Raw genomic sequence first — 144,179 nt, 5'->3', positions numbered from 1 at the left:
CATTGGCTCCTAATCCAATCTCCATGGGAAGTTCAATTTCCTCATCATTAATTATTTAGCTGTATTTAACTGCTGTAAATTCTCAGATTAATTTTTTTAACTGTTGAGTTTGATGACCTCTAAAGACATTGGTATTAACCAATGCAATATGAAATACAGTTGGTTAATGCACATAGAAACTAACTCTTCCATGAGGATTTGTGTGAAGGCGTAATAATGCCAAATTTAATTTTTCCACTATAACAGCAAAGGCTTATTGTATTACCACCTTTAGTGCAATTCAGTATTGCGAAATGAAGGATGAAGGTGATTGTGACTGGGGCATTCTCAGACCATCCCGGGGGGTGACAACGGGGATGTCCCCAGGACGTGCTGGTCGGGCGTTGCCTTCAATGAACTTCACGGTGTGTTTGGCTGTTGATCGACTGCACCAGGGGAAAGTTAACGTAACCCACATCTCGGTTTGGGCTCCTAAAATTTTATTTCTCAAGTACTGTAGTGCAGTGAAGTCCTAACATGTGAAGCAATAGGTAGAAATGTTATTGGTCACCTAACAGCCAAATGTGAAGTCAATAACCTTGGGGCAGCTTTTGTCTATTACTTAAGTACGATGAAGCTTTAATCTTGAAGAAAGTAAGTTAGAAACAATAAAGACTTTAATAGAAAAGAAAGGTCATCACTTGCAAAGACAAATGATTTTTGGAGTTAACAAAGCACTATATTAGAATGACTTCAGTCGAAAGGATGACTTCGTTGTTAAGCAGCAACAATCAGGTGCTTTATGCTTTAACGGCTTTGTGGCCCTTTAACTTGCCCTTAAAATTACACAGAACAGCAATTTATCAAATGTTTGCCAATGACAATATTGAATTATAATATAATAGAAACCAACTGTTGTTTTTTAACGTGATTGTGCCGACTAGTACGTTTTAATGTTTGATTTTGTGCTTTTTCCCTGCCACAATAAGAAGCCGCTTTGAGTTCATCGGCTTCAGCAGCGCGATGGCTGCGGCGTAGGTGACGTAGCACCTCCGATCCCGGGAACACGCTTCCAAAATGAAGTTATAATCGGCTTGTTTGGTGGTAAGGGCTTGCAGGAAAGTTAGTCTGGAGGTTCACGCAGCCTGGGGAAAATCGCAGCGTGTTTCTGCGCAGCACTTCAGCAAGCAGCAAACAAAATGGATTATGTCGTTCAACAGAAATCAGTGCCGAGGGATACGGGCTGAATTTATAGCAAGAGCCACTGTGCGGTGGCAACAGGCCTGCCTGAAGTATTCAAACACGTCTGATTATTTAGCTTCAAAGAAATAAAAACTGTGTCAAACTTCCAAAGCGGCTGAAAGTTTTCTCTGAGCGATGAGTGAATTATAAAGCTCAAAAACCCCAACCACAACAACATTAGAGGACCCGACTCGGAGTTTGCGTGTGCAGTCCCCATGCCTGCACCAAAAAGATTTAAAATTGTTTGGGGTTTTTTTGTTTGTTTGCCTGTGGCTGGGAATGGAGTAACAGCATCGCGTGGACGGAGCGAGTCCTGCCTGCTGCCGTGCAGTGCTGCTCGCAGTGCTGTAGATGGCAATGCTCCACCGGCGCTGCGCCGTGCCGCCGAGCACCACCGGTGTACCCCAGCACCGCCCGTGTGCCCCTGCACTGGTGCACCCCAACACCGTGAGACCCCGCACCACTGGTGCACCCCTACGCCATGCACCCCAGCATGACCGGTGCACCCCTACACCCCCACATCACTGGTGCACCCCTACACCGTGCACCCCAGCACTGCCGGTGTGCCCCAGCCCTCTCCGGCCCCTCGCTCGCAGCGGACACCGCTCCAAATTGCTTATATAGAGAGATGAAGGTGGCTACTGACCCCCACGCTGCGGTGCGGCCGCTGCTGCTGGTGGGGAGCACCGGGGGCACGTAGGGGTTCGGGCACTCACCCCAGTCTGGGCACAGCGGTGACCGCCAGCTCCAGGGAGAAGGGGCATTGCTTTTGCTGGTGGTACAGTGCGACAGAGGAGAAGTACTGGGGTAACTCCATGCCCACACATTTTTCCCGACAGTGTAACTACTCCTTACCTTTCAGTCTGTGTCCTCTCTTGTCCAGTGCAGGCCAGGACCCAAAAGGCAGGAGATGCCCCAGAGCCACGCCGTCCATCCTTCATGTTCATGCAGGATATGTCCATGGCACCGTCTGGCCTTAAATATGGGGCTGTAAAACTGGGTGAAAACCTAGGACAAAACAGGGAAAGCCACACTGAGCCCCAGTAGGAATTTTATTGACAATAACAAAGTATTTTGGTGTCTCTTACAGGAGGGAGGAACACGTCAAGCGCGGTACTGGTTAACGTTGCCTGAGACAACGGTTTGAGAGTACTGAAGGTAAGACCCTGTGGACTAAGCTGTATTTCATCACAAATGGAGCCCTTTAACCAGCAAACTTGTTCTGGGAAAGTTTCCAATTCAGACAATCTCTTGTGTTGTGGGGTGGTGGGATCTCTCATGCTAGGAGCATCAAAGGAGTCTCTGGAGACGTTTTGAAAGAGGACAGGAGCCTGGGAGGGAGACTTCAAAATCCTGGCGAGTGTACAAATAAAATACACTTTGGTCTTAAATTAATGTAAAATATTATGAAACTGTTTCTTGGAGATTATTCCCAATGTGGAGTTAAAAAACAAACAAGCAAACAAAACAAACAAAAAAAACCCTGGTCGATGTCCACAAAGAACAAGTGCTGTCGTTCCTAACCTCTGAACGACACCATCCTCCAGAAATCACCTCTTCGGGAAGGTTCCACATTACCAGGCTTTATCTGCATCCTCTGCTTAAAAAAACAAACAAACAAACAAGAGACATCCCAGGTCTCAAAAAAAAAGAAGAGAACTTGTCCCTTGACCTAAAATGCCAATTCATGTGAAGGCTTTCCCCAGCAAAGCCTGCATGTGCCCTGCCGGGGCCATGTCCGCTCTCCGGACGAGCGCTGCTCTTTTGGCTGCCGTGGGGCTCCGTCAGAGCGTGCTTTGCTGCTCTGGGCTCATCCTGAATGGCCAAGCTGAGCCGGGAATCCGGCTCTCCCCCTCCAGGGCCTCCGTACGGCTGCAGAGCAAAGTTGGGCTGTGTCTGTCTTGGGAAGCAAACAAGAAAAGCAAAGCAAGAGGGAAGAAAAAAGAAAGAAAAAAAAAAAAAGACCAGCAAATAGAGCTTGAGTAGAGAAGGAATTAGAAGAAAAGATAATAATATTATTAATAACAAAAATTAATTAATAGGCTGCTAATGAATTTTATAAGCACCATAAAAATTGCCATAACAGCCTAATTGCTTTGCTTGTCTTGCCAACAGCCAGTGAGAAGATGAAGTGTTATAATCCCCCGGATTTCGATGTGGGAGGCAGCGATTAAGGGGATGTGCTGGGGTGCTGGGGTCTGCACGGACGGTGTCACCGTGCTGGGAACTGGCCCGTTCCCCAACGAGGTGACCTGCCGTCATTTGAACGGCTGCCACCACGGAGGAGCGTGGCTGGGGGCGGCTTCACGGCGTTTGCAAGGGGAAACCAGTGGTGCAGAGGCCTTGCCCAAAGTGTGGATACAGTGACAACAAATGGTTTGCAAATTAATTTCCGCTTTGCCGTAATTCTGGAAGGAGTGTGGAGAAGTCACGGTTTTATTGCAGCTGTTTTCATGCTCTCCTTCAAACCCTCTCACCCCCTTACTGCCCTTTTGAAAGTAGTTTTTGACTTAATGCCAGCACAGATTTATATTTTTTTTTTAATGCTTGCTTATGCTTTGTAATAACCACATACTTATAGGAAATTACTTATAGTAACTCGTGCTGTAGAGATACCAGGTCCCAAAGCCAGAGGAGGTCCCGTTCCTCTCTACTGCTTGATGCTCTTTGGAAAAGCCCCCAAACACAGAGATACCCGATAACTCCTGGGGTTTGTTTAGCTGGGGCTGCCTGGTGCGGGTGTGCCTGGCCCAGCCGCCTCTCCTGTCCTGGGACGCTGTTCAGGTGGCATCATCATCATCATCGCACTTGAAATAGTTGTTCAACGAGATGGGTGTTTTTCTTGTGCTATTTTTGGCAGCGTTACACGCTTGCTGGCGGTTCTGTGACGAGCAATTTGGATTCATCTGCATCAACCCCTCTCATTTAGGGATGGGGAGAGGCTGCTCTTATGTGCTGGGTCTGTCTTCAGGAATTAGTCCTTTCTTTTCTAAAGGTGGTAATCAAGTGAGATCACATCGTCATTTGCCATAACCTTAGTGCTGTAATTTCTGAAGAGAAAAACAAATAGCTGTTTGGGGCGATACGAGTTCTCTATGGAACTGCAAAAATTCTTTGGCTTTTATTTCACATAATTTGTGCTGCTGATTTTTCTCTCTTTACATATTTATATTCCCTTCTTAACAATGATTTTTTTCAATGCTACTTTGTCATAAGGATGATGAGGATTAACTAAGTGCATCTAAACATAACCATAAAAAAGGGGAAAATACATTGCATGAGCAAACGTGATACTCTTCCCAGTTCATTAGAATTTAATGAAGAAATACTCAGTGCCCAACAGGGGAATCCTAATTCATTATGTCTTTTGAATTCTCATTAAGCATATGTACAGTGACTACTAGAAAACTGTACCCTTTAAGCTCTGTTGTCCATTACACTGACTAATAAATATCCATTATACTTAAATACTGACGATAAGAGAAACTCGTGGAAGTTTTACTCCTGTAATTAATTTTCACTGTTTAACTCTTGATGACTTTCTAGCATTGTACTGGTGGTGGCTGGATCAAAGTCACGGCACCAATGAGGTTAGAGAAGCTGCTCTTAAAAAGTTTTGAAGATGATGAAGAGGATGGACCTCAAAGAAACCTCCCTGCACCCATGCAGCAACTGCCTTCCCCCTACCTTGTGGATGTTGCTTTAGACTCGAGGGGCTCTGCTGCTTTGTTGTAAGGGGAAAAACTTATTATCCATTGAAATGGTGTCAACTGGTTTTGGCCCAGTATCTGAGTGATGGTGGAAGTTGTCTACTGTTATCCAAGAGGTAATACTTACACTTTGCTCTGCTTTCTAGCACTCTCGAGTGAAGGCTTTTGAAGGAAGCCTCTGTCAGAAAACATGATATTACAAAATGCTTCCAGCATTATCTGCCTTAAGGCAACATTTAAAAGATGCTTAATCACTCAGAGCTATATTTTAGTTGCATTATTGTAAGAAGCAAAGGGTTTACTCATTCCTATGTCTCTTCATTCAAGTATGAATAATCGTACTTTCATTTTTTTACCTTTATTACTAAAAATGGCTGATAGCTCTGAAATGAGGAATATCTTGGGATGTTAGAGTCAAGAAACGGCTGGTTCCATTACAGCTATGTCCCAGGGGACACTTTTCCTCTGTTCCTCACAGTTCAGCTTTGGTCGTGCATGAGGAAGATATAGGAGGCTTTTGTCAGTCAGCTGCTCTGCGGGGGATGCCAGCCCCAGCGAAATCCCCAGCTTGTGTCGTTTTGATGATGAAACTGCCAGAAATGGTTCGCTGGTGTAGGAGAGGACCTGGGCTCAGGGATGGGGCAGAGGTCCCTCTGTGCAGGAATTGGGATCCATGCCGGTTGAGGTAAATTGCTGGTGGTTCAGGGACTTGAAAAGCAGCTGGTAAACTCAAAGGCGGAGTTGGGGTGGTGATAAAGGCACCGTACAGGAGATACAACTTCTCTGAAACGTGGGATGAACCATCCCTCACAATCCTGGCCCCAAAAGGAGCGAGGGGTGAGACGAGGAGCATTTGTGTTGTTATTTACGACCGCAGCGCGGAGCTTCGGCCTCTTGTTTGCGATGACTTGCCACTTTGGCATTAGATCAAAAGAGGATTATTAAAGGAGCACAGCAGGAAAGATAAAAACAGCTGTTGCAGAGGAGCGTTTCAAGCACGCAGGCATCGAGCGCTGAGTTCCTGCTTCCACACCGGTGCTGGAGGTTGGGACCTTCGCGAGGTACAGGTGTCCAGGTGGGAGGGGAGAGGAGGACCCTACCATAACAACATCTAACGGTCTTCCACCCGTCACTGGCTTTCCACATGTCATATATGGATATATACACATACGCACAGTAGCGTTAGTAGTCAAATACTGGAAAATGATAGCATCTCATGGAAATTATCCTAACTGGGGGCTCACAGAAACTTATAGAATATTCACTAAAATGCAATTCACACTCAGAATTATTTTTTTATGAAAGAGACTTTTCTATTTCTCAAGAGATGTCACAGCAGGTTTCTTAAAAATTTTCTCAACAAATTTCCTCCTGATAATCTCATGTTTCCTAATTCCCTCAGGAAGATGATGTCAGTCTTCAGAAATCTTGTTCACGTCCTTTACAGGATAACTTTAAGTCACTTAATGTTTTCACAGTGGTGTTAACTCTGTCAAAACAAAGTGTTCTTTTGTGCATATAAAAAATAATCCATGTATCCGATGTGAAATCAAAGGGAGTAATTAGAAAGTTGAGCCAAAGCAGACCAAAGTTAATGGGTGTCTTTCGATCAACCTCGGTGGCTTTCCCAAAGCTTCCCACCACGCTCACCGTGATACACGTGAGCTCTCTGGAGGTGATGGAGCTGGGCGTCCATACATTGCCTTGTACTGTCCATATATTGTCCTAGCCTGAATTTGCTTTACCGCTCCAAATGATATCTGCTTTCCCAAGACATACGGATTCTTCTCAGGTTTTTATTGCTTTTTATTAGATTTTATTTTCCTTATAAAGGTGAAAGTGAATGCAGTAAATCTGTATGTAAAAACAGACTATATTTGTTGGTGTCTTCTACGCTATTGACTGCTCTTGGCATGCTGAAACTACACACACATAAGCTTTTACTCTCCCAAGCTTTAGAAATTAGTCATTATTTGTGTCATTCCAATGACAAATCTCCACTATAATGAGGTTTTATCCTTTTAAAACAAAATAACTTTTATTAATTCCTTGAATTAATAATTGAAGGTTTGACTTGCGGGGGGGGGGGGGGGGGGGGGGGGGTTTGTTGTGATTAATAGCACGCATTCCCTGCGTATCACACAACTTTACTAAATCTTAGTAATGGTGTGGGGGTCAGTGTCACTGTTATTAATAGTAATGATAATTATATCTTTGGGAAGCTGTCAGAAAAGTGTCTTTTGTACAAGTCAGAGCAGTGTAAACAGACCGTACAGGCAGGCACTACCCTTTCCATCAATAGGTAAACAAGCTTTGTTAAGCTCATCTTGATAGTCTTATTTTGTTGCCACATTTTAATTACTCATCCTGTCTGTTTATATTCGGTTGCGTTTTGCTGAAGATACAAGCTTTAAAAATCATTGGTATTTAGGAAAATCCAAAGCTGGGGTGATGCATGCTCAGGTGCTAATTTATTTACATCAATTAATTTCAGGCCCCTGATGTAAACCAATTAGTATTCAACACTTAATGGAGTCATTATCTGTCAGATTAGCTTTTAGAAATGCTTGTCACTGCTACAGGACCAGGCAGCAGAACTTTGCTAATAAAACTAGCAGAATTAATGGAGTGAACAGCATAGATAATGACTTAATGTGGAACATACAGTATAGAAAAGAGACTGAACAACTGTCTTCAAGAAATGAAGATATCACTGAGCTAGCTACTTTATTCCAAAAATGAGCTCAGATGGTGCTCTTCAGAAACATCAAAGGTGTCTAGCTGAGCCTTTGCAAAGTTATGTTTCATAATAAATAATTTTCAACCTTAGTGCCCTCACATACACACAATCTACCTCTCTAGCTCGATGCGGCATGCAAATAAATGCTTTGCGTTGTACCACCCTGCTGTGGCCTGAAGCTGTTATTTCCAAAGGATTGAGAGTTTGTGGGAGTGACGATACCCAGGTTACCGAGCTGCTTTGGTGGGTGTCGTCTCCAAACAGTGTGGAGTACAACTTCTCTAGGTGAGACCTACTTTGTGAAATGCAGCTTCAGGGCTGTGAGACACTGCAAAATAAATTATATTTGAGAAAGGTAGGAGATGAAAAGTCTCTAGGCGAGCAAGACTAGTGAGATCTACAAACAGCAATAAACGCACCCAAAAACCATCGCTATGGTCATGCATGTTTTCAGCAGGTATGCGATGCCGACATTTGCACATTGTTAAGTTCTCCTAGGTTAAGTTACCTTTTTTGTGTTTCACCAAGGCAGTCTCTGTGAATTTTCTCTGTGGTTTTTATTTAATCTGGTTATTCTCGTACCTCCGTGAGAGATTACACCCCGCTCTGTGCTAAAGTCCTCCTTGCATGGAGGGCAATCACAAAACTTAATTCCAATTTAAGCTTTTAAAGAACACCACAAATGCAGCTTAAAATCATACATCTTATATTTGCACAGTAATTCCTGTGATTTATTCTTTACCAAGAACCATGGGGTGTACCCATATATGAGTCTGCGATAACGCTGACCTCGCTTGCTGCAGGGACGGTCCTGCACCTTCACTCTTTCATGTGTCCCGCTTTTGGGGATTGCAAGCTGGTTTGGGGAGCCTGGAGTCAGGAATATGTACTTAATCACATGAGGAATTCCTCTACAGTAAGTATATATGGCTGTATTTGAAGAAAAGCCACTACAACTGGTAATCTAAGCCACGGTGACAATGTCCATATTCCCAGGTGCCCTTCGCTTCCAGATGTTTGTCACAGTACCAAAACTTGAACGCTACCGTAAGATAAGATGGAATAGAGATATTACCGTGTTATTTGCTATTCTTACTTAGTATAGCTTGTAATATCTTGCCAGATTTTTCCCTGTGCTGCTCACTTGATCCTTAATGATTTCTTGTTCTTGCCAGGTAACCACGTTAGTTCTTACAGGTTTAGGATATGCATCTTTTAGGTAACACTATGGGATAGTTGTCTTCAACCTTGGAGATGATTCCATGTCATACACGTTCTTTAAGTCTGCCTCCTTTAGGGAGCTGCATTAGCACCTTATACATCTCACCTGTCCTTGGTATAGATGATGTATGTAAGCACTAGTGGCCGTTTATATACAGTTAACAGTTATATTTTTTTTCCCTGTATCAGCTCTGGTTGTTCGCAATGATAGTCTGCCACCATGCCAGAGACACTCAGTTTCTGGCTGTAAAATCAACTTTTCCATTTGATTTTCAGCATGGCATGTTATGTAGTGAGAAATAGGTGACTTTGCACCACCTCTCCAGAAAAATTGCCTTGTTTTGGCTCCGCTGCTCAAGAAACTTGCTCACCTTCCACCCCTAAGGCTTCCTTCCCGGAGTGTCCTACAGTGAAGGTCAGACCAACTGGCTTTTTCTTTGACTTTTAGGGAGTACAGGAGGTGATGTAGCACTTTCCTAATTTCCAATATTTGAAAAAAGCACTTGATGATAGATAAACATAGGCTATTCTTTCCCCATCATATCCATCCCCCGTGAAACCGTGACCAACCGCTATCCTAACATCCCTGTGACAGAGGTTTTGGAAATATCAGTGACAGAGAATATTTGCGGATTTGTTCTTTCAGCAATCGCAGCAGAAAATCCTCACGTGTGTGACTTTCTCCTCCAGCTGTTTGTCTACATGATCCCTGGAGTGGCAGAACTTGGAGCACGAGGAAGGAGATGTTTGGCCAGCCAGCCTGGGGAAGGTACCGCTGGTGACAGAGGGACATGCTACGTGTTTGGGTAAATAGAGCATCGGTTTTGGGGGGTTGAGGGACCCCAATAGGGCAGCTGTATCGCTTTTGTGAACAGGACACAGACATGAGAAACAAGCTGATTTTATGAACTTCTCGCTGAGCTGAACTTCATTTTAATATCTGTAGAGAAACTTAAACCCAGATTAACCTCTACTAGACTCAGATTTCGTTGTGAACATTTTTTACAGCTGCTCAGAGTTTTCTGCTGTTCCAAAGAACAATTAATTTTGGTATCAATAATTTGCTTCTTCAAAGAGTATATCCATATGGCTATCAAGACAGTTTGTATTTCCATAATTGAAATCATATATGACTGCTGCAGGATCCTCAAGGGGCTGGGGGTTTTTGGTGGGGTTTTTTTGAATTATATTTTTTTTGTTTTCCTACTACTTTACTTAGCCTTTCTTGTTGGTCTTACCTCTGGTGATACGACCCTGCTGCTGTGTTTTGCAAATGCACAATATGAAGTGTCGTGATTCAGATGCTGCTTTATGGTCCTACCTACTGGAGATGCCCCTTTGAAAGGAGAGGAAATTGCTTTTGGATAACATCACTCTCCCATCACAGCTGGTATTGGCTGGTGCAGATACGTGTTTACATTTTGCTCCGACAATGTAAACACTAATTAAGCATTAATGTTAATAGGTCCTGGGACTGGCAGGCTGGAGACACAGCTCTGCCGCTGGCTCTGCCCTGGCTGCAGTCCATTTCACCCCACTCGCTATCTGTGTTTCCTGGCAGAAAATAAGGATAATTATTTATTCCTTTCCAAAGAGGGAGGGAAGGGACACCGGGGAGGGTCACGTAAGGACAAAATATTGTGTTACTGTGAATAAAACTGAATCTTTCAGCCCAACGCACAAGACGGGAGTGGTTTGTTAACCCCAGGTCCAGCTGAGCAGAGAGGGGTTGTGATGATCCCTGAGCCCCTGGAGTGAGACAGCCTGCAGAGAAAAAAAAAATCCTTTATATTCCTTACTCTTGGTTCCCACCCCCAAACTCAGCTTTCCTCGGCTATCTGCTGGGAAAAACTCCGCAACGCGCCATAACACGGGCATGAGAGGCATCTAGCAGTTGGTGTAGTGGATGTAAAGCAGCATCTAGCCTTGCTGCGACGTAGGCAGTCCAGATTTCAGTTTTAATCCGCTGTATAAAAGACTTTGTTATTCTTGTTCCTAATGCATTCCCTTTTTATGTACCACCGTGGGATGAAATGGTCAGCGCAGTGCCTCCGCTGTTGTCTGGTCCTGGCATGGTTTTCGCCGTGGCCATTTCAGGTCTTTGATGGCAGATTTGACATTTTTTTTTTTTCCCCTTTGGTCAGCTTCGGCGTGCCTGAGAGAGCAAACAGCGGCTCTTCTAATTAGGCAAGGGTAATTTCTCACAAACCAGTCCTCTCCCTTTGTGAGCCCGTAGATTTGCAAAAAGAATGAAAGCGCCCTGATTGTCCCTTCCTTTCAGCCCTTCCCCTGATGAGGAGTGTTGCTACACCTAATAAATTAAAGGACACAAAGTTAATGAATTTTTCATTTGAACTCACAGCTAGGTGTGGATTAGCGAGGCTGACGTACTGAAGAGCTCAGAATTAGGAAGGGTCCTACAGGGACATTTTCCTCTTTACTCAAATCTTTTCATTCACCTTTTTCAAGCATTATCTTGCTGGGTAGAAAGAGTTCTTTTCACAACATATAGCCTGTGGGGTCTGCTTTCTGTCCGCGGCATAAATGTGATCGTTCATTTTGTTTGTCTAATGGATAAAAATAAAGGGCGATGTGAGTGACGTTCAGACAGCCTTTCTCCTGAAGGAGAAGGGATTCGTACGATCCTGAGCCGTACTCCGGAGCAGACCTTTCCTGAGCATAAATGGTCCCAATTCCGTTCAATTCCAGCTCTGACAGTTTACACCAGCTGAAGGTCGTCTTTCTGCTGTGACCTGCAGAAGGCTTGGGCTTATAAATAAAACTACAATCAATCTATTTAAAAAAATAATTTAAAGTTAACGTCAAAGGACCTGTATTATTCAGAATAATTTTCGCTCGGCCTCCCGTAAATTTTAAAGGATTTCAACTGCTTTTAATGCGCAGACCGATTTCTGGTTCCTGCAGCAGATTCGGTGCGAACCGGCGCCTACGTCTTTCGGAGGGAAGCTGTATCCCAAATAGTTTTTAAAGCTTTTCCGATGAACACCAGTTTTAATATTCACTTGCCTTTTGATGGTCTGAGTCTCATTAAAAGAACGCACCAGATTTTTGTTAAAAATATGAGCTGTTTGAATGCAAAAGAGGCTGGGAAGGGTGGTGGGGCCGCGGGCTGGCTGACCAAAGCCCCGTGTCCAGCGAGTCATGGCCTTTCCCACAGCCCGCACCCACGTGGGCATGTTTTGACAAGCTTCACCTAGAAATTTTTTTCGAATTAGAAGAGAACCAAGTGGGATCTCTTGTGATGCTGCAAGACAGGATGGGGAGGAGGGACAGAAATTACTGCAAAAATTAAAAAAAAAAAAAAATTTAAAAAAAAAAAGGGGGAAAAACACCACAATAACTCCCCCAGGCTCTTGTAAAACCCTTGGTGTTTGCAACACGTAGAGGGGTGTCAGCCTGGGGAGCCCCACCATCCGCTGGAAAGGGACAAGTCGGAGCAGGGAGAGGGCTGGCAGGACGGAGATGATGGGGATGGCTGCCTGCAGCAATTTGTTGGTGGGAACTTTTCCCAGGGATCTGTTTCTGGCTCTGGGAGAGGTTCAGGGCTCTCATTACTGCTCATAACGAAAGGTGTTAGTGGGTGTTTCCCCATCGGAAGCGCTGGTTGCCAAGTCCTCCTCTTGAAATCTCAATGTGACATTATCACTGTCCCAGTTTCTCTCAGCGTTCAAACTGGAAACAACATTTTTATTCAGTTTCTGCTGTAAAATTTTAAGTCATTTTGCTGAGTGCTTTTGAAAGAATTGTATGTTGCACCTATAAATGCACTTCAGTAACGGATTATTTTATGCAAAAGAAATGCAAGGCCTTTGGGAAGAATCTGGGTAATTAATTTGCATTTATTTCTTTACTGTATGTATCGTATGAGTTTGGCAGAATTCAGTTTGTGTTGCCGCTTTCCTTAAGCAACAGCAGAAGAGCGGTTTGCAGGAACGAACCCCTCATCTTGGTTATACTATTTTCTTTTCTTTTTTTCTTTTTTCTTTTTTCTTTTTTTTTTTTTTTTTTTGCTAAATAAGTAATGCTGAATATCTTTTGTGACAGACTGGAAGAAGGGCAGAAATGCCTCAGTTTGGCTACTTAGATTACTATAACAGCATTATAAAGCTAAAGACTCGATTTCTCTCCTTACATCCTTTTCATTTTTTTGAGTTAGAAGAATTTTTTTGCCCTTGTCAACAACTGCTTTGTTTTGGGTATAGGAGCTTCCTCCAGAGTGTACCAACTATAAAGTGTAACTTTGTGGCTCAACTAAGTCCGTGATGTGCCTTGAGGATGCTGAAACACTTAACCCCCAGAGACCTTACTCTTTTTGCTGCTTATTGCACGTTTCAAGCAGAAACGCCCTGTGTGGGAGAGAGTTTTCCACTTCCTAAATAATTTGGGATCAAAGATCCGGAGTCTGGGTTAGGCAAGGGTGAGCATAAATCACGCAACGGCTTTTTCTCACCTCATCCAGCTGTTCCTGAGCTCCGCACCAGCCGTGGTACCAAAACATCTCCTGTGGTACCGGCCTGAGGTGATGGTGTTCTTGGGCACGCTGCACAGCCCAGCCCCGTGTCCACAGGAGCCCTGCGGGGAAAGAAAACATAGATGTTTGGTAGGACATTACCTAAATGAACATTTGTAGCTTAATTTTTCCTCACTCTAAGTGTAGATTCTGGAATTGGGGACTGAGCGTTAACTGTCTGATGTTTTGGTTTAGAGTCATGAGCTGGTTTATTCCCTGACTTCCAATGGCTGCCCATGCCCGGGGACTTGCCGTGCCGACAGAGCATGCTCTTACTCCAGTAGAAATCATAGAAAGGTTTGGGTTGGAAGGGACTTCAAAGATCATCTAGTTCCAATGCCCCTGCTGTGGGCAGGGACACCCTCTACCAGACCGGGTTGCCCAAAGCCTCATCAAACCTTTCAGCATCTCCCAGCTGGTAGCAAACACCGTGGGACAGCTGGTGCTTTCACCAATTTTTGTTGTTCTTCACTTATTGCACGTACGTTTGAAAACCTGGCCAACTGGGAAGACCAACTGCTTGCATCCCTCTCTCCCATACTGTCCCACCGCTGTACCCTCCTACCCCCTTGTGCTGGATCCGGTTCTTCTGGAGCCCAGCCTTGGGAAACCCAGACAAGTTAGCTAGAATTCCCATGCCAAACATTTTCCTAACCTATAATTCTCAACTCAGAGAAGCAAGCAGTGGAAAATGATCCCAAGTAGGGAAAATTTAGTTTCTGGTCTTACAAACAGGTTTTTAAAAAACCCAACATGATTGGTGATGAACAATTATTGTGCCTTTGGACTTGACTGTGTGTGCACCATATGTCAGGTGGGAGTGTTTTGAAAACTTTTGGGGGTGGAGGAAGGTAGTTCTAGAGGGAAATATTTCTCTAAAGATTTATTTTGATCAAATCTCACTGTGATACACTAAATAATCTGATGTCCTTGTTAGCGGTGTTATAATCAATGCCTCTCCTGCATCTCTGAGAGCACATCTAGCCTTAATGGCAAAGGAGAAAATTCCCTCAGGAGATGCCATGCCAGGGGGAAAGGGTTTCCCCCAGAACGATAGACGCACACAAAAATTGCCATCTATAAACAGCAGAAAACATTCTTCCTGTATTTCAAGGTTTCCATCCTTTTAAATGTGAAGTTAGAGAGCAAACCAGCGTTAATTACTAGCATGGAAGAAGAGGCAGCGGGCAGGAGAGGGCAGGCAGAGGAGTTCCAGGGTTTGCCACCAGCTTGTCCTCCCTTGGGTTCGAGGAGCTCAGTGGCCTCTCACACCCCGGGCCGTGCCTTTCTTTTTCCCCACAGCTTTTTCCCCTGGCATATCTTCCTTCAGGTGCAGAGCAAGGTGCGCTTTTAATCCAGAAATGGATTAAAATTATTAGTTAAAACTAATTATAAATTACACATCAGAGATGAAGAATTCTTTGCTTATAGAATAGGTTTACCATTTCCTTTTGGCTTCCCCTCCCCGCCCCCCCCAACATGAGAAGAAAGTTATTGTAATCTGCTGATAGGCATCAGCACATCAGCTTGGGCTGGGAGTGATATTCCAGTGTGTGCTTCTTGTTAAAACATTTCCAAATGTTGCTAGTTTCCTCTTTTTCAAAGATGACTGCTCTTGCTGAGCATCTCTGTGGGTTTTTTCCTAATGTTGTGTTTTTGGTTTTTTTAAATTAATATAACTTCTCGGATCAGACAGAATTTCAGCGTAGACATTTGCTTCGTGGCACTTTCTAATCTGTCTAGGCTGATTTGCAACTCAAATGCTAAGAAAATATATTTATGAATGTACTTCTTAATGGAACCAAAACAGATTTCAGAGGAAATATTCAGAGACAGCCAACATTTTTGCATCGTAAATGTGCTGTGTTTCTTCTTATTTTCTCTATTCATTGTTACACTTGCAAACAATTCATTGTTGATAATTAATATTAATTTCATACACTTAATTGACAGTATTACCAGGGGGTGACTGGATCGGCTTCCCAGTATTAAATAATTTTTACCAATTTGTACTGCTCAGCTTGCTGCTTTGCTGATTTCCCAGTTGCTTCATCTCCTCTGCATCTACAGCCAGACACTGGGGGAATCAGAGCCGTTCAAAATCAATAGATCAGCAGCCAGAGCAAGTAGAACGATGCGCCTTCGCTGCGTGACCATGCGTCTCCGACGGAAGAGCAATGAGCCTCGCTGTATTTGATCATCCGTCCACATGACCCGTCTCACCACTGGAACACCAGATGTTTGCACAATATATTGCTCGGGTCCATCGCGTAGACGTGAAGCGCTGTTAAGAAAGTACAATTTTTGTCTAATCGTAAGCTTGCCTGCTCAACTCAACAACGCCGTGTCTTCAGAACCCCGCTGCATTCTCTTCATCGCCTTAATTCACACCAGCGTGTTTGCTGTGGGAACACCTTACACGAATACTTCCACGTTCAAGCAGGATGGCAAAAATTAATGGTCAGGCTGCACTTCTCCACGCCTCCGTGGAAAAGCTCAGAGAGAGACACCCCCAGAAAAAGTTACGGGAAAAAATATTTATGGTCTAGAACTGAGACCAAATATTCTGCTTTGGGTATAGGAAGGAGTGGTAGTTTTTTGGGGAAAAAAACCCTCCTACTTTGGGATTTTATTGTATTTTTTTAAATGAATTTGTAAAGGCTGTTTTTCTGTAATACAAGTATAATTACTCCTTAAAGTACATTCAACGATGATGGTTTTACTGCACGGGTGGTTCTGGGGCACAAAGACCCCAACTGAAGGTTTTCTGTTTTCTTGTTTTGTTTTTTTTTTTTTTTTTATTTTCCTCCCACAGAATGAGCTGCGCAGAAACACGCCCAGCTGGGCACGGGGGAGGACGAACCCTTCCCCTCTCCCCGTAGACGACTTTTAGGGCTCTCCCGTTTCCATCCCTCCCGGTCCCCCTCTTCCTCCTGCCTTGGTTTTGCAGAGCAGGAGGAACGTTCCCTGCCCGGGAGGGCACTCGGGGCTCGTCATCGCGGGGCTGGGACGCCGCACACGGAGCTGCCTCGCGTGGGGCAGCCGCCCTGGGGAAACCTGGGCTAATTGGGAATTTCACGATATTTCAACACGAGAGGTAAATGACGGCCACAGTCCAAGAAAGAACGTTGAATTCCTGTGACTGTGTTTAAATGGCTGTGAAATCTTGTGGGACTTTTTTTTATTATTATTTTTTTAAAAACATCTGTTTTTCATAAAGCATTCAGGGTGTAAGGTTTGTGATGGCTGATTTATCCACGTGCCTTTCCTCATCTAACAGCCCAATTCCTCCTGTCCTCTCCCCATGTGTCGAGGTATTCCAGTCCCTCCTGGGTACCACAAATTAGTTAACTTTAAATCCTGTATTTCTATTTAAGTAATACTAGTCCTGGTTTGGTGCCTACACCAAGTTTTTAATCCTTTGCAGTGTATAATATTTTATGTATATAGTTTTTTAATACTCTATTACAAAACAAATAAAAAAGCATGTTAGTGATAGAGCAGAAAGTAAAATAAATATCAATGACATCATTATATTTGATGTCTTGGTTTTACTTTTCATCTACTTGTAATAACTGCCACTTTAATGACCTATTATTTTCATTACCAACTATCAGATCAGAAGTGATTTTAAAATGAAAAAATAGCGTAATTTTCTCAAGTAATTTGTTTGAGGAAAAAATACATTTACTGATTTTGCATATTTTATTTTCACAGCTCTCTTTAAACAGAAGTTACTGTAAGCTCAGTCTTTGAGGGATGAAAATGATGCATCCTCAGAGAAGTTATTCCACTACGACTTTAATTTTCTTGCATCTGTCAAAAAAAGGTGGCACTGGCAACTCCTGGAGATGAGGCTGAGTGGTGCGCTGGTCTGAGCTGGTGGGATCTGGGTCATACTGATGCTTTCCTTAATTAAAAATACTGGAGTTTTGCAAGACACGTGAGTTGGTGAACAAATCCTTTCCTCTCCATCCCATATGTTGGCTCGGGGTGCCACTGGGGTTGTTACTGTCTGTTCTGTAACATGTTCAACGTCTGTGAGTTTATCTGGATGCAGCGTGACGGCAGGGGTTTTAATCTTTTTCTCAGTCACCAGGCATACCCTGCTGCTTATGAAGGGATACGTTAGCAGAATACTGCTAATATTCCTTTTTGGGCCCATCCTAAAGATATTTTCTTGTAACTTATTGGCAAATTCTTTTTTCATTTTGCAATACCCCCCCTTGTTCCCTTTTTGCCCAGTTTCCATTACCTTTCCTGGTCCCAGAAATCATCAGGAGGTCTGCAGTCACCCAGCGCACTTATTTCTTGGTGTAACATCAAATGTGCAAATACCAGGGTCTTCCAGGTAAAGCTAGTGTGTGTTGGCTTCTCCTGTCTGTGTTTTAACCCTGCTCTTGCTTTTGTTTTACAATGCAAGTTGGCAGTAGCAGGGAACCCCGAGTCATCAGAACAGATTCATTTTGTAGATGGCTTTGTATGCAAAATCAGAATAGTTCCCCAAATGAGTGGTGGAGGTGGTGAAAGACATTGGAGGTGTTATAATCATAGGATCATAGACTGGTTTGGGTTGGAAGGGACCTTAAAGCCCATCTAGTTCCACCCCCCTGCCATGGCAGGGACACCCTCCACCAGACCAGGTTGCCCAAAGCCCCATCCAACCTGGCCTTGAACACTGCCAGGGATCCAGGGGCAGCCACAAATTACAAAGGCATTGAGAACTTGCTCTTTGTGTGCATAGCTGGTCATACCACAACACAGACCTTTTTGGGAAGAACGAGCTGTCCACTGCAGCCCCAGGAGCCACAAAGTTTGTGGCTCTCACTGATTTGGGGGACTCCACAACAATACGCGCTGCTATTTCTCAGTAGCCCTTCTCGCCTTTCTTCTACTGAGAGAAACATTGAAGCACAGACCCTGCTCACAGGGTGGAAAGATTTTATTTTTTTTTTCCTTCATTAAGATTTCTGGCTACTCCCTGGCCAAAACCTGGTAATTTGTGGGTGCGTTAAACTGAAGCCTGCTGGTATCCCACTTTTAGCGGGACCTTTCAAACCACCGTTGAGTGCCGGCTGGATGGCCTCCAAGCCTTTCCCAGCTGCGAGCTCACTGCCTGCACTTAGCCTGGCTCCTTCGATCCTCTGTGTGTTTACGTGTGCTTCTCTGCCTATTTACGATTTGGTATCACCATCCATCGTAGCTTAAAGAAACTTGGTTCTCCATTACTTTCTCCTGCGTTGCACCTCATACTGGGGAGAAACTCCTCATCGCTAGCAGCAGCGGTTTTCCAATTTCTCTTTAAATTTCTCCCTTGTTATGCCCGAGGAACATCGCTGGGGACTGAGCTGCTGGGTTGGGACGGCTGGTGCCTATCGTATCGCCCTGGCCGAGACAGTAGGATGTGGGACGGGAGACCTCATAAATAAGTCATGCTTCGTCACCTCTCATGTAGAATTGCTCAGGAATAATGAAGTCCTGGTGCACCCTCTCCTTTCTGGGTTACCAAAACTCTGTTCGTGGTAGGGTCTTCCTGCGTACTCATAGGACTGGATCTACCTACAGGATTAATAATGCAGCCAGAGACGGGAGATGCGCGGTGTGTTTGGAGTCTGGCTGAAGAAGGTCTGAATTGTCCACATTCATGGGTGCTTGTTAACGTACTGTAGCTGGCTTATGACACGCAGTGAAATTAAGAGGCGATATATTTAGAATAGATAAAAAGAAAAAACATGCACAGTGTTTAATTAGCCTGTAAACCCAATTGTTATGTGTAAAACAAAGCTGACAGTGGCCTGAGCAGGCTTTGAGGAGCTTGTGGGAACGGGAGTGGTGGCCCCAGCATCATGGCTCTGTGCCAGTCATCTCCAAGAAGTTGTACTTTTTGCACTTTAACTTAAAAAGTCTGAGGACTGAAGGAAACATCTAGTCTCTGTTTAGGTTTCCTAATTTCCACTGCAGTATCCACTGCTGGTCAGCGTTGGAGATGGGAAGCTGGGTGAGATGAGTGGCTGGTACCTTCTGGTTGGGTTATCTGTTGCTAAGTCATGCTACGTGCGGTTTTAATTTGTGGCGTCATCTCTTCCTTTTGACTATTTCCAATGAGCAAATGAATGTTGTGCTGGGTTCGTACTCTCATTACAAACGTTGTCTTCAGAAAGGATTCACGCTTTGTCGTTTTCTGTTCTCGTTACAGTGTTTGTTATGAGAATGAGATATCATAATTTTAATGCCTAGTATAGCCTGTGAAAGACTATAAACATTTAATAGACTCATAAACATAGACTTTAACCTTTTCAATATTCTGTAGCTGGATTGGCCCCCTCTGCACTGCATCCCCACAGGTTACTGCTGCGAACACGAGGGATGGCCGCGGCGAGTGAATCAAACGGCGGAGATCCCGAAAAGGTCAGAGCAGCGCAGTTTACTATTATCTTCCTTAGAATATATGAGGCGTTACAATTCCAATACCGCGTTTTTGTGGCTTAGGTTGGGGCAAGAGGAAGAAATGACGCGGCATAAATCTCTTGTGAGGACAGTCGTCGTAATGGGGGTGGAAACAAGCCCGCACTGAACTCATCCCTTTTAACTCCCCTACTGCCGTGCTGGGTGCCTGCCCTCCTCTCGCCCTGTCTCCTGGCTTGTCCTACCCTCGATGTACACAAGAGGTAGCAGCAACTCAGAACAAATTGTGCATGTGTTTTCTTTAGGAGATTAGGAAACTCCCCCTCGACTTTTCTGCTAAAATAGTTGTTCGGTAATCTTTCATTTGATGCGCTCCATTTTGAATGAAACGGCAAGAAGTATTTTATAGTCAAGGATGAAGAATGTTGTAGAGCAGGAACTGTACGCCGTGAGTTTGAAGCTTCAGATGTGGTGGGGTTGGAGATGATCTGAAATTGGTGTGCAGCACAGTAAAACATATCAGACAACGCAGACTTTATTTTCTTTAATCTGAATTTATGATGAAGGTACTGTAACAGGTGTTCTCTTGTAATGAATTGGGTTTAAATTGCTCCACACGCTATTTTTGTCCAAGGAATGGCGTTTGGAGCGATTCAATAGTGCTTGTTCCTAGGAAGGCAAAAGCCCCTACACAGAGGAGGGGAGGGTTGAGGACCAACACCGAGTACTGGATGTGCAGATTGCTGTGCCTCGAAGGCCCAGCTCCGCGGTGCCAGCCGCGGGAGGGTGCAGATCGCAGGGAGGGGAACCCAGGACCTTGCCCAACTTGGGTGTCGTACTCCTCTGAATCCCATCTCGGGCCGGCGGCAGCAGAACAGGTTCAGCTGAGCAGGCCCAAGTGATGTTTAGTCACGAAGATTCTCCACCGTGGGGAACTGACAGCTCAAAAATCCCAGTTTGTCATTTTCTTGTATAACGGCCTGAAAAATCTTTGAACTTCAGCTTTGTAACTGAAATCTAATCCTGCATATTTTTCTGAGAAAACCATTGCCAGTCACATTACCATGTATTCATTTCCGTATAGATCTTGTTACAAAAGCAGATTTTCTTAGGCTGTACTACAGCTTTGCTATATATGAAGAATACACGATAGTAAAACCTACACTATTACTTTTTCCATTAAAAAGTTATCAGGGCTGTATAATTTCGGGTGTGTTGCATTCTCTCTGTGCTGCGGTTATGAGAAGTTTTGCCTGAGCAAGGCAGGATTTCGTGTTCCTAAGGTGCTGCGTCATTCCTGCACTTTCTGTACCTTCACCTACAGGGAGATTTGTCTGCTCTGTTGAAAAGCAGGGTTGTACAGAAGGATTCGACCCTGCGAAAGCTTGTCGTGGGCAGAATTCCCACTGCTGAATTGTTTCCTTCGTGAAGAAGCTGTATCAAAGGTAATAAAGTTTTACATCAATAGTCTAAACGTATGCAGAGCTGTAATCTTCCTGTAGATCTAGTAATCCCCTGTGACATTTACAGGACAGTTTCTGCAAACTCAAAATTCCAGCACTACATCAGCTTTTCTTAGGTCTAAGAGATCCACTACGCCCCTACAGCGTGTACGGAGCGAGGAGCAGCGTAGTATCGCGCGCTCGTGTTTGACAGCGTTTGTATTTATGCATTAGCAACTCCATTTTCAGGATCTGGGGGGGAAAAAAAACCCAAACCAGTCTGTGGCTAATTTTCCTTGCCCGCAAGTGTTTTCTGGGAGGACTTTGATATTTTTTTTTTTTTTTCCTTTTCCCCCCTCCAGTACGGAGCCTTGGAAAGCCCCCCGCAACGCCAGCCCCTGCTTTTCCCCAGAAACTGCCCAGAATTTATGCTGCGGTGTCGGACCCCCAGCACCTGCTGGGTGCCTTTCAAACTGCTTTAACTGGATCACGAGTTCCTAGCTGTCGATAGATGTAACAGAGCCTAATCCCGTAATCTAGACAGAAGGACGAGCCCTGAACGGGGAGCAGCTCGTGTTACCTCCGTTTGAACTCCAGCCGACATGGCAGGAGGGGTTCAGACGTAGTCGTTCACCCCGAGCCACTTTCTGGTGAGAAAGATCTGTGAGGTTTTTGTTTTGTGTTTTGTTTTTATTTTATTTTTTAAATTTGTTTCTTTTTTAATTTTTATTTTTAATTTTTTATTTTAATTTATATTCTGTTTTATATTTTCCTTCCCAAAATCTGAAGAAAAATATGCGAAACAAAACTTCATGCTTTGGCCAAAAAGGAAAACAACTTCAGTTCAGAAATGGCATTTCTACACTGGGTAAATATTATTTGTACTTGAGGTGCAGAAGTCGAGGACTGGCACCCTTTAAAAAATAAGAGAAAATCCAGCGGCAGAATAACGAAGCAGCATTTTCGGTTTCTTAATAGAACCAGGGGTGAAAAGGGCTGCTGCCCGGCTTCTCACAGTCACCGCCTGAAACATCTGCGTGGTAAAAAAATACTTTTGCAGCAGCAAACTCCTTGGTGTCGTCTGAGCGCTGCTCTGTGCCGGCAGAACGTTGCTGGGGAGCTGCGGGGAGCCGCAGAGCCGGGACCCAGCGCTCGCCAGCCCCGCACCACCAGAGCCGGCAGAAATGACATTTACCGCTAGCTTTTTAACTTCTTGTTGACAGGCTCTCACCGACGACAGCTCTTCCTTGCTCTCCTCTTTCTAGCCCCTTCCGAGATTTAATACCGTTTTACCGTTTTAATTAAGGACGTGATTCTACAAATATTTACAAGCCGGCGTAGCACGGAGCGCTCGCTGTGAATCAGCGAGCCACGGATCCGCGTGCAAATCCCTTCACAAGAGTGTGTAAACTATGGCACCGTTCACGTCACCACCGTGTAAAATGGTAGTTTTAAGTCCTCTTGCTTACCCTGCTTTCCTGAACCTTAAAAACTCAACCAAAAATCCATTCGGGGCGAGATTTCACGTACCGGTCCTCAGCATAGAAGTCTGGCTTTCTTTGCATTACGTTAACCCAAAAGTTATTTACTTTGGCCCTTTCCATATCTCACAGTGTTAACAAAAATAGATGCTTATTGCTTTAATAAAGGTTTTGATTTGGAAATTATTTACCATTTAGACTTCATACGCTCTAATTGCTTTTGATTCTTCAGAATATAGATAATGGAAAGCAGCTGAAAGACTGGGGTTTAAAAATGGGCTCTTGCACATTTGAAGTAAATTTTATCCTGTAATCAGTCGTAAAGATCTTAAGTGCAGCTATCACATATCCTAAATATGTAATTGCTGTGGAGCCTTTCCAGTCTATTGGTTGCAGGACGCTAGAAAAAGGGGAAAGCGAGTACAAACGCAGGCCCTGATCTCTGTGAGTATTTTTGGGGATGCTCAGAGGGACTGGTCACCTGCCTAAAATCTTACATACACATTTCTTCTAGGATGGAGCCTCAAGTGAGATTGTGCAGGGACATAAATGAAAAATGTCGTGTGCGGGGAGGAGCTCGCTGAATTAAATAGAAGCTGCCTTGGTGAGTAAAATGTTGAATTGTGTCCGGGGTTTGGGATCGGACCCTTGGCTGAAGGACAGCCCCCCAGCCCTGCGTGCTCCCCGGCTTCTGGGGGGAAAGATTTATGTTTTAAATGTGTCTCCATCTACACGTGGATCTGCCCTAAACATCAGGGGCAATTTTGGTACATTGATGCAGGCCGAATAGGACCAGGTCCTCCAGTCTGCTCTGCCTGAACATATGGAATTTCTGCTTAAAAACAAAGAAAAACAAAACAAAACAAACCCTCAAAATTAAGTATTTTGAGGGATTTTAAAAGCATCTTGGTCAAATGTAGTCTAGGTATGGATTGACTGGTCCATATTCTGAATGATCCATAAAGACCACTATGAAGTGAGATAGCATCTCTGCTTACTTGTAATAATTTTTGCTTTCAAGTGAAGCCCCTGCTATGGTCCCGGCTCTCTCTAGAGGGGAGGAGAGCACAGCTCGAGAATATTTGAAATTTAAATCCGAAGGAAGCCTCAGGTTTCATATAACATAAAAAGCAAAGGAGATTCAGCCTCTGAAATTGTTAAAGATGTTTAACACTCTCCATTAAAATCACAAAAGTGGAGTAATTCATTGTTATCAGAGAAACGCTTTCTTTCAACCCTTTCTTCTTTACAGGACTGCGCGAGATATTTCAGTACTAAATTAGTATCTTACGTTAGTGTGAACGGCCGCTAAGTACACACCATAAATTCTTCGGACTGGGAGACACGCGTGTGCAAAGGCAAGGCCGCTTTGGTCCTCGAGGGAGAGCTGAGGGAGAAGGTGCTGCGAGCCCAGAGGTTTGCAGAGGCTGCTGAGAGAGATGCTGGATGGTGGGCAGCTTATATAACGCCTGGATACGCTCGTTCTGGATTTACTTTGTTATAACAAAGACCAAATTTGGAGTCTCTTGTTCTTATGACTATCCCCCGTGCTTCTTTCCACCCCCTCTTGAGTTCTTTTTTTAATAATTTCCTAAATTCAGAAGATAACCTGATCCACGACTGTAAAGCTGAACTTTGTTTTCCTGCCCTTGGTTCGGTGGGACTTTTGGATGCCGAGCATCCCCAGCCGCCCCGCTCCGCCCGGACGCGCCCAGCACCCCGAGGCCTCCCCATGCACACGATGTACGATGGGCGGCAAAGACAACAGTGATCTGTACTTAACATTAGGTGGCACAAAAGAGTTTCCTTTTGCTCACAGGAATACTGAGATATATGGGCAACAGCGAGCAGAGATTTTCTTTTCTCTAAATGAAATTCTCCTTCCCTGTTTTTCCCAGCTTTCAAGTAGTCTTTGAAGTACTTCTGTTTATAAACTTATTTGATTTTGTCTGTCATTGCATCTCTTTTGTCTCTTAACATAATTTGTTTTTAAAATAACACATTACCCAGTCCTCGCTGTAGCTGCATTTACAGAAGAGCCAAAGGGCTCTAAACCAGGCGGAGTTCAGTGAAACGCCTTCTTGTCTTTCCTCCAAACTAAGGCTGCCTTTAAGAGCGTTACCTCTCAGGACACTGGACGTTAAGAGCCAGCATGACCACACAGGGCCTATTTTAACACAAAGCTTTTCCTCCGTGTCCTTAGTTGGGGAGGTTTACAAACCGTGGCCGTTTACTCCTGGTTTGGTACGCGTGCTACTTTGTGCACGTTCATTTTGTTTATGGAGTAGACTGAGAAATGTGATTTTGGGAGGTGTATTTCCTTCTTCTTCTGCTGTAATCCCTTCTGAACCAGTTGCAGGTTGTCGTCCCGCTGCGGAGGCAGCAGCCTTTGCTGCCCCAGCGCAGGGGCAGGCGCAGGCCCCTCGCCCCAAGACTGTGGCGCTGCAGCTTGCAAAGATTTACAGAAAATAAATCAGTTTTATGGTTAAGAAACAAAGCATCACCCACTGCTTACGTCCCAAATCTCTCTTGCTAACAGGTAGAGGACTGTACGTTCGTTGTGACCGGCGTGGGAAGGTGCCTGTCCACTCCGGCTCCTGCTGGGTTATTAAAGACCAGAGAGCTCGCTCCTCGCTCCGGTCACTTCTCAGAACTCCTAAAGGTAATTTTCCCCTCCCCTGAACTGTTCGCAGAAGGGTTGGTTATTGTTTCCTCCAACGTTCGGCTTCAGAAGAGGGGAAAGAAAAAAAAAAAAAAATCACAGGCCCTTTGGCTGGTGCTGCCGTGAAGTTTGCTGCTTTCCTGCCTCCCCCCCCCCAGCACCCACCCTCCTCCCTTCGCCCGGCCGCCGAGGATGGAGCTTCCCCGTTTCACCCCATTAGATGTGATTAACTGTTATTGTTCCTCCCGAACACGCCACTTCCCGCCCAGGGGGAGCGGGGGGCTGCCTGGGGCGTAGGATTTGGGGGGGGGGGGGGTCGGGGCGCAGGAGCCCCCCGGCCCGGCCCCCGCGGCCCCTCCGCTCCCGGTGGCGGCGGCCCGGGGGAGGGTGGGGCGGAGGGAAGGACGGAACAAAAGAAACTTCCTTCGTGCCCGATTCCTGCTGCTCGGAGAGAGGGGGGAAAACCCCGGCCGGGTCCCCATCGGCTGCGGGGAATGCGGGAGGCAGCAGCGGGGAGGGAGGCGGCCGCAGCGCGGGGGCGCAGAGCCGCGGGGCGCTGGAGGCGAAGCGAGGAGGCAGCGCTGCTGCTGCGGGCCCCCTGCACTGACATACAGTCTAGAATGTATACACATATATACACACACAAATATTTAGATATACGCCCAGCGCTGTGCCCGCTCCCACGGCCCCGCCACCCCCGAAAAAGCCGCGGAGCCCCTTCCCCCCCTCCCCCAAACCTGCATTTTCCGCGGCGCCGCGGCAGGTGTAACCCGCTCCGCTCGGCGCTGCCGGGCTCGGCGTGTGTGTCCCCCCCTCCTCCCCGAGCCCCCTTCCCAGGGAGGGTCCCGGCCCTTCCCGGGGAGGGGGGGGGGGTGCGAGGCCAGGGGGGTCCCCGCCGCCCCCTCGCCGAGGAGCCCCCGCTGCCCGCACCCCCCGGCTCGGCCAGCGCACAAACAACGCAACGTAATTTTAAATATTTTTTTTCTTTCTGTTGTTGGGTTTGGGTTTTTTTGTAAAAATGTTTATTTAAACCTTTTTTTTTTTTAAAATTTTTTTCCTTTTACAACAATAAAATATTGCGTCAATATAAACCCCTTGACTAAAACTGGTCGACAACCAAACGTTACAGCGACTCGTGTGTTTCGTTATTATTTTTTTTTCCGACACCCATTTAGGCTTCTTTTTTTTCTTTCTGAAACGTTTTTTTCTTTCTTTATTTTTTTTTTTTAAACATAATGCGGAATTTATTGAAAATAAATAATTGTTGGCAACTGCGATAGGCAATTTTGGATAAAATAGTTGAAAAAAGCAACCTTTAATGAAAATAGCGTTTATTATACATCAGTTACTAAATGAATAAACTAAATGATCTTTCTTTAAATTAATAACTTCCAAAAAACGTTTAATATACAAAACTGTACAGTTATAAAGTTGGCAGAAATAGGCAGGTCCTCAGTGTCGAGTTTATTTTTTTTTTGTCTTTTTTTTTTTTTTTTTAGCGCTTACTGAAAAATACTTGAAAAATATAAATGTCGAAAGGAAAAAATCTGAACGCCGGGGAGGGAGAGAGAGGGGCTGTTCGGGGAAGCCGCGGAGCGGGGTGCAGCCGCGGAGCGGGACCGTACCGGGCCCGGCCCGGGGGTGGGGGGGAGCCCCTGGGTGCGGGGGGAGCCCCTGGGTGCGGGGGGAGCCCGGTCCGGCCCGGCCCGGTCCCGCCCGGCGGCCCCGAGCCAGCCCGGCCGCGGGTGCAGCGAGTGAACTTGGCCGTGCACACTCACACACACACACACGCAGCAATTCCCCTCCGTGAGCTGCTGCGTGGGTGCGTGGGCGTTGCACACACACACCCCCCCCCCCCGTCCTTGTGTACAACACATCCACGGACGGGCGGAGGAGAGGGGGCGGTTACAGCTCAGCACTTCCCTGTGCCGAAAAAATGGTTATGGTTTTAGCGTTTTAGTGACTTTTTCTTTGTTTGTTTTGTTTTTCTCCCTGTTCGTTTTGTTGTGTGTTTTGTTTTGTTTTTTTTGTTTTGTTTTGTTTTTTTTTTATATAAAAGCTTTTCAACAAATTCAGCATCTCCCTGTGACGCGGAAATAAGCTCAGCGTGAACCAAATGCGGGCGTTATCTGTCCCCCTCCCTCCCCCCCCCCTTTAATTCATGAGACACCTCATTCCTCTTCACTATCGAAACAAAATACAGAGAAACTGATTTCCGAAGCCAAAGCGCAGAAGTATAAAGGTGTTTTACTACAGACCTCTCAGTCTGGCGCTGATCAAAAAGCCCAACTCATCTTCGGAAAGTAAAAGGACTGGCCAACGGTTTGTTGTGCCACGGTTTTGTTTGTGATGCTTAATTTCGGATAAATCTCTTTAGAAATAATTATTTTGATTTTTTTTTTTCCTTGGGAGAAGAGGGCGGGGGGGGGGGGGGGAAGGTCGGGACGGTAACCCGACCGTTTTACCGTGTTGGGAAGTTCTTGAAAAGGCAGAGAAAAACTGCAACAAATAAGCCTGTTCTTCACAACCGTGCGTGCGGCAATCGGGGGCGCGGGGCTCCGCGGGCGCGGAGGGGAACCCCGTCTCCCCGGGGGAGGGAGGCGGATTTAGGGAGGGAGGGGGGGAAGGAAGGGCCGCGGCCACCCTGCCCCGTCCCCGCTGGGTGACATTGCCGGTGCGTGGGGAAGGGAGAAAGGTTTTGACTGATCAATTCGATACAAATTAGGTCACAAATATTGTGTACAGTTTGTAGTAAAACACCTCAGACATTTAAAAACGCTATATAAGTCTTTAAAAATGCAAAACTAGTCTATTGTAAAACAGATTCACCTGAAATACAGCTGATATAACCAAGGCGCTGGAAGGTTATTCATAGGCACACATCTGTCTTTCCTTTTCTGTCGTTTTTTCTTTTTTTTTTTTTTTCCTTTTTCCCGTGGGTTTTCTTTTTTTTTTTTTTTTCCTTTTTTTTTCCTTTTTTTTTTTTTTCCCCTTCGTCCTAGTGGAGACCGAAAACAAACCTTGTCTGCGAGTAAACACCGTGTACTGATCAGCGGAAAGGTCGGAGAGAGAAAAAAAAAAAAAAAATATATATATATATTGCCCAGGCGGCGAGCGGGGAGCCCCCGCTCCACGTCTCCCGCCTCTCGGAAACCATAAGTTAAAGCCCCGGCGGAAAAATCCGCGCAGCCCGCAGTCCTGCCTGCCCGAGCAGCCCCCGGTCAGAGGTCGTGGCAGGCCGTGTCCGTTTTCACGCCGTGGGAGTACACCTCGTGCTGCGGCTGCTCCCCCGGCGGGGTCATTCGCTTCTCCTTCTGCCGCCGGTTGCAGAACCAGACCCGCACCACCTCCTTCTCCAGCTGCAGGCTGTCTGCCAGCGAGGAGATCTCCTGGGCGGCCGGCTTGGGACACTTGAGAAAGTGCGTTTCCAGCACGCCCTTGACACTCACCTCGATGGAGGTCCGCTTCTTCCTCTTCCTCCCCTGCGCCGCGATCTTGTCGATGCTGGTGGGGCTGCCGGTGGAGGAGTCGGCCTCCTCCAGCCACTTGTTCAGCAGCGGCTTCAGCTTGCACATGTTCTTGAAGCTGAGCTGCAGGGCCTCGAAGCGGCAGATGGTGGTCTGCGAGAAGACGTTGCCGTAGAGGGTCCCCAGGGCCAAGCCCACGTCGGCCTGGGTGAAGCCCAGCTTGATGCGCCGCTGCTTGAACTGCTTGGCGAACTGCTCCAGCTCATCCGAGGTCGGCGTCTCCTCGTCCGAGTGGTCCTGGCAGTGATGCCCGCCCAGCTCGCCGTGCTCCCCGCCGCCCTCGCCCCGCAGCCCCGGGTGCAAGCCCTGCGCGGCGGCGGCGGCGGGCGGCGGGGTCAGCCCGCCGTGCTCCAGCATGCCGCCCACCGCGAAACCGGCCTGCGAGTAGACGTTGAGGGGCTGCCCGGCGGCGGCGGCGGCGGGGGGGGCCAGCGAGGCGCTGTGGGCCGGGCTGGCCCCCCAGGCGCTGGGGTGGTTGGCGTGGGGCGAGTGGTGGGAGACGTGGGGCGAGCGGTGGTGGATGATGGCGCCCAGCTGCAGGTCCTCGCGGCCCGGCTTGACGTCGGGCTGCTCCAGCGGGCCACCGGCCAGCGCCGAGGGCCAGGGCCCGCCGTCGCTCAGGCTGGTCACCCAGTGGTGTCCCAGCGGGTGCCCATTGCCGGGGACGCCCTGCAGGTACTCGCTCTGCAGCAGCTTCTGCGGGTTGCGGAAGGGGCTCCCCTGCTGCATGCCCGCGCCGTCCGCATGGGCGAGCGAGCCGGAGCCGAGGAGGCTGTAGGGGTTGGAGGCGGCTGTGGCCATGGCCGCCGCGCAGCCCCCACGAGTTATACTGTGGCGGCGCCGCCGCTTCAGCCTTTGACATCCACCGGCACGGCGGCCAGGGCAGCGGCCGACCGCCGACTGGCAGCCGCGCCGCCCAATGGGGGCGCGTCGCCGGCGGGGCCGCGCCGCGCGGGCCAATAGGAGGGACGGGGAGGTCGGCCGCGGCGACGGGGGCGGGGCCAGGGTGCCGGGCTCCGCGCGGGCCCGAGGCAGGAAGTGAATCACTCCGCCGGCACCGGGGGCCGGGCGCGAGGCGGCCCCGCCGCTTAACTCCTTCCGCGCCGCGCTCCGCACCGGGCGGGGAGGGACGGGACGGGACGGGGGGGGTGTGTGTGGGGGGGCGCGGGGCACGGCTTAAATGGGGAGCGATTAGCGCCGGGGGAGCGCGCGGCAGAGGTTAAACGGCGGCGCCCCGGCGGCAGCCCTGCGGGACCACCCCGGCGCAGGGCCGGCCCCCGACGCGCCCCCCCCCCCCCCCCCCCGGGGGTCCTCGCCGCCCTCAGCCCTCCGGTCCGGGCGGGCTCCGCCGCTCGGTGCGCGGTACCCGCTCCGCTCCCCTGCGCCGGTGGCTGCCGCTGTTCTTGCTGCCCCGACCCGCGCGTCTCCCTGCCGCCCGCCCCGGGCCGTGCGCCCCCGCGGTGCGCTCCGAGCAGCCAAAGGAAAAACCAACCAACCAACCAGATCCCCCCCCCCAAATAATAATAGTAATTAAAAAAAAAAAAAAAAAAAGCCCCAAAAGGCTCTTTCCGGCCTCCCCGTCAATAAATCCGGTGGTGCCTCCTCAAAAGTTTGCGACACGGAATGCACGGCCGCGCCGCGCCGCCGGTGCGCGCCCGGTGTGCGGTCTGCAGGACAAAAATCCGGGGGAAAAGGGAAAAATCGAGGGGGGAAAGGCGCGTGCGGCCCCCAGACCCCACCGGGGGGGTGGTGGTGGTGGTGGGGTGTTGTTGTTATTCTGGGGGGGGGGGGGTGAGAGCTGTACCCCCCGGCTCGCTCGGGCCCGGCGGGCAGAGCCCCTCCGCCGGCCCGCACCCGCGCTGCCCCGGCGGGGCTGGAGCGGGGCCCCTGGGCGGCGGTGGCGGGGCTCCGGCGGGGAGAGCCACAGCCCTCGTACCTCCGAACCGCTCCCGAGTTAAAAAATGACCTTTCCCTGCATAATTTTGGAGGTAACCTAGCTGCGTAATTATATTTGCACTTACAGAAGACTGCATCAGAGTTCCCTTATTGGTTTGAAATTCCATTAAATATATTGCAAGAGCTCCTAGGTTAAGCTTGATTTAAATTTGCATACATTTTCATATATTTAGCAGAAATAAAAGAAGGCTTGCAGCTACCAGAAAGTCATTAAGGCATTAGTTTCTCTGAGAAGACAGATCTGAAGAAAATTCAAGAAAATGAGAAAATAGATATAAATAAGGTGAGAGCGCTCCTCTGATTCCTTTATAGCCGGGTAGCATCGCTTTCCTCATTATAATCATAATAATCACAATAATTTCTCGCCGGGGCTCGGGCAGGGCGCAGCGTGGGAGAGGGGGCAAAGGCAGGGCTGCCCGTCAGGGAGCAGAGCGGGGTGCGTGGCTGGAGGCAGATCGCGATATATCGGGGAGGCTGCGGGTCCTCGGGGCTCGTTCCCGGCGGGCGGCCGCTGCGCTGCGCACCCGCGCCCGTTCCGCGCCTGCCGCAGCCCCCGGGGGCAACTTGGAAAATTAAAAAAAAAATAAAATAAAATGAAAATAAATAAAGTTTGCAGGTAGTGGGGGGGGGGGGTGTGGGGGGGGGGCAGTGTGTGTGCGAGCGGCGGTGGGGAGCGGGGGGGGGGGGGTCAGCGGGGAGGTCAGGAGATGAAAAATGTCTCTGCGAGAGCTCCGTTTCTGCCGGCGAGCTCTGCGAGCGGAGCAGCGGCGTTCAGCCCCGCGGCCGAGCCCGCCGGAGGCGCGGGGGAAGGCGGGGAGGGCAGAGGAAGAGTTATATTAGCAGCTCTCTCTCTTTTTTTTTTTTTTTTTCCCCCCCTTTCTTTCCTTTTTTTTTTTTTCCCCCCCCTCTCTCCGCCTTCACAAGCTTCTCGAAATAAATATCACCGGAGCCCGCGGAATAAAAATAATAATAAAACAAAAAAAAATTAAAAAAATCCGCGCTGTATAAAAACGTAACTAAATTATTTAAAATTAATTTGCACTTTAACTTCCGAAACTATTTTTCAAATCCCATTGCCCGTGAAAATAGATGTTCAGATCCGCCGTTTAATTAAGGCAGAGTCTCTAGCAGGGAAATAAACCCCCGAACGTCCTATTTTACTATTTGTTGCAAATGTATCTAAGGCAGAGCCCGGCTCCGCGGCACTCCGCTCCTGACGGAGGAGACTCTCATCTCGCCTATAGGAGAGTATGGTGTATTTTAAAGTGTTTTTATCTGCATATAGTTAAATCTTCTTGCTGTTCTAACTAATCTGCTGGAGAGGGTTTCTTTAGCTCTTTCCTGTCAGTCTAACTTCCCAAGTGTAACAGATGCCGCTCTCAAGCGGTCCTTTCTGCTGCTTTTCTTTATTCAGCCTCGCATATTTCTCCCCATGATCTGGGTTTCCATAGAGAGAGGAATAAAAGGGGGACCATGGCCACAAATCCCCTGCCCCATGCAGAATAAAAGAGCCTTATTCAATAGACGACCCCGTCTGGACATGGGAGAAAAATAAGTACATGCAAAGCTACTGTTGCAAGAATTTGTAACTTATTTTTCATAGACTGAAACCCATTAAAGTTTAAAAAAAAAAAGTTTCTGGGTTTGGACCGTGCGCTCCAGCCCTCTGGCTCTGGGTGCCTCCGCACTCGAGGGACCCGCGTTTCCCCAACAAATAACTCGCTTTAATATCTTTCTTTTTTTTTTTTTTTCTTTTTTTTCCCCCCCTTTCCTGCTAAATCTTTGGCACGAAAAAGATCGCACAATAGCTGAAGGCAGCCTACCGTCTTGGGGCAGCTAGAAGTCGCTATAGAGAAAACCCCCGCTTTGAAGTGAAGGAGCTGTAATTGTGTCGAGTCCCCCCTCGCCCGGCGGAGGCACAGGCGGGACCGAGAGTTTCTGGGGGGGAGGTGGGGGGTGTGTGGGGGTCACCCGGGTGCGTGGCTCAGACGTCCCATCCCCTTCGTGGGCAGCGGGCAGGCGGCGGCGGCGGCGGCGGTACCCACGAGTGGAGCCCGCGGGGCGGTGGCAGCGCTGCTCCCCGGCGGCGGGCGCATCTGCGGCGGGGCAGGGACGGCTCTCCCCGGCACCAAACCCACAGAGTCCCCTTTAAGAGCTATAACTAAAACGCGGGGTGCGTCTGTGCGTGCGTGTTTGTGTTTCTAAGCGGTTCTATAGGCGCCTCTCTCCGGGTAGGGACTTCGGAGAGAGCGAGCCCAGAAGCGGGAGGAATGGGTTTATCATCGTGGCAGAGCTGATTTTATTATATTTTAGAGATTTTTTTTTTTTTCTTCCTTTCATTGTTCATCTGCGGGAGGGGGAAGGAAAAAAAAAAAAAAAAGGTCTAAAAGGGGTTCGTTTTGATTGTGTTTAATACAGCATGAAGCTCGGAGCGGTAAGCTGTGGCTCGGTGTCATGACCTCTATATTGAAAACTTCACCTTCAACACAAGTTCACTTTAGAGACAGGACGAGTTAGATTGCGCTTGGTGGGAACAAGTGCAAATTTAAAAACAGAGTCAATCATAACGGGGGTGGGGGTTGGGAAAGGGCAATTTAACCGTTTCTGAAGCCAGGAGTTAAGGTTTTCATTGTGTACATCGAGGCTCTCTGGTGCTAACGCTGAAGCCCAGCCACCCATCAGCTCAGCGAGCAGGGCTGAGAAACTGGCTCCTGGAGCTCCGGAGATGCTTTGTGAAAGCCTAACCTGCATGGGGGAAGGTTAGGAGGAAAAGAGGAATTTACAGAGTATTAGCAGAAATTAGCCAATACCGACACAAGCTCAATTAGTTCTTTTTTTTTTTTTTTTTTTTGGTCTCTGTTGGCTGCTCTTGAACGTGAGTAAACGCTGTGCAGGGAGAGAGAGAGAGGAGGGAGAGCCACAGCCACACTGCCATCTCAGAGCCACAGCCAGGAGATGGACTGACAGATTGCAAATTAAAATAGTCCTAATGTAAGAATGAATGCAGCCCCCCCCCCTCCCCAAATCTCTCCCAGCACCAGCCCGTTAGTGATAAGCCCGGCACGGAGGGAGCGTTGCTGCGGCTGGGCTGGTCCTGCGCCCGGAGAAAGGCTAGGGAGGGACAATAAAGCCAGTCCCGGGCAGAGAAAATCACAAGGTAAATAGCATTTGTATTCTAACTGCTGCGGTTTCCAAAGCGTTTTGGGCGACTCCTCGCTCCTCTGCTCGAATCGCCTATTATTGTGATGATGATGATTTTTTTTTTTTTTTTCCACTTTGTTAATATTTGAAAAATGTACTTGCTGGGGGAAAAAAAAAAAAAAATGTCGTTCATTTGTGGACTACCACGTCATGTTCAGGTCACTGTTATTTTGTTAGCTGGGTTGGTTTGTAGCAGGTATTGTCTCGAACATTTGGTTGATTTGCAGTCGAGAGCAGGGGAAAAAAAAAAAAAAAAAAAGAAAAATATTCCGGGAAGTCTTTCCAAAGTGCACATTTTTACCGTGGGACTGGTCTTGCCGTTTATTAAATCCACGTATTGAAACGTTGGGGCTTGTTGTGCTTAATGGAGAACTATGGATGGCGAGAGGGAGCCGGGGCCAGGGGGCTCCGGCACAGGGTGCTCGGAGGCGGCCGGTCCCTTTCTCGGGCGGTGACTGCAGTGCACGCCAGTTTTTAAGGTCACGTTAGGAGTTAATAGATCTGCACAACAACGCGGATCACTTCCCTTTTACGTAGGCACTTTCCTCACCGTGCCATTCAAACAGGCGGTGATGACAACAAGGCGCTTGTTTCATCCCGCACCGAAATCCCGTGTTGGTTTGGTTTTTCTTGGGGGGGTGTTTCTGGTTTGGGTTTTTTCGGTTGTGTTTTTGGTGGGGGTTTTTCGGCCGAGTGTGTTCACGCCCAGCAAACAGGGGCGATGCGGTTAGCGATGGACAAGGGCATCGGCCATCCTGCGTGCGGGGCGGACGGGCTCCAGCTCCCATTCCAGAGCAGAGGCCATCCTGCCTGTGTTTTAGAAATAATTCAAATACAGTTCCCGAACGGACAGATTTCTGCTCAGGCGTATTTAAAGGAAAGTGGGTTGGATTTGAAAACGCACTAAATGGCACGCTATTTAACCTCTGTTGACTAACGAGACGTTGAAGACAAACAGCTCCGTTCCTTGGATGACAAATACCAACATTGTTGTTTGTTAGCTTACTGAACAATTTCAATGCGATTTTTTGGTTATTTTTTTTTTTATTTAAAGTATACCTTTTCCCCAGCTTTGTCACTCAGCGTGCAAAGCATCCAGTGATGCTCCTGATTCCGCAGAGGGATCGAAACCTCTCTTGCACTTTGAAGCGCCTCGTCATTCCTAGATTTCCATTTGGAAATACGTAGATGGTGCTGCTAATCCTTTGTTTTCTCGCAGGGGAAATGTTTACGGCTTGGTGGGAAGTTTACTCCTCGTTTCATTCCGGTCGCGCCAATCGAAGCTGTTACAAAAGCTGAACTTTTAGGCCAGGCTGTGTTACTAAAAGATGTTTCCTTCGTGAATCGCGCGTGGGCGATGCAAGAAAGCGCGAAGGGACACGACGAGGCAGTTGAGGTTTCGCTTAGTCACACGGGACCGTGCCTGTGCAGGTGGATGCTTTGCGACAGCCCCGTTTCCTCGCCGCTGGGCTCTCGCGTGGGTCCGCGAGTGTCAGAACTTGCGCCCGGCTGCGCGCAGGGCGTCTCGGCGGGGCCCACGCGTGAGCTCGGCCCCCAGCCCCCCCCCCGGGAAGCCCGAGCCCCCTGCCCCGCAGGCTGGGGATGCCTCCCGCCGCCACCCCCCCCTCCATCCACCGAGCCGGGACGGGCCTCCAGGTGATGCCGGAGCGGGGGACACCCCCCACGCCCCCCCGGTACTCCCCTCCCTGCACTTGGACCTGCCTCGGCTTCGCCGTCCCCCCACTCCCCGCAGCAGTAACCCCAGCCCCCGCAGGAAGATGCTGCTGAGGCCGAACCGTCTCCAGCCGCTTCTCCCTCAGCGTGCGAAGGCCCCTGGCATCTCCTGGCACCTCTTCTCCCCTCCCTCCCCCGCGTCCCACCGGTTAAAGCCGCTGGAGGCTGCACCACCCCTTCCCCGGACCTTCCACCCTTTGCTTTCCCCGGGGCGGAGGAGCCGCGGGGAGTCCCGCGTACCGCGGGGGCTGCGTGGGGAGCGGGGGAGAAGAAGTTCATGGAAAGGCGGGCGGGCAATAAATCAGCGCGGTCCCCAGGCCAAATGGAAGCGCACACGGGAGAGCCGCCGCTAAAGGGGGAGAGGCAGCCCCTCGGCTGCGCCGCCTGCAAGAAATAAATAGGAATAAATCAAAGTCGGGGATGCTCGGGGGGGGGGGGGAGGGAGGCGGCTGCGGCCGGGCCTTGCCGGGGCAGCGGGGCAGGGGCTGCCCGGTGCCGGCCGCCGTCCCCGCTCCGCCCGGGAAATCCACTCTGCAAACTTTTAATGAAATCACCGGCGGTATCGAATTTTTATTTTATTTTTTTTTTTTTAAATCATGCTTCAGACATTGGAAAGCATCCCTCTTGGGGATGGCAGAGGAGGGCAAGAGGGAACGGCGCGACGCGGACTCTATCGGACCTGGAGTTATTTCATATTTCAGAAAATAAACGGCGTCCATGAGGCTCCTCCGGAGAGCGAGGGGACTCCGGGAGCTTTGAGCCAACCCGGTAAAGCTGGGGGTTTAGGCGATGCAGCAGTTGCGGGTACCGGCTTGTAGGCCCTTCGTGGACCGCCGGGACCGCTCCCTCGCCGGGGCAGCCGGGGGGCCCGGGCCCGGGCCCGGGCTGGAGACCCGCTCTCGCTAATGAAGAGCCCCCGGGAGAGCCGGCTCTCCCCTCGGACAACGCATTTTTCTAAGTGCCACGTTCAAGTATTTGCTATTTGCTTCTTCTCCAAACTGCTTAGAAATTACTAGTAGCGGATAAGTAAATTGCAAGTAAACCTAGTGAATTAGGATGATTCTCTATCAGTTTAATTTATGTTTTATAGTTAGTTTAGCCTTCTGATTTGATTGCCTTAGTAATGTGAATTGCCTACAGCTGCTGATGATACAGCTTTAATTCTGTTTTAAAGGTCATGTAAACATGTGCCTGTAGCATAAGGAATGCAAATTCAATTCCCTTTTAATGCTTCCTCACATTCACTTCACAGCCTTCACCTAGAAAATTAGCAGGATTTAATAGAAAACTGTTTGAATGTTATGATTTCATTAAAAGCCACTCTCCCTCCCAGGCGTGGCTCTCCCTGGGGCACCCCACGCCCGTGACGCGAACACCGATGCTCTTCCCACGCCCGTTTTGGGGAAGATCAAGGCGGTCCCCGCCCCGGGACGGAGTCCTCATCTTCACCTGGCAGCTTTGTTTAGCTGTGGGTAAACAACACACGACTGGATAACCGGGCGACATTGCGAATTACCCCCACAAAGGAGCGAGAACATCCTGCAGGTGTATAGCTATGCGTTAGGCTGTCATACAGCTGCGTGTCTCCCTGACGTCACGGTGAAAGATGGTGCTTGGAAAGAGAAATTGGGGAAGGAAAAAAAAAAAAAAAATATATATATATATATATATATTTGGTTTCGGACGAGGAGGGATGCAGAGGTTCTCCGCATCAGCAGGAAGAGAAGCTGTGCCGAGATGCCAAGGTGATAGGCTTAAATGCGAGACGCCTGCGCCTTGAAGACAGGCATTTCAAATTAATTTTTAAACACAGCCAGCCCTGAGTTCACGAGAGATCGCTTCACCCTACCGTACTCCAGAGGGGAAAAAAAAAAAAAAAAAAGGAAGAGCCAAAAAAAAAAAAAAAAAAATCCCCCCCCTTCCCCATGTTTCAAAGGGTTTTAGTGAAGTTGCTGGAAGTTTAGCCGGGGAAGCCTTTGAACGGACAGGCTCTAACGAGTGGGGAAGAGCGTCAAAAAAAGAGACTCTGGAGACGCTTTGAAAAGGGAACGATCTGTCACTGCAAAGCGAAAACGGGTGAGGCGATTTCGGAGCCCCCCTCCTGCCGCAGGGACCCGGCCGGCTCCGGTTGAGCGGGGCCGGCTGCCGCCCGCCATCCCCGGGGAGCCCGCACCGTCCCCGGGGCGCTCCGGGGGGGGACCGGCCCGGCCGGCCCCGCTCACCCTGGGGCTGCCTTTCGCTCTGATGGCGGTATTGCAAGAGGTACTCCCCCCCTCCCCCCGGCTTTTTTGGAAATGGGGTGTTTCCCTGCGCTGGGAGGGTGTTTGTGCGGTCCCCAAACGCCTCCCGTCCCCGGGGGTGCGGGCAGCATCCCCCCCCCCCCCCCCGCCTTCATCCCCATCAGCCCTGCCACCCCACCCCTGCCCGCACCGGGGCCCGGCGCGTCACCTCGCTCCCCACTTGCTGTGAAAATGGTTCGTTGGCCCTCGGGTCCCCCCACGGAGGCTGAGAGGCACCTGTCCCCCCCCCCCCCCCCCCTTTCGGTGGCGGTGGGGAACCCAAGCTGTGCCTGTTTCTCCCCTTCGCGAAAATGAGTGGTTTTTGCAAAAATCTTAATACTTGTAGTAACAGCTCGTTGGTGATTCTGTTAATGTTGCGCACCTCATTAAATAGCCCCAAACATAAGGAGGTTTAAATGACTTTATTGAATTAAAAATAGCATAGGAAATCACCTATGGTACTTTCATCAAATAATTAATGTAAACTCTATACGTAGAGTGAGAGATTCCTTTTAACGAATCTGTTCGTAAAACGCGCGGGGGTTTGCTTAATGGCTGAAATAACTTAGAGCAGCACAACTCACTTGAAACGCGGAGCCACACTCGTGCACTTCCTAATACGTCCCTCTATGTTTCCCTGAGTGTTTTTCTTCCTTATCTTTTTTTATATCTGAAGTTCTATTCCCCTCCTCTACTCCGTGTATTTGATCATTTTTTCAAGTCCCTTGGCTGAACCAATCTCTTTTCATGCAGAGGATAAAAAGAGAAAAACTTCAAAGTAGGTTCAGGTAATTAACAGCTGAGGGGAATATAATCTAAACCATAGGCCCTGCTTTGCACCCAGGTCTGCTTTCAGAGCCAGCCGGCAAGGGAGTGCCTATTCCCTATAGCATCCAAATCTGCTTCCTCTGAACAGCTTTGCCAGGCCTCCAGTTATCACATCTGCATTTCAAACACCATGTCTCTGGCATTAATTATTAATTAGCCTACAGTCACCCCAGAGGATTTAAGTTCCAGCCTGCACATACTTATTCATTGACCTCTATCTTAGTTTTTGTTGGAAAAAACCCACTAGAATGCTTAATAATTTCCTTTCTCTCAGACCCTCTGTTCTAGTTTCACGGAGGGGAAACAGTATATTTTCAGAGATGGAAAATCACAGGGTTGTCTAGAAATTTGTTTAGAGCAAAACGCTATGTCAAGAGTTTGAACAAACCGTTTCAAAAGATTTAGAAGGAATTTTGCGTAAGTATTTTTACCTTTGACAAATGAATTTATGGATTTCCCAGAACTGAGAGATGGTGGATGCAAATACAATACGGTTTGGCTCTATGCAGAATATCGCTTTAAAAACACAAACTGGATTTAATTACCAGGTAGCATACTTATATGATCAAACTAATGCAAAGGTTTATTTGAAGGCTCTGGTGTTACACTGCTATTGACAGTAGTAAGAATGAAAAAAAAAAAAAAATAATGCTGTTGGAAGGCACATTAGGACTTGGGCATTAAATATGCACTCCATCCTCAGGAATATGGAACGGAAGAAGTATTTTTGGCAACTGGTTTGCATCATTCCCAAGGTAGTTTGGAAGATGCTCTTTAGCCATTAGAATAAGTACATATCTTACTACTGCTTTCTTGGCCATCGTGTATCTTAACATTAAGGTTCCAGAGGTAAAAAAAATCGGAGTAATCAGGTAGGAACTAGGTTATATGATTCTTTTTTCGCAATGCTACGTGAAATTCAAAGTGATTGTTACGGTTTAGATGAGTTGTATACTGGATACTGCCTTTTGTTAATGTATTTTAATACTACGATGCCCCGGCCCCCTGGAGGAGTTCTATTTTAATGCCTCATGCAATTATCTGTAGATAAACTCCCTTAAATATTGCCATGGTTTCTCATTTTTATATGTGGTGGTACTATCTCAAATAATCATTGAAACATAAAATATTCTTCCACTTTGTTTCCTAAAGGAAGTGTTTAGTCTGTAATCACAAGGTCAGACTGGTTAACTTCTATGCCAGCCTAGAATTGATTTTTGAAAGCATTTAATCTAAGCCTAAGACACTTTTGAATTTCTATTCGGTGAAGAATATGGAAACGAGGTCTGATGCACAAACATACGTAGTTAAACTGCCAGGCTATCTCAGTAAACAAAACCACATTTTTCCAAAATTGCAGCTAAAACAGCCCTTGCTGGAAAATCGTAAGCCTTGTGCGCCTGCGCCGCAGCAAATGATCACCTGAAGATAGATGTGGGGACTAATGCTGTCGACTTCCATGAGGGATCTCTCTCCTTGACTTCCTTGAGAATTTTGAAGATTTGGCTTGTTACTGCTCTTTTATTATTTTCACATTTTCTGAGTGGATCTGGGGAGCGTTCGGCATCAAATAGTAAATATTTTTGCCTCTGGTCCAGCTAATTCAGAATAATTCTCACACACAATTTTAACACAAAGGTCCTTCTATTTCAGAAGGAGGAGGGGAAGAGGCAATACTTCAGATTTCATTTCCAGAAAGATTATTCTTGTTTATAAACCAGCAGAATGTATCTTGATGCTGAAGAGGGGAGTAGATCTAGACTGTTTTAATACAATGTGCAGGACCTTTTAATCACTTCTGCAGTGATACTAATACCAGTAATAATAGCGATAATGAAAAAAAAAAAACAAAACCAAAAAAAACCCCTAGTGTGAAACCAGGGCTGGACTCTGTTCTCTGTAAATGTCAGAATGTTTCTGAAATTAAAACTTAGCTGTTAATGTAGCTCCGTACCTTATGAATATTAAAGAGGAATAAGGACTACATTTCTTCCACAGCAGAGTGAGACGTTGTTTTAGAAAACAAATCGCATGGCAGCTTGATGTGCAGTGATTTATCTGGTGTGTTTTGAAAGGATGGCTAAGACTAAGGGCTCCTGGCTTGGGCTCCTCCTGGTCTGAGCCTTCTGATGTTGTCTTCCCGGCTTTCCTGTTGCTCTCATTCATGGACTGGGGTTGCACGTTTAACCAGGTTCTTGAGATAGAGATTCCGTAGCCCGAGATGGGAAAATTCCCCTTACCAGTGCCGTGAAGTTACCTTCTTTGTGGTTATAGTGCCAGGAGCGAGGAAAGCGTGAATGTACATATACCGTGGGCTTGACATGTTATGAAATATTTGTACCGTTCTTGTTATGAGACATGAATTTCCATAAGAAGCCCATTTTATGGTTCATTTTATATATATTTACGTTTATAGTTTTCCATTAAAGCTTAAATATTTTACTCCGTTGGTAAGACCTAACCCTTGGCAAGTCTGGAAATGCTTTGCCCCCTGTTCTTATTATACCCTTCACTTTTTCCTTTTAAAATAATGCATGCGATAATTTTACAGTGGTGACTAACATCCACCAAGGACTGAGCTGTAACTGCATTTCGTGTTTTGAACGTTTCACACAAACATGTTTTGAATTCAGATTTGTAGGTAGCAGAGCACTTTTTATTTAGAGAAGCCACATGGGTAATTCTGATTTTAAATTACTCGAAGAGTGATTATAGTAAACCACGGTTGATTTCTTGTGTGTTTAAAGTCCATGGACATCTCTTGATAAAGCCCTGGTTGCTGTGGTGAAGGAGTCTTACCCACTCGTGCGCTTGTAGGTGGGAAAAACTGTTACGCAAAGAAGAGCAGGTGAAGGTGGAGATGGCTCTAGGTCTTGCTGTGTCAGCAGAAACGGGCTCTTATTAGATTAAGAAGAGCATGTGGGGCCAGATCTTCAGCTGCCGGAAGCTGGTATGGTAGTACTGGCGTTGGGGGAGCTAGGCTGAGTTACGCAAACTGGAGATTTGCTCAGTCTGAGCAAAAGATGGAGTGAGTGATACCAGGGTTATTTTGCGTAATGGCTGGAATGATCTGAACCCATCTAAGAGAGTTTGCCCGCTTTACGGTGTAGCGTAATGATGCACCCTGACCTCCGATGTGCAGAGGGTGTAGCGTACCCAACGTGACGAGGGCATGAACGGGGATTATCAGTGAGGAGTCAGCAAACGCCTGTGACGTAGGAGATGTCACGGATACTCGGACTGTGTGACAACAGCGAGTGAACGGTGACTTTTGCGTGGCGACCGTTACCTGAGGTCAGCGCTGGAGAAAGGCGTACGTGCGCTGAGCGCGCTGACTTCCACCCCCAGCCCTCTGCAAGGCCAGATCACGACTGTACTCCTAAACTTTGCTTTTCGCCGTCTCGGTCCCCGACACCACCAAACGTAAGGCCCTTAGCCCCCTTTGCTGACCCCAGCCTGGCGCTTCACGGCACGGCGTGAAACCCGGCGCACTTTAACTATTCCTAAAGAAGCGGCGAAGTGCTCTCGGGCTCAGCCTGGCAGCGCTCCAGCCCGCAGCCCCCCTGCTTGCTGTGAGAGCAACCTGCGGCCGGGTTCGTGCGACGGTTCCTGCCAGGCCGCGCCGGGGTACGGACCTATCCGTCCTGCCTCTTGACCCGCCACCTCCACCCCGAAACTCCGGGCCGTCGTGCCTGGTGCCGAGGGCTTTCAGGGCAGCGTTGGGGCAATCTTCCCCAGCCTTCCCCTGCCTGGAGGCTCTTGGCGTGCCTGCTTGTAAAGTTTTCGAAGACTTCATTACAGAGTTTCCCTTCCTCCACCATATATCTTTTCCTTTTTTTTTTTCCTTTTCTTTTGCCTTCTCTTTTTTTTTAAAAATTTTATTTTTTTCCCCCTCCCTGGGGCTTCATTTACCGCCTTTGCTGTGGGTTTGAGTTTGTCATGGAAGGAGTTAATGGGGCCAGGCTGACACTTAAGGTAAATTGTCACAGTTTGGGTGACTTTCTGTCAGCTGGGAATCCAGCCCACTGCTTGCAAATAACATGCTTACTGCAGTTAAACACTTCATTGCCAAAATGTGAAGGGCATATTTAAAAATTGTTTGTATACATAAGCCAGTGCATGCAACCCAAAGAATAAGAATGATCTTTGGGAATTTTTGCTTATTATTGTTATTCCTATAAGTTTAAAATGGTAAAAGAGAGCGTATGTGTGTGCCATGTAGCTGCTACCACCAGATCGCATGTAACGCTCCGTGGTAATTGTATTCATAATTATGGAGTTAATTGAATTTCTGTAATAGTAAAAACTGCCATATAAAAAGTCTCTCAAGATTAAATGTTTTAGTTAGGGAAGAATGCACTCATTTGGAATATTTAATAAAAAGAAAGTAGTTCTCGTACGCAGGTGAGCTTAAGATTAATAAAATAATCTCTCCAAATTAACCTTCTCCATAAATGCTGTTGCAAACAAAATGTGGCGTCATGCGAAACCCATGAATTCTTGCAATGCTCCTGTTTTTACCCTCTGAAGGAAAAGCAGCGTACGCTGACGCACTTGCAAACTGGCGAGATGTGAGAGCAGCCTTCTGCTGCAGCTTCAGCATCTGCCAGGCTCGGGAGGTAGGAGAAGTGCACTGGAAATGCGCTGTGGCAAAATTAGCACTGCTCTTAACAGTTTAATATCATTACACCACCATGTTCGAAAGTCAGATTTTGCTTATAGCATTTGACCTTAAAGGAGTGGTATCTCTTTTTTTTTTAATTTTTTTTTTTTTTTTAAATCCATGAGGTGGTTTAGTGCCACTTTAGGCTAACTTCAGGGCTGATTTACAACTCACCGATGCCACAGGGGAGTCACAAGCTGTAATACAATCCAGAATGTGGACCTGTGTGTCCACTATCTTTGTCCTATATATTATCAACTGATTTATTTTTTAAGAGAAAAGAACAAGGGTAAGAATTCCCAATTTGTAAGATATCTAACCATGGGCAGAGTCATCCTCCTGAAAATGAGAAAAGGATCAATAAAACTATATTGGAACTCTTCTCTTCTCTTCTCTTCTCTTCTCTTCTCTTCTCTTCTCTTCTCTTCTCTTCTCTTCTCTTCTCTTCTCTTCTCTTCTCTTCTCTTCTCTTCTCTTCTCTTCTCTTCTCTTCTCTTCTCTTCTCTTCTCTTCTCTTCTCTTCTCTTCTCTTCTCTTCTCTTCTCTTCTCTTCTCTTCTCTTTGGAAAAAACATGAGGGGAAAACATTGCTTTACCCATTACAGCTCTAAATTTAGACCTAATTTAGCATCACTAAGAAAAACAATTCCTTCTTTTTTCTAGGCAGAAAAGTCTCTTTTTAAAGTATACTTACTGCAAGAACGGTGGCAGTGGAACATTTTTAACAGTGAAATAATATGCATTTTGAAAAAAGAACCTTAAATGTCAGCTAAGAAAGTAATGACCCGGCCCTATAGGAAATCCAGCTTTAATACCCCTTTTCCAAAAGATCATGTATTGAGCTTCATTATTTTCTACGAAGATTCACAGGAGACTGATTCTTTTAATATCCTCTTTTTACCTACTGAAGAGATTGGCTTGAGCGTGTAAAATACAAAATATTGATAATTAGACCTCAGGTCGCTCATCTTTGGTAATACTGTTCTTTTTGTTAAACGGTAGCCTGTTCGGCTTCAGTTACTACACTGTATTTGAAATATTATTGATGTTAGTTGATGTAATAAAAAAAAAAAAAATTGTCAAGTCCCCTCAAACTACCCCCAAGTGCAGGGGCTTTATTTTTGTTATTCCTTCCTTCCAAGAGCCGCTCCCCTCCCCCAGCAGCCGCACTACAAAGCTTGTTGTACAGGGACTCCATTAATCCTACATTTCCTAGATGGTATCTGAGGCACAGTGGGTTTCCACAGAAATTAATTTGTCCTGACAACAGGCCTAAAGATTGGAGTCCAGGGATCACTTGGCAAATTCCCTTTAAACTGAGCACAATAATAAACAGAAAGCTGATAACGACAGTTCTGAAAGACCACACAGAGGAAGGACCCCGAGTCGAGTCGCTCGGTGTGGATCTGCGAATACCTCCGATAACCGGGAGCTTTATGCTTGATAGGAAAATGAGCGCGCTGATTTATGCACATTTTAATATCACGGCACCGGGCAGAACTAACTTCACCTCGTAACGTGCATTTTTAACTCTCTTTTTCTGGAATAATCACAAAAGTTCAAGACGGAGCTGTTTGAGACCGTTCTTGTTTAATATATTTGTATTGATAGCTCCGTGGCCATTTTTCACGTCTTTTGTATTTTAACATAGCTCTAATTTTCTCAGTACGTCTCGTACGTGTAAACATTAAAAAAAAAGTTGAGCAGTGGGTAACGTAATATTTCAAGGAACGAATCAGGAAAGTTCGCCGTCTCTTCTAAGTGTATTTCCTTTGTAACCTTCAGATTGTGCTAGTTTTTGTGTTCAACCATCTCTTATGTGCTAATTCCTTATTCAGTATAGTAAAAAGCATTTTAGACAGCATTAATGCCTCTCTGCTTCTTTTTATTTATCTTTGCCTTTGGTGCATACTTAAATGCTGTTGTTTTCCCAAAGTTAAGGTATAGAAAATGGCCGTGTTGGAAATATATGCTAGTACAGTAAGTGAATAAACAAACTTTCATTGGATATTTTAGAGCTTGTCAAGATAAGAGCGTTTCAACCTCTGATTTTTGTCAGTATAGAATTTAGAGTTTTAATGATAATTAGGATTTGTGGTGTGTCAATAAACCTCTGCCAGTTAAATTTCTGAAAAAAGCCATCATAATATTAGGAGTTAGGACTGATAGAGTGATGTTAAGTAAGATATATGCTGCGTAACTTTTCACTGCTTAAGTATAGGGTATGTAACAATTTAAGTAAGAATTAGACAAGGAGAACAATTTAAAAAGATGTGCAGAAAATGGATTTTGGTTATTGAAAGATACCTTGAAAGTAAAGTCTAATTTTGTTCTCAATGTCCAAAATGCATTATGAAATAACAGCCTCTTGATCCAGAGAGGACTACGTAACTATGTTAAAAGGAGGCAACTAATGAGCTTGACAGGTATGATTGTACACCTGAACAGCAGGAGTCACGTTCGATCACTTTTAATAGCTGAGATGTTTCTCTTAAGATGGAAATTTGGCAGTGGAGTTCTCCACCATACATCCAAACTCAACAACAATCCTTAAACGCGACGCCTCCTCCGCAACCTTTTCCGGGTACAGAGCTCCGCGTAGGCTGGGGATGAGCAGCAGAGCTGCAGTTTGCAGATGGGGAAGGCAGGAGCAGGTGGGTGACCCAGCTCCCGTCCCCTCCATCCCCACTCCCCGGTGGGGTGGCAGGATGCCAGCGGCCGGGTAGTTACGGGCTTGGAATGCCGCTGCCCTCAGCATTTGCGATACGGAGGGTTTATATATTTAAAAAAAAAAAAAAAAAAAAAGAAGAAAAAAAGGAAAGAAAAAAAAGTTCATGTCTTGCAGCTAATAACAAAACTACCATTGACTTGGGTAAGGGCAGCATCAGACTCGCTATTGAAGAGCTTAACGAGCTGAGAGGTGGGGCTCTATTATCCTGCTGGAGTGGGGTGTATGTACCACACCTCCTTCCTGAAAAATAAAATCTTTTGCTCTCATTATTGGCTTTAAATTAGTTTGTACACTACGAATTAATCAATTACAGCCAAGGTACTTTGGAAATGAAATTCAGGATGAGTAGCGCAATTTGTATTTGTCACACTTAAAGAACTCCATTGTACTGAAACGCAGAGGATTTGAAAACAACTAGTTTTAATGCTCTCTAGCTCCTCTTTCTAGAGTCTGATGCAAGAGCAAATTGACTTGCTGTGCCTTTTAGTTCTGTAAAAGAGCAAACCGAAATACTCCCTTCCACTTTTTATATCAAAATCTATCTTTGCATTTCAGTGTACAAGCTATTAGGTTGGTGTTTTGGTTTTTTTTTTTTTCTGAATTTGGATCAAATCAGGCATTTTTCCCCCAGCAAATAGTTCTCTAGCGTGCTTTATACATTTGATTTGAAGGACTGTGTATTATTTGATGTTCTTAGGAGATAAACAATAAACTTTTGAATATATTTTTTCCATTTGAATACAAGCCTAGGGATGCTTCACCCTGCATCCTAAAGCCTGATTTCCCCTGGGACTCATTATCATGCAGCTCACATGTTCAGTCACCTACACTGTTGAACTTACTATCAAATAACCTTCGAAACGTTACTAGTTATTACGTGTCAGAGGGCAGATTTATGATAAACTAACTTTGAAACAAAATAATGAATTCTCAGCGTTCTGTTTCCAGCAGCATTTCTGGTAATTTTGTTGGATTTAAATTTTAAAACAGTAAGTTGCCTTTTTCTCTTATTCTATCATATAAACCAGCTCCCTCCCCTCATGAAATTTCTCCCTCCTTAAATATGGTTTATGATGATTTGAGCACTGCCTATAAAGAATAAAAATGAGAACATTTGTCTGTGAGCTACCAAGCTGCCCACTGGAGTTCATTTGTGATTAAACTTTCATAGCTTTCTAACTTGGTGAAAGTTAAATTAACTTAACCCTTAGCATAGTCTACCGGTGCCCAAAATACAGCTGTGCAATAGGTGTTTGCAGACAAAAATCTTTTCTCCTTGCACTTTTTGCTGCCATTTGAGTAAGGCTCTTGCATTAGAGTGACAAAAATCAATAGTGTCGTCTTCTCGGAAAGCAGAAACGTGGTTTATGGCAGACCAGAAAGGTGGTCCAAGAAGGTTTTCCAAAAGGGTATCCTGAATTTCAGTCCTGAAAGCCTATATTTTGGGATCTAAATAACTGGCCAATTTTCAAGAAGGCTGAGGATGACTTCGAGGGTTCTTTAGGCACTTGGCCTCTTTGTCAGCAACACGGATAGTGGGGTCGAGTGCACCCTCAGCAAGTTTGCCGATGACACCAAGCTGTGTGGTGACACGCTGGAGGGAAGGGATGCCATCCAGAGGGACCTCGACAGGCTGGAGAGGTGGGCCTGTGCGAACCACATGAAGTTCAACAAGGCCAAGTGCAAGGTCCTGCACGTCGGTCGGTGCAATCCCAAGCACAACTACAGGCTGGGCGGAGAACGGATTGAGAACAGCTCTGAGGCGAAGGACTTGGGGGGTGTTGATTGATGAGAAGCTCAACGTGAGCCGGCAGTGTGCACTCGCAGCCCAGAAAGCCAACCGTGTCCTGGGCTGTGTCACTAGCAGCATGACCAGCAGGTCGAAGGAGGGGATTCCACCTGGAGTACTGTGTCCAGCTCTGGGGTCCCCAGCACAAGACAGACATGGACCTGTTGGAGCAAGTCCAGAGGAGGCCATGAAGATGCTCAGAGGGCTGGAACACCTCTGCTATAGAGACAGGCTGAGAGAGTTGGAGTTGTTCAGCCTGGAGAAGAGAAGGCTCTGGGGAGACCTTACAGCAGCTTTCCAGTTCCTAAAGGGGCTTGCAGAAAAGCTGGAGAGGGGCTGGTGACAAGGGCATGGAGTGACAGGCCAAGGGGAATGGCCTTAAGCTGCAGGAGGGGAGATGGAGATGAGGTCTGAGGCAGAAATTCTTCTCTGTGAGGGTGCTGAGGCCCTGGCACAGGTTGCCCAGAGAAGCTGTGGCTGCCCCTGGCTCCCTGGCAGTGTTCAAGGCCAGGTTGGATGGGGCTTTGGGCAACCTGGGCTGGTGGAGGGTGTCCCTGCCCATGGCAGGGGGGTGGAACTGGATGGGCTTTAAGGTTCCTTCCAACCCAAACCAGTCTATGATCCTATGAAATGGTAGCCAGAGCGATTGTGACTTTTAATGAGACTGTATCACAGGGATGAAATTTAGGTAGATAAATGCTGTATAATAATTTTGGAGGTGATTAGAATAGCAAACATCTGCAGATGAAATTTAAAAGTACGCTATGTCAAAAATTAAGTCTGGCTAATTTGGAGAAAAATCAGTGTAGCTCTTTGTGGTATCAATGGAAATTTTTTGGTTGTATTTCAGAGGAGTATCAGACAGATTAATGTCTATAGGTTTTCATCTCCTCCTAGACAAAGTCTAGGCTTTGAGCTATTGCTCATCTGTGCTACTGCATGGAAAGTGCCTGACCTAGGGTAGCTCTGTGAAGCTGGGGGATAGAGCCAACATCTTCAGTGCACTCTCTCATCTCTTTTGCTCCACTCACCGTGATTATGGTTCTCCAAGGGCATTACGGGCAAAAGTTCCATATCAGGCTGTCTATTAATATTTATGCAGCAATTCAGGAGGTAATGCATTGTTAAAATACAAGTTGGAAATGCACCAAATTTAATCACTTTTAGTACTAGAAATTATCTATTTCTACGTCAGATAGAAGGGGAGGGGGTGCTATCATTACAACATTTTTTAACCAAGTTATTTGCCAGTTCTAACATGGCTTGAATTAAAAGGGCAATAAATGCGATTGTGTAGATAAAGTTTTTAAAAGGAATGCACGCTATATATGTGAAATTCATTGTGAAGTGTTAAAAAATATTTAAAAGAAATACATACCACATCAGTACGTCCACTGATCAGTAGTGCCATGTCAGTCAGTCCCTGCCTTCACATGCAAGGACTGTTTGCACGCATGGAGGCCAGCAGGATTTGCCCTTTGCTACTATGCAATTCCTCCTGCCTAAACGTAGAAAGAATATTTTTATCGCTGCTATCACTTCATTTTTGCAGCTGTCTGCTTGCATCAGGTTAGTAATATAAACTCTGTCAAAGACCAATCTCTCCCTTCCACAGGCTACAAAATCCACAATTATTATTTAGAGTTAACCTCCTAAGAAAGTGTTCGTTATTTAAACTGCTCAACCCCAAAAAGAATTGTTAGCTATTGTTATCTGAGGACCTCCTACAGTCTTCCCTTGGTCAAATAAGGCTCCTTTTGTTTTCAATAGGAGTTTTTTCTAAGAACAAGCTCCGAGCTTTCATGCAAGCAAAATAAATCCAGTGAAAGTAAAACATTAATTAAAATGTATAAAGAAAAAAAAAAGGAAAGTGTTCAAGAAGAGTGTGGTGCTTAAATACAGCATTTTTTTTTTTTTTTTCAGGTCACTTGGCTTTCTGATGTCATTTCTGGCAGATTCGTTAGCTTGGCTCCATCACGTTCTGTTCTGAACCATAACGTGATGGGAGATGATCAAAGTGAGAATGCTAAAGGCTCAGGACATTTAAAAAATGTTCTATTCTGGAAATTCTTCTATAACTATAAACAGATTACATTAAAAATCTGTGTTACTGAACATGGTTGCTCATCATCCTTTTTTAGAAGGAGCTATCGAGAAGTTTGGGTAAACAGCCTTGAAGTCTTTATGATGGCAGGCTGAAAATTTCTCCAGAATTTTAGGCAACCCAAGCCTCTCTGAAATGTAACATAACCCATTTCTGCTGTTAGGCATGTTGTTTTAATCTTTAGACTTGAAAGTGGTAAGCATATGGGTCAGATCACCCACTCCTGCTAATGGACAGAATTCCGTGGACTTCGGTGTCCAATTATGCCAACGAAAGATCTGACCGTTTCTGGGCTTTATTTCCTTATTTTTCTTGTCTTCCTGATCTTTGACCCTCTATCAAAGGAATGGCATCTATAATATGATAATATTATGAAATTCTGAGCTCACTTTCTAACAATATATATCCCAAAGAATTGCAAAGATGCTCACCTTTATACGAAAAGCAGCCGATGAAGCGGCTTCAGTCGTGCGATTGTCTTTGCTTGGCACAGGGGTGAGACTCAGGTAGCTCTGCCTGGCGTTGCAGTGGGATATTAAACATTTTTGCATTTCCATGAAACAATTGCTCTGCGGGATGTGTGAGTAAATAAACTCATTGGCAAGTCAACGAAATGACAGGAGGTGATTTTTCCTGATTTTAGATGCATTTTAGTGCTCAGGAAAGTGAGAAATTTTTGAGTTTTTAAGGGCTACACACTCTGGTGCTCTCAATCAGTGCTAGGATGTGGCTGAAGCCGGAGGCAGAAATATATAGGGAGTGTGACACCGTAGGTACATAATGGAGCTACACGAGAGTGTGAGAAGGATTTAGATCTATAAGCGGGATTTGACTATCTATTTTGATTTATGGGCTGAATATAAGTGTGTGTTTTAAGGAGCCATTAGAGTTTGTGATTTGAAATATGCAGAGAGCAGGCTTCCCCTCAGCCTTGTGTAGGAAGGGGCGGCGCAGGCTCCTTGCACAGCCACACGTGCTTCTTTATAGTAGAGAAAATGGCAGAGAACAGTCTGCAAGAGGAAACTCCTTCACTTCAGCCTCTCTACACCAAATAAGCGATGGAGTGGTCAGGAATGGCACGATCCATCGCTCGCTGCGGCACTGGCTGAGGAGGTAGGAAAGGAAAAAGAGTCAGGGAATACCTATGCTGTGCTTCAATGTAAAGCACGTATTCTGGGCGTGGTTTTTTAGGTAAATTAGTGCTGTCGCTGTCGATAGGGCCGCATGAATGCTTGAGAAGGGCTGGGACTCGTAGGTGCGAATGAAGAAAGGTATAGCAGGAAGGAGTAGCTGCTAGGGCACTCAGCCAGAGCGTGGCTGGAAACTCGGCTGGACGAGGCGTTGTGAGAGGCATACGGGGGCAGTGAGCTGAAAACTGCAGTGAGAGATTTTTTGGCACCTCCCAACCTCCCCTGTCCCCCATCCTGCTGCAGACATGTAGCTCTTCTTCTTGGGTGGCAGCGGCAGTTGCAGCTGGTGACCCTCATTTGGTGCCCTCTGGCTCTGCCTTTGCTACCGCTCTTATCATTTGGACAAATGCTGCTCTTGTTTACGATAATGTAAATTTGGAGCAACCCCTCTGCCATTTCTCCAGCGCAAATATTGCACTCTGTGTAATTCCCATCTCCTCCTTCACACAGATGGAGCCTGGGAGGCGAGGGAGGAAGGCTGCTCCTTCCGAATACCCGTGCATCGATCTTTCGGCTGCAAGCCCCAGGTGATTGTGCTCAGCCATACATTCAATCTCTGTAGATACGGGAGCTGCTGTTGGTCCTTTTTTTTTTTTTCTTTTTTTCCCCCTCTCAATTAACAGCACTTCCTTTCCCTGCTCTAAACCCAGCTGTAACGCAGGACCATGGATGCAACCCGCAGTTTCTTTCCTTTTCTTTCCATTACTGCTGCCCCAGCCCTGAGAACAGGCTGCCCGGCCATGACAAACCGTGCGCTGGCTCTGTGATTTGTGTAAGCTCAAATTTTCCACTAATTCACTTATATATACTAGATGGAAAACACAGCCTCAGGGCTGCTATAAACTATGCCGCTGTAGCCGCAAAGGGCCGTCCTGCCAGCTGGGGAATCGCTGGAGCATGCCGTGTGCCGGAGGAAGGACTGAAATCGAGTTTATACACTTGTCGGAGGAGCTGTGGCGTGGGAGCGGATCCGGCCCCTCCGTGCAGCGGTTACAGCCCTGGCAGCTCGGGTCCTCGTACCTGGTGCCGGTCGGATGGCGGGCAGGAGAGGACGCCGCGTCCTGGCCACCGCGCCGGCTCTGGATGAACGGGGACTGCCTAAAACCAGCCGCTGGTTTGGGCTGCTTGTTGGGAACAGTCACGGCTTGCTCTCCTGCAGCCTCGATCCACCCTAATGCTTTGTTTTGTGCCGCGGTGCAATTCTGTGGCTTTAATTTTCTGCCCAACCCACCGATAGATAATTTAAGAGCATTTTCTTTTAAGAACAGCAAGAGTGCCATGTTGGCTGACTCCCCAAATGATTGCTTGTCTTGTTACAGATAGCTGTTGACCTGTTCCTTTAATGTTACAAGTCGGCATCTAACTGCTCTCTTAAGCCAACCTACTTCCTTCTTTTTAATGAAATTGTCCCTTTAGCCTTTTTCCTGGGCTGGCTTTTCAACAAGAACATTAGAAACAGTCTGCTCAGTTCTTTCCTCTGCTAACACCTTGCCCAGAGCTAACTTGCAGCTTCACTCTGTCAGCTGTAAGATATAGATATACTGTTGTCTTAATTACTCATATTTCTCCTGCTGCTCATAATTCTGCTTGTTCCACCAAAGAGCTCTTCAGAGAGCTTTACTGCTTCCCTTTCCGTTTCTTTGGGGGTTTAAAGGTTGTCAGATATATAAACGATCCCTGTTGCAGAGCTTTGGTGGTGACAGTGTCCTTTGTGGAGAAGATTTAGGGGGATGGGAGAGCTAAATACGAATATTTTGAGACTACATCTCTGTGGAAGGAGGGAATACGCATAGTGCTACCTTGCATAACAGCACCAGGGAGCGTGTTTGGCAAATCCCTTCTCTACTGAACAGCTAGGCAGCTGTTTCTTCTGCAGCTTCAAGTGCAGATGCCGATTGTCAGGAGAAGGGTTTTCTTTGCGCTCTCTCTCTCTGCCACTGACTATCCATGGCTGTATCTGGCTGACTGCTGTTCCTCTAAAAATACTGTTGAAAAGGGACTGGACACTTAAAAAAAAATACCGCCGTGCCATAGGGAAACTGCAGTCCTTTGCCATTTCAGCTCTCTTTTATGATTATATGCTACTGCTTCCATTACCTACATTAATTAATCTGTCTGCTACCGTAAGTATTGCATGTTGACCAACCTACAGCAGACCAACACCATCATGCCTGTGGTTTTTGGCAAAGGTTTGAACAAGTTTTATATTAGAAGTGAGCTCTCTAGTGGGTGACACCTTTGGGCAAAGTCCTGGCTATTTGAAGTCCACTCTCCGTTTTACCAGACCTCAGGTCTGTACAGTAAGATAGTTCAGTGGTAGAATATATCTTAGTATTCAGCTGGTTGTCTTAGTTCAGCCGGCTGACAGGTTCAGGAAGCAGTACTGTGAGTTTATGTTAATTGAATAAGTTACGAGCTTGTCAAACTGCTGTGGTTGAGCCTGTTTCCATCATAAAGCTCGTTGTGCTGGTGGCGTGGTCGGAGGTGGGTCTGGGCAGGGTCTGCTTTGTTGTGGTTGCTTTTCAATAATTGTCTGGTGAAAATGCTGTGCGAGTATAGAGGAGGAAACATTTTAGCATCAGAGCAGTGAGAGATGACAACACCAAAGGTAACACGCAACTCTTCAAGGTTTAAACTGACCGAATAGCAGGAATAGGCAAATAAAAACCAGGTTGCAGTAAATCAGGACCAAACTCTTCCAGTAGCACAGATGTGACTGAAGAGTCTGTTAGAGGGAGCAAATGGAAATAGATGAGAGAACTCAGTGAGAGTGATTAGAAATAAAGAGTAATTCTGTGCGGAGGAATAGCATGGAGAAAATAGCCCTTCAAGTTAGTGCTCTGCTCTGGAAGAGCTGTAAGGGAGCAGAGTATGTGTCTCGGACAAGTCACGTTTCAGGCGAGGTCAAATGAGTTAGGACACATGGGAAATCCATGCAAGTGGTAGCTCACTTCAGACCATCGTCTGTAGGAAGCTCATAGTCAGGGAGTATCATCTGGATAACACACAGTGCAACTCCAGCCGCAAGACTGGCCGAGAGGACTGGTGAAGTTGGCCCTGTTAAAAATCCAGGTTCCCTGACATTTGACACAGAAATTTGTTTGTTGCAGAGCACGGTCACACAGTCTGTGACGCTCGGCGTGGGCATCTGCACTGCTCCCGTCTGCGGGGCGAGCTCTGCCTGGGGACAGGCTGCCCGAACATCTCCTTTGCCTTTGCAGAAGAAGGCACTAGGACTCCACAGGGAAGGTCTCTGGGAAGCTGGCAAGGCCCTGGGGCCATCGGTTCAGCCTGACATTACTGCGAGGGCTGATGGGGTAGCTGGAGGCTGCAGAGTGCAGGGGGCGAGCAGGTACTTCGCTCTGTTTTAGCAAGGTTTCCTCTTGGAGTCGCAGCACCGTCTCCTGAGAGCGGCTCTGAGGACATGGTGGCTGGTTAAGTAGGTGGTCATGCAGCTGCTTTGGCACCTCGTCCATTCTGGCAGCTACTCCGCAGCGAGCAATTTCCTGCCCAGTGCATCTTCTGCGGTGATGTGGGACAAACAACTTGACCTTGTGCCTCGGCTCTCCAAACATAAGGATGTTTTTCCCTGTTAACTCCTCTCGACAAACCCAAGGGCTGTTAAAAGAAGTAGGTCTCATGACTGTGTGGTACTTGGATGCCATGGTAATGTAATTAGCTGCACAGCAATCTTACTAAAAATGTCCTTGGTGGAGGAGAGGACGGGGTGGGGGGGACTCGTTTAGAGAATAGATGTTAAAAAGGAGGAAGTTTCCAGACCTCTGTCTTCGCCACAACTTGACTGCGTAACACGGGGCCTTCAGTGCAGATGTGAATCCAGAGGTTCAGAGCATAATCTTCCCTACGCGTGTCCGTACAACGTACAGTGCAGCACAGAGTGTTAATGGATTATATAACGACTTTCCACCCCCAGCAAGCCTTTTGAAATTTTTATATGGTATCTGGAGCTAAAAATCTTTTTAAGCTGCTGTACAACTTTTGGTAAACTTCAGGGAAGTAGTCCTGCTACCATACCTTTCTTTTTCCCCCCTCCCTTTTTCTCTTCAAAGTTATGGATCAGGAGCTTCTGGGCTCCTTAATCCAAAGGAGAGAGGCAGAGGGTTCTGTGCGGAAATCTGAAAGCCTCGGTGCAGGAAAGCTGCGCTGCCGATTAGTTTATCTCTGTTACTTTGCCAAACCCCCAGACTTTGGCAGCCTGTTTTTTTTTTTTTTCTCCTTTTTATATCCGTTAGGTCTTTTTCCTCCTACCCTCGGAATGACCTCTGTAGTGATGGTTGCCAAATGTTACCCGTATTAAATATGAGGATGTGTATCAGCATCCTCAAGGCACACGCTCCCGAGCTGTTAAAACCCTTCTACTGGAGCAGCAGCCTGAAATTGTCTCCAGCTTTTGGACTTAACAGTTTAGCTCTGGTTAGCTGCAAGTTATTGTAGAATCGTGTCACCAAATTCTTTTCTCAGCTGTATCCTTGCTACTCCGCCAAGGAAGAAATTAGTTTCTGTCATTTCTGGTTAATCTGATTGTACGTTTATACGAGAATTTGTTGGTTAAACGGAGACTAACCGCAGTAACAAAAAGTAAGATTTCGCAGCAATATTCAGAGCATATTTTAAAAATTATGCAAAACAATGCAGTGATATAATGCCAGGCAAACTCGGATTGGGCGGGATTGTGGTGGATTTCTTTATTCAGATGTTGTTCTCCTTTATTCAGATTTTCCTGCGTGCTAGGACAAGGCAGAGCTAGCCATATTTTCCATCCTGATGAATGAAACAGAGCTCAAGGAGTTTAGCTGAGATTGGCTTCCCCTGCAAGAAAAATTGCTCTTTGTTGCCTGAATCATAATTTTAAGGCATGAAAACTATTCATCAGGAAAGCAGCATTTTAACTCCTTACATCTTGCAGCCTGATCTTTGCAGAGTAAAAAAATCCTCACCCACTGAAGTTGATCGGAGTTGTAATAAGTCTGTAAGGTCACCTTGATTACTGTACATCAGTGTGGTCCCAACAGTATGTTCTTGATAAGACAGCCCATTGCTGTGATTTAATCCAAATCTCTTTAATCATATATAATCCACATAATTCAAATATACTCACCAAGGATCCAGTTTTATAGCTGTACTGAGAGGAGGGAAATCTTGTGTTGTCACAAGGCATGCTGACATCAGTGGGGTTTCTTATTGATGTAGGACTTAGTGTTGGCACATGCAATTACAGCAAAATTTTGGGTTTAGCATATTTGCAATTTGATGTATTTTTACGAGGCAGTTGCTTTGAGGTAAGTGAGTAAATGATCTCTGGGCTGTGTCCAACAAAATCTCTGACTGAGACTTGTGCCCAGTGGTCATTTCAGGGAAAATATATACAATAATCTGAAATTATTTGTTGTGCAATTAAAAAATCATAAATGTTTCATTTATATTCTTGGCTTAGAAAGTTCAGTTTATACAAACTATATAAAAAAGAGCCTGTGGTCCTCCCAAGGCATTCTTTATTATTTCAGAAATATTTCAACGACAACAACAAAAAAGATATTTGTCAGCATACATAAGTAATACACAGATATTATTGCAGTGTTACCGGTTACAATTTTCACGTTCAAGATACCGGTATCAGATCACACTCCGTTTGCGTAGCCATTTGTGAATGTGATGCACATGCAGCTCTGTGGCCTCATGCCTCATAGCCCTGAATCTCAAACCTGCTCGAACCCACGGGTGACTGTAAACATCTGAGTCATTCTGTTGAAGTCAGTCCATGCATCCATTAACTGTGCAAACTAATCCTTAAAAAAAAAAAAATTACGAAAAGGGCAAAAAAGAAAACGGCGTGCTTTCCAAGCCGATGAAACTCCGTGCGTGGTTAAACGCTGGAATAAATAAATAGTGCATGAGCTTGAAAAGCTGAATCCGTACTCATAACCATGGTTTATTGGTTATCCAGTGAAAACACAATTCAAGGTGAACTTTTTTCGGCTTGCATACTGTTTTCTGACTTTTTTTTTTTTTTCTTTGTGGCCATTTTGCAATTTTCTGTGGATTTGGTTTGATTGTAAATAGGCATACACATTAGCTAAAGCCAGATAATTTCTTCTGGCCGGCTTTGCCAGTAAATCACTGAGCTATGTAATTGGTTTTGTATAAAATTATGCATCGTGAACTTGGGAATAGGTAAAACAGAAACAAAAAGTGGATTTTTTATAAAAAATAATATAATTTTTGTGCAAAACGTTTTGTATTGACCCCATTCTTCTATTCCCTAGCATGATCATTTTGATCGTTCTTTCAACGTTGAATGAAAAACAAACTACAGAACAAATCCAAGTAAAACTGGTAATAATTTCTGGTTTGGCTTGTAGGTGGAGTTGAATACAACGCCCACATTTGCGGTTAATTACAAGCGGTACGTGATGAAGATGATGGTATTCGGCCACATACCCAAACAGTTTGATTCAGACAAATTGGGTACAAGGCTTTGACCAGCATGAGAAGGACAGGTGAGAACCCTTGGGAGTGAAGCTGAAATAATAAGTATTCTGATGGTCAGGAAAAATATTTCTCCATTAACACAGTAGATCTTCTATTAGAAACTCAAAATACTAATTACAATCTGCCTGAAGACTTATTATAAATGGAGTGGAGATAGAAACATGTTTATATTATGAGGAGGCTTATTTGCAGATAAGCAGGAAACCAGTCACACATCTTCACAAACATAATTTTAGCTGTTTTAATTAGCAGGTTTGCTTTGATTTAATTTAATTCAGTGATTCCGTCTATCTTTACTGACACATATGCAAATAAAACGTGCTGACCTGACTTCTGACATCCAGCTTCCTTTTTTCATTTCTGTTTTTGTTGTTGTTGACTTCGGCAGCGTTTACGGTGAAATGATGGGGTCAACACTTCCTAACAGCGTGGCCAACAGATGTAGCATGGGGATGACAACTGTACGTTTGAACGGTCTTTTGTTACCCCAGCACTGACTGATTGCTGAGGTGCTGGAAGCCAGGGTGTCAAAGGCCATCAGAAGTCCTAACAGCCTCTAGATCCCAATTCTATTAAGGGTCGGAATGACAAAAATTAAGCCTTTTTGTGCAGTTGCGTGTAAAAGTGAGGGAGCTTTTTTGCTAGAGAATGAGACCCTAGAAAGAAGCCCCTGTGTGTGCCTTTAGCAACTTATTGTAGCTTGTGCATCAACTTTGGGTTGAAAAGCAAGGTTTTAAAGCTGTCGGAATTCATGTATTTAATGTTTGGAGATTTGGTGGGTTTATTTAACAGCGAAAGTAGTTATTGACAGAATAAAAACACGTAGTCCAGAATAAAAATACCACATTAATGTACTGACAAAAAATAAATAAATCTGTGTTGACTTTGCTGAGCTTTTTGTTGGTCTGAGAGCTTGGCAACTATTTTTTCTTGTTTATGTCAGAAACACAATTGCTAATACACCAGGTGTTGTTCTCCCTTCTCTCTCCAGCCCTCCCTTTTGCAGTGTCTCACAGCTGTATGATAGGTAATTAAAACAATCACTGAAATGTTTCAAAGCTGTTGTAGCCTTTAGTTGACTTTTAAAATTCGTATTTGAAGAAGAATGGTAAAATTAATTTGTATCTGGCTCAGAAAAGTGCTCTTGCTTGAGCAACGGACTTTACAACATTGCCAACAAAAAGAATGAAATTAATATCGTACTTGCCTTTATCTAGGGTTATTCTGTTAACTGTTTTATACTGGAAATTAATTTTAATATGATACAGATGTCTACAAGTCATGAATGCAGCAGTTGTAGCATGCAGTCAGATAGCTCTCCTACTCCATAATCGTGGTAAAAATAATAATTTAAAATGAGTAAACTTGCCAGGACAATTAAATGATTCTGCCCCCAGATAACGGAAAGATGAAGTTCATAATATTGGACTGTAAAATATGTATGATTGAAAAGTGCTATTAAAGAAGTATTATGTGAAGAACAGTAATTTTATCGGTTCGTCTTCCTACTGAGAAAAAATACTTTAGAGACCATAAGAAATGGACACTTCTGGATATGCATATTTTTGATGTTGAAATGCTCTTCTGTTTTTCTTCTCTGTCTCTAGCTTTTGTGTTTCAGTTACCTGGTCCAATGGTAGGCTTTGGAAAACTTGTAATTCATTCATTATGGAACGCTTGGTCCGTGGGACAGGATTTTATTCTTGAAATAAGCTTCCTTGTCAATATATTCTTTTTGACCCTTAAAAACCTCTTCATCTTTACAAATGAATGTATTGGGTCAGTGTAAAGTAGATCTTCCCCCCCCTCCCCCTTTGCTGATTTGTCCCTCTTTGGAGGTCTGTACTTCCCTGGCATGGGCAGGAACGGTGGCAACTGCCGCACGCAGAAAAGGCAAGTTGAGGAATTTTCAGTATGAATGGAATTGGTTCGGGCTTCCAAATTACTAACTCAAAAAACCCGAGATGTAGGATGAAAGGTTTTGCATATCCCTTACTGGTGCGTGGGGAATCCTCGCCTGGTACGGATGCCGATATGCAGATGGAGCAAGTGCTTTTACATGCATGTTTTTGAAAATCTGACAGATACCAGGGAACAGAGCGCAAACCAAAAATATAAAATCTGACAAATTAAAATAATGACTCTTCCCCATTAATTACAAAATAAATACCTATTGTTATTTGTGCAAATATTTCCTGTTGTTTGAAGACAGGATAATATCTTTTTCTTTCTTTGCTCCTTTGTGAATGTTTCTAACCGCACGCAGGTATTACAAACAAATTTACAAATGTGAATAAAAATAAGACTTAAATACTCATCTGCATCTTTGCATCAACACAACTCAATTTGACAGTATATTTTTGCCAGGTGGAACAAAGAGCAATAAATTAGTTTTGAACATTTATGATCTTGCATTATAAAGACTGCAATAGACTGCGTTCAAAATCAATTGTCAGAGTGATGGGGGATTAATAACTCTGGTACCGTAACCTTTTACGTATCTGCAGACTGGGTAAGGGCACATTTCGAGATCTGCTGCCATATTTCATTATTGCAACTTATATTTGAAAGACCTTTTTGATGCTTAAAAAAAGAAACAGATTAGTTTTTAGTAGAGCTGGATGAATAACTCATAATTAATAATTCATTCAGTGAATGTTGCCTTTTATTCTGTGGGAAGAATAAAAAAAAATAGTTGTCAAAATTTTTTATGAGTTCTATTGACTAGTTGGGGTTTTTTTAATAAAAACTAGAAATCAGAATTCAGGGTGTGTTACTTATTTGTGATTGATAAGTCATGTGGTATTGGTTTAATTCCCCAATTAGCTGAGGACAAATACGCGAATACATTTCATGATTAAATGTTTGAGGAGTATGTGTTTAAAAATCCCTTTCGCCATGCACGCAAGCTTAAAACCAGTGTTTGAAAGTACTATTGAAAGTAAAAATCCACGTGTATGAAAATTGTTGGAAAGGAAATGCAAATGAGGCAGGAATATGGCCAAACCAAGTTCATTACAAGACAGAAATGAGTTTCTGTAGACTTCTACAGTATTTTCCAGCTGGAGTTTTCCCTCCTTGGCTCCAGCACCCTTTTTGAGAGAAGACCACTAGACATTGGGAGTAAATATGGGAGCAAGGTAAAGGAGAGCTTTATTGAATTTCCCTAGCTCCCCAGCTACTGTGTTGTATTTTATGACAGCAAAACCTGTTATAACAGTGAAACCACATGCAGAGTTGTCATCTTTCGGCTTTCTTTGCCCCTCAGCTGGCAAGTTTGAATCACACCAATGCAAGTTCTACTGGGCTAAGGGGCATCCGTGGATTCTTCTACATTTTTTTCATCTATGCGCTTTATTTTGGTTTCTTCCTAAATAGAGGTAAAACAGTTAAATATTTCCCAACAAAATACATGTGTGTAATCTCAAGGGCTGTGCATACCATCTAACTGTCATTTCCTTTGATTAACCTTCACCTGACCTCCCTCCCTAAGGCAGTTTCAGATCCTTTTGTTCCTCCATTTAAGTATTGCACTCTATCAGGTGAGTACATCTGTCATTCGAGAGCTGGCCGTTTTGCTAGAGAACTCGGTGGAGACGTTGTGATGGAAAACTGTGCAGAATCTGTCACAGATTAGACAACCCAGTCTAACGTGCAGAGCTGGTATCGCTCGCTGGATGTATCCTTTAGAAATGAGAAGGAAGCAGAGCTTGCATAGACACGATTGAAGGTAGCTGAATTTTAAGAGTGTATGTTAGTTGTTTTATGAATATTATTAAATATTTAAGATCAAAAAAAGAACCACGACTGAGATCAACAGGACTTTTCTGTTGCGACTTCTTCATGTTGTCAGGAAGTGCCGGTTTGTGGAGAATAAAATTGCTAACAGGAGAGGATCAGAGTTAATGAATCACCTCCTTTACAACGGCAGAGTTTGGAAATTGCCACGGTAGTCGATTTTAGCATTTAGAAACCCAACAGGTTTGTGTTTAATCTCAAATTTTTCATGTACAGATAGCAAGAAAATGAAAATTAAAAAGGCCAGAAGAAAGAAAACATTTCAAAATGATTCATGCCTATAAATTTCAGTCGGTCCAAACTGAACTTTTTTTGGATGGCAGTTTAGCAGAAATGTTGAAGCTTTGTGTCACAGCTTGGGACAATTTGTTTATTTCTTTATCTATTTTAAATCCTGAAAATTAATCTAACGTGAATAATATGGAGCTGAGATATTATGAATCCAGTCAAATCACACATTTGGCTGACAGCAATGAGGAGCATCCATAGCTTCTGCTTATGTAATAGCATATTTTTTGGAATGATAATAAAGGCCATGTGTGATGAAATATCTCTTCATCCCAATGTAAGCTCGTACAGTGGCTCATGGTGGTTCCTAAGAGCTAAAAATTGATTCTAGGCTTAATTTGACTGTTGAATCTCATATCTTTTCCTGATAGATTAAAAATGTGCTATCAATGAGAAGCCTCAGCATCATATCAATTCTTATGGATGAGGATTTATTCATCCCTTAACTCAGTCTCTGGTGAAGTAAATAGGTCAGACTTCCTTAACATTTCATCACCAGGCATGCTTTACAGATCTTATATGTTGTTTGCAGATATTTTTTGCCCTTTTCCACTTTTTCCTTTTTTATTATACAGTTGAAAGTTTGAAGAAGAGTCTAAGTATGCAACATTTCATGATTTCTACTCAACCCCCAAGATCGTGAGACTCATTGAAAAACAGTGAGTTTTCAAGCAAGAAACAATTGCACTGTAAAATTTCTGTGCAAATGTTGAACGCTGGATCCATTCCTTCTGCAAAGAGTTTATAATCTATTTTTTAAGCTTTTATTCATACTGGCTTTTTTCTTATTCCAGTGTGTGGAAGCAGACATCCTTACGGATGCGGGGAGGAGATGGTGACGGGGTTGGTGAGTCTGTACCGACCAGTAGCACCGAGGTCCTGGTCTGGTGTAAACTGGTGTGGTTTGCTCAATTATGTTTTAACTAATACCTAGAAAAAAGTCATGATATAATTCCACAGGGATTGTAAAAATCCCAGTTTTGGAGTAAATGTGACCTGTTATTATCCGTGTTAAGTTTTTTGCAAATGATTTTTCCAGAGCAAACGTTTTCTGTGAAATCCTCCCCAGAACCAATCTGCTCTCCGTGAATGTTCTGTAGTGACGGAGATGTACTCACCTGGTGTACTGAAGAATTTAAATGGAAGAACAAAAAGAAACTGAAATTGCCTTAGGGATTGAGGTCAGGTGAAGGTTAATCAAAGGAAATGACAGTAAAATGGCATTCATGGCTCTTGGTACATTTTTAATCATTCCTCTCTCTCTCATAAAAGACACAAAAGATGTGCAAGTTTTTACCGCTGTATTTAGTTAGGGATGATTTTTATTTTTGTCTCGATTATTTTAAAATATCCTTTATTTTATATTTCTCATAGATTTAGCTCCTGAAAACTTGCATTGCAGTGCCTTAAAAATGTGTGTGGGAAATCAAGAATGTGTGTGTGGGGGGGAAGAAGAATGTTAAGAAAAGGGAGTAATTTTCCCCAGAATATCACTCATTTTATCTTATCCTTCTAATGTGAGAGATTTTGAAGGATTTCTAGAAGTCATGGGTGTAGGGAAGAAATACTCAGAAAAGCTAAATATGCACATTATTACACAAGTGCCAAGCTAACTGAAGTCCGTGAACGCAGCTACTGGAAACAAGAATAGTTTCTTTCAGACTCTGCTAATCTACAAGTAATTACTCTGGTTTTAATATAGATGTTTTGTGCATCTTTTTTTTAAAAAAATAATCTTAGAATAATCATCATGATTACAATGAAATTTTGAAGTCATGTCTTAGTTTGGGGGCTGTCGGTTATATTCTGATTTTGTGTATGTGAAAAGGCCCCATTTAGGAACCTTTATTTTCCAAGTTTGGAGTTGTCACTCTTTATGCTAGTCACCTTAGATAACTTTGGTATAACTACGACAGGAACAGGAGCAACTTTATGTAACTTATAACTGCCTGAGGCAACTTTTAAAAAATGTGAGCAATGCATTTTTTTATTTTTTTTTCCCCAAGTCTGTTTATGTAGCTCCCTGCCCCCCCGTGATGCAGAGAATCCTAAAGGGTATATATTAAACCCAAACAGCTCTCAGCTGGGGTAACTTGGCTATAGCAAATGTATTTTCCTTGCTCTTTAGATCATACGCCACGAAGCGTTATGCATTGAGTACCTTCAGCGATGCAGCTGGGAGCCGAGCTTAGGCGAGACCTTGCAGAGTTAAGCCTTTGGAAAGGAACGGGTGGGTGGCTTAAAGAAAACATATTACTGCAGACCCGTGCTATATTATCACCACTGCGAGTTGCATTTAAAAAAAAAAAAAAAAAAAAAAGTGATGTTTTATACATATACTTTCTCCACATGTCAGGGAAAAAAAAATAATCTGGAAGTCATTTCTTTGTGCGTCGTTGCACTGTTTATGGCCGTGATTGCTACTGGTAATGTGGCACTTTTCTGCCAGATCCCACGTAGCAAACGCTGTCACGTGGATGCCAGATGGGCTGGTTGCCAGCAAGGCAGAGGAAGAGGGAAAGCCCTGCTCCACCCTGCAAACGCCGCCGAGAAAAAGCCTGCCAGGCAATTATCAGAAAAATAGAGAATTGGTCAAAAATGGGAAAAACGCGTCTGAAGTCATTGGGTGGAGGTTGAGTTGAGTTTACCTCTCAAACCCCAAGGCTCCTCGGGGAAGGGAAGCCAAAGGCGGCTGGGAAGGCTGAGCGCTGGCGACTGGAGTGTAGTACTGCGCAGCAACAAGTGCCTGACTTTGCAGACGCAGATGGATGAGTAACTTGAGTATTTTCACGTTTACAGGATTTGACTCCGTGATTTTATGATGCTGTAACAATGTCAATGTTATGTTTATGGAGGGCATTTTTCAAAGGTGCTCAGCAGCAGCTCGAGCAGCTATCTCACCCATAACTTCCCTGTCTTGTAAACCTTCTGTATTAGGAACAGAAATACAAATAATTTTTGGTCTGTCTTTGACAAAACAGCAATATCTGTTTAAGGAAAAGAAGAGTAAAATGTGAGCGAGATCATTTTAAATGAAAACTGAATACCTGAGCTGAAGACAGCATTATCTGCTGACAACTGGAAAGCGATTGGACTGAGAGAATATGACTTGTTTTTAAATAAACAACAATATGACCTCAGAATTTTTCTGAAGTAAATGCTAAAGAATCATAGCCAAATCATGTATCTATTTTTAAAGCATCCAATAAAAATATTCAGACCATTATATGCCTGTGTACCCAAATTATTCAAATACAGAAAGTATGAAGTTGGTTTGTGCATTTTTATTCCAACCATTCAGACCTGCTTCCAAAACATAATTAGTAACTTTCTTTAAAGGTTTTTTTTAAAAGTGTGTCTGAATATCTTTAGTCTTTCTTTCTTTTTTTTTTTTTTTTTTTTTTACCACCAAAAAAGCAGAATTGACTGGAAAAAGTAGCAAGTTTAATGTTCAGTGGAAGAAACTGAGGCTGAAATGACATCTCCCAAATGCTGTGTCCGAACACATTTAATTGCTGCGCATTTTTCCCGCCTGGGCTGGCGGTCAAAACGATGGGGGCTGGGAATGGATTCAGCCCCATACCTCTGGTTCGAGCATCCCAGGGAGCACCCTGTGCCCGTGGGGTGGGAGGACTACTGGGATCATTGCTCCTGCCCATGGATCCCATCCCAGATCAGGGCTGCTTGTGAGGACAAGAGCTTTTCATCTGAATGAAGCTGGATTAATGTTTTTGGGTGTTGTCCATGTTGTAAAATCACTATGGGATAAAATATGAGTGTTTATGGTTTCCCCTGTGGGCGTAAAGTGGGGTTTTGCATTCAATCTTTGCTGAAGCTGCAGTGAAGGCGATGAAGTAGCTGAAGATCAGAGGGGAAGCTCTGCTCGGTGTCTCGTGGTTTTGCAGGCTGGTTTTCGCATCTTGTACCGGATTAATGGCGCACCTGCCCTGAGAGGGGGGTTTCAGGGCGAGGAAGCTCATCTGAGCATCAAAGTAACACGATAAAAAAAATGATGGAGGAACAGCAATAGCCGATGTTTTGGTGTTTCCTTTCACGCTCTGTTTTTGGAGAGAAACCATCTATGCAAGTATTCTCAGGTGATGTGTCGGTTTCTGTTGGAATAAATTGCTTGCCTCAGTTTGATCCCCACATCTTCTGATAAAAATAACTTTTTTTTTGTACCTTATTAGAAGCCTCGTCGAGTCCAAGGCCTGATAGACCTTTGCTGCATGTGAGGGATCATCGTAGGTCAGTGAGATACTGAGTCCAGAGGCTTGCGTGCCCGTGGTGTAGGTGTCCCGCTGATAACCAGCGGGGTGTGTTTCTGGTCCTCTCAGGTTTTCACCTTCATTTTCCACTCTTCCACCAAGATGCGGAGATGTTTAGGAGAAAAATCATGCTGTCTAATTTTAGACATCTAATTTATGTTGCTTCTGGCTGTAGCGAAGCACAAGCTCTGCTCGCTGCAAGTCCAGAAGTATTTCTTCGGTTGCAGAGTCAGCTTCTTGCTCAAGCCAAAGTCTGGGTATGCAGAAAGCACGGTGAGGAGCGCAGCTCTGCAACATCTGAGCCGAGGCTCTTCGCCTGCCAGAGCTCCTACCAGGATGCTGGTCTCTAACCTGAGCACCTAAATCAGATCCCTTTTGGGTGCAGAACCAGACACATTAGGACAGTTCATTTTTTGTAAGTGTTTCTGTGAGAAATCCTTGCCGTAATCAACGTCTGCAAAAAAAAAAAAAAAAAAAAAAAAAAAAAGATTTGAAAAGAAATGAGCCAAAGTCCATGAAAACATTTCTAAGTGGGCAAAGTTTTACACTGTCTTTGGAGTGAACCACAGGTTTCACCAGATGCCAAGCCAGCTGGGAATAAGCTGTGTGATAACGGGGGTCATTGCTGGGCAGATGGAGGCTTCTCCAGGCGTTTTGCACCGTTGGTTCTTGCAACACTAGAAACAGTCAGAAGCAGAAGGTAGGCAACTCTTTTGTCAAATTAGGTGAGGTAGATGCCCTTCCCGAGGTTATTTGTTGTATCACATGAAGTTAATTTAATGCTTAATACATGCCAAAATGGAGGCTAACCTCTTCTGAGAGATTTTAATCTGAAAATGCACTTAGAGCCGTTACTCCCTCGCATTCTCTGCTGCAGAAGGATGTGCATTAAAAATGGTGACATTTCTTTATGGGGTTAGTTTAGAAACAGGAACCGCAGCAAGAGCTGGTTGGAAGGAGCTACCTTTGCAATCAGGGGTGTTGTCTGTACCAGAGTCCTGAGGAATTCAGGAGAGTCGTGGCTGCCTGGGCAGCCCTGAGAGGCTTTGGACAATTTGCCGTGGCCACCTGTGGTTATTAGTTTAGAAAATGTGTCACTATTTTATCCTGGCATCTGTTCAAAGTACTAATTCTGTGGATCAGTGTCTTTCAGATGAAGGAAGTGAAATCCTTTTTTTTGCCCCTGGTGTCTGAGTAAATTGATATCAAATACTCTAATGAAAAGACAACTGTTGTCAGCAGAGGCAAGCAACAAGAAAATCTGGGACAGGAGGTAACTTCATGATGGATTCTACATCCTCAGGGACTTGCTGGGCTCTGAGGATTAATTTTCTATTATATCCACGTGTGGGGCTTTTCTTAAATACACTTCCACTAACAACTTAATACTTTTTTCAATTACAATATCATAAAAAGCTACAACTTTTTGTCATTCTGCCACTTAGAGGCCAACGCTTTCATCGTTGTGACCGTTGTTGCCGCCTTTTACTTTTCCTTAAATGAAGCATCTTTTTGCTGCCCCACTGAAGCCGTGGTTTTGAAGAGAAAGGGTACTCTGCACAGGGGGGAAAAAAAAACCCAACAAACCACCTTTGTTTGTTAGTTAGCCCTCACTTCCATGATAGCTGGCTTGGTCTCCTGCAAGCACACCTTATGGACTTGAGAAGCCGTCACCTGAAGTGCCTCTTCTGATTATTTTAGTTCAGTTGGCTCAGGTTATTTTATTGTATATGTGTTGTTATATTTATTTATATATTATTTATTTTATTATCCTTATTTTATTGTATTTATTTAACGTATAGTAACTCTAAGAATGCATTCTACAAAAAAAAAATGGGCATTTTTACCTGTCAGAATGTCCACACACTTGACTGCGACAGGAGACAGAGCACGACAAAGTAAGAGTTTCCAGCAGCGACCTTATACTGCTGATAAAAATGAATTGTTCAGGGTATGACAGCATATGAACCAATGTTTTATAAATGAGTTGGATTTGGGTACCAATGGGTTGCAGCCTATTGTAGGAAAGTGGTCAGCAGCTCCAATAGTTCTCCATCTAGAAGTGTAGTGGGTTGGAGAAGAAAAAATAGATAGTGTAAGATGTCTGAAAAATACCTGTGCATAAGGAGAGTCTAAAGTGTTTGTGAGGCTGTTTTCACCTTTGGGAAGATGGGTCAGTGCTGCCAGGCACACGATATCACTTCTGGGAGAACAAGGCTTTAGAGGGCTCCTTCACCTGGGGACTTAGTGAACCGGTTTGATGTTGTTGGCACCAACGAGGAAGAGATGCATTGATTTTACAAGACAGCTCAGAATTCTTTTATTTGGGAAATACCAAGCTAATCGCCCCAAAAAATAGTAACTTGGGGTTTTTTTTGGTGTTTATTTTTGATGATTTTATAGCAAAATGTATTTTTAAATTCAGAACAAGATAAATTGAGAAGTTGGAGACGATGTCTGTAGAAGGGACAGGGCAGATACAGAGGTACCCGTGGGAGAGCTTGGCGTTCCTCTGGATGGAGCAGAGGTTCCTTGTGCAGGCAAAGGGCAGGCTGGGATAGGGAGCTGCATCCCCCAGCCGGGATAAGGACGGGTTGACTGAACTGTTGGTATCTGCTGGAAAATAAGGCTGCCCAGCTGCTTTCCCACACGTTGTCTGTTCCCTTCGTTGAGGAAAACAGGTAAAATCCTTTCTGAGGCAATGTTCATAAGGAGCATCATCATCACGTGTCAGTGTTCAGAACATAAACTGATCTGACTTAATCTTTGTTTTCTTCTGCACCTCCATTTTATAAAATAGAATTGGAAGAAAATTATGGTCTCGAAACCTGATTTTTGCCTCAGTTCTGGTCTTCAGTACAGAACTACCTGACAATTAATATTTGTGTATACCTTTTGAAATACCTGACCTTTGGGGAGTTGACAGAGCTATAATATTAGTCTTTGTATGCTAGCCTGGCTTTTAAACTCCCTGCCTAGTGGATGTAAGTTCAGTGGATACAGATCTGAAACTTGATTTCCTCAGTATAGCTGCATTAGCATTCAGCTGTGGGTATGTAAGATAATAGTATTAAAAGCAACCTTCCATCCTGTTGTCATGGATGCAGCACAGCCCAATCCTGGTAGCAGTATACCACCAGTCTTTGTACAATCTCATTTTTATCTACAAATTTTAATTTAATTATACCAGAAATTCTATAAGGGTATATAACATATGATTTTATTTTCTGTTTTAAGCATTAAAATGTAAGAATTGAGCAGCTCGTGTTCTTTGTCCAGTGCTCCTTTTTTTTTTTTTTTTTTTTTGCATTCCAAGTATCTGTCAGTATTAGTTATGAGACTGTGTGAAATAAGTAGCCATGAAAGATGCCTGCTTTTATGACAGAATGAGTGGTTTCATGAATTTTAAAGGAGCACATTTGTATTTTCTGTTCTTGAACTACATGGGCTACTCACAAATATGACAGAAGATAATTGTTTGAGGAATTATGATGCCTTTCAAGATTTTGCAGGATATTACTATTTTCATAATCTTTCATTTATCAGGTTATATGGCTTGATTTATTTATGTATGTAATTTGGAAATTAAAGTACTCCCATTCTGTCAGCATAGGTACATGTTTTCTTCGTATAGCTCATACTCCTGTTAGCAAAAATAATGAATGTGCTAATTTTTTTGTCAGCTACTAAAGAAACGTGTCAGAATCAGAGGGTAGTCAGGTATTATTCTGGGCCACGTGAGACAGTATGGAACGGTACGTATCGCTCCGTCAATGCCTTAGGATGGCGGGAGCGCGTATTTCAATATATAACACTAACTGTGCCACCAGGCAGTGCGTGCACTGCAGTTTGTTAAGATTTAAATGAATGCATTGTTAGCACCGACTTCAACGGGGATTTTGTGTGAGTGAGTAAAGGCTTCAAGCCTTTAATTGACTAAGAAAATCTTTTTAGTTGTGATTAGAGGGACAGATACTCAGCTGGTGAGAACTGATGGTGCTCCATTGAATCAATTTTCATACCCTGTCTGAAGTCAATGGAGCAGTGCTCATTTATAACCCGGTACCTGGCCCATTATTATAAAAAAAATGTTTCAAGTCCGATATTTGAGTGGTACGGTAACCTTTTATCGGGGAGCTGCTTGACTTGATTTAAAAAATTTCATCAAAATCAGTGGTAAAATCCTTGGGCTAATAAATTCAGAGCCATGAGCTATTTTCATTTGGTTGGGAGTTTGAGTGTAGAAACTATGACTGTGTGTGCCATTTGCTTGAAAGCATGGTGATGTATCTGCCATGCTTTCATATTTAGCATACGGGTGTCTTTTTAAAGACTAAAATGAAGCACCTCTATATATGTATGAAGCATCTCTGTATCTATATGAAACATCTCTGTATCTATATGAAGCATCTTTTAAAGACTAAATGAAGCATCTCTATACCCTTTTCTGTTTTACTCAGGAAGTATTTGTATTTTTTTCTCTTGGTGATATTATCGCACTTTCCATCCTGTGATAACTGCATAGCAGGATTGTATTTTACAGTAAAAAAAGTAATTCAGAATATCTTTATTTATTGAACTTGTTCGCAACATCAGAATTTTGTTGCTGAAAATCCCCTCTCAAAATTCTGTGCACGCCCAAAATTAAACCGCTCTCAAGGTGCAGTCAGGAAAACCAGGCACCAACATTATGGAGTGAAAATTAAAGAGGCAAAACATCAGAGTGTCTACTGTATGTGCCTGCTGTTAGACACTCAAGCATGGAGAACAGGATACACCTCTCTGGATGGATGGCTTTCCTTATTAAAAAAACACAGTAGGACGCACAGTAGGGGAACACACTAAAACAAGGCTTTGTAGTAATTTCCTTGAAAGAAATTTCCCAAGATAGCAACTTGAAAAGCTTTTAATCTTACGACTAGCTATATAGTGAGTTTTACTGTAGGTGGTATAAAAAAGACCATTAGATTGCAGCCGATCTGGTACAGTTGGTCCAAAGCCGCTTCCCTTCCAGCCTTCCTTCTCAGGAAAAGGATTAGACTTTCCTTGCACCAGAATTAGGGTTGAATAGATCGGTGTGAGTTCTGGCATATTTAAGAACTTTAAACACATGTCTCTCCAGTTTGAAATTACGTTAGAAAATAAAGAACCCATCCGATATACTTGGTCACACGTACTGCTTTCTGTGACACTGAACTGATTCATTAGATCAAAGTTTCTTCTCCATATTGAAGTTTGAAGCCGCTGCCAGCCATATTTTTGAGCTGATATTTGATTTTGGGTCTCTGAACAGTGTCCCCTGCTTCTCGGGAGGAACATAAAGTGTTTCTCATAAACTCCTGAAGAAGTATCCCACGCGACCACGTCCTGCAGCAGCTCCGTGCACTGCAGTGTACCAGCAGCTTCTCACTGGACTTTGCCCCATTTGTGCTATCTATTCCACCTGACTATTAAACCTCAAAGTAAAAAAAAATTTAAAAAAAAAGTCTATATCTGGAGAAATTCCTGTGCAAATACGCTGGAAGGCTGTTGTGTGTGTTATGGTACCTGATAACCCTTAAACCAGAGTGACTGTGGGCTCGGTGCTGTGCTCGGTGCCTGTTGAGGTGTCAGGGGCCATCCGCTGAAATCCTGCAGCTTTTTCCCAACCCCGTTTAGGTGTCGTGACTAAGAGGTGGTGGCCCCAGAAGTTTGGCACAGGGAGCTGGAGGCTGTAGGTGCCGCTCCTCCTCCCCGAGCCGGCAAGCGCCAGGTACCCAGCACCTATGTGTGTGAGCATCAGCGCAGAAGTCTGAACATCTTGTATCTATCTTGTGTCAGCCGCTACGAGCCGAAAACAGGGAACGAACATGTCTGATAATGTGTTTCACATTGAAATAATTAAAGAGAATTGTTGCTGGAGGGAAATGTGCCTTTAAAAATTAACCCTGACATCTCTCTGACAATTTGGCTTATTACAGGAGATTTTTTTTTTTTTTTTTTTTTTTAGTTTTACTAAACTTGTTATGCATGTTTCAGCATCTTAGACAATGTAGAGCCTTTGAAAACTTCCTTGTATGAGTAGTCTATACTTACACGAGCAGTCCCATCTATTTTCCGCTGAACTACTCGTAGGATGTTTAAAGAATCGGGTCTGAAGTAAATGACACATTCTGCTATGCCCTGGAGCCTGTGCTAGTTATTATTGTTTGAATCTATCTCTTGATTGCATATATTGCAGTCTTCTATCACACCGGGTGCCAGTTTTGAAATCTGAATGTTGTTCCTCAAGTAGCTATCGAGCAGCTTGCTTTTTTTATTTCTTCTTATGGTGAAACAAGTCCTTGGAAATTGAAAGTAGTAATTTCCATAAAGCACTAAAAGTTTAAAAATGTTTTTCCTGATGGAGCTGGAGTATTTGAAAACAAATGTAAAAGCCTATAAAAGTGGTATTATTTATTTTTAAAATTCTAGATATGATAACAACAGTTATAATAACTTTTTTGTGGTCTACGGGAAGTTAAATATGCAACCGGGTATTGGTGTGCAGGAAGTTTGGGTTCATTATGTCGTGGCTATAACAGTTATTTTCCAATTCAAGAATTGTGCCACTTTTTGTTGGGGTGAATTCCAGTATTTTCAGTTCTCCATCTGATGAAAATTTGCTAGTCCAGGGACAGGAAATTTTGGGTTTCTCTCGGTTCGTTTGATCATTTTCTTACTAATTTTAAGCTGCATTTAGAGAGTCTCAAAAGGGCGTATGAGGTGGCAGGACTGGGTGCCTGATGCTTTTCATCTGTTTGATGTTGCTTGAACTGCCTCGGACTGTGTGTGTTTAAAAGGCTTTCTTCCTCCTGCCAGTCAACGGGAGGAATTCGAGTGCATTATTCCAGCCACGATGGTTTGGAACTGTGCGATTCTGCGGCCTGAGGAATGGCTGAGGTGCAGCTAAGGCATTTCTCGCTTTCAATTCTGCAGCTGAGAAGAGACATATGCAAATTTTCCTTCAGATGCTGAAAAGTTTTGGTGGTTTTTTGATTTTATTTTTCTTTTGAATAATGTCTGACCTCATGGGAGGAAAACACAGTAAAATATACAGGAGCAAGCACATACTTTTAATTTTTATTCTGCCATTCTCAGTTTGCAGGGCGGATTCCCGGTTGACATGGTCTGCATCCATCGGTACACCCCCATTTGGTGTAATGCTGGTTTGCACCGGCAGAGAATTTGATTGCAGGAGCCAAAGTCTCCTTCCTTCCTTCCTTAGTCAAGGGGAAGAGATTCAGCCCCGTATTTCCTCTTCCACTGAACTTTTCACAATTTGGTGATCTTGGGCACAATCCTTCATGATGCTGAGTACCCCCATGGGTGCTTAAATCAGGATAGCAGATGGCTCGTGATGCTTCTTAAAACTGGGCACTCCATTAGCTAAAATTTAAAACACAAAATACTTTAAAAGCACTTCTCAGAAATGTTTTTCTTGGATTGGGAAGGATTTTTACCCTTTTTATAAAAACAGGAACTAAAGAAATATCTGTTAGTTGCTGTGACATTTGCTATAGACCTAGCTGTACGCAACATTGCTGGTACGTTCTTTTTGGCTATTAAAGGCTCATTAAAAAAATTAAAGTCTCCACAATTTACAATATTTTCCATTGAAATAGCATGTTAACACATTTCTTTAATCAGTGTGTAACTGTCAAGGGAAAGAACAATTCATCTAGTATATGCATACATTAGAAAAAAAATTATCTGATTTAATTTTATTTGTTTTATATTCAGGGCTTTTTTGAAGGAATTCCTGCAGGGAAATGGTTAATCTATTTTTAACTAAAGCTTACTTTTGTAATCTATCCAGTGCTTAGAGTTCTGTCATTGATCTATGATTTATGTGATTTAAACCACCTCTTGGCTGTAACATTGGTTTCTATCCAAGATGCTGAGCTGAATACTAATTACGAGATCAAATTTATGCTGTTGGGCTAAGCAGCTGAAGGAGCTTTCCATGCAGGACTCCCTTAAACCATGCCACCGTTGAGCATTAGTGAAATATTTGGCGGAGGGGGGGAGAAGGAGGAGGGAGAAAAATGCTGGAAAAGAGAAAAAAAATATTGCAGGAAAACTGAAGTGCCCTTTGAAAGCTTTATTTTTAGTTCTCTTGAATGACTGTACAGTGCTATATGCAGATATTCAACGTGCGTAAGCCTGTGAATATGCACATGGTTATGTTTTTACAGCAGAATCTCACTAATTCACCCTAACGATTGGGAAACCCACAGAGAAAAGCCAAATGGCATGAGTGAGCAAACAAATAAATAAGATTGAGGATATTTTATTCCAAGATGTATTTTATGCCTTTATTTTGACAAGTATCGTGTTGTCAGAATGATTTATGGTATTTCATAGCATACCAGTAAATGCACTGTAGTATGGTTTCTTACAGTAAGAAAGTCTTAGTAACAATAGCTTTGCTTTCCCTCTCCTTAAAGCATTTTTGCTGAGAAATAAGCCGAGATCACCAATTTTATAGAAAACATAGGTCTTAGGCTTTCCTTTGGTGCGAATGAGTAACACTCTTCCTGCATCGCCTTTGCCGCGGAGGTCGGGGTGGCAGCAATTTTCTTGGGTGTAGGTAGTCAAAGCACGTTCGAACGGCTTTGAATCCAAAATCCAGTTTGAATAAAAATGAAATTTTCTACAGGAATTTTGTTGATTATAATCAGTTTTGAGACAAAACGTGTTCCAGTGCATCATTCGACTTTCATCTCTGTTGGTATAATGTTGAAGCAGTTCATTTTGATGATGATGAAATGTTTTACTTTGTTCAGGTTTCTGGGTTGGTTTGGGTTTTTTTATTTATAGTGTAGTTCTCAGGTTTATTATATGCTTTGTTTTATATTTTGTTACGTTAGGATAATTTTAACATTTTCAGACAAAACCTGCTTATCATTAAAATGTGACATTTGCATGAAACGTTTTCATAACTTCAATTTTGCCGGAATCTTTTAAGATTTCATTTCGCTCCCGCGCTCATGAGAAAATATTGGAATTCCTCACAGAATAGAAATTCCAGGTTGTGACTACTTGTCCTCTCTGTTTTTACTTTGGAGTGGTGCGTTGTTGTGTCCTCAGGGGTCTGGAGACGCAATCCTGGCCAACTGATTAACGTATAGGATGCAGGTGATGTCGTCAGACGTACGCAAGGAGAAGGATTCGGATATTCTTTTGTTTTCCCTGTGACGTCGGTATCGCCACCCATGAGAATCGTTGTCTTGAACCGCGTTCAAGGGGATGTGTGCGCTCACATGCCGTCCCCCTCGCAGAGGTTACAGCCTTGTGGCCGGAGTCAGCAGGCCATCCCGCTTGGTCCGTAGGAGGCCCTTTGGTGGGGAATTCGTTTCCTTTTATCCTCATTCTTGCTCACTTTAAAAACAAAACCCCAAACAAATAAAAAAACAGAAACAGAAATAAAACAAACAGAAAACCTTGAAAAAAGTTTCTTCCAAGGGCATTTTTACGCTAACAATCTCTGGTTGTGTGTCTGTTGCTTGCTGTCTCCCTCGTTTCTTATTTTTCCCATTTTTCTAATGTGGAGAAACTCATATTTCATAGAATTTTTGGCTTTTAAAGAATTATATTTATTTATACTCTATCAATGTCCTATTTGCTTTTCTGTGTGCATTGTTACAAATAATTTGCAATGCAAAAAATACACATTTCGTACATTTGGGTAAAAGTTTTTGAATACACGCGTGTATATGTAATACTGAAGGGGGATGTGCTTGGGAACAGTTTTATCAAGAGGAGCCACCGTTCCCGATCCGATTTGTGTATAACGTTCTCCTCTGACGCCATCCTTACCTGCCTCATCTATAGGTGCCGTAGGTTACATATCTAAATGCTGCCCGTAGTAAGCGCAATGAATTGCCTGATGGTCTTAATGTCTGCAAAATGGAGGCTATTAGGAAAAATCAGGATGAGCCCAGGGACGTTGATGAAGCTACACGTTGTGGCTGGAATTGCAATCAGGTCACTTTGCCAGCTGACTGTAACCGCTGGATGCGATACACATTCTTTTACTGCTTATGCGGGGAAATAATTTGCACCATCAGTGATGTTGTTGATCTTGAATAAGAGTAGGTAAAACAACAGAAGTGAAGATAGGTCTTGAGTTAATTGCTGTCATGGTCTGAGGGACTTCAAAGGAATTATTTTACCGGAAGCCTCATTAAGTGGATTGGATATTTTATAGCGCTGAACAGGTGGCTGAAGTGGTCCGTAGGGAAGTGCTAGAAGACGGAACCACCTCCAGGACTCCCCCTGCCCATGAAGCTGCCGGGGCGGAGGGGAGCTCCAGCTCCAGGGACACCCAAGGTGGGCCAAGGGGTGGCTGTCCGGCCAGGAGGCTTGCAGGAGCTGCAGACCCCAGCCCGCCCCAATGGGGTCCCCATCCTGAGTGGGTGCCCATCCTGAGCAGGTCCCCATCCTGAGCAGAAGGTCCCCATCCTGAGCAGGTGCTTCCCCATCTTGCTGTTTCTTTGAAGCGTGGGCTCACGGGACTGACGCTGTGGGTGTCACGCGGGGCTTGCGTGGCCTCAGGGTGGCTGTGCTGCGTGGCCAGGGCTCCGGGTGCGACGGGAGCCTTTCTTCCCTGCACCAGGGCTTGCTCTGATTTACGCTGTGCCTCTAACACTGCTTTTACAGGGCAAAAAGTCAGTGAGGAAGAAAGAAGTGCTATATATAATCTAATAAAGTAACATTCTAGAGGAAACATACACGATATTCTGAGTGTGTGTATATATATGGTAAATATTTGTTCTCCTTTATTTGCAGTAAAACTGTTCAATTAATAATTGTGGCTTTGACAATGATGTGGGGGGATTTCCACTGAAAGTACAAAACCTAAAATCATGTTGATTTAGCATATGCATGTGCTTGCACATCTATATTTAAAATTTGATTTATGTATAAGATATATAAGTGGATATTTTGTATACCTTCATATAAATATAAGTATATAAATAGTACGCAACGTAATTCATGGGAGGGGAGAGCATTTTGGAAAGCTGTTGTGGATAGCAGTTAATTATTGCTGCCTATTGTCTTGATGATGCCAGGAGGTTGTTACATGCCCTCAGGAGAGCCCCATTATATCCCTGATAAAGAAACTTCTCCCTGGTTGAGAAGAGGAATATGTCTGCTGCCATTTTGGGGATCCTTGCTCTGTTTTAAGCTACACCGCATGCACATCCACATGCACGTTGGGGCGTGCTTGCCGACTGCTGTCGGGAAGTGTCTTGCTGACATCAAATGTCCCACGGCTCCATCCTCCCTCTAAAATTTTAGCCCGTTCTTCTCAGAAGCCTCGTGTGCGTGAGCTCTAGTGTGTCTGCTGAGACCTGCGCTGCTCTTCCCACCGAATACCAGTTTGCCTGCACAAAGCTATCCAGTCCATGTTGACAGTGAAACCTTTGTTGAGCTGCCATGATACCCTGTTAAAATACTGTAATTTTCTCTACCTCGCATCAGGAAAAGTTTTGGAATGAAATTCCTCTGAGCATCGTATTTTCTGTTCACCAGCAGCCCTCCAGCCTGGGTTTGGGTAGGCGGCTGCTGAGCGGATTTGCTTAGCGTGCTGCTTTCTGTAACAGCCAGTTCTGTTGGCTCTTCCAAAAATGATGGGATTTATGGAAAAGGGAGCAAAACCCCACGCTGGATGGTGATAGCAATACTGGTTTTCTCTCCTTCTCTCTCGTGACAAGGAAAAGTTCAGATTTTTCTCTATCTTTGTTTATGTAGGGGTGCTTACTAATCCCACAGATGTAAAACTGTTTGAAGAGTAAATGGTTTGAAGTCAACTCAGGCTGCTGAACATCTGAAAAGAGAAAGACCCACCATACAAATCAATTTTTTGCCCTTGGGAATGCAGTTATCAGCAATAACAACAATAACAAAATGCTTCTCCTTAAGTTTAAATCCCAGCAAACAGAAACAACAGTGAAATTTAAGCTACAAGCAACAAGGTAAGATTTGGGAAGGTCCTCTTACTGAAGTACCAGCACCAGAAGACCTAATGTATCTCTAAAGCACTGCTTGGTTTTCATGGAAAATAGATACAAGTTAGGATATAATTTATAAATAAGCATAGGAGCTCTGTAATTTCTGCAAACCAGTGAAAATTAATAAAACCTAGGGCTAGTTATTCGATAAAACTGAGCAGACAAAGTGTGTGTAACTATCCGTAGAGTGCCTGACATGATGAATGATGATGGATCCAAACTCATCTGAAGTTCTTCAGCAGCATAAAGTAATTTCTATAGGGTACTTAAATGTGCCTGAAAAGAACAGTATATTGAAGGCTGCATATTACGCTAAGACTGACAAGTATTTACGATTGAAAGGTCTCTGTGTTGGGATTATCAGTTTTTGTATACCTTTTCTCAGTTCTTTAATCTTTTGACTTAAAGACCTTTCCAAAGATAAGGGGGGGGGGGGGGGGGGGGGGCGGGGAAAGGCTGATTCCTATATTTGTACTACAGAGATAGTAAATATCCCCTTACCTCAAGAAAATCAGCAGTGTCTGATACTACACAGGTGTTTTTCTGGAGTAATGAATGCCCTCCTTGAGGAACAGTTGGTGAGAGAGGTGTCTGAGTGGCAGGCAGTAGGGTTGGGCTGCAGTTCAGCTCAGCTAAGCTCAGCTCAGCTAAGCTCAGCTCAACTCCTTCCTATGAACGCGAAAGAAAAATCCTACCATGTTGTGCCAGTTGCATCTAGTGAGTTTTATGTTAATACAATTGCAGATGTGGTTGAGGAAATTTGAAAAAAAAAAAAAAGTTTTTTAATTTATGGTCACAGCACTTGTGGCTAAATGTGGCAGCTGAAGAAAAATACGGGTATAACTACACTGAGTTGACAGGGTATTAGAAATCTGTGTAATCACAAGGGAGAGGAAGTGGAGTCTTAGAAGTAAAATGCCCGTTCTGCAGAACTTCTGCCTTCCAGTTGTCTTTGTATCTCTGGAGTGTTGTAATCTTGTTCAAAAGAGAGTGAGAGATTTTGATTAAAGGTTTTTCTAAAAGTATGACAAATACAATCTGCATTTGTCTCGGGTTTGGAAGAGTGGAAATTTTTGTGCAATACACAGATTGATTTGCAAGACCTTAAGGTTTTCGGCTTTCCCTAACCTTTTCTAACACACTGCAGCAATCACTCTTTGAACGTGTCGATCCTCCTAGGTCTGTAAGAGCCTTTGAGACAGAGCAAATTTTTTCAGTGTTGACTGTAGAGGCTTGTGATTTTAGAGCTGAATGTCCCTTTTTCAACCCCGCTACCAGTGACCCACTGCGTAGTTTCTATCTCACATTATAAAGTGGTTATTCACAGAGGGCTTTGACCAATGCTATCTGGAGGGTGGGAGATGCTTTCCTGGCAATGGGATGTGAACATCCTGGGGCAGATCTTCAGCCAGGATGAAAATCCTGCTTGGTCACTGCAGCTCAATGGGCGTCTGTTAATTCATGTGGAAAATGCGCGACCCGCAACGAGATCACAAAGTTCAGTGTCCTTGACTGAGTGCAATACTTTGCAGTCAAGACTGAAACGTCTTTCTTCCTTTAATTCCCCTGAATCTCGATTGTTCTGTAATTCCTTTAAGTTGTTTCATACCAAAACCTATGATATTCTGCATGGAAACCTTTGAGGAACGTTCCTTGCGCTCTTCCTTTCTCTTTTGTTAGGTTATTGCATTTCCATAGGAGTAGGAATATTGAGCCCTGAGAGCTCACCTGGATCCTCCACTCACAGACCGTGTTCATCATGTGCAGAGGTTAAGCTCCACTGATTCCGGTATGGCCATTATTGCTGTAGCAACCATTCAGGACTTTATTTGCTTATTCTTGAAGAGCGTCAGTCTTTTATTTTTAATGAAGTTACATGAAGATTTTGAGGAAACTCTCTTAGCAGACGGAGTGCCTTCTGACAGCCATGTCTGGAGGACAGAGCGGGGGGCTGCTTTGCCCACCATGACTGCGCTCTGGGCGTTTCTCTTGTGTTTTGGTGGTGAATCGAAAGGAGGAATTGCCTCGTGCTGGAAGGAATCCCCTGAGCAGAGGATTTGCAGGGCTCCTTTGCATCGGTGTAGTGCAGCCGAGCACTCTTCAGGCGATGCAGCTTTCCTCCGCTCCTTCTGAGAGCAAGCAAGGTATTTGGGAAGATGAATTATCTGCACTTTGCCTTCAGCCTGGCACAAAATTTTTCATTCTCTACCCTTTTTACAGGAGTATTTTTCTTCTCTTTGGGGCATTAGACTGTAATTAATACTGTGGTTGTTGCACACCTCTTGAGGCAAGGTAATTTGACTTGAATTAAAAAACCAGAACCAAGAGGGTAAGATGCTGTTAAGGAGAACATTAACCGGGCAACAGTGGTGACCATCAGCATCACTTCACACTTGGCTACATAGGAATTGGGTAGACGCATACGAAGCTTTGCTATTGCACAAAAATGCCTCTTTTCAGCCAGCGAAAAAGCCCTTTGTCCATCAGTCAAACATGTCAGCTGAGAATCTCCCTCTTCCTTTACAATCCTCAGTCCTGATCCCATCAATGCTGGAGGCAAAACTGCCGATGGTGTCGGTGAAGGCAGGCGTGGAGCGCGGTCCTGCGAGGCTCCCTGACTCCTGTCTCATTAACACCTGGATTACTTCACCCTTTAATCCAGTCATCGGTACCCGAGCGTGGACGTGTTTCACAGCTTTGCCATGTTTGATTGGTTCTGTTATTTGTGTTTGCAGCTGTACTGCTGTCTTTTTTTTTTTTTTTAATATATTGCACAGATGCATATAAAACTATCTCAGAGACCTTCCCTCCTTCCCCAACAACTTCTTGCCATGCCTTCTACTGGGCAGTCAGGCAAAGTTATCTTTACTACTGTGGATTTTATCAACTTGAAATATAATCAATTAAAAAAGAAAAGGAGCAGTTTTAGGCAGCAAGGTGGCCCTTGAATGCCTCAGTCAAGTTTTGCATTTATGTACCGATTTTCTCATTGCATTTTTACATTACTTTCTTCCCCTTGTTACTTTATGTGAGTACATATAAAAGATGAAATGGACTCTTGAGGAGGAAATGTGGAAGCTGGTGGCACCCAAGGTACCGTCAAATGTAGAAAGCAAGTAAATGGACGTAGATTTAGTATTTCCCTGCCAATCTCTTCTGTTAATAATAACTCTCCTTATTACTTAAAGCAATTGCAGATCTAGAAAACCAGCAGAAAAGTCTGCTTTAAAAAGTTGACTTTTCAGTGTGTGAGTAAACTTTGCCCTTGAAAAGCTCTGTCACCTTTCATGCAAAGGTTTGGCTTACAAATGATATCTGCACAAGGTTCAGTGTTGGACAGGTGTTGGGAGCATGTCACAGTCATGAGCAGCGTGCATTATTAATAGTTATAAGTTTATTGATAAACCCAGTTGTGGCTGGTTGGTCATAAACAGCCTGCTTCTCTATTGGACCTCAGAAAACATATGATTAATAAAAAAGGTGTCTGTTTTTCCAGCATTCAACACTATCTTTCATCTGTGGTGGCAGGATGTTGCTCAGCGGTGACCAGGTCTTCCCTGCTCTGCTGTGGGCTCTGTGCTGTGATGAAAATCCCTTCTAGCAGGCAGCGAGCACCCGTCATCGGGAGAGGACCTGCTCTCTGCTCTTCACAGGTGAGAGCTTCTGGCTGGGATGAAAACCAATCCCTCAAGTGCCACTGCCTCGCCACGTCGTTGTCCTCCCCCATCATCCTTGCGAGTGACACGAGACATCTGGTGAGGCCATCTCCTCCACCTGCACTGCCCCAATCTCACCATCAAGTCCCTGCTCTGGGTCAGATCAGGACTCTGAAAACCACGATCTGCTCCTAGCAGTAAGCCCATCAAATATAAACCCCTGTACTTATTTGAGAGTCATTAGCAGGACACTTAGAGCCAACAATTTTAGCCGTAGGCACATTGTTACCCTTGTCCCAAATATGACCCCAGACCATGTAATCTTCGTATCGGTGCTCTCTAGGTCTTCCTCTTTCACACAAGCAAGAAGCCTGAGCTCCAAGCCAATGTCAGCCCTGCTGTCTCTCCTAGTTTACCCTGCATGATGTATTTTCTCTTGTTTGTGCTATTTTGACCTTCTCCAGCAGAAGGTGTGGTAGCCCTTTAGTGGAGCATTGTGGAAGCAGCCTTGGGTCCTCCTTTCTCAACCAACGAGCATCGTGCTTGAGATGCTTCCTTTTCTGTTGGCCTAAAAATAAGAATTCCATTGCTCTGCTGCAGTCACATCTCTCGGCCAGTGAACAGAGCTGCTTGAAACCAGCAGGCTATACTGTATATTCAAGCTTCCTAGATTCCATTAACATTTTGTTAATGAAATAGTGCTTTGTCAAAGAGTCTTGAAAACTTAAAAGGGTATTTAAGCTTCTTCCATGAGTCAATACCATGTAATGTCAACATTACCACGAAGGGATAATTCAGAGATGTCACACAAAGCATGTGTTATGCCTTTTCCAGTCTAGCAAAACAGATCAGCATTTATGTTGTTTAATCCATCTTCAAAAATCTTTTGTTCTGAAAAGTTTGAGATCAATCTTGTCAGTATTTACTGACACAAAGCTGATGTAAGTCGCTGTGCTCCTATTGACTTCATCTGAGTTGTAACGATTTACCCCAGCCTCGATTTAAGCCCAAATTAGGCACATGAAGAACTTGATATCAAACTTTTAAGGAATGTAGAGCTGAATGACACGTATCCTGCCAATGAAAATGTGGATAAAAGGAGAGGGAAGTTTAATAGTTTGCAGTGATCTGGGGTAGTACAAGCATGATTGGAAGAGACTTAAAAAAGGCAACGTTATGTAAAACTTTGCATTTATGAAATAATGTACTTCTCTGGCTAGAAGTAAAGAGGAACTACAGAAACAGAGAGTTCAGATCTGAGCTCTGGCAGTGAGGTTCAGCATGGGGACGTGGGGGCTAATTTCCAAAATGTATGTGCTGCAGTGTCCCGGGTTTATGTCACTGCTGCAGCGAGTCTGATCAAAGTACATGAAATCCCTCCTTCCATTCCTCCTTTCTTCCTTTTTTTATTAATTCTGTAATTGTACCTACCACAGAAGGAAGTCGTTTCATCCTACTGGACATTGCAGTAATGCTGTTTGTTTTACCTTTGTACTTTTTAATCCTTTCCCATTAAAGCTCTGTATAATTGATGCAGTTGAATGTAATGAGAGGTAGCCTCAGCTTTCTTTGAAGAAAATAGACTGCCTTACTTCATACTTGGCTGAATCCAAAATGCTTTCCTGTGATTATTTCTTAGCTGAACTAAATCTATTTCAGTTTCAGGCTTCCCAGATATATGGGGTCAATTCTGCAATATGTGAAGTGATGTAAAGTTCTTTAGAAATATTTCATATATTTTGGTGGCAAAGGTTTGCGTTTCATTCACATTCAGGATTTTTCTTTCAAAGCAGGCATTGCGGAGACCGGCAGCATTACAGACCTGCTCGAGGAGCTCAGCGGGAGAAGAGCCAGCGTCGCAACGACGATGTGAGTGAGTGGGGAAAAATAGTCCTAATGTTGTATTACTGCTGGTGGGTCAGGTACGCCGAGGTAATTTGCAGGTTCCTTCTGAGTAAGGGATACTTTCTGCCTTGATTGCACACAGCAGGAAGAAAAATAGTATGAGGCTCTTCATTTATACTTTTATGCTGTTTTACAACCTGGGAAACGTATGGGACATAAACCAATTGGTCTTTCTGTGATGACCTATGGAGGGCTTGCAGCCTCGTTGCTCCAGGTGAGGTCACTGCAAGAATGAGAAAAGCGAGAATAAAATAAGGAAAAAAGGAAGCACATTGCAAACACAGGCTTTGAAACCATCTGAAAGCAGGTTGTACAGCATAGGGTCTGTTCTAGCAGCCTTATGGTATGCAAGGGTCAAAATGGTTAGCTCTTCTTGAGAGATGCCTCATAGCAAATTACGCTATACGTGAGTATACGTAGTAAATGCATATTTTTACAACTAAATTACATTTTAGAATTATCTCCCAGATCCCAGTATATTTGATCAGGTGCTTTAAAGGAATAATACATTTGCTAAGTAGGAAAATTTAAAAAAAAAAACCACACAATGTTACATAAGAAGAGGAATCAGACATAAAGTTTATGATCCATTGTGGCCTGCTGTTATAAACCGAACTTGGAGTGAGCACACTGAATCTGATATACCACAGTCAGCAATGCAGCAAAACAAAACATGTGGCAATGGAGGCAATGTTTAAAATCAGTTTAAAAGAAAAAGAAAGCCAGGTATTTCTAATAAAAAAATAATAAATCTGTTATGGGTAATAATGTATCTATATATGTGAAGTGCCATTCAGTTCTCAAAGGCTTTACAGATTTTAATGAGCCCACAACATAAATCAGAGGAGTCTGAGAAAGGAGGACAGAGGCTGGAAAGCAGGGTACTGGGCATTTTAACCAGTTATTTAGAAAAAGAAAAAAGAAGTCCTTGAAGACATTAGGTACTGAAGAACTATTATGGTTGGTAGAAACTGTACGCAGAGATGGGGTTTGCACCTGCAGCAGTGAATGTTTGAAGGAAGAGAGGTGGCTAGCGCAAGATGTGTGATGGCAGTGAGATCAGGGATAGACCTGCATCTCTCCTTGTCTCAGTTCTCCATGTATAAAATGAGAACAATAGTTTCTTCCATATTTTTCTATATTTCCCATGTAAATGATAAATTCTGGGGAAAGCAGCTCTGTATTACTCTGTGTTTAGACAGTGCCCATCCTAGCAGAGCCCTTATGTTATCCAGGGGCTTCCAGGTCCATCCACCAAAGAGGTAATTGTATTTTCTCAACCAAGCAGAATATTTCCTCTATATGGCATTAAATTGAGTAATTGAAAGAAATCAGTGGTTTTACCACTCTATCATGTATTAAACAACTTCTTATTCTAGTTTCCTTGTTTCAGGTGGTTTGAACAGAGGTCTGTGGTGGTCTGTCTTGTTGGAAACTTTTGTGCTCAAACCAGGAGGATGCTATAGATGGAGCTAATCTGTGAGTAAGTTTTCTGGAGGCCATTAAGTCTCCTACAGTTTTGGGATTTTTTCTAAAGGAGACGTTGCTCTGTATGTGTCTGAGGGAGAGAGAGAAAGAGCATTGCCTAGAGGGTTTCAGTTATCACACTGCTAAATATCCCTCATTTTTAGTTGGAGTCTTCTGAATATGAGATCCCACTACAGGTAGGTGAAGTGACCTCTTCGGTTTTGAATCTGCTCTTCTCTGGCAGATGCAAGGCTGCAGCTTTGAACAGGAACCCCCTCGTGCTCCATGCAAAGCTCTTTGAATTGCCCCTGATACGCTTCTAAGGCTCCCCGGTTGCGTGCAAGGCACTTTGAAGATGAATGCCCTAGCATAAGGAAAACATGAAACAAAACTTACTCCCTTATGTCAGAGTGTGCGGCAGATTTCTCAAAGATCTTCAGTACAATGGTTGCTCTTTGGTGGGTGAGAGGAAATAGGCTGGTTCGCCAGCTTGTAAAAGCAGAACAAAGTTGCACAGGGCTATCCATTGGGTGGTAGATCAGGCAAAAGAAAGGCATTGGTGGTCTCCACAACATTCAAGTCTGGCAAAACTTATTTCAAGTCGACTTCATTGGATCTCACTTGATGAAGACAAATTTATTAATTTTTCTTTCTCCTGAAGTTTGCTGTATTTTCAAGTCCACAGATATGCCATGTGCTCTTGAGGGGGAATATTTGTCTCTGTCTCCATGAAAATCATCACAGCCCAGCTCCTTAGGCTATGTATAGCCATTGTAATTTTGGATGTGACCAAGAGTCCTGGGAGCTGAAAGGCCCATGGGTCCTTGGGAGAGTGGTAAAACAGTAGGCAGTTTTCTCTTATCTGTGCAATTCTGAATATTTCTGTGACAATTGACATGAAACTATCCCATTAATGTGTTTTTCAAACCTAATGGATCAGTTCTTCTGGCCCAGGTGAGTGGTCATGTATGATCCAAGAGTTTTCATTACCATCAGATGAATGAACCCATTTCCTTGAGGGGTTAATGGTCTTAAAATGTAAAAAATTGAATTGATGTCCCAGGAGAGACTAGGTGTAGAAGCAGAAGGGAAGAGGAACAGTAAAAGAGATTTAAAAAAAGAGAGGGAGAGATTGGTTAACAGAGATCGGTGATATTTTTCTCACCTATTTTGAATGACTACTACAAAGCAGACATGTGAAACCCCTGTAAAGTAAATAGAGAAAAGCAGAATCCTCTGGGCCACAATTCTTTTCTGTATATGATAGATCTCTCTTCCTTCCAATCAATTAATTGCATCCTAAAAACATCTATTTCTCACCATTGACTTTAAAGGGATTTTAGATGACTAGCTCAGATATAGCTGTCTACACAGTAAGTGATTAAAGTTGGGTTAGATGAGCTGGCAGACTACATGGATTTTTTTTTCTTCCTTCATGCAAACCCTAAATCAAAAGGCATCTCATCAGAGTATTATAAAATACAGCCTTCAGAGGGATAGTCTTCTACTTCCATATTCTGGCATCTGAAGGGAGGAGGGAGACTCCCATCAATTTAGAGGGAGGTAAAGATTTCATCTCCCTCTAGAAATCATGGCCATAATGGGAAATTCAGACATTTATGAGATTTGCTTAGCCAAGGCATAGCCGAGCATGTGGATGTTTCTGTTTGTATTTATAGTATTATAGCAAAAGCAGAATAAAATACTGTTTTTAGGGTTGGTTTTTTTTCTTCCTTTTTCCCCACTTCTTTTTATTCTGATAATGGCCCAGCGTGTACCTGGGGGACAGATACAGTCTGTGTGACATTATAAACTGAACTCTTTACTAGCCCTCTCCCTGTGACTGCAAAATAGGGATGAACTGCGGGTGTTTATTAATGGGAAACCTCCCAAAGAAGCATTTACCAATCCACTGGAGAGGAATTCTCACAAAAACCCCATGCAAGTCGGTTTATGTTTGAATTTTAAAAACAGGTAAAGTTGTAAGCAATTTAAGCATGACCTACAAGTTTCTGGCAATTGGTGAATATTTCCCTTGGGTTTCAAAAGTTGGCAAACCCAATACGTTATATATATATATATTATATTTTAAAAGTCAGTATGAATTTCAAGGACAAGAGAGAGAGTGAAGCAAAGGGTGACTTATTTTAGTTTTAAATCAGAAAGGGACTCACTGAGACACAGTGCGTATATTTGTTTCTAAACAAATCTAAATGTTCATTTCTTGACAATAATGGGTAAAGTACCAAATTATTATTGAAACATACAAATAAAGCGAGTGTCCCTTTTCCTATCTGTAAGTAATGCTCTTCTGCCAAATGATAGACATGACTGTATTTTTTCCTAATTGAATCTGCATATCTTTTCCTTGGATAATCCACTGCCGAATATTGATGGTTGCAATAATTGGCTCTTTATTGGTATATTGTGTTTTCTCTGGGATGTTTCAACTTTCTGCAGTAAATCCTTTTCAAGTTTTACTTCTTTTATAGTCTAGTCCTTTCAAAAGTTGCTAATTCTGGTGGAGCTGTAGGACTTTGAATAAGTCTCAGTGTTTTGATTCGTTGTGCAAGTCATGTATTGGGAGCTGGTACCCCTCCTTTTATCTTTTCTAGCAAAAATACCTCAGTTGTTACTGGCTATATTCAGCAAGTGAGCTCAATCTTTCTCCTCTGTTTTCTTCTATTTGTCCTTAGCTTCAAGGGTTGGTGGTGCTTGGTAGTGGATAAATGCAAGAAAAATCTAATAATGCCTTTCTAATATACCCATTTATCTGGTATCATGTTTTATTTTAACTCTTAATGCAACTGTATAATCATTGCTTCATTGCTATAATTGGATTTGGAAGTATATTTGTGCCATTTAATTACATCTATAGCATTTCTATAAGCTTATTCAGAGTAATTAGTAATCTTATAATTTTTAGTGGAGTCATATTTTATATCCACTGTGCTCATTTTTCTCTTCAAATTCTTCAACACATTTGCACCAATTTTGCTTTTTGCACTGGAATTTCTGGCATAAATAATCATTAAGATTTTCTTTTTTTTTCTTTTTTTCCACTGTGAATGCAAACAGAGTCTAATCCAGCTTTCATTGAAGTCAATGGTAATCTTTTCATTTACTTCAGTGGAAACTGGATCAAGCTAATAGGTTGCAAATTGCATTCAAGGCAAAGTCACATCTTATCATGGAAATCATTGTGTAGCAAAGCACAGTGTATTGATGGAAGATACAAAATAGCTGATTGTTTCCAGATTTTCTTGCCAGATAATTTATAGATTCTCTTATCCAACTTTATTAATTGTTAGCTCATAAGTTATGGCATTGCAAAAATTTTTTAAATATTATTTTTAACCTGGTCTTTCTGACAAATTAAAAACCATTCCAGTTAATGATTTTTATAAAAGGCTCTAGAACTTTGCTTTCCAGACACCAAGTTAGCTGTCTATTAATCTCAATTAGGATAGCTTGAAAGTGGGCATTTTTTCAGTTATAAAAATTTTTTCTTCATTTTTAATTTAAAAAGAAACATTTCATACTTTTTTTTCTTTTTTTTTTACCAGCTCTCTGTTGTGTCACTTCAGGGCTATGTCAGTTCCTTGATATAATTGGTCCTCTTGCTGCTGAATATGAAAACCTGTAAGTACTTCCATCTAAAAGTGTAATGCCAGCAAATTACGTTCCCAAGTAGGCACCATATACAATGCTCACTTTTTCCAACATTTTAATTTTGCAACGGCGGGATGCTAACTATATGTGCCAAATCAGATTTTTTTTTTTTTTTTTTTTTTTAAACTATTGCAACTTGCTTGTTAAGGAGTTATTTTTCTCTTCTGCACTGTTCCCACTCTGTTGATTAGAGGTTTGTTGCTTTGGTAATGCCTCTCTCTCCTTCAGGCAGTTAATGATTACAGACAGCTCTCTAACCTATAATTTTGGGGGAAGGTTATTGAGAAGGTGATATGGCAACAATTGTAATTGTTTCTGTAGCTTAGAAATGTCCTTAGTCTTTGCTGGCCAGGTATTAGGTCCTGGGGGTTAGAGTGGAAATGGTGTCCAGGATTAAAGACGCTTTCCTGTGTTATTTATTCCCAAATCATGCCAGTGCATAATGTTAGAATATTGTGAAAGAAGGTAAAGTGCTATTTAATTTTTACTAAAATATCAGTGCAGATGGTGCCTATTCCATCCCAGGCAGAAGGTGACCTTCATAGGCTTGAGGATGGAGCCCCCTGGACCTCCAAGAAGAGATGCTCAGTCAGTGGAAGGGTAACCCATAACTCTCGGCATGATTTTAGAGCCTCAGGAGCCTTTGTGGGCTGGAGCATCTTTGGTTTCAGATGGCAAGATACCAATCATTCGTTTGTCCAGCCTTTTGATTGAAAATCGACCAATTGAACAATTTGTATTGGAGATTTTGTTATTCCTCCAACACGGAGAAGAGTTGTTTCTGAGCCTTAAATGGAAAAACCCCTTAACTTCAGTGATGTCATTGCTAATCATTTGAATGGAGCAGTGTGAGCACCCATGCACCTGAAATTCAAGTCCTAAATGCTGCATTATTTGCATATTGTATGTAGGTGCCTTGCCATGGGAGCCCTGTTCCCACAGCATGGGGACACTCCTCAGCAGAGGTTGGATTTTTCCAGTGGATGCATATGAGCAATTTGTACTGAAATTTTGTCAAAAAATGACTAGTGTTTTGCCACTTTAAAACCATGGAAACATCACAATGTTCTTTTAGAAATGACTCCACGAATTAATTGCAAATTACTTATTAATGAAACAAATATTCAGCTGTCACTTGAACTAAACTACACGATATGCTTAATGATTATTTTTTGAGAAAACACTTTTGTGTTTGTTTGATCTGCTTAGTGTTAACAGCGGTAGAAAAAGAGGAAAGCATTTGGTGTCGGAGTGGAAACTTGAAACTGGCAAAAAGAAAAAGGAGAGGAAAAAAACATCAGCCAATAGCTGAAAAATAGGTGAAAAGCCCAAAGAAATAGCAGATCCCTAACAATTATGTTGGAAAGCTGCTCTTCCAGGCAGCCTGAGTTAGGTACTGAGGGTAAAATATGGTGACACAGGCAGGGAAATCTGGCAGCAAAGGTTTTCACAGCAATGTTAATTCAGGCGCATTCCACATCCGTAAAATGAGCATCAAAGAATTCGCCTCGTATGGGTGGGTAAGTGTTTGCAAACTGCAGATAGACTCTCAAATGAATGCAAAATATCATCTGTAGTTCTGAAAATTATAATAAAAATAAATGCTGCTAATTAGGGAACGTGCATTCCTCATGGCTCTGGTGTTGGTTTGGGACAACACCACTGAGCTTCCCTGCTCAGAAGGGACCTGGAACCAGCCGAGCAGTGGTGAGCCCAATGGGACCTTCATGGGTGACCATGGTGCACCCTGGGTGGGGGTGTCCACAAGCAGCTGTGCATTTTTTCCCTTTGCTCTCCACTGCAAGAGGCTAATACAAATAGGTAATAAAGCTTTTACACTCTTTGCCGTGCTACTGATGCTGTTTACAAGAGCAGGAACACGGGGCAGTACACGAGCCACGCAGGTACGCCTGCATTTTGAACACATCTCAGGTGTCCTTCTGCTGGTGCTGCTAAATTATTTACCACTCAGCAAGTGTGTGCCTGAGTGAGATATTTAAAGGAGGGAATCTGAGGTGAAACTCCATCCGTTTACCCAGAGCTGACACTGGAATATTCATTATCACATTAAATCTAACCGCGGTGAAAATGAAGGCTTCCGTTGATTATGTGCTTGCATAAAAGACTTCTTTGGTGGCAAGCCTGTGTGCCAGAGATCTGAATATAAAATCTAGTAAGTGGAAACCATTCTCTTTATGGTAAATTTGCCTTCTTGGAAGTTATGAGACTTGGCAGGTTTAAATTATATTTTAAACTTGTGGTGGATTATATGATTTTTCTAACTGGCCACAAGCAATACTAGATGAGCACACATCACACATGCCCAATCTCAGCCACAGGCATGAGTCAGGATTTCCCATCCAAAGAATAAAAATCAAAATGCAGATTTGATATTCAGAGAATGGTACATATTTATCTTGGTATAATGTTAATTTTGCAGGCTTGTTACGGAGGTCTTTTCTTCTGGAGTGCTGGGGCAAACACCCTGTCTGCACACACCTGCCTTTCCTTCTCCCCCTCCATCCCGAGTTTGTGCTGGAGCAGAGTGAGCAGCACAGCTTGGAGAGGGGTTTGAGGAACCCTTTGGAATTATGATTGCAGAAAAGTTCAGTAAAATGCATGGGATTAGCCCAAAAAGAGACATGAGGTATTTCCTCTCTCTCTTCATCCATTCTTTGCTCCTTCTCTATCCTCCCCCTCCACCAAGGATCCTGTTGATTTTAAAGACTGAATTAAATCTTTTTCTCTGGAGGGGAAGAGAAAATAATAGAAACAATGAGATGAAGCACTTTGAAGGGCCACCTCTTAGGCAGGTTGTCCCACTGGGAAACAGGAGGGCTGTTTGCTCTAGTCTGCTTAGGTCTGTAGATGAGCTTCAAAGAAAAGTGGCGTAGCAAGGGCTGGGTTTGATGGAGGTGGGCATGTACAGAAATGGGAGAATAAAACCTGTTTCTCTTAATGCTAAGAATGATGATTCACTCACAGTTAGTGATTTATTGAGATATGTAACCGATTGCATTAGCACAAAGAATTAAAAAAAATAAAATGAAGTTCCTCTATCCCATAATACTTACAGCAGACTTTCTACTTTGGCAAATGACAGGTAAGGAACAACACGACCAGCAGCCAGGCTTGCCTAGTCATAAATGGCGATTGATAAAGCTTGATTTGGAGCGTGGTTGCAATGAAACCATCATATTCCAGAAAATCATGAGCTTTTTTTCTCAGAATGCTGGAGATATTTTATGGCACGTTCTTCTCTTTATGCCTCCTGTTTTCATCTTTAGTTGTAAATGTACTTAGTGAGCGAGAATAAAACATAAACATACAGTAGATACAAAAGTGCTAAGCATCTTCAGCTTTCACTGATGCTTGCGGAGATCATAGACAGAAACAAAATGGTCTGTAACTATAATCGAGAGGCAAAATAACAATCTATGTTTAATCAACATTTTAAGGAGGAATTACATGTGCCACAAATCCCCTTTTATATTGCACTTAAAATCCCCTTACTTGCCCTTTAGTTTTCATGGTTTTCCTTATCTTCAGTGTCGCTTAATCATATTTCAACAGGATTTGCTTCCTCACTGCCCATTTGCTCTTCCTTTCTAGTGCCACGTTAATGCCAGAACACCATCTCAATAGTTGCCTTCTACCATGCTTTGATGTCAGGCACCCTGGGATTTGGATTTTTTTCATTCAGGTTCAAACAGAAAAGAGGAATACCTGGTTTGTGGGAGTGACAGATACTATTTTCAAATGTAAATGTCTAGAGCTAGAGCAGAGGAACAACGGGAGACAAACGCAACTCTTGTTTGACTCCTGTTGACGTTGAGTGTTGGTCCTGGGGGACCCAATGGCCATGATCTGCCCTGCTGCTGGCCATGGCAATGCTTCTCCTGACCCCGGGGAGAGGATGCAGGCAGTGTGCTTTGCATCAAGCCTGTGCTAGCAGGAGGGTCATCCTCTGAGGATATTAAAAATATTAATCAATGAGTGGAGAGGGCAAGGCTGTGTTCTCCTCTGGGCATCCCCATCACTTGTGTGGGTTGCCCAGTTAGGTCTGTGTTTACTGAATTAGAGACATCATTTTGAGAGTCTTCATGTGTTGTATTAATCCTAAAAGTATTGCATTAGTAATCTTTGTGTATATATATCTGTTTTATTTTCAGAGTTAAGGAAGACTTTGTGTATTTGTTGTGGTTTTACCCCAGCCGGCAGCTGAGCACCACGCAGCCGCTCGCTCACTCCCCCCCATTGGGATGGGGGAGAAAATTGGAAAAGTTAAAGTGAGAAAACTCGTGGGTTGAGATAAAGACAGTTTAATAGGTAAAGCAAAAGCCGTGCGCACAAGCGAAGCAAAGCAAGGAATTTGTGTCTTGCTAGTTTAGGAACATAATGGAGTGGATAGGTCTCCGTGAAAGGGCAGAATGTTTTTCTTTCAGTGTTGACAAGAACTCTCCCGAAACAGTTATGTACTGCTTTCTGCGCTAACAAACTTAAAAAAATATAATAATTTTATATAAATCTAGTATAATTCATCATGTGACTGTGAGTTAGTCCTTGGATCACTGATTGGAAGAGGTCTGTGAGTGTAGCTGGGGATATTATCCTCTCTCTCACATCACTATCTTTGCTGGGCATTAAGCTCTCATGACAATTCATAAGAAAATGTATTTTTTAAAGATATTCAATGTCTGCAGTGGCCAATATTTGAACCTCTGTTCTTGAATTATTTTTTAATTAAACACAAAGGTGGGTTTTTTTATAAAAAACTGCCCCAACGTACAGTTAACCCAAATTCTGAGAAGTTTGTGCCAGCAGAAGTCAGTCTTGCTATTTTCACAGAATCGCAGAATGGTAGGGGTTATTACTTTCAAATAATATTTGCATCATATCTCACAAAGCTGAGCAGGGAGCTGCCTTGTTACAGGAATCCAGAAGGTCCATCACAGTGGTGAGGGTCACAAGCTCAGAAGATGCTCGTTCATGCTCAGAGCTGTGACAGCAAAATACATCAGAAACCAGATCTGCGAGAGCAGCGCTGGAGACTGACCCCCCAGCAGGGCTCCGTCCTTCCCCTCCTGGAGGATGACTCTTGATTTTCTTCAGTCTGGTGTTGCGTGAGCTGGTTTTGGTGGGAGTGAACCAAAAGGAGACGGGTACTACCAGAGTACAGGCAAAGGAGGGTGCACAGGGGGTCAGCAGGGGACAGGGCAGAGGGAAGCCTGGGACAGACTCTTGAAGGACAAATTTAGAAAGAAATGGTTGCTTGGAGGAAGATTAAAGAGGTCTTCTTCAATACACAGCTGTGACAGCAAGAGGGAAGACATGTGGGAAGGCTGGGAAGAAGGTAGAAGCAAGTGGAAGAAGCCGAAGCAGAGGCTGTTGCTGAGGTTGACAGCTTGAACAATGAGATGAAAGGGTTTGTTCGATTTTGATTTGGTTATTGAATATCTGACGAAGAAAGAAACACACGGGCTGATTGTCTGCAGGGGAAGAGACTTTAGGAAGAGGCGTGGGGCAGATGTCTGAAGAAGTTACCACGAGGTTGGTCGTGGGACCAACAGATATGAAGGAGTTAGAAAAGGAGGGATGGCTTTAGCAGGATTTAGCAGAAAAATGGAGTATGAAGAACAGTATGAACTGTACTGAAAGCGTTGTTGTTGTTGCTGTTGTTATCATTATCTTTACTATTATTATTATTTACTAAAGGCTGGCTTGTTTTGAATCTAATAAATAGCTTCTGTCAGAAAAATAGAGAACAAGTTTCAAATGTTGACTTTTACTTCAATTTCATTTATTAGAGCAAAGATGGTTAGTTCTCTTTTACTAATATCTTGTAAAGTAAACAGAGTGCGAACATTCAGTGTGATAGAGTTGGTTAAGATGATTAACCATTGAAATTTGGTTCCACACTGAGCATATAAGAAGGAAGAAAAGGATGACAATTAATACATTACTATAATAGAAACACTACTAATAGGTAGTAATAATGGTTCTCTATTATTTATGGTTAATTTTAGGAGAGAGAGAGTTCATTTTTGGCCCAAAGCAGTAGAGGCGAGCACTGAAGGAAGGGAAAAACCTTGTAACCGAGTAGAAATTTCAGTCATGAGCTGTAAATGGAAGTTGAGCTGGATATTGAGAAAAATTCAAAAAAGATAAAAACGATTTCAGTTTGGTAGTTCTTCACTGGTTCTGCAGTTTGGCAGCTGTCAACATCTCAAAATATCATCTCACCCAAACTGTTGAAAGAAAGAAACCCTTTGATTTTTCCCTTGAGACTCCCAAGCTGAAAATGGACTCTTTGTAGTCTCAGCCTCATTTCAGACAGTTTTTTTTTTTTTTTAAAAAAACATTCTTGCTGGCAGAAACAACTAATTCATAAATAGAGTCTCTGTTAATTAAATAAGTTTTATCATTTTAACTTGCCTTTTAAAATGAAAAAGAAAGTAAATGTCTAACATTTTCTTCTTTATTACGAATCTTAAGGGACTGAGCATCACATTTCTTGCATCATTAATAATGCAAATTAGTTTTTGTTTGGGTCTCACATAAGTTTATAGTTAGAAGTAAATATTTAATGCACAGATCTGGGAAATCAACTTGTATATAGCAGAAATTTTACTTTATAGTTAAAGTTAATGTAAGAAAGATGGGCGGCACTGTGGTTTCTGTTTATTTAACCTTTCTTGCTCTTGCTTTTCTTTCAGTGGAACTCTTTGTAACTTGTCATTAAACCCTGTTATATTCCTACAGTATCTGTTTTTACTATCTTTACAGTAGCCACAGCGTTCAGCATTTAATACCATTTTAAAGTAAAGGTTAAACATATATAGTGTATTCAGGGCTATAAGGATTATATTTTCGGTCCTGATTATTGGCAGGAAAACCAGGTGATTATTTACAAGAATATCTAAAAATTTGTTGACTTTGCAGCAGTTTTTCTTGGTTTGCTTAATGAAGCAATAGTCAGATAGCCAAATAAGATTAAACTTCACCCGGGGTCTCTATATCATGCATAGTAATGCCTCGTGAGGGCGAGTGTAAAATACTTTGACTTGTTTACTTGTTAGCACAGGGCTAATCTGCAGATAGTGTATATATCCTATAGCAGGTTTTCTTCTGCCCTGTGTTTTTCCACGTTATTCCTGAATATATTGTGCCTCTCTCATATGTAATGTCTGTAGGAATGATACTACCGTGGACAAATTACGGATGTTTCACCACGACGTCTGTGCATTCTGTAGTGACTCTTTCTTTTGTTTGTGTGGTGGATAACAAAAAATAAGTATCCTGTTATTTTGTGCATGAAATCTGATAGTGAAAAAGACACCAGAGAGAATTCTTCAGTGATAAAAATTTAAATAGACCCATTTATCAATATGACAGAGATTTGACCTGAAAGTTAAAGTGTTTGAAAGTTAAGTGGGGTTGTGTAAAGAAAGTTGAGGCTGTGCTACAGATAGACGGTAGGTTTTGTAAGTTGTTAAATCAAAATAAAAGGTATTGACAAAACAATAAATTGCCTGTATCACCCCATCTAATACCTTCTGGAAGCACCAAATACATTCTCCACACTAAAGATGTGTGGAGCTTTCCCCTTTCTCATACTTTTGTTCTTCTACTCAAACACATTCGTGCCGTGGTTGGTTTTATAACAGGCTTGGCACCGAATTGCGCCTGTGAAGGCTTCGCCAGAGAACTCGCTCGGGGTGGCGTGCTGGGCAGCGGGGCTGGTGGCATTGCTCTGCCCTCAACAGCGTTACTGAGCTTTGCAGGTGGGGTCTCAATCACTCTCGGGGTTTCAAAAAAAAATAAAATAACAGCACTAATATCTTTACTGCGAGAAGGGAGAGCACAGTGCTCTGCTCTTTGCTCTCCTCGGGAGTGCTCAGCACCGTTTCCGTGCTGGAAATCCCCGGGGTTCGGAGGGGGAGCAGCGTCTGGCAGCAGCCGCTCTTTGGGGCGCGCTCCTCTCAACCAGGGATGCTTTGGGGAGCCGGGAGGTGTGAGGCAGTTAATGCCACCCGTGTAACGATGCACCTTCCTTGGAGAGGGGCTGAGTTTGCTCATTGCCGGGGGAGGCAAACTGCTGCGGGACCCGCTGGGGACGGGGAGGTTGGGGAGCGGGCGGGGGGCAGGTCTTCACCCCTAGATTTGTTAGCTGGGACCTGCTTTTTCCTCTGGCTCCTCTGACTCGGCGGGGTTGGAGGGTCATACCCCCTACCTAGGGCTTCCCCACCGAGGAGAGAATGAGGCTGGCTCTCTTTGGCTTGAAAACTACACAGATTTGAGACTATTTCCCCTCCTGCAGATTTTTCCATGGAGAGGAGCATAGAAGACATTACTATTTATAGTGCACAGTACGTGTACACAGCGTGACATCCACCGGCTTTTCAAGCAAACATCCTACCAGTTTGGAGGGGGGAGGTTTTCCATCTTGGTGTCCCCGAGATGCCCTGTCCCCTCTCCTGGGGAGGTGGGAAATTACACAGGGGTAGCACCCATCTCCCTGTGTCTATAGGTTTCTTTCACTTATTTTTAGATGAAAATATTTGCCCCCCTCCCCTGCCGTGGAGCTCATCATGACGTTCAAAGCCAAAGCAAGTTTTCAGCACAAATAACATGAGTTTTAAGGGGAGGGAAGGGGACCCAAAGCAATGAAGGTGCAAAGGGGTCACGGAGCATCTGCGGAGTCTGGTTTGGGGATGGACGGCTTGTGTGCGCAGGGGGAAATGAAGACAGAAACGTGCAATGGTTTAACTAAGGATTTTGGGGAGTTTTCATGGGGATGAGGCCAGCAGTGGGACCTGGGTTTCCCCACTGCCCGCTCCCTGCCTGACCGCTGGGTCGCACGGCGTCTCTTTGTGTTCGTGTATGGGTTCGGGAAATCAGAACGTCTTCATCTAAGCTCGATGCTCGATACGGAAAAGATAGCTGACAATGGCAATAAAAATAACAGTAAGCAGTTGGAAAGGCCCAGTTCAAATCGTGCTCTGTCAACAGCTTTGCAATCTGTATAAATATGAGCGGAAAGACAAACAACTCTGATTTCTCTTTAAGAATGTGAGTATCCATTGTCGTAGATTTAAATTAGGATGTTTTACTTGTACTGTATGTAAATTCCTTCTTGGCAAATAACCCATGTCCACTAATGTATGTGTATTTTGGGTCTGTATAGTTTTGGTCTCTGTGAAATACAATGAAATTTGATAGCACACAGAAATACTTGCATGGAATGTCAAATTTTTTGTGTGTGCTTCTCACATATCCATAAAAGAGTTTACACATTTCTAATTACTCATTCAAAAAGAGACTTTACAGCACTTTTAAAAGAGAGCCAATTTTTTCCCTACTGTGTTCTGTTTTTACAGCTTGTGGAAAGCTTATTTAACGAAAGTTTAAGTAATCAGCGAAAGTCATTTCTGAGAAAAGACTGACAGATATGAAGCCTCTTTTCACACTTCATAAGAGGTGGAGATAGTAGCCATAAAATTTACAGCTGAATAGTACTCTGTTTAGCTTAAGTTATAGAATTATTAGTGTTTCAGGCGTATGATGGATTTTAGGAGGTTAAGTATCTTAAATTATTATATATGCTTTGTGTAGCTGAGCTCTAAGTGTGCAATACTAATAGCAACCTACCCCTCCAAACCCAGCAACCTGCACGCTCCCGTGGGGCTGATGTTGTGCTAAAAATATGTGTTTGCAGCTGACTTAGCTTCATGATATATTAATAAAATGCTAGCGATAGGTTCCCTTTACAGAGGCTCACCTCTGGCTATGAAAGTATGAATTCCCGGGCTATGGAAATGAACAGACAGCGTACGTCGGTGAGAAAGGAGTCAGTGGGGAGGTCAGCACCATCAGCATCTCTGTCCCAGCTCCTGCAGAGCAGGAACATGCAAATTTTACTGTATGAGAGACCTGGCTATAGAGTGGTTGAGAATAAGCGACTTTTTCTGCAGGTCACGACCAATTACGTGCTAGAAAGAGGTGAATAAAAGAGGAAAAAGTTGGCTGTGTTATGAGAGAGAAATGCGAAATCTCCATTTCAGCTCATACAAATGGGCATGCCTTTTAGAGATAGTAATAGGCATTTGAGTGTGAATCTTTCTAAATATTATGAGATGCCCAGATGTTATGGCAATGGGTAGCACATACGAATACTTATGGCGACATATAAATAAGCAAACAAAAGCAATTACTAAAGGCATTTAAATGTTATGCTCTCTGTACCATCCTTTCAACCCAGGTTTTTGTGTGTTGTTTTTTTTTTTGTTGTTGTTTGGTTGGTTGGTTTTGGGTTTTTTTTTGGTGCTTTAGATGTAACTGCTTACCCAGGAACAAATAGCAGAAAGGCTTTCATAGTTCTTTAACATAAATTGTGTGAGCTGGAGACTAGTCCCACTGCAGCTACTTTGAGATTTGCCATTGGTTTCAGTAGAACAAGAACCAGATCAGGGAGGCATCCTTCCTCCGCATGTGGCAGCCATGGCATAATAACATAAACATAACAATATGTGGCTCACTGTACAACTTACATCAATATGTGGTTTAAATATGTGTAGCATAATGTTTATATTTTTTTTTTTTAATTCACTTTTATGTGAGCCTAATACAGCCAGCCTCATAAAGCTCACTCTTGCACCAGATTAAAGCGATGTCTTTGTAGCATTTACTGGTTGTTCATAAATCACGGTGGCACTTTGTTACTGTCCACAAGCTGGTTTTCATGCTAAAGGTTTCAATCATTAATACGTACAATATTATCTCAGGCATAGTTTTAGTCCTAGAGAAATTACACCGAGAAGCGCTTTTGCTCGTCTGGCATTCGTGGAAAATGCGTGTGTACGGCGTGCCATTTGAAAGCTGATACACACGATACCATTAGCTGCTGTACTAACCAGCACTGTAACTAAATATACAGAAAATTCTCCTGTGTATTTATGCAACACAGGAAAAGTACCGATCATGCCAGTTTTCACATTCCCAGTGTTTACCTCCGACATCTATTTCTGCTCAATTCAAGGTTTTCTGGGCATCAAGCACTTAGATTTCAGGTACAGAAGTGCCTTGATTTGTCAGACCTTACAGGTTTCCAGCTTTGCTTGTTAAGACTAACAATTCCTAAATCCTATTCGGTTGACTCTGAAAACTGTATTCGGGAGGCGTTCAGTGATCCCGCATTCAAATGGTTAATTTGCACTATGTTCTGTTAAAGAAAAGGAAAACTGTCACCCTGTCATTTTAGAGTCTGACACTAAGCTTGTCAAAAGAGACAGCTGTTAAACTGAATTACTGTTGACATGCAGAGAAACGGCCCTTGCCAGATGTAAAGGACATCTGCGGCAATGAAGTGGTACAGGGTGGCTTTTAAAATGTGGTCATACTGGTATTTGAATAGAGCGTCTATGGCATTAAAACGTGGCCTTGACTCAGACAGTTTAAGGCAGCGAACCAGAGCCAATGAGAAGCACAAAGAAGTGCTGATCTGTTGCTGTATCCATAACTTATGCATGAATATGAAAACAGCGCAGTGTCAAAGCTATTAAGCTCTTATCTTGTATCCGGGAGGATGTGGGTTTAAAACACAGTAGGAAATATTTCGTATTTCTGGGTCCTTGAATGTGCGGGTAGGTGAGGTGTAAATTCATAAGGTGGATTAGGCAGGGAATGAATAGGAATAAGTCTTCTTGTCTTCAGCGAACAACTGCTCAGACAAGAATTGCAAAGGGCTTTAAGCTTAGGAAGTGAGGGCTGGATGTGCCTCGCCGCTGTCGCCGATAAGGCTGCCGGCGTGCAGAGCGCGTGGGTGGGTGCTGGGGAGGTTGTCCTTCAGAGAGGGGAGCAAATGAAAATGGAAATAGCTGCACAGAGAGGCCTGTAAAATTTTGTCTGTGTATCTTAATGTGATTTTTCACAAAAAAAGTCGGAATACCGAATTAATTTCGTAAGAAAATGTAGATATTATGAATGTTTTATAATTTAGCGATTGAACCAACAGTAGGGAATTCTGCACATTATATAAGTGTGAGAGTCTTTGATTTGCATGGTTTTAGGGTAGGAATAAAGCTGTTTTGGAAAAAAATGTATCAGTTAAGCAGTTTTGCTAAATGTATGAAAAATGGAATGTTATGAGATGAAGCATGTATTCATTACGAAATGAAATTGATGTTTGAAGCTAAAAAAAATATTCAAGCCAAACATAATTTTGAATATGTTAGCAGATCATATCTTGATTTATTTGTATGTTTAGTGGTGGCAGAAACCAAAGAGTTTGCCATCTGTGGGGAAGAAGGCAAATGATATTTCTAAATCATATAGGCTAACCTGCTCCTTTCTGCAGGAAAGCAACAACAGCAGCAACAATAATTTGCTCTAGGCAGCAAAAATGCTGGGAGAGATGGGTGTGAGAGGTGTTTTCTTCTTTGTAAGAGCAAAGTTTGCTTTCCAAGCACCTAGATTTCTCTATGCAGAAGGGCTGATGTCAGTTGAGGTGGACTCGTTCCCTTATGCTTCCTCTAAGGGTGATGGAAAGACCAGGGCTTGTTTAGGTCTTGAGATGATTTGAGCTGGTGCTCTGCGTTGCTCCAAGAGCATCGCTTTACCACGGAGAGCATTTGGCATCCTGTGCTGCCCAAACTGCGTTGCTACCGTCGCCCACCACCGTGATGCCAAGGGGTGGATGATCTGTGCTTGTGGTCCAGCTGGATGGCCTCCAGATTGCTGAAGAGATGAAGGGTAGTGTGTGATTTATGGAGGTGACTCTACACAGCGTGGAGGGCCGCTGGGTAGTGCTGCTGCCAAATCTGACCAACGGGCCACCTGCACGTGTAACCAGCGGTGCTCCCACCGATCCATATGGCCGTGGTTGGCTGGGTCACAGCAGAAGGCGGTTTTACAAGTACAAATATCTGTGATCTAACACAGCCCATCCTGAAATCACATTTATCAACAGCTGCCAGAGGTCTGCCAGGTACGAGGGAGGCAGTAAGTAGTGTCAGCATTTAACCACTGTGGCACGTGCAGCAAGCAGCGAGTAGCTGTCGTGTTTGTGCAATCTCCAGGAGCCAGGGACGTGTTTTGTCCCGGTCTCTTCTGGGACGCTTTTAAGAGGAGCAGTCAGGATGACTGTGCTCCCCTGGGGTCGGAACACATGGCTACATTTTGGATTTTAGGATGCTGGTGGGACAGTTGGTTCTTCAAGAAGAACCTTTTTTTATGGGGACACACAGTAGCTGCTTGACAGCAATTCAAAGGCAACCTAATGCCAGCTAGCACCTGGCTAGCTCTGTCCAGTGTGTGCTGCAAGCCATGCGTGTGAGGAGAACCTTGTTGATGATACAGCCACATTCATGGCGGCATTGTCAGATGGCTCATTGCTCACCCAGTGGGGTTTGGTAAGATCTCAGTGACAAATACAGGAAAGGAAATGTAAATAAAAATGTTTAATTAAAGAAATTTTGAATGGTAGTTACCTAGCAGGGCCACCACTATCTCATGTGTGTGTCCCGGGGACCACTGAAACCCACGGGACACCGTCCAGGAGCTTCCAGCCTGGTGGAGGAAGGGCAAGGCAGAGCTAGGAGGAAATTGCTTTACAGTGATTTTCTGCCTTCCCGCTCGGCTGCTGTCCGTGCGGTTGTCTGTGCTGACCCAGCAGCATCAGTACTGAAGTGTCCGCAAAGACAGCGCCGATTCACAACCATCCCGTGGCTGTGCTGGGACGGGGCTTGGGCGGTCGCCTTCACCCTGCCCATCTTACACGAGTTATTTGGGCAAAACATCAAATACCTCTTCAGAAGAACGTTATAGGCTGCAATAAAAAAGGCTGAAATCTCAGTATCTGCCCTTCCCTGAGTAGGTAAGGCTGCAGCTCAGTGTCGGAGGTTTTATCCAGTGCAGACTCACCTATTTGCAGAAGTTTAACTATGCTGTAATTATTAACTTTTTACAAACAAGGACAAGGTGGAACATTTAAATAAACAGGAAGAAGCTTATTATCAGATGGCAGATTTTTCTGATAGGTCTTATAATATCATCATTAGTTTATTAAAGCTTTCCGTGAAAAATCTCTTTCTCCTAATCTAAGCTCTTTCATATAGCTTCTGATTTTGATTGACACCAAAATAAAATAACTAACCTATAAATTATAATGTATGATTTAAATGATGTATAAATGCATTATTTGTAAGGCATTGCAAGGATCATCAGTGTGCAACATAAGCAATTTTAAGAAAATAAAAAATATTTTACCAAGATAATAATAAGGCAGAATGCAGCTCTTTTTGTGAATATTCTCACCGCACACTTATATTAATTGTAATAATCAAACAAACCTGGAGAAAAGCCCTATGTCAACAGCCATTTGAACTTCATCGTGCAATCAGTCCCGGGTCAAAAATTTAAATCTATAGTTTGTCTCAGACACGCAAATTTCTGTCATTGAAGTCACCCCCAAATTCAGGTTTGTAAATATGTTCCTACTCACCTGTGTGTTGATGTTGGAAAGGCGTCTTTCTCCTTCCATTCAAGCCAAGAAATGAAATTTTCTGGGGTTTGTGTGTTGACTGGGTGATGCTCTCCGCCTGCTGTGTCCTGACACAGCGAGCAGGGCTGAATTACTCCAGCTGAAGATCTACCCCCCAAGCTTTAGTTTCCCATTTCAGTGTCACAGCCAGCCTGGGAACTAGGTCACTGACAAACAGAAAATAATGCACAATGGCTTGCTATAATCCATCCGTTTGTTTGGAAAACCGCGCGATCTCCAGGCAGGGAAAGGAATCCTTGCTACTTTTTAAACACCGTATTTCAAATTGGGGTTTCTAAATAGCCTGATAACTGTTCATTACTGTAAGAAGGATCTTACATGAGTGGACGTTATTCTACCCAACGTCAGTGCCGTGGGCTCAGAGTTTGCTCGGTAAGGCCATCTCATCGCATTAGTGCTTGGTGAGTACCATTAATGTGCTTCAAATTTGACTGTAGAAGTCCCGTAGTGGAAGATGTGGCTCTTGCCCCTAGAGGTTTGCAGTGTAAAATGAGTTAATAGCACATTTCGGGTTAGATCTGAGTGCATATTATAAATGACTAATTTATTTCTTGAATTTAACATTCCCCCCTGTTCACACTGGGATTTCTATTAATGTTTTCCTGCATAAAGGTTTTTTTTTTTCCTTTCTTTTTCTCTAGTGGTATGAATGGGAGAAATATATATTTGCAAACCAAGGTGGTTGTTACCCTTCCTTGCTTGGATGTTCATGGCACGTTTCTGGCAAAAAATCTAAACTTCAGTTTCCAAGGCTGTGGACAGCAAAGGGCATGTCTTGCAGAGATAAAATGACACCGATGCAAATAAATATCCTCACAGCATGATGGGAACCCTTCTCAGTGTTGAAAACCATCAAGGTATGCATGTATGCTCCATGTGCGATCAAAATCCGAGGCAACGTTTACTCTGGATTTATACAGTTTAACACTGCAGGGAGTTTGGGATCTTTGTAAACTATAACTCTGCCATCTCCTAAATATTTTTAGTGGTGCAAAATCTTTTGTGATCCAAGCTAGTTTGCAGTGTGACTAGTCTCAAGGTAAGGTCATGGGGAATGACATGGTTTCTTCAGTGTAGTATTCCCCTGTGTGTAATTCTTGAAGGGCAGCTGCAAACTTACTCTTTGCTGACTGGCTTGGTAAACCACGTTCTGCGTAAATATATTGATATATACCCGATATGACTTAAACTAAAGAAGAACCAGACGTGCTAGGGAGGAAGATGGCTTCATTTTTGTTTCTGCACTGAGCGTGTTTCTTCTTCCAATGTCTTTTTCACTAGAATTTAATATTTTTGGAAGCAATGTAGAGAGCCAGGCAATATCTTTATACCTGGCCCATGCCCATAAAAGTATTTTAAAATTAATTTCATGGGTACAACCAACTTCTCCAAATATCAGCTTTTTCTCTTTTTAACCATAAATGTAGGTATTCTACTCTTCCTGCTTTGTTTTCTTTTTAGAAATGCTGTTTATTACACCGAACTGAGTGACCCTGCACTGACTAGGATTTTTCTCTAAATTAAATGGAAAAGCCATTTTTTGCACTATGTTGTCTCATGTAATCAGCTATCATCTTGTTACAGGTTATTTAATTTCCAACAGAGGAACAGAGTTTTGATTATTTTCGCTTTTTCTATGGGCACTTTTCATATTTTATAAAGCTGTAGGTATAGGTAAAGATGAGGAAAGAGGAGTGCAGGTATTGGTAGTACTCACTGAGTAGCTGATTTGCAGATATGGGAGTCCCCTGGGGCTGACTTGCAACCAGATGACCAACACGCTTCACATGTTATTTATTCATCTGGCTACTTAGCACTTTTCATTGTTTCTCTTATATGAATTAATTTACCTTATAAAGCACTCCTTGCGATAATCAATGACTCATTACCCTGAAAACCTGCGGGAAAGATTAATTAAATGAAAAGTGCACAAGAGGAATGTTCAACTTTTGTATTTCTAGTGACCCAGATGTTTAGTGTTTGCTTTATGCCGAATTCTCATAAGTTACAGGAGAGATTTTTACCTTGAGCCACAGGGAGTTCAGATGGCTTAGAACGCGGTGATATTTCCTAGACATACCAAATCCAGTTCATTTATCATCAATATCCACAGGAAATAATAATCTGTTTATACATCACATTTCTCTGAGCTCTGCGAGGTTCTTGTTACGAATTCCTTCCAGCTGCTTTTCTCATTCCCATAGAAGAATTGCATGTGAAGGGTTACCGCTTACCCGTCAGTTACTCTAACAATTATTGACTGATAACCACTGGTAATCCCAACTCTCTGACAATCTTTGATAAGGGTTTTGTGTAGTTATCACGCTCTAAAATGTCGCCTCACCCGCAAAGGTCTTGAACTTCAGGTTGGGTAGCTGACACAGCCACCTTTTCTGGATCCTTGAATAGAAAGAGGTTAATAATATGGAACATGGAGCTTTTACAGCTGTAGAAATGTTGTGTAAAACTGAGCGTCGGTGTGAAACTCCAGCTTTCTGCCCCACGGGAGTGATTCCGTCCTGTTACCTTTGCTGAAGTGATGCCTGCCAGTCAGCTGCAGCTCGGCAGACAGCACTGGAGATTTCTTTTATTCTGTACGATGATTTTTGGAGAAAGTAAGTTAAATAAAGCCATAAATTAAAGCAATTAGAACAAGGTTAGGGGGGAAAGAAAAAAAAAAAAGCTATGGCTAAGCTCATTTCCTCGACTTCCTTTGCACTGCTGGTTTCGCAGTACGCCAGCTTTCAGTTCTGGTTTGTTCCCCCTCGAATCGCTGTTCACCTCTATTAGTTTCCTTGAATTTATTGTAGATTTATGTTTTCTTTAAGATCAGTAAGTACCTGCGTTCAGGCAGACCTGTGCCACAGCAGAGCAGATGAGCTGCTCCCATTCCAGTTTAGCAAGTGATCAAATGCAAGCCTGGGAGATTTCCCATCCAGGGAAGGGGCAAGCCAGACACCCCAACAATAATTACTTTACTTGTAAAGTAATCTGGGAAAAGAGGCAGAATAAGAAAGAGAGGAATAAATTCTCTATTCAGTTTTAAGGCAGCAAGAATGTAAGTCAATTTAGCTCAGTATGTTAATTAAAATGTCCAAATAGCTGTAAAGTGTAATAATAGAGAGGATGAATTCTTTGAAGTGTAGGTGACCAACAGAAATATGGATGAATACGTGACACTGCCTCTACTTTTGGTTGTCAGCTAATAAATTGCATTAAAAATGGTGATAATGCATTAAAGATTTTTGCAATACCTTGTTCTCAACTGCAAGCAGTTGTAACTGCTGTAGGGATGTTGTACCGTGCTGTAGGACAGGGAAGGTGGTACTGTGAAGGTAAGTTTGGGAAAAAGAAGATTTCAATCCCAAATGGATGCAACCTGAGATATAAATGTGTGTCTTAACCCCTAACTATGGGGGTTTAGGGAGAAAACAAACTAAATGGTATTAGTACTGTACTGAATCTACCTGTTCTGTGAATCAAAAGCTGGGTATTTTCCTCACTCCTGTGTAATTTTATTGAAGTAAAATTGTAGAAAGCTTTTGCCTTAATGTTTTGGCCCAATCTTTTCAGTGCTTCGGAGGATTGATTTAGGTGGCATAGCTGACTTTCAGGCTAGTTTCTCCCTCACCAGCCTTTACAATTCAGTGGGACTGATGGATTATAGCACTTTGGAAATCAGGCCCTAAATTCTGATGTCTACAAAACATAAAAGAGGTTGAATTGTGTATATTTTGCCCTCAACCTACACTATATTCCTTGAAGACAATAGCAAAAAAAAAATCATATAAAATTGTCTCTTTATTTGGAGGTACTTTAATATTAGAGGAGACTTGCTTCCAGCTAAGAAAACATTTGTTACAGAACTAAAAATGTTTGATATGCTGTTGTATCAGATAAACTTTGTTAGTGCACAGTAGCACAGCGCTGATAATTTAAGAACTCACAGGATTTTCAGCAGTAAAAGATCCCCAATGAGTGCTAAGCTCAGTGGGAAAATGCAGTGCATAAATCTGCTGCAAGAGGGGTGGAACAGGAGGGGAGCAGTTCTGCACTCAGTTTGGGGAACCCCAAACCACCGTTGAAGCACGTTAGAGAGAATCAAAAGCGAAGAGATGATATCTTGGGGCATAAATGTTAATTTCAATGAATTTTCATGTTAAATATAATGTCGGGCGAGACCCCATCTGGAAATCCTCAACTCACTGGAGACTCCTGCTGTCGTTTGGCATAGGGGGAGATAATCTGTTCTGGTGGAGGAATCAGCCTCTAAATGCTGCATAGTCCCAAAGTATATTCTGAAATACATTGTGGTGCATCGCAGTTGAGAGAATTGGTCACTGGAGGGATCAAAAAAGATGGAGAAAGGCCCAGGCACGAAAAGCACGGCCCAAGTTGATGGATAAACTGGTTTCATGTGATGGGATGAAGAACATCAACTGGTAAAGAAGAACCGGTGCTGAAGATGAAGGGTTGTCGCATCCAGAGTCAGCCAGCCCTGGATGATTTCAGGAGTAATTATGAAGTTGAATCTGGGAGGTGCCGGAGAGGGAACAGCAAAGTCACCCGAGAAAGGCAGCAGAGGAATTTGACAACAAACTCTAGCGAGAAAATACAGTGCCATGAAGGGGGAGGACACTCGGGCACCTGTTGTGACAGCTGTGACTAAGCATACAATGACCAGATCAGGGTGAATAACGAGAGAATCTGCTCATTTAAGAGTGTATATACAAACCCAGCAGGGACATGAAACTGTTTTGCTTTGTTTTACTGATAATGTGTTATTGGAGTCATGTCTCTGACTGTGTCCTAGAGTGGGTTCAAAACAATTACTTATATAACACAGGATATATTTAAGTCAGGGAGGAGTGGGGAGGGAGAAATATGTGTATCTCAATTTCTGGTTCATAAGCAAAATGAAATTATGTTTTTCTGAATGGATTTATTGATTTCTGTTTTTCCAACACAGGGATATACATCTCAAAGGCTGGATGCCCCTTGCAAAATCCGAACTGCAAAATAATTGGTGAATCAGATTAAATCCTGTATACATCTCTGGCCAGCGGCTGGTTCATACCCTAACCTGAACTGCATTAGTCTAAAAAGTTAACTCCTTTAAAATATGCTCAGTTGGAGTCGTGTCCGGAAGTTGGAGCCCATCTCTGGATGGCTCCAGCCTGGTCCGTGGTGGCTGGGGCTGGCTGCTGGCCAGGGCAGAGAGGCAGTCTCTGGAGCAGCCCCTGGCATGCCCTCTTCTTGCAATGCTCTGCTTTAGAAGTAGGCAGGCATCTTCTGGATCAGCTTTGGGGTTAAAGAGCCTGATTTTGAAGTGGCAAATGCACAGCTCTAGCAAAATTTCATCCGTATGTGAAAGAAAATTGCATTTGCTCCTCACTTACAGAACAGAGTAATATGCAGAACAACATCAGGGAAAACAAAAGGAAAAATAAAACTCAGCAGAGCAGTTCTTTGGGCACCAAGAAATAGCATGGTCTGATGCAACTGCCCGCACTGCAAACCTGATTCACAACTAATGGCATTCTATGCGAGGATAACCACTGCTACTTTCATTTAAAATGAAAACCATATTGAGAAACTTTGAATACGAAGACAAGATTTGTGGAATGTAAATACCTGGTGGGTGCAGCCAACCAGCACAAAATATATGTAGAGGGAGTTGGAGCTCAGTCCCTACTAGAGTGCACCGTGCTTACAGATCATCATGTACAAGGAATAAATTACAGCAGGGTTTGTCAACTAATTTGGTGGAGGTATGAATTCTTTATCTATTAATCAATGTAGGGAAGCATGAAGCACCTATAAACCATTCATCTCACTTTAGCTTCTTGTTTAAATTTAATTAGAGTTGTTCTGATCTGATTGGAAAAAATGGAGGTACCTTTGAATATAGAGGTGTCAGATGGAGTATCTTGGATAGCACTTACTGCCATGAGATCCTCAGGGCAGTGGGTCAAGTAGTTTGGACATTTTTGCAAAATGAACAGCCATAAAAATTGCTTACAGGGTAAGACCCCTTGCTCACAAGTAAATAAAAAAGATTCTCACAGTGCCAGCACCTCACCGATGTGAATGAAGTTTGTAGCAGTGTGAATTACTTCATTTTTCCCTTATGCCTGCAGTGATTTTCCCCTCTTTCATCAGTTTCTCCATTCCCTTATTGTTATATATATGTACAAGGAGGATATTTAATAGGGAAACTTAATTTCTTCACCTTTTATCCTTATCCTAACTTTTTCTACTTCTGTCAGTGTTAAAAACATCGTTAACCGCAACAGGGACAAAGTCCGATCAATGTGGGGTTTGCTTCTTTTTTAAATCCCTCACAAAATTGTTTACCTTTTCGTACCATAATTTCCACGGGGATTATAGATAAGGCTGTAGCACCTATGCATAGTTATGGTATGTTGTATTCTGCACATGTAGTATGTGATGCAGATAGTTGCAGCTGCAAGCATAGAAAGCCCCAGTGGGTCACTTGCATTTCATTTCATTTTACTTTGTCTTTAAATCAGTGACATTTGCATCTTGTTTTTTATAAAAGAATTTTTTTAAATACTTTTTTTTAAAAATGAAAAGTCATTGCTAAGCCTTAGAGTCCTACATACCAGACTTGAAAACTGCAACTTCACTAAACCCCATGTGCTAAATGTGATATACATTGATGCATGCTTATTACGGATAAATATTGTTCTCTAGGTAGTGCCTAGAAATTTTAATTAATTTCAGATATGCCCTATTTTTGTCCACGTATGCAGATTTCAAATCTGTGCCTTCGTTGATTTTGACACCGTGCAATGATGTATCCGAGCTTTCAGATGTCTGGCTCTTAGAGTTGTGAAATGATAAAGCAAACAAACCCAACAGTTCCAGCCTTGTCAATCTAGTTCTCGGTGGACAGATGCCCCGGCACTAGAAAAGCATCATCCCTTGCAATACCTCTTGACAGTGTCTAAAAAAAGCCAGAGATCTTCTGGACGCAAAAGTAAGACTGGCTTCTCATCTCGAAATCGTGTTCATGTCCACGCTGAAGCTTCTGGGTGAGGCTGCGTGGGGAACCGAGCATAACCTCTGCGCCTGCTGTGCCTCATTTGTGCATGAGTAAGTGATTTCTGGTCTCTCAGATAATCAATCTAATCTGCTTCCAGAGCAAGTTGTCTCTGGACGGTGATGGATTAATGGGTGAAGGTCCAGGTTTGTGCATTGAGGTTTCTGGAATGAGCCGGGTTCCTTGTTAGAGTTGGTGGACTGCATCATTAATTAATTAAATGGTATCATTAACTATGGATTTAAATATTTTATTGGATGCTTATCCAGTGGGAATTGACTAAACTTTCTAAGAAAATGGGAGGTTTTGGGTTTACGTAGTCACACCAGCAGGGACAGCCCTATCCTGCCAGTATATGGCCGTGACTCTTGTACCCTTGAAGGCCACTGCTGGAGGTGCAGCACAGCTCTTCTCTCCAGCAAAGCAGGGGAGGGGAGGAGGCTTCAGGATGGTCTCCTGCCCACATAGTCAGTCCGGGTTCAGCTGAGCACCTGGGGACGTGCAGAGCTCCAACACAGCCCAGCCTGGTGAGGCAGAACCTGCCACAGAGCACAGCATCATCCTGAAAGTCTTGCGAGATGGGTTTAAAAACATGCAGAACTCGACGAATTCATCGTCCGGACAACTGGCTACGACTGAGAAAGGCGGTGAATAGTTTTGGTACAGATGAGGTTTTCTTTTGGCTAATGATTTGTTTTTCATGTCACACATGGTATCATGAGAAGTTGCAGCATTTGGACATTTTTAATGAATTCGTATTGCTTGCATATTAGTCGGAATATTTCCACTGCAGCAAACACCATAAACAGTTTCCACACCGGGGTATGTTATACTGCCACCAGAATTGGTTCTTCTGATGGTTCATTTCTTTTATGCTGAGAATTCAGGACCAATTCAGCTTGGTTTTATGCATCATTAGAGATTTACAATTACTTTGCTATAGTTTCTTTCTGGAAGCCTATCTCTCATGGTTAATGCTATGGGAGCCCTGTTGTGTAGAGGCTGGTATTAGCCACCTTATAGCAATAAAGCGTTTGAGAAGGATTTAGAATTATGAGTGGCTAAATTCTCTGTGCAGAGACTGTAATACTGTTATCCCTTGCTGAGCTTGGGTTGAAATGTTTTTTGTTTTTTTTTTTTCTTCTCCTCAAATTAGAAAAAAATGTTGTTTCTTCAAGAGGTTTTGAATCATTTACATATAATTTTTTGTTGAACTGCTGCAGTCAGAAATGAGGAATTGTGAGAAATTCCATTTGGATTTCATGATGCTTAAAATACATTTAGACTGTATTAGTATATAATGAAAAGAAGGCCTTCTCATTTTTTATATCACTTTTAAAAAGTGTAATCATTATTTGGGACTTTCTTTTGATATTTAGATTTTACTTGTGTTGCTGGAGTCAATAAATTTCACAATCTTTGCCTTTGGACAATAAGCAGCGGATCTGTATGTGTTATAATCCACATAATTCATGGTTTAGACAAATGTACTATTGCACTGAAACAAACACGATATGCAGGCCCGATCTAAAGGCCATTAAAATCAATGAAAAGATTTCAAATTAACTTTTATAGCCTTTAGATCAGGCTCTAAATGGGCAAATTACAGTTATGGAGTTTCCCATTTACATACCTGTGTGCTGCATTTAATATATTTTATGGAATTGAAATTACTTGGTACTCTTTTTCATGCTTTTTTAGGATAAGAATTTGCCAAGGGGATCAACAGCAGTTTTCCCAGGCTTCAGCACAAGGATTATATAGTCAATCCACAAATGACTCAAATCTTTGAAAAAAAAAAAAAGGGACATGGTTATCAGCGAGGCTTTGAGGACAGCAAGGACAGGAGCGCTATCTGGCTTATTCCATCAGAGATTCTCATTCCCTCTCATTAACATACTCAGGACATCAGCACCGGCCATCGGTCCGCGGGGAATCGCGTCAAACTTTTAAGGAAATGCGCCCAAGACCTAACCCCTGCATTATTTCGAATAGAGCACGTCAGATTTGTCTTGTGTGAGGTTAGAAGAAAGACTAGGGCATGGTAGCATAAGGGGAGAGATTCAAAGGTTGCAGGGAATTTTCAAATCCATTGTTATAACTCAGTAACCTTTCTTCTTTTACAGGGTTCTTCTTTTACAGGGTTCTTCAATCTCGCCGAGGATGCACAGAGCTGATCTCTACGTCTGTGACATCTGCTGCCACTGTAAGTGTGAAAAAGAGATGCCTCTACCTGCTATTTCTCAGTGCCCTATAATGAAAAACCCTTTTTGGGGCAGCACTGGAAATAAGCCATCATGATATCTGATTAAACCTCTTAGGAAACTGTCACTAATCACCTTCTCTGCTCTTGATGGAATCTATTTATGCATTATAAATATACTTACTATGTGTGTGTGCTCCATAAATCACATTCAGCCCTTGTTTATGATGTATAAGCATATTCTATAGAATACACACAAATACAGATGCCAAACTCCCACAGAGTTCATCACTGGAAAATGTTTGAAGGAACTGATCCTTAATATTTAATGAGAAAGATGCTATTTCCTTCCTCAGCTTTTATCTCTGGTTTGGCATAGTCATTAAATTTGTTGTTTCCTTGCAAGATTATATAATTTATGACCTAATTTTAGACTTTTGTGTAACCGTGCTAAAATACTCGTGGCGTATCCGAATTTCTTCATATGGAGTGTTCCAGCATTAGACACCAGCTAGAACATGACTGCTCAGCTATGAGCTTCCCATCAGTGAGGAGTTACAAGCATTAAAGGAAAACAGCCCGACAAGATTCAGATAGCATTACAGGATTATATTATGGGGTTTTTTTTCCCCCTGTAAAAAATATGATTTAGCAGGATTTCCAAAGCTCACCGTACGCAGGGGTTGGCAGGAATCCCCAGGTAATACAGTAATCACCCAGCAACTCCTGTTACTTAAAATATTTTCATGCAGCAGCTCCTGACTTTCAGACCGCTCTGGGACAAATTCATGCAGCCTTCATCACGGGGAGCGATGTACGGAGCTGGGGAAAGCAGGTGAAGAAGGACACTTAGTGCTCAAAAGTGACTGTCGGTCCCCTCGCCCTTTGGAAGAAACTGTTGGCTCTGCAGCACCGTTTGGTTTTTTTTGCTGCACAAGGTGTTGCCAGATAACTCCTAAACGAATTACGCTAAAGCTGCAGCCTCATTTTTTTTGTGTCTTCTGCACGTCCAGGGTAATTCGGCGGTGTCATAAGTGGTGCTATGAGTTTCAGGTATTTTGTCAATTTAAACCATATCGTTTGGGCCAGTCCTTCATCAAACTGCACATGTCGACTATTGCATTAATGCATTTTGAGAGCACTTTATTCTGGTGTTGAAGAGGGAAGAGGCTGGTGGCTGAGGACGAGGTTGGATGCTGACTTTGTGCCCGCAGCACACTTACGAGGCTTTGTAAAGGTGCACGTCTTCCTCTACCTGACCCCGAGGTAGGCGACACCAGAGCAGTAGGGACCACGTACGTGCAGCTGAACGCACCCCTCTAGCACAGCACCTTAATGCAGCGTACGGGGTGAGGTGGGTGCCTACCTGAAAGAAAGATAAACCTCATGAAAAAGTGACATTATTTCTTGGAATGAGAAAGATTGGAGAGTGTATCTGCTTGGCTTTAATGGAGCAGTTCCAGGAAAGCAGCAGTGACCAAAGTGTTTTCAGTATCACATAATTCAAGAGTAAAATCATAATTCCAATTACCATTTCAGCCGTTTCTGGCCTTGGGAAACCTATGCTAATATTTATTATTATATGATTGACCTATGATTTCTTCATCATTTACATTAGCAACTATGATATTCATAGTAACATCCTTTAAATCATATAAGCAGATGTCAACAGTGCATGATGAAGTCACATCCTGCAGATTTTTTATTTACTTGGTCCATTTTTTTTTCTGGTAAAATAACATTGTGAGATGCATAATCTCACCTCCACCAGGCCTCTAGGGGCATATATAATCACAGAATGCATTTTCTATAATCTCACAAAATGAGTCAATTCTATCTGAGGTACAAACAGTTATACAAAGTCAGTATTTCACTTCCATCACTGCCTGACATCATCTTCCACACAGTGCAAGAAAACATTTACTTACCTCTTTGACATGAATTGCCACAAAGCCTTTGGAACAAAAAAAATTGGGGAAAGCGAGGAATTAAAATGGAATAACTTGATTTAAAGAATTTAGCCCCTTTTCTGGGGGCAGCTTTGTCAGATGCTTTCTTATAATGTCCGGACTGGCCATAGACATCTCTAATCTCTGTTCTTCAGTGGAATCCCTATGCACAAATCAATCAGAGAATTGCCCGGAATATCCAAAGCTGGAAGCTGATCCTCTTTCTTAATCATCTAAATATTTTCTTTGCACACGTGAGCAATGTGTGAATTAAATGCTGTATGTATTTCCCAGGCAGCTTCCCGAGGCGCGTTGTTTCTGACGCTTTTCTGTGCAAAGCGCTGCAGAGCAGGCTTTTCCTGAAGTTAAATTCTTCTGAATTTACATTGCCTTAACGGGTTTAAACAGGTGCCAGGTTTAGGATGTTTCAGAGAGTTTTTGGATCATTTGGAGCAAATTTTTAGAGTTCATGGTCATTACAGGACCTGTCAGGCAGGTGGACTCTTTCCTACTCTCTGGGCATGTAGCCCTGAAAACGCCCTCTCATTTCTAGATGTATGGTGAGGTAAAAAGCTCAGAATAGTCCTAGATCACGTTTCTGAAGATTGGTGGGGTATCACATTTATTACCAGTTCCTGTAACGGTGCAGGTTACAGACATGGGACCAAACACCTGCAGTGAACCTCCTCAGGCAAAATTCTCCTTGGCTTCAATCGTGGTTTTTTCCGGAGCAGAGACCGCTGGCTGCACCCAGGGCGATCCGCCGGTTCCTGGCTTAAGAGGCACTTATAATCTACTGCTAAGAGACTTATTAGCAATGTACAAATGAATTTGAAGCAAGAGAAGCATTCTTCCTAGAAGAAATATATTTTTTTGTAAAATTAGTTTTGCTGACAGAAGTAATTGGGCTAACTGCTTGTGACTATGGATGTTATTTGTTGCCCCTTATCTTACCAAAGCAAAGGGTGCCAAATACTTTGAACTTTGTAAATAATTGTTTCCAAAGTGTGGATTTTTTTTTATTTTCTCTATATAAATTCTTTAGAGAAAAGCTGGCTTCTAATCCTTTCTCTTCCAAAGCTTTTACAGCTCAGCTTCTTCCCACTCTAGATATCTTTTATTTTCCCTCTTTCGGTTTTAATATTTCTTAGATATTATAAAAGTCTCTTTTAAGGGTAAATCTAGAGCTTTTGCTCAGATTGGAAAAGTCATTCCTAAAGCTTTAATAGATTGGAGAGAGAGAGAGAGAGAGGAAAAAAAAACCCCAAATTAACTTTATTTCAAACTGCCACAGATTCTGGGGCTGTGACGTGGAGACGAGCATCCAAGTGCCCGACTGGTGCCCGGAGCCGGGGTCCTGGCCATCGGTCTGGGTTTTTTTTCTTGCTCCAGATACCTGGCTGGTGCAAACAGCTGGTGGAGGGGTTGGTCCTGCACCGGTGGTTCATTCCTTCTGGGCTGGACAGGAGCCGGGAACTGCTCTGCCCTCTCTGTCCTACCACACTGGTGCTCACCATCCCCTCCTGTGCCCAGGAGAGGGGCACAGTTTTCTTGCAAACACAATTTTTCTTGGTTTTGTTTCACTTTTGCAACCACAGCAACAAATTTTAACCCAGAAACAGGACAGAAAGCTCTCCCAGAGTGTGCGTTATTGAAGCAGTGTCAGAAGCCGGCAGGAAATCCAGAGTTATTATTTGCATAAAAAGAAGCAAACTTGCGGATGTGGGAAAACTGAAACGCTGGAAAAGCAAGACATGACTTACTCCATCATCCTGGAAAGCTGAATGTGAATGTTCTTACTTATCTGTCTATCTGCTATCTATCTATCTATCTGTTTACTTATTTGGAGAAAAGACATAAATAATGAGAAAGGTACGTCTCTAACCGGAGCAGTTACCTTGCCTTGAGTTCTCAGAGGCGACAGGGATGGGTATGGTTTGGGTAGACGTGGATAGCCCAGAAAAATAAATGACAGTTTCACATGCTTGCATTGCCACTGGAGCAGGGCTGGGTGTTAAATCCCGGTTTTCAGCCTAAGGCAGTGACCTAAACCAGGGAGCAGCAAAGCCCAGGCATCCGTGGGGAACTTCTGGAGTCGCAGGAGCTTCTTAGCAGATCCCAAAGGAAGGATGCGTGTTGAGACACCTTATTGAATCAGTCTCAGACCAAGCACAGAAATACGTCATGGCCAACGTAGGGCTCGTCAGCCCTTCGTCTAGTCAAGATCCAGCTGCTGTTGAGGGATGCTGACTTCATGTCTCGTGTTTGTGCCGTGGTGCCTTTCCCCAGCTGTCCTCCAACGCTGAGGGAGAACGTAATTCCTGTTAATCCCAGCTGTGAGATTTACTTCTTGAGCCTTCAAGTAAGAACTTGATGGTAGGAGATTCCCGCTAAGACTGATCTTTCCTCCTTCCCCTCCTCCAAAGCCAGTGGTTTCAGGTCTTAGATGCCACCAGCAGCTCCACAGGTACTCAGTTGGTGGTTTGCTCCCTGACCCAGCTGAGGTGGGAAGAAATTTATAATTCCCAGCATTTTTTTTCGTTTAAAAAAAAAAAAAATTATGATTTTTAAGGCGGCACCTTAGAGCAGAGCCCAAATGGGAATGTTTGCATTTGATACCATCCATCAACGTCGAGACACCAAGGGAGCGGCTCCTCCGGCTCCTTGCATCGCGGTGGACAGAAGGAGCTGTCAGGGAGCCGCGTGCGGCCGCCGCATCGAGCCGGGCAGGAGCCATGCTGGCAGAGATCCCTTCCACAGAGGGGATTTCTGCACTGACAATTTTTGGCTCCTTTAGGTTACTTTGGAGCTGCGCAGAATTTGTAATGTTCTGCACTCACGGAGGGGCTGACAGGGAACTTAAATACAGATTGCAAAGATAGATCATCTCCCAACATCACTTTGTTTTCTGCTGCTCTAAAATCATTTTACTTGTTCCTGCAGCTCCTATAAAGCCAGAAGAGCTCTCTATATTTGCTTCCCGGATGCCTTTTCCTCCTCTGCTTACAACTATAAAAGCAGCTTTTCATGCTCCAAATGAGAGATAAATTGAAATCGCTGCTGAAGAAATAAAACACGAGGCTAATCAAATTGTAGCACAGGAAGCAGCCTTCAGCCAGTGCATTTTTTGAGAACTATTTTTAGAATATATTTTTATTTTGTCACTCCATATGGGAAGTCAAACCCATATGGTTTGGGAGAATGGAAGGTTGTGCTTTTATAGAGATCTCGCAAACCATCCCTGCTCAGCCACGTACTTAAACATGTGCTTAAATCCAATCATCTGCGATGGGACCGAAGCACTCGAACTCCTCGCTGACTGGGACCTCGGGCCCTGTCTGAGGTTGTAAGAGTATTGCTCCCTCCTGAGATGTAAAACCATTTTATATTCATTAAACTGGTCTCCAGTTAACTTGGCTTTTCTTAATTACGACATTTCTCATTCATACACCTTTCCTTTTTTTTTATTTTTTTCTTTTCTTTTCTTTTTCATTTCTTCATTTCTTCTCCGTTGTTCGGATGCCCTGATGAATGTGTTTGGTCCAGCACCAGCCAGGATGTGATGCTGAACATCCATACCTTCTCTCTCCTGCTTTTCACAGTAAACGTCACTGCCCTGCAAATATCAAGATTAATGTGGTACTGCGGCACCTTCTGAGTATGCTGATGAAGCAATAATTGACTAGAAAAGGTATTGTACTTCTGATAAACTAAATGTATAAAATTAGAAGTATGCCCTCAGTGTTAATGCATCAGAATATCCATTTTACTTGTGCTTTAGGTTGTTCCATGAGACTTCACCAATAATTATGTTTCTTTTAAGGAATTTTGTGGGATGGTTAAAAACATCTACAGAAAGTTTCTAACCATGTAAATTCCAGAGGATCATTTTATGAATATTTTCTATTGTAATCTTGGACTTTCTTCCCTGTGCGGTTTCTCAGAAGTCAAAGTTCAAAAAACCCAAATTTAAACCATGTGTTATTTATTACAAATTCAAAGGCAAAATTTACCTGAGCTTGTGTTCCTTGTGCTCCCAACTCTGGTGCTGACTGCGGTATCGAGGTACCATTTCTACAAGCAATTAGGGATGCCCCTAAAGCAGTGGCACATATGATAACAGTCATGGGGGGAACCTGAGTTTTTCAGTCTTACCAAGTCCTCAGAGGTATGGGTGTCCAGATCAGCTTGTTGGCTGCTGAATGCCCAAATCTATCATTAAAAATTATTTTTGAAACTCAAAGAGCTCCATAGGCAGGCTGCCGCTGCCTGGGTTCCCCCCAAGCTGGCAGGCAGAGAAAGCCACGCAGCGTTGTGTGGCAGGCAAGAGGCAAAGTTAAATCGTACGTCAGTTAGTACGAAACGCTTAAATAGCTGTTTGATCGTGTCTCAGATGATAGCTGACTTTGTCTACAAGAGATCTGCAAGGCATAGCAAAATGCAGCTGGGCGAAATTTGGGTGGTGTGGATTACACAGGTTCAGCGTAGCAGAAACCCTGCAGAACTGCTTTCTGACCAAAGGATAAGAAATTTTATGTGTTGCTTTTGATTCAAAAGTTCTATTTGGCCTCAACGTGGAAGAAATACTAAACAAAGAGCAGGGCATTGGCAGTTAATATTTTTATGCTTTTTTTCCCTTAGGAAACAATTCTCCACTTTTTTTTTTTTTTTTTTTTTTTTTTTTTTTTGGATAAAGTACAATGGGAATAGGACTGCAGAGTGGAGAATTCAGCATGGCAGAAGGATGGGAAAGATGGAGACTGCTGAGATGGTTTGGATGCTGCTTCCACCAAGTAGAAGGGTTGTTATACTAAAATCGTTCATCAAAACCGAGACCTCATATGGATTATTTTATTGGAAAGTCAAGAAAACAACTACTGATTTTTTCCCCCACAAATATAAAGCAGAGATCTTGTGTAAGAGGAGACAATGTTAAAATAACTGAGCACCAGAAGGGGCTGAAAGGAAAAGCCTGAGGTTAGAGCAGAGAGAAACTGTCAAATGCTTTAAAGAAATTTTACGAAGCCATTTTTGTATTCACAATATGTGGTCATTTTGAAGTCAGAACTAATCTAACTACTGTTAGATTATTTGCTCAAAGTATCTTTACAGTCAGAAAAAACCCATCACTTGTATCCCACTTTAAAAAGTATGTTCTATACCATTCTGAAAAGACAATAAAAATCCCCTGGGTTTATGATGCTCAGATGTATTGGAATTAGATGCTAGTAGGTGGGTTTTCCCAGAAATATTATTCTGGAATATTTGAATAACACAACTTTTGGACCAGGTGCTTGGGTTGTGTGTGTGATGTGGGTACGTGAGCACTATGAGGTGGACTCGTGATGTCACTGCATTTCTTGTACGTCACTCAGCACAGCTCAAGATCGTGGCCCCAGTAAAGCCAACCAAGAGTTTGCCAGTGACTTCATTGGAGCCAGAATTTCATCCCAGGCCAGAGGCAGCTGATGGAGAGTGCCACGGGCTGGTGACTCGGAGCCATTTCAAGTCAGTGATGTAGAAGTGAAAAAATTCCTTGTCACATGACTGATCTCATCGGCAACCCAGGGTACCCAATTTTCACTTTGGATTTTCTACCGAGTTTCCATTCATATTGCAACTATGTAGATAATATGTTATGGCATTTTTCTTAAAAAAGTAAAGAATTTATTTCTTTAAGAGACAGGCGATTTGTGGAAGACATTTGTGTAATTTTGCATTCTAAATGTGATTTATATTTATAAATAAATTTGCATAAAATCTCCACCTCTCGATGTCATAGTTCTATTTTATCTTTAATTCAGATGCTCAAAAAATGTAAATTATTTTTACAGCTAAATAAAAGCTATACAAAGCTGCCAGGAAAGAATAATGAGATACACATTGTGCCATGCAGCCATGATAAATCCAGCAGCACCATGGTTACAGTCAAAATGTGAGGCCATCAGCAACTAGGGAATATCAGCATGTATAGATTTGTCTGACTAGATTTAGCAAACTAATCTTAACTAGGGAAGCTCATGACACTAGGTCAGCAAGAAAAAATATTTACCTGAAAGATAGACAGGCACCTAAAATGAGGAGGAACGGCCGGTTTATATGGCAAGGGTTTATTATAGATTAAAACCATCAGCTGTAGTTGGGCCAGGTTCTAACTATGTGTTTTGCAGAAATAAAGATATCAGCATTCCTGTAACACGGCAAGGTTTGCAAATTATTGGGGGGGTTTGCTAACGATAGTATGGGCTTATAAAATACAGCCTGGGCATGAGGATGGCACCAGTGAGAAGGTATATTTGCATCCCCTTAGTCATTGTGCCATGGCTCTGGATTGACTAATAGATTAAGAACTGGGTTCCCCTCATTAGAAATTAACTCAAAGAAGAGGAGATAATTATACAAAATGAGGGTGTGAAGAGCCTCAGCTGACAGCAGTCAAAGGAAAGTAAATAAAAGGTGCCCTGAGTCCACCCACCCCTCTCCTGGTGAGGAGGCTTAGGGGACAAGTTGTCTGGATTCTCAAGATGACAAGCTTTGCTTTCTGTGGCTGGTACAGGTAGGTCTCCCCATTCTCTGTTTTTTGCCTTGTTTCTGACTGTGTTACCCGGTAACACTAGGGGGTTTTGGTGTGTGTTTTTGCTGCTGGAAATGTCTTACTCCATACTGCTCTTTAAAGTTTAAATAGAATGAAATAAAGGTGATATGTGTAGCGCTGCTGGCTCGTTGCTATTCCCTGTTTGCTGAATTACAGTGGTCTTGCTTTAGTTAAACTCAATATTTGGGTCAAGCAGCTCCAAGAGCGGCTTCCCAGGAGCTGGGTGACTGCTCCAGGGCTCTTTGCAGGAGGAGGCACATGAAAGACCAGGCAGCGATGAAGGGGTGCGTTCAGTGTTTTGTGGCTGACCAACCACCTAGGATGTTTAGAGGAAGCAGCTGTCATGAGCTCTCCTTTAGTGCCTAAATTTTGCAGAATCCGTTCGCTCTAGAGCTGTCACTCTCAAATTGTATGTTGTGGCAAAGCGTATGTGATGTGTACCAAACCTTGTCTTCTGGAATCTGCTGCTTTTCTCCTTTAGGTTTCCTCTTCCAGATAAAAAAAAAAAAAAAAAAGTTTTGTGATAAGCTTTATCCTGGCACCAGGCAGGATGCTGCACGATGCTGCGCACCTCGCCAGGAAGGTGCTGAGCCTTCTAAGCCCCGTGGGTTTAAGGACCACTGGGTCCTCAGCATCCTGAAGGACTGAACCCTGTGATGCTCAGTTTTCCCAAGCGTGTGGACAACAGTTTGCAGTGAATAGGGACAGCCTAAAACTTGCGTCAAAAGGAATGCTTTGTTCCGCTGAATCGGGGCAGTGAATGCGTGTGCATCTCTGAGAGCGTGGACGGGCCTGTTGACTCCTAAGGACCACTCATGTGCCTTAATTGAGTATGTGCATGAATGCTTAACCGCCTGGGATCAGCATAAACATCCCTGAATGTCAAGCTCTCTTCTGTGTCTATTTTGTAAAGCTAATGACCACCAGACATTAAAAACCTGGTTCTGGTCTTTGGAGATGCTGAGGCATCTTATTTCATATTTTTTAAAGGTGAATGCCTTCACCTTAAAATAAAATGTCTTTATGTCAGAGACAGTGGAGCATAGAAAAATGGAGAGCTGTAAACTTAATGCCCTTGGAAGCTTAAATTTTTTTTTTAAATGTCCATAACTTAAAAAAGGAACCAAATAATGCTGCTTAGAAACATTTAAAAACAAAAAATCATGCTCAGCAGACAGCTCTTATGACAAGGCTCTGCCCAGAGTGAATTTTTATGCGTGAGTTATAAACCCTTGAAAAATGGGGATCCTAATGCAAAAGCTGACACAGCTTTAACTAAAGCAGCTCTAGTAAGTGCTGCTATAATTATTTGCTCATTAATTACAAATTTTGCAAGACATGAGAGTAACACAAATTGGAAAATAGGAATAATTATCAGTAATAATGACACAGAAGCTGGACACATTGAAAGTATCTTCCTCTTTAAATTTAATAATAGCAAGACAGCTAGGAAACTAATAAGAAATACATAATTGAAAATTAACCTTGCAAATCTGCTGTTAATAAACCATGGTACTCTTGCGTTACAATAATTTTACAGAGCCCTTAATTTGCATTTGAAGTGTTTTTCCAGGTAATACTTTGTGTGTTCACAACAATTAGTATGTCTTTGAATTAAAACAAAAATACGAAGGCAGGATTTAGTATAGCTGAAGAGCACGGGATCGTATATACTGTAGTTTTTAGCAGCTCAGAGCTCCAATGATTGGAAACTGAACATACAATGGTGACTTTTGTGCCTGCTGTTATGCCTGAATGCTGTTTTGTTATTGTTGAATTCGAGTATTGTAGTGTTTTGTGCTTTCATCCTTCGCTTGTGTAAATATACCAGTTGGGCTGTTGGATCGCTTGCGCCTTCTCATACTCCGAGGTGTGAGACTTGGTTACTTAGGGATGCTCGAAACCATCCAGGGCATTGGTAACAGGTAGCGTGTGGCCCTTGAAGCACTCTGCTGCAGCGCTTGTTTTTAGCATCGTCTTTGCGTAGTTTTAATGGCTCTGATGGGGCAGGGTAAGCCAGCGTAGCCTGCGGCTTAAGGGAAAGGTGCTGCTTTATTGCAGGTTGGCACCTTGTGCCTGACGTTTGCCCGTGGTTCTCCATTCAAAGGGAAATGGTACTTCCTTACGGATGTGTTACATCTGCTGCCAGTTGGCAGAAGTCTATCAAAAGCTGTTAATCAATTTGCAAGTAAGGATGAAGAGAATTGTTTAGTCAAAACTACGACTGAGTCAACTGCTCTTGCTAGATATCGCCCACTCATAAAATAAACCTGGTGCATATTGCTGCCTGCTCCTTGTGTTCAGTCACAGAAAACTTGCATGTTTGTAGCCAAGAAGTGTTTAATAATTGTGGAGCTCATACCTACCGAGAAATGAGCGCTCAGCTGAAAAAAGAGGATGAAGGTCCCTGACTGCAGGCTTGTACTTATATCGCAGTGTTAACGGCAGTGGAGATACATACAGAGTTTCAAAGTTGTGTATGGCCAAGCAGCTTAGAAAAAAAATAAAAAAATAACCCAGAGACCTACAGTGTTTGGCATCAGAGAGGAGGAACATTGTACACAAACAATTGGGTTAAGAGTGTGCACTCCAAACAGCGTTTCTGCACAATTCCAAACTCCATCGAGGGCTGCATGTAAAATGTTGGCTTCTTTGTGCAAACCCACAAATCCTAGGGAAAAGGCCATTAGGGGTCAGCAATTCAGCTGTTTGTCTGCTCACTTTATGTAAGAGGTTAGCAGCAGTATGCTTTTTGTCCAAAGCCAGCAATAGCAGGAACAGCTTGTTTCTGAAAGGGCTGTGGCTCCCCTAGTAGTGACAGAAGAAGGGGTCCTGAAATAAACCTCCAATGTGGATAGTCTTTGATTTGACCTTTTGTCCATTTATTTGGCTATAAGCGTATGCTTAGCGCAGCATTTGACTCCTGTCTCTCCCTTCCCATACAGCCTATATAGCTCAAGCACCACCAGCACAGATATTTTTCCTCCATTTCGGTAGGTTTCAGGGAATTTGGAAAACGTTGCGATGTGGGGCTCTAAGGCGTTTTGGTTGCCCAAGCTTCTCCTCCAGAGGAGGTCAGGATGATGTCTGGAAAAGCAAACCTCCCATCCCCTCGCAGCCTCTGGGTGAAGTCCCAACAGCACAGCAACTCTCACGGGTGGAGAGGATGGCGATGTCCCCTTCCAAATGCCTTTGAAATCAGTTTTCATTTTTGTATTTTTTTTAAGATGTAAACTGACTTTAAAGCCTCTTCTGCTTTGGGGGGGAAAAAACCCATGGAAATCTCTTAAAGCAGTGCAGTAGAACTTATCTGTGTGAACTCAGTGTGGCTGTGTCTGACTTGAAATGTACTGATGTGAGGAGAGCTTCACTTGGTCCACGAAGTGAGGATGGGTGTTCCTCAGCTTAACCCCGATCAGGATGTAACCATTCCATTTGTGAATGTCAGAATTAACAGTGTGGAGTCAAGAGATGACCCAGTGAAGGACTGTTGAAGACCAGTTAGATGCAGCTTCCCTCCCATGTGTGTCTGTAGGTCCTGTTGGCAGTTCCCTGCAAGACCAGAGCAAGTGCTGGGGCCATGGTGGGTTTCCTGTGGGAGCTCAGCCAGTCTCCCAGCCCGAGAGAGGCACTGAGCAGAGCTTTCTGTGTGAGCAGAGGCATGTCTTGGGTGGAGAAAGCCTTGAGAGCTGAATGGATGAAGAGGAGCAGGCAGTCACTGCTCCAACCTTGAGAAAAAGGAGATGAAAATATCCTCTCCTCCATCTGAAAAACAAGAGGTTCTGGGAGAAATGTGCCTCTTAATGATGCTCCTGCGGCAGCCTCTGCTAGTGATTCCTGATCAGTATTCTGTTCATCACTGCTTTCTCAAGGAAAGACATAAAGGAACAACTTAGCCAAAAGGAAGCTATTTTTAGAAGATGGAGAGATGACTTCCCCCCCCCAACCGTTCTGCTGTTATTTATGTTGTGTAGTTCTTGAGTTATTTATTTCAGTGGGAGCTGATGCAAAGTGGGACGGTGTTTAATGTGTAGAAGGATGTTGAAATCCATCCTACAGCTGTCCTTGCTATTTCAGGGCTGGGCTTTGATAGTCCTTCCAACCTGCGAATTGGATGGTGCTTCTTGGACATTGTCAAGGTGCAGCTGATTGCGAGGGGTGTTTGTTGTCTCCAGTCCCTCCAGCTTCCAGCGCACTGACCGTGCTTCTGCACTATGTCACTGCAGTATATTTTAACCTGCCACTTAACTCACCCATATGCATTTTTAAAACACTAAAAAGCAACTGATAATTCAAAGTGCGCTCCAAGGTAAAAATAAAAAATGTTATACTTTTCATCGATTGAAACTAATTTATGCGAACTGGGCTCTGCTCGCAACTGCAGCAAGGTATAAATGGTGACATCATTGAGCATGAGCTCTGCCAACCGGAGTTAGTGTTGGGATGACAATGGAGTGATTTAACTATTATGATCTCACTTAATACTTCATACTTAAAATGTAGCCTAACCTGTAATTCAGGGTTAGATGAAGCACACATTGTAGAGTTATTTCAGAACAGATTTTGACACAAACTTTGCAGTTAAAGGAAACGTTTGAGTGACATACATACTACATATGCCGTTACTCTGTAAAGCTGGTGGAAATCCCTTCAGAAAGGAAAATTTACTGTGGAATATTTTCAATTTTTTATATATATGTGTGCATGTCCATAGACACATGCACACAAAAGGGGGGAAAAGTCTGGAATATTGTCTTAACCTTTCTGATATAAAATCATCACAGAAGAAAATCACTTGAATCAAACAAATATAGCTGCATTTTTTAAATCCCAAACCCCATCATCCTCACAACTATAACAACAAAGTACTATAGACATGATGGGTGATGAGTTAGAACTTTTAACACCAATTTTAGTTTCCAGCTTTTTTTTACAGAAACACTGCTAAAGTGACCTCACATTCAATGAGGGAGGTATTGCAGCTGGTCTGAAAAAGCATCAAGTAAAGCAGCAGGAAAAGAAAAGCTTGTTTTCCTTGATGCTTTGGATCCCCAGGTGTGTGGCCGATGGGGGAGGACATGCTTCCCCTGTCCATGCCTCAGTGCCAGCCTCTGCAGATGGAAGTCTTCAGTTCGTTTGCTCATCTGAGGTTTTTTAAATTATCTGTTTGAGAATTAGAATAACAAGGTTTTACTAGTTTAGTGCATGGTGAGGAGAGGTAGAGCTTAGGTTGAGTGTGATGATGGAGAACAACATCTGAGCTAACAACACCTGAACTATAGGACAGTCTGACAACAGAAGAAATGGTGAGTAGTAATCTTCCAGTCAAAAATGTGCAGGCAAGATGCTTATGTTTCTTTAGGATGAAACTGGGTGGATGTAAGAGGTATTAGTTGCTAACCTTGGGCACTGCAGTAGGAGATTGGGGTGGATAAACCAGGAAAAGCTTTTCCTATTTGTGTGGGTTTAGCCAGTCTTCTGGCCTTGGCACCGTACCTAAGAGATCTATGGCTCTGTGGATGTGAGATGGTTGTGGAGATGACACCAAGCTGGGGGGAGTTGTCAATAAGTTGAAGGACAGGACTGCCCTCCAACGCAGCCTTGGCAGGCTGGAGAAATGAGCCGACCACCCTCATGAAGGTCATCACAGACAATGCAAATCCCACACCTGGTTTGGAGTACAGGAATTATGTACAGGCTGGAGACTGGCTGAGGAGCAGCTTTGTGGGCAAAGTCCTGGTGGAAAAGCTGTTTAGTCACCAGCGTGTCCTTGCAGTGAAGAAGTAAATACTCAAAGCTTAAATGGAATAGGCTTTGCCTTTGAAGCTGGCCCTGTTTTCAACAAGGAGTCCAACCAGAGAGCCTTCAGAAACCCCTTCCAAACAAAATTGTTCCATGATTAGTTAACTTTGCAACTGCCTTTAAGGGATAGGAAGGAGTAATTTTGGGTAAGTTTTTTTTCTCTGGGAATGTGGTATTGTTTGCACCTGCAGTTCAAAGTCTAAGATTTGCAAAGATTCATTCTTCTTGACCTTAAGGGTCAGTGTTGCTGCTCCTTTTTGTAGAGAAAAAGGACAATGAGTATCCCAGAAAGAATGTGGTCAAGCCTTGAATCTGCAAACTGCCCCCTTGTCTGGGAAAATGGCCTTTCTTTTCCCCCCCCTCTAAGACTGTCATGTTCTGTGTCATGAAGCCAGATCTGGTTGCTCATTGCTGGCCAGCAGCAGCCCATATTTGATTGAAAACATGTTTCAATGGTTACTCAGCACGTCTGGGGCTGAGACGTTTTATACTTGGGGAGAGGGACTGGGTTTCATTGGGTAAAGTTTTTTGCACCCGTGTTTGAAAGTCTTTTGCAAAGACATTTTCCATGCCAGTGGAATGACCTTGTGACTGCTATAAATACATATCAAAAGCAAACATTATTAGTTCAAGTGTTTAAAGTATAGTGACACAAGAAGTATTCATCAATAGGAGTCTTTCAGTTGAATTAGGATAAGAAAAGGAAGGGGTGGGGTGTCCAAATCCAGAATTCTAGAACTTTTAGTTTATTTAAATGCTACTTTAGGATTTTTTCACTCCAGAAAGAATTTCCAGTGTTCCTTAGAGCTAATAGAAAATTTTATGGGTTTTCAATCAGAATTAGTTTAAGCCACTAGAAAACATCCTTTGTTCCTATATTGATAGAAACCCAGTATTCTCCTTTCTTCCTGTTTGGCCTCCCCTGCCCTGGATGCAATGGGAGTAAACACAGTAGAAGGATTTGTATTACCAGCAAAGAGAAACAATTGCAGCAGTGTTTAAATTCACAAGGTTTGAGTATTGTAACTGGTGTTTATTGGGGGGGGGAGGAGGAGGGAATGTTTATCCCACTTTAGTTTTAGAGGCTCTGCATTTGTGTTATCCATGCTTATCGCAAACGGACAAATGTTTTTCCGTATAACAGAAATATTTCTATTAGATAGTCCAAAAACAGCCTAGAAGCCGTGAGATCCCAGGAATAGGTTTCTCCCTCTAGTGGCAGCGGAAGGGAAGATACAGAGCTCTCAGGCCAGGTAGCTTGGCTCTTTTAGAAAGAGCATATGAGGCAAAAGACCTGCTGTTTGTTTACAACTTCAAAGATTCACGTGGCACGAAATATCTGCAACTTCATGGTTCTCCTTTGTCATTGAAATACTTGTAAAACTAAGATAGCAAAGCAAGGATGTTTCTCTAATTTTTAAAAATTACCTTGAGGCTCAAAGTAAAACTGAGGCAACTTGATAAAGACAAATGCTAATGAGTTTGGTGTCCTCTTCTCACCTGTTGGGAGAACCACGGAGCAGACACTGTATTTGGGAGTAACTGTTGGAGCTCGCTCAGCATCTGTCCCTGCAAATAATGCCTAGCGCTGGGTAGCCTACAGAGGGGGAGGGATGGATGATCTTCAGAGAATTGCCTTAGCGAGTGTTTGAATGGCATTTCAGTCTACCATGCTAGTTTGCCATGTAAAATATAAACCCATGATCTCGATGATTTAATTACCCCTTGTGCAGAAAAGGGCAAAACATACTGTCTCTCTAGGCAGAAGAACCTGACCACCACCTATAAGTGAAACAGTAAGCACAGTGAACCAAATCTACCACTTCTGCCCTGTTTCTGCTTTCCATCTTCTGTTGATGCCTTTATTACCGGAGAAGAGCATAAAACCACTAATACTTGGTTTAGACTTGTGCAGAAAGTTTGATCTGAGGGAAGCTGGCTGAAACAACTGATCTCTGGTTGGCTTCTGAATCTCTGTTGTCACCATTTGAGTCCCCATGACTCAGTCACTGCTTCTTGTGAGTATTTTGGTAAAGTGTTACTTCAATAGAAGAGATTATGTGAATGAAAGAAAAGGTTGAAGCATCTTAAATTCAGGGAGAATGTGTCCTTCAAGCACTACAGTGCTGAAAGTACTGTTCAACTAAAGGATGTGAGCTGTTTTCAAAAGAAAATGTAATAAGACACCCCCAATCCCCCTGTGGCTGGGGTGCAGCTGATAGTAGACCAGGTGGTGGAGGTTACCTTTGTCTTATGTGGGATGGTAGCAGAGGTGTCCCTTGCCAGGCTGGGGGCAGCATGTGTGGAAGCTTGCCTGCCTTCTTGGTAAGTTCCACCTGGGTTCTGGGAGTGAAGAGCTCTGGCTTGGGAAGGCCCGAGGAGGAAAATACGGCCAGTGTCTGTAGCACACCTTGTTACGTGCATGGTGTCCCCTGGGACACAGGAAACGCCTGCCTGACCTGTAGGGTCATGTGCATTAGTCCATGAATTTGGAAGTCTTCTATCAGGGACAAACTTAGCGACTTCAGAGTGAAATGTGAATTCCATTCCTTCCAGTTGGGGTTGTGAATTAGCAAGGCAGTCTAATTGCAGCTTCTCTCAGTGAGAGTTATCAATATCTCTCTTGCCTTTTCTAAAGGCTGTTGCTGTGGAGCCTGTTTCATGTTAGGTCTTCCTGAGGAAAGGACTTGCCATGGGAAGTCTTGATTCTGGCAGGTCTGTATGTGCCTGCTGAACGGTTGCGGCGCCCGAGCTTGCTGCGGATAGGAGAGCTCTTGGCAAAGGGTCATGTTTGCCTGTCACCTTGTCCGCGGGACCAGGTCAGCTTGTTGCAGATGTTTGCCCAGCAGCCATTGTGTTGCCTGGAAGGTTTATTAAGACATTAATTAACAGCAGTACAGAAAACACATTGGGACTTATTTCTTCCAGGCTGACTACTTCTGTGAGAAGGTTCAAGTCTTAGTTACTTTCTAAGTTATAAAGCAATAATTCAGTCTTTTAAAATGGTGTTATCTTTGGATTATATCTTGCCCTTGCTCTGGCAGATACCTGGACTGCTTTTCCAGCCTCTTGTTTCTGCACTGTACCTCAAAACTGTTCTAATTTTATTTTACCTCCCTGTAAAGTTTCCTTTCATTTGTTGCCTTTGCTTTTCTTATTGCTTTTTATGCTCTCAACTTCATTATGCAATTGTTCCAACCCTGCTCTGTATTTGATGTTTTATAACTCGTGTCTGCCTTTTTTCCCCCACTGTTGATTGCTTCTACATTTCTCTGTTCCTTCACACTGGCTTTAAAAATAAAATAGGAAAAAACAACTTGAACATTCCCTGTGCAATTACTGCGAGGTGGTACACATAACCCTTGGGCATACATTAATTTATCTTTGAACACTTTCTATTTCCTCCGTGCCCTTTCTCTCCCCAGCTTTATCATGCTGAATTGCACCCTGCACTTAGTGTCCCAACTTTGCTCTGCTAAAATCTAATCTACTTGTTTTCTAAGTTTTAGTTGAACATTAATCCTAGTGAAATCCTTAAAGACTGAAGTCCTGATTCCGCCCTGCAACACCAGTAATAATTGCTATTACAGAAGCCTTACTCAAGAATTATTCCTTACAAAAAGCCATCATCTTTCCATACTTCAGATGATGAAAACAATACCTGCAGCCAGGACCCACTGTAGGACTGTGTACAGTAAGGAAATATTTTTTCCACAACATTCACAATTGTTTCTCAAACAGCTTCGTCTCTCCAAATTTTAGCCTTTCACTTTGACATCGTCTTGGCATTGTGGCTTGGCAAACGCAGCGACAGTCTGATGGGTCCAGTGAGACTTGTACTAAAGAGAAGAGACATCTGATTGCTGGTCAGAGTGTTCAGTTGGTGATGCTCTGCAGAATAAATGTAGTGTCCAGCTTTTCTTCAATGCAGAGAAGGAAAGAAACAAGTATCCTACAGACCTGCGAAAACAACCTTTTGCATATGACTTCAGATTTATTGGTAGGACAGTCTCATGCAGAGTGATTTCAGCAGGTATCTGTAGTCTAAAAAATACCTCTGAGCAGTGAGGAGAGCCAGCCTGGCCATGGCAATGTCCATAACAAGTATTTGGTGAAATGTGCCTGCATCAGATTGTGCTCAGGTTGCTCAGGGCTGCAGCAGGCACAGAATGATGGAAAATGTGTCATCAGGATCCATGAGAAAGCCACAGAAGGAGTAGAAACAAACTGCCTGGAGATGGGTGGTGGTGCAGGAATGAAGAGGATTTTATGTCCATAAGATGTAGCTGTACCTGGAAAAAAGGCTGTGAGCAGCAGCAGCTGGTGAAGGAAGGGAGGCTGGCTACTGCATGACTTCCTTGAACCCGAAGTCTTTTGGTGTGTGGCCAAGCAGTCCATTTCTGGGACTTTCATAAAAACCTGGATGAGGTGCCTTCAGGTGACACATGAAAACAGCTCTGGCCCAGCAGCAGTAATTACCAGAAATATCACATTCTTCTGAGGACCAGACATCTGTGGGCTGGCAGGAGAGGAGGACAGTGGCTTGTGGAAGGTTAGTCACTGCTGGTCAGCTGCGTCTGTAGTGCCAACCCTGGAGTTGGTGAGCAGCAACACAACAGGAACCCATGATGGGTGTCCCAGAGGATCATCATGATGGGGGGAAGGTAGCACATGCCAGAGGTACTGGGACATGGGTCTCACCACAAGTACGGGCATGTCAACTGCAGTCATGACCCTTCCATAAATTCTTTTTAAAAAAGAGCCGGCTTAGATTGATAAGCATAAAGTCTACATGTTAGTCAACACAAAGGGCTTGAAGCAGACTCCAGATGAGACCTGGACTTTTCCAGACATGTAAAACTAGTTCCTGAAAACTCCCGATGGCTATCTCCATTAAATGTAGTCCTTTAACACTGATACAATTTCATATTGATTATTTGGTTGAAATTTTCTGAATGTATTTGCCTCGTATTTGTCCTTGTGTTATCATATGTAATTAAAACATCTAATAAAATATTGACTTTAAGTGACCTCATCAATGTCATAGCTTATTAAGTTTTGTTTTTTTCATGCAATGCTCCTTTTCCTCTCTACTGAGTGATTACATTCATTTGTTTATCATAATTTCTGAGCACATATATTTTGGAAAATAAAATTGAAATGCCAAGTGCTTTCAAGAAACACTTTCAAGCACAGTAAGTGATGTATCTGAGCATATTTAATCTTTTATAAAGTGCAACATGAAAACATATCTTTACCTTCATTGCTTTTTCTTTTCTATCTTCCACCTACTGCCTTTTTCCCTAGAAAGGCAGCAGACAAAAAAAAAGAATGACGATTTCTTGTGCTAAGTGAAAGCAACTTAAACATCTTTTTTTTTTCTTTCCTTTGGCATCTAATTTCAAGTGAAAATTTGCAATCAAAATGCATGCTTTCAGTTCAAATTGAAAAAGTATTCTTCACAAATAAGTATTTGTTTGGAGAGGGGAAAAAGCTTTAATTGTAAATGTTGGTTGTCAGGATAAATATTTCTGCAGTGTGTTTGAATTGATTAATCTGTCACTTTTTTCAGTAAAGTGCAAAATTGGATCAACCCACATCTTGCTTATTTACATGGCCAGCTTTAATTTATCATTAGTTATATTGAGTACTAAAGCTTTTAGTGCAAAAGATACCTCTTTTACTTAATGGATAATCATTTAGTGGAATATAATTTAAAAAAATTTATACGGTATCTCTGCCATGGCCGTAACCTAACCTCAACATGATAAACTTTCTCCAGCAGAAGGATTAGCACTTTCTGGTGGCTTTTGCCTGGGTTTTGGTTTAGTCATTAGTTCAATGGTCAACTTAGCCAAAGTATGCTGTGATCTGAAATCAAGTACTTGACACAGTAAAAAATATTCTGTGTTTGGCTGTACTTTCCACAAGACCACTTGGTTTCAGGTCATTCATCAGGATTTCAATCCAGATCACTGCAACTTTTTAATTAGAAGATAAGAACAAGCAGTTCAAGGTTGAGTCTGAGAGAATTGGAGAGGTTATGTGCAAGACAAGGGGACAGAAGCTGTACCTGGAAAAAAAGATGAAGTAATAAACGAAAACAAGTTCTCGAGCAAATTACGGGAAGAGACTTGACAGATCACAGTAAGAAATTGTTTTGAATTACAGTGAAGGGCCACCAGGAAAGACTTTTCTCAGCAGTTGCTTTTGTGGAGACTGGAGCTGTATCTGCCCAGCCTCTGAAGCACAGCCGGGTGGTTTCTGACCCTTTTCCCAAAGAAGCACCCTGAATTAGGGATACAACTTTGCTGTAACTTTTATGCCCAGATAACTCCAAACAATGAAGAAATTTTACTTCAACCTGTTGTCCCCCTTCCCAATTTCCTTACACTTGCCGAGCCGCAGCAGTCCTGAGAGGTGGCAACGGTGGCACCGCCGTGTTACGTGCGCTGACGTGGGGCAATCAATCTTAATGCCATTCCAGCACGTGGGAATGTTGGTGGTGTGACAGGTTGAGTTTGCATTAAGGGGTGAGGGTTTCCTCCAGGAAAACCTGCAGGAAGGAGCTGAGAGGAGTGCTGTGTACATTCACGTGTGTATCAAAGCCGCCTTTGTCAGTGTGTGTGAGAGGATTTTTTCCGTTGTGTTCAGACTGAGATGCTGGGACAGTGACTGACAGCTGTTTAGTGGGGAAGACTATGCTGAAAGGTGGATCTGAACTCACCAAACTAAAGTTTAAGGGTAAAAGCTTTCAGTTAGAACAGAATGAGTGCAACACTCATCAGCAGCATGGGTTGACTTTAATTTTTTTGTGCTAAATGTGGAAAAACTAGGCTTCCTGTGGTTTTAATCAGGTTTTGCTTCAGTTAGCCTGTGTCCACCTGTGTTTCAGACCTATCATCACTATGGGGTAGGATGTCCTCTCCAGCTCCTGCTGAAGCTCAGTGTCACTTACTAGGGCACGGCCAAGGCTGATCATGGAGGTGACGGAAGGGTTTTGATTTTTAACCTGCTGCTTCTAGCTCTTCATTCCAAATCCCACAGTGGGTTTCCTACCTGCACTGTTGAGCTCTGCTGCTGCTCTAGATTTGTTGCTTGGCTTGGAGAAGCGTACTGCAGGTTGCATGTGTCTTCCTCTTTCTGCTAAAAAAGCACACTTTAAAAAAAACAACCCCAAAACCTTCCAAAATGACATGTTGCATTTTTAATGATCCCTTATGTGTGTGTAATAATCTAAAGCAATATCTATAAGCTTTGTTTTGGAAGGGATTAACAAAGATGGTTTCAAGATTTTTTTTTAATGTAGTGCAGAAGCTGCTGGAAAGAAAAACAACGATCCAGAGGCAGTTATGTTTTCACTGATGCCTGGAGTTGAAATACTGGTTGATTTTTTTTTTTGGCAACTTTTCTTCTTGAGGAAAGAACTTCTGAGTGCAATCAATTAAAGAAAGGATCTGATTTGCTTTGTAATTGTTTTTCTGTCTGTATGAATGATGTAAGGGCATATTGGAAGAATTTACTTCACTACTCTGTCTTTTCTAAAATAACAGGTTTACTGGTTGATTTATGGGTTGTTTGTTTTGTTTTTGTTGTTCTGTCTGTAGGTGAGAAAAAGGTTAATTTGCTTGAGAAATCATGTCTATGCCAGAGAAGGTCAACTTGTTCCATCATCGTGTACTGCCATTGGAGGCCGACCTGAACCTAAACACTGTGGTTTAAGGGAAGAATTAGGCATCCTGTTTTTCTGCGTGCTTTTCCTAGCATTTGTTTTCTCCTCTTTTTTTTCATAGTTTCTCAGAAAAAAGCAGGAGGATGTGACTCGGTGGTTAGTTGGTTATATCCTCCTCGGAACTTCTTCTGTTCCCTGTAAAGTCATATTTTTGACATTCTGCTTCAAAAACTTCAAACCTTGCTATGGCTGTGCCAAGCTCACGGCATCTCTCATCCTCTGACTGACCAAAAGTCACAATACCAAGAAGCGTTTGTGAACTCTGTTAAAAACCGTGAGGAAATGTGCAAGTAAAACAATCGGGAAAGACAGGGATTACTACATTTGTCAAAGAGCTGTCCATAAACATAAGAACATAGTGGCCAGGGTGGTTCATGGGGTGGTTCGTGGGTCCCCAGCTTTGCTGAACTATTTCTGTGACTCGTAGGATGTGGACCACAAACGATGAACCGCCAAGGCGTTGTTGGAGTTTAAACCTTTTGCAATGTCATAAAAGCTAATTAAAATGAAGGGTTTTCATGTTGCGTGTTTTTTCTAGGAGAAAAGTTTAATATTAATGTAACAGAACTGGGTGTCTGGTTCCCTGCTCTATCACCCATCGCTCACTGCAGCTGAACGCGAAACATCAAAGTGTTTGAGTCTCTTCTGTTTTATTTGTGTTTTTTCTGCTCCTTTTTTCTTTTCTTTCATATGTTTAAGTTCATGTACCTAATATATATTTTCAATACATCTGTTCATTGTGTGTCAGAAAGCAGAGTGGTGGTGATGGAATATTTTTAGGGTGATAATTTCAGAGAAATGTTAAGTCTTATAGAAGCAATTTTGTTTCTATTTTCTGGATATGTGGTGAGATTAAAAGCTCATTATTGGACTTGCTCTGCATATTTTGCTCATGTTCATTTTATAAGGTTAAGTTATGTTTTGATTTCAGTATACCTAATTCAATATACCTAATTGCAATAATTCTGTAACTTTATTCTTGTAGAGCGATAATATGCTTGTTTTCAGTTCTGGAGAAGTGTGCTCCTAGGTTTAAACAGAGTAAATAAACTCTCAGGGCACAGCTGTCATGCCCAGAAAGTGGATGTCAGTTTGCATGACTGACTTTAAAGAGCCTAATATAGGAAAGGGAAAATAAAATCTGCAGTGTTGTTAAACTAAGTTTGCCACAGTATTAATTTTCTCTGATATATTTGACCATAGTTCATGTGGATTTTGGGTGTTAGCCTGTACGTTAAGTGCTGTTTGTTCAGATCCCACAGGCCCAAGTGCCAGCGGGCTCAAGCAGACCCCACATGCTGCGTCCCCGCTGCACCCATCCTGCAGCTACGGAGCAATGCTGGGAGCATCCAGGTCCTGCACCATAGACCAACGAGGCTGCAGAGCCTGTTTTCAACTTCTGTCCAGGGGAAACGCTCTGGGAGGTGATAAAGATGAAACAATCTCCCAATAGTGTTTTAGCTCCCGCATTCAGTGGAGGTGTTGGAGGAAATGTTTAATTAGTCTGTAGGCTTCACTTGCACTCTGGTTTGGATGTATCAGAATTCATGTTGGCTTCTCCCTCTTTTCCTTTCTTGTGCAAAAGTCAGTGTTTCACCTGAAGTATTGGAAATAGGACTTGAAGGTTGTACATCTCATGCTGATGGGCTAAATGTGGCTGGTTGGCTTGGAAGTCATCCAGCTCTTGATTCTGTGCTGTAGATACCTAGCTGGGCTTCGAGGAGAGGAAGAGTAGTAGCGTGGGGGAGTGAGAGCTGAGCAAGGGGTTAGATTCAGTTGGGAAGAGGACAGGGCACTGTCAGAGAAGAGAGCAAAGAAAAGCAGTGTCGTCTCTGAAGCTGGGACAGGATTGCAAGGAGAGGTGTAGATGATGGAAGGATCAGTGCTGTCTTCTCCAGGCAAGTCTGCTGCCTCTGTGAGCTTTTTGTGTAGATCACCTTTTTTTTCTCACCTGTTTGTGGTCTCCTGGAGAAATTATCTCTGACCAGAAGCATGATTTCTCAGCTAGTCTCTGCTGGTATGAGAAAGTGGACATTGTGTAAAGTTTCCATCTGTGTACAGCCATGAGAGGGGCTCCTTTGCTCCTCAGCCTCTAGCCAGCCTTGTACTCCAAGGCTGAGAAAAGGCAGACCTACTCAAGCTTGTCAAAACAAGAAAAGCTGTTGCCTCTCTGCTGCCTTTGCAAGAGCTGGAAGATGAGGCAAAGGTCCAAGTTCTTCTAGTGATGCCATCCCCTCTGCTGTTGAACTGCAAAAGCCAGGGAAGGGGCTGCTGATGGTGGACCTTGGCCTGGGTGGAGATGCTTCGTGGTGGAGTTACAGGGAAGGAATAGGAGGATGGTGATTCTTCAGGGAACTGGATGTGCAGGGTCAGAAGCGTAAAGGGGATTTGGGGACGCATGCCTGATTTGGGTGGTTCTGTTATTAATTGTAAAGCTAACAGAGTTCATGCATAAAAGCAGAATTATTTGGGCAGGTCATAAATTAGGGAACAACGTAGTCATAGGTGTAAGATATCATTGAGTGGGAATATGAACTTTTTTGACGAAGGGATATGTCTGCTATATTAATCGAAAGGTGCTGGATGTAGTGGTTTTGGGAAATTGCAATTTTAGCTAATTTAGTGGCAACTAAATGATGATTCAGTGGTGATGAGGTTATGTTGGCAGTGTATGAATTTGAAATGCAAGTCATCAGGGGTCCCCTTTGTGTGTGTGTGTGTGTGTATTTTTGGTGTGCTCTATGTTTCCTGCAAGACTCAGAGGAAAAAAGAAGCAATTCAAGAAAAGTCAAGGTTTTTTTTCTAGCTAGTTTCATTCCTGGGGTCCTGCTTTGGGCTTTTGCAGATGTGCAGTTGGTATTAAGGTACAAGGGATGCTGCAGGGGGGACTAGAAAGAAAATAAAGACTTTTTTTTTTCCTTCCTTTTACTGGAAAAGTATGTAAATTATGATTGGAGTTTGTCAGTATGGAAACAAATGTCTCAATTTACTTGCAAGGGCTCTCAAGACTTCAGGATCTTCAGCCTTTTCAGGTATAAACCCCCCTGCAGTAAGCAGCACATTTACAGGATTTTACATAATTTACTATTTTTGATGAAAAATAGCATCGAAGTGACACCTGAGGCACCACATCCATTATGCTTGGATAAGAGATGGAAGTTGGTCAGTCCTGTTCTTGTCACTTATCGGAACTGATTCACAGGGCAAAGAAATGGCAGCTGGGAAGAGTTAGTGGTACAGTAACTTCTGAACTATAGCAGCATAACTGGTATAAAAGACTCTCTGATTTCCTTTAGGCTTCCCGTACATCAACACACAACTGTGGTGGTCTCTTCGTAAACTTGCAAGTCAAAACATTTGATATTTCTTTCTTTTTGCTAGCTTCTCATGATTTTTTTTTTAAAAAAAATCCTTTTTCCTGAACTATTTCTTAAAACATTTTCGGAATAAGTGATTAACTGAAATATTTGCACATCCATTTCAAATTTTGGTGATATGTAGCACAACACACAATAATTGCTACTACAGCTTTTAATGACCTGCAGAATTTTTCTTTGCTTTTCCCTCCTCCGGGCAAATCATATATTGTGTCCTGCTTAACTCCAAACTGCGCATGAAGAAATTTCAGATATACAGAGGCAATCAGGCCTCCCCCTGTCCTTGAGCCTTCACGGAAAGGATGTATGAGTTGGAATTTTCAACTACATATTATGAAGTTTATTGCCAGTGGAGTATGCATAGATCAATATTCAATATAGCTGTAAGCGTACGTCCTTCAGACATATGCTAGACGCCCTTCGTTGCGTGTGGCCTGGCCAGCAGCTCACTGAAATACCAGCTTATGGCATCCCAGCAAGGATGACAACTTCTTTCTGGTTTCCCCAGCCCGGGGTTTATTAAAGCAGATGGTCACAAGTGAGACTTGGCACTTCTGAGCCATAAAGTTTGACCTACTATTTTGGTGTTTTTAGGGTAAAATATTTAGGAGAGGGTCTTTCCCCAACATTTCATGGAGCTTTTACAGTACTGGCATTTATTAGTGATTGGTGTGTTCTGTTTGTTGGAGGAAAAAGCCAGCTAGGGTGCTACGTGTAGATCTTCTTGCTGTGCTAATAGAGATAGTCCATGGATAACCGGTGTGCAAGGTCAGTTGGGGCCACGGATATCGTTCCGTTAATTAGCATCTTCCAAGAAAGCTACCCGAAGTCTGAACTTTCCCATTTAATAAACTACAATTAAATAATGCCCTACCTTTGGGAGAAGAGTTTTCTTAACCCAAAAAAGCCCTTTATCTTGCCTCGAAGTTGGAGGTTACAAATACCTTCCATATAAAACCAAAGGGGGAAAATTGTGGTTGGTCATTAAAATTGTTAAGGTTAAACTGCTCTGTATGGGATTATTTTTTTTGTGTTGCTGTATGATCTTGTGTTCAGTTTAAAATTGCTTTAGACTGGACAGGGAGTGTTTGTGGGGGTCTGAGGGCTGTCAGTGCTGTGAATGTTTTTCTTGTTACGGAGAAAAGGCTTTATCCAAGTGCTTATCATGTGCTAGAAGGGCTGTGCACAAGAAATAATTGCCAGGGAATAAAACTGCTGGCAGTTCTCATTTAACCCACTTCCATGGCACATACTTCAAGTGCCATACAAGCCTAAACAACATTCAAAATAAAACAGGGATTTGTTTCCTTCTGTGTGAATTTCCCTGTTTGAGATGTCTTGTCAGACAGGCAGAAATAATTATTACCGGGAGAAGATGGGAATTCTTCCCTCAAAGATATTAATTCATTCATTCACCAGGAGAACAATTAATGACAACTCACTAATGGCTGCAACACTTTATTTTCTATTTCCAGTGGTATGTGTAGACCCAGGCTTCCAAGTGCCTGGGTACTCCCTGCCTGGCCCCAATTACTTTGGCAGGGAGGCACGGTATGCCGCAGGGACCGCCGCTTCCCCTGGCAAGCCGATTCCCAGCCAAGAATAGGTTTGAGCTTTTGGCATTGAAGTAATGCATACAAGTAGTACTGGGTAGCAGAAATCGCTGATTGTTTCCAGCAAAGGAGTGGCAGTTGTGTTTTAACTATGTAATTAATTACTGCAGATTTGCAGGGGGAGAGGGGAGAGTATTTGGGTTTCAGGGAGTATGGGAGACTTCCTAATGGAGCAAACATTTCCCTGCAAAATAAAACCAAGATGGAAAATGCAAGGAAGCAGAAGAATCCTAAAAAAAAATAAAAAATCTTCAAGAAAATAAAAATTAGACTGTACTCAAGTTTCCTTGTCGAGGCTTTTGCCCTGAGTCTGTGGGTAGATCATTTGTTGTTAGATGGTCAATCTTCCAGTATTTAACTTTTACCACTTTTGAAGTGACTTTACACAGCTGTAAATGCGCACACAAGATGTTTGGTCAAGCAAAGGACAGGGAGGCTGTGTGAGGTGGGATGGAACGGCCGTCTGCAACTGTCTGTCATGCCTATGCAAAAGGAAAAATGCGTGTGCTGTGCCTAGTACTTCAGTACAGGGTTCCAGTCTACAGCCTACAGCTGGGAGACACCAAAGTTCCTTGGTCTGTTTTACCAACCTGGTGGCTCAAGGAGGCTGCAGACCTGGGTTTGAAACCAGCCACTTAGTCAGCCAGGAGCCTTGTCTCCTGGGGCATCCACCATGCCCGTCACCAGGGAGGGGGGAATTAAACAACGTGACTCTGAGCCTGCTTCCATCCCGTTGGTGAGCTGCAGCGGTGAGAAACCCTGTGACTCGGTCAGTGGCAGCTCCAAACAGGTCCAAACCTTCCTGATCACTGGGTTGTTGCAAAAGTGGCTAAGGATCATGTCCAAGCTGTGTAAAGTGAATCCTGTTGGATAAATTTGGTAGCTTAACAACAAAGAGATGTCAATGGAGGCTGGGAGCTTGTCTTTCATGTCCATTGAAAACGTTACTTTTAATGCATTACCTCTTCAGACTTGAAAGGAGAAAACCCCAATGTTAGCTAATAATGAAGTGATTAACTGTAATAATATGCTGCACATTTTGAAGTGAGTGGTATAGGTGCAGACAAATCAGGAATGAATTTATACATATACAAAAGTATATTTTATGATTTAATTACATTCCTAAAAGCAGCAATCCAGAGAAGGAACGCAACGTCCTGATGTTTGCATTACTCTTGCACAAGGAAACGTCCAAAGCTGGCTTTTAACTTACATTAATTAATGGCTTCTGTGTAATTTATTTGTTTCTGTACTGCCTTTTCGATTACACTGCTATGGCTGATCTTGGGAAGTGGAGGAGAGAGGCTGAGCTCAGGAAGGAATCACTCCTCATCCCAAAAGTGCTGCTGTAGCAGAAACAGCCTTTGATCCCGGAGAGATGGTTGGGAGATTTAGGACTTGCAACGTTCCCATTGCTGAATATGTAATTTAGGTCACTGAACTATGTTTTGGTGGAAGATACTTATCTATTCCACTTCTTGCTGATGTCATGTGCTGGGAAATCAGATGTTAGAGTGCAAAAATACATGAGAGGCCAGACTTAAAATGGCATAAAATATAAATGACTGCTTGCAGTTTCTGATAGTGGTTATAGGGCATGAAGGTCACGTCACTTCTTCTGTACTTCATTGTCCTGCTCCATCTAAATTCTGATTTAAATTAAAATTAAAAAAAAGACTTTTTATTTATAGACTCTGTATGTGCAGGGGGTGAGCAGAAGACCCAGAAGAAATACTGTCTGCTACTTGCTATATAGACCTCACCTCTCTGTTGTAACACCTCTGTTCAAGTTAGGGAAGCTGAGAGGGTATCAAATTCAGGTGTTTTCCCATGTCTCGTACAGAGATGCTCACTGACAGCAAAAAAGGTTAATTCAACCCGAAAAAGTCCCCCTAAAGAGAATGGACTTCTAGATGCATGATAGTGGGACTTTCCCAAGAAAGTGATGGAAGAGCTCAGCATAGCTCAGGTGGCTGTTCACATAAGCCAGGTTTCTCTAACCTTCAGGATATCTTAGTCTGGAAAGCATTAGTTAAATTATTTCATCATTTAACTGATTGGCTGTTGGGGAAGTGCCTCGCAGTATCAATCTGTAGGTGAACTCTCCTCTCCCAAGCATTGCTGGCTCACCTACAAAGAAACTGGAGGTTGACTGACTTGCTAAAAAAGTCTGTCTGGATTTTATGTAGTTTTCTGAACTCTTCCTAATTTTTTTTCTTCTCTGGAACCCGCAAAGTTTTTACTTAGGGGAAAATTGTTAACAGGGAGCAAACTTGCAGGAAGATATGTAGGTGCTTATCTTAGTTGCAAAAGTACTCAGAAGTTCAACAGATAATAGCATTGAAAATTTAAATAAGTAATAAAAAAAATACTCAAAACCTCACCCTTGGGTAACAAAAGGAAAATATGCCTCCTAGGTAATTCATCAGGCGCTGCTCAGAAAACAGCAAGAGAAAAATGTTTTGGTTTTTTTATTTCCCTAAGTCTCTCATGGAACAAGAAAAAACATCAGTTTTCCTCTTCCTCCTGCAAAATTTCAATAAATAGCGATCAGTAATGCAGCTGTGAGAAATATCAATTACTTTTGCTAGCTAGTATTAGAAACCCCTTAATTTACAGAGCAGCCAATGCCAAGATAGCAATCTGGAGTTTACAAATCAATTTTTGGGTTTGTAGTATCAGAACCATTAAGTTCCCTTTTTTCTGCAGGTTTTTATCAGTCCAACCCAACTGTATCTATAAAAGCAACCAGACGTCTAGCATTGTGGCTTTGGATGACATATCGAACAGTATAATTCAGTATACCTATGAATCAATAAGAGTTCCCATTTTCAGTGAAACCTTGAGATTTTAACAAGTTAGGAGAAAGATTTTCCTTTTTTTGTGATCTTCCCCCCATTCCTCAAAGATGTACGTACTGTAAGAATGTTTGTATAAATAATACATATCTATAAGCACTATATACAAATGCCCGTATTTATATTTATTATTACTTGAATGTACTTATTTGTGCTTCCTCATGGCTAATTAATTTGGCAAAAGCTCACAAAGCTAATGATGTATGTTGCGTTCAATTGCACGCTAAATCAAAGATATCATCCTAGAATTTACTGTGAGATGTTAATTGCTGAGGTTATCGTCAAGTAGAAGGTATAGGCAGCTTGGCATCATTTGTCATTTATAACAACTCTTCTGTTACTAAAAGTTACAGGATTTACAGATGAGTTGATCCAGATCACCTTTGGACAGCAGTTAATTATTAGCTCCTGGGCTACCAGCTTGTGCTTTAAAATTACCTTCTTGCTCCTTCAGTCTTGGCTTTAAAAAGAGTTTAAGATTATGGAATATACTTGCCACCGAGGCTGCTGCATTTGTTTTAGGCATCGGTGACTCTCAAACTCTGCACGAGATGCTTTCGGCGTACCTCAGAGTGAAGCTGTCTCTCTGAATTTGTGTCTCAAGAACTGATTAAAGTGATAATTCTTCAGCAGTTGTGGCATAAATACTGCTGCTGATTTCCCTAATGGACAAAAGGCACAAATAACCACCGATTTCAAAGAAATTTGCGGAGTTTCTCTTTTCTTCGTTAGCTTGCCATTCTGAAATAAAAAAATCACGTCCAAAATAATTAGCAACTGTTGGGAAGATTTCCTGTATCTGTAGGAACGCTGCAGAATTCAAAGAGCAATTCAAAAATATTCCTGCAACTCTTTAAACACACTTTGGGCTGCATGCAGCCTTTCTGCATAAACACTGGTACAGTGGGGTGGAAAATAAACATTTGAGATTATTCACCAAAAAAAAAAAAAAAAAAATTAAGCTTATATTCAGTGAAACAAGGGTATAATTTTCCTGCCAGCGGTGAGAGGAGGTGGGGAGGGGAGAGCAGGCACATCCAAAGATTTTTCTGTTTAGCACTGCAACTGTATTTCTAAGTTTAACATATAGCTGGTACCTTGCTAAGAAAATGTATAAAATGTATTTTGGAACACCTTATCTCTCAATAATTTTTTGTTATTTTTTCCAGATCATAGTAACTTTTTGTTTGCCGGTAGTTAGTTATTTTAACAAGTAAGATATATTGGGACATAATTCAAAATGACAGGAAAGGAGTAACCAATATATGGTGCACAAATGACTCCCTGTTAACATGTCACGTATTACATCCTTTATTAAAACCAGCCCCTGCTCCGTGTCGGCAAACAGCGCTTACAACCATCGCCCCAGCTCGGCTTTATGATGGATTGTCTTAAAGCTTACTAGTAT

At 43.1% G+C, this 144,179-nt stretch overlaps 1 protein-coding gene and 1 long non-coding RNA gene across 16 annotated transcripts; one reads left to right on the top strand and one right to left on the bottom strand.

The window, feature by feature from the left end:
* Positions 1-27,833: 27,833 nt before the first annotated feature.
* POU3F4 (POU class 3 homeobox 4) lies at positions 27,834-29,828 on the bottom strand. The gene has a single exon (XM_075763053.1). The coding sequence runs from the start codon at positions 29,739-29,741 to the stop codon at positions 28,635-28,637; it is 1,107 nt and encodes a 368-aa protein (XP_075619168.1). The 5' UTR covers positions 29,742-29,828; the 3' UTR covers positions 27,834-28,634.
* A 1,298-nt stretch (positions 29,829-31,126) lies between these two features.
* On the top strand, positions 31,127-120,554 carry LOC142603322 (uncharacterized). Of its 15 annotated transcripts, none has more exons than XR_012837232.1 (12): positions 57,807-57,932; positions 67,422-67,551; positions 68,704-68,959; positions 78,057-78,280; positions 83,766-83,845; positions 85,271-85,360; positions 86,023-86,187; positions 107,901-109,347; positions 110,353-110,634; positions 112,785-112,848; positions 118,341-118,485; positions 119,436-120,554. It is a non-coding gene; the product is annotated as an uncharacterized LOC142603322 (long non-coding RNA). The 15 variants fall into 15 exon arrangements; XR_012837229.1 differs by having other exon boundaries at positions 113,601-118,485; XR_012837227.1 differs by having other exon boundaries at positions 110,353-110,695.
* Positions 120,555-144,179: the final 23,625 nt, after the last annotated feature.

Source organism: Balearica regulorum, chromosome 11, assembly GCF_011004875.1.
Source record: "Balearica regulorum gibbericeps isolate bBalReg1 chromosome 11, bBalReg1.pri, whole genome shotgun sequence".
NCBI lineage: Eukaryota > Metazoa > Chordata > Aves > Gruiformes > Gruidae > Balearica > Balearica regulorum.
The sequence above is the reverse complement of the archived record's forward strand: the minus strand, read 5'-3'. Positions and strand labels throughout refer to the sequence as shown.

Coding starts and splice junctions, on each gene's coding strand:
- POU3F4 (XM_075763053.1), bottom strand. CDS start 29,741: ATGGCCACAGCCGCCTCCAACCCCTACAGCCTCCTCGGCTCCGGCTCG.